Here is a 113982-nt window from a genome sequence, read left to right as displayed (position 1 = left end):
TTTCATAGAAGACAGAGAAGTTAAACAAAATGAGAAGGCAGAAGAATATGTTTTAAATGAAAGAATGAGAAACAATCCCTGAAAAACTCCAATGAAACAGGGTAAATAATTTACCAGATAAAAAGTTCAAGGCAATAGTAACAAAAATGTTAACTAAGCTAGGTAGGGGGTGCAATATAAGAACACAGACTTTCACCAAAGAACTAGAAAATATAATAAAGAAACAGTCCGAGCTGAAGAATACAGTAACTGAATGAAGAATCAGTTCACTAGGGGGAATAACAACAGATTAAATGATACAGAGAATATTAAGCATCCAAAAAATAGAATAATAGAAATCAGCCAATCAGACATCAAAAACATTTTTGTTGTTGTTGTTTTAAATAAGAATAGTTTAAGAGAATTCTGGGACAATGTCAAGCATACTACCATTCGCAATACAAGAATCCCAGAAAAAGAAGAGATAGAGAAAGGTGTCAAATGTATTTGATGAAATTAGGGCTGAAACCTCCGTGAACCTGAAGAAAGAAACAGATATTCAGGTACTGGAAGCACAGGGGTTTCCAAATACTGTAAGATATCACTTATATGTGGAATCTAAAAACAAACAAAAACAAAACAAAAATAAACTCACAGGTACAAACAAATTAGGGTTACCAGAGGGGAAGGGTTTGGGGGCATGGGTGAAACAGCTAAAAGGAGTCGTGATGGCAACTAGACTTGTGATGGTGATCACTTGCTAGTGTATACAGATGATGAATTACAATGTTGTACACCTGAAAGTTATGTAATTTTTTAAAAATAATAAATGAAAATCTGTTTTGCCACATATCAAATTACCCATTGTGCATTATTTCACTAACATTTCAATCATTCTGTAGCCAAGTTTACTGAGACACTGAGAATAAGCACCAATCTCTTATTTCTCTATTACAAATAAATGTCATTACAGCAAATTTTTGTAATTTTTCAATGTTAATATTTGAAGCAATGGAGAAAGTTACGTGTAGTGGGCATTTGAAAATATTTATTGATTGAATAAATTAATGAAACTCTGTAAACTGATTTCTTCTTGATACAATTTTTTATTATTTAAATCATTTGTGAGGAGTTCCCGTCGTGGCGCAGTGGTTAACGAATCAGACTAGGAATCATGAGGTTGCGGGTTCGATTCCTGCCCTTGCTCAGTGGGTTAAGGATCCAGCGTTGCTGTGAGCTGTGGTGTAGGTCGCAGACGCGACTCGAATCCCGCGTTGCTGTGGCTCTGGCGTAGGCCAGTGGCTACAGCTCCAATTAGACCCCTAGCCTGGGAACTCCCATATGCCTTGGGAGCGGCCCAAGAAATGGCAAAAAGACAAAAAAAAAAATCATTTGTGGAACTTTAACATAGTCAGTGTTAGGTCAATCTATACTATGCTAGGCTATTGGTGGAAAAATATTTGAAAACAAGAAACTTTTAGTTCCTTAAAAGTCATATTGGAAGGTGACTGCTCCTTCTTTCTCTATGTAAAATTAAAATTACTCAACATGTATTATATCAGGAAATAATATCCCAGAAAAAGTATAAATAAAAGAAAATTGTATCTTGACACCAAAAATAATTGTCTCGAATTTTCCCTGAAATCCAAGTAAATAGTCTATGAAATTATTGAAGTAGGTTAGCTTTTCTGGGATTCTTTTAGTCCTGAGCTAATTTTCCACAACAGGAAAAATGCCAAAATTTATCATTTCATTGTACTGGGCAAGAAGGAACCTAGCAGTATTATACCCTCTAGGGAATTTCTAGTGTTTCTTGACAAGAATTTCCACTGAGGTTTATTATCTCAATGGAAAAAATGTCCCACAGCTCTATAAAGAGTAAGAACACTTCCTTAACAATTATTTTAGAATAAAATAGGTTTCCACATCTGAACATATTTAGGATCCTTCAAATCAAATGAATAATATTAAGGACTTATGATAAGAAGACACTGAACACAGAGAGAATATTCAATATTTACCTCCAACTAACATTTCATTCTGATGGAAAAAAAAAAGATCAGTGTCAATTTTTGCAAGAAAGGGAAATACTACCATGGAATATCAACACTGATTTAAAGAAGGTATTGTATGTGAGTGGGAGCGATCTGTTCAGCTTAATCGACTTTACCATTTTGCACAGCCTCATGCACTTTGTGATAAGAGTGATAAGAATAATTTGGGGAAATGAAAGGGAAGAAAACGCAATCTTTACAAGACTTCTTTTGGCAGAGATAAGTACAATGTTAATATTTGGATACAACCTAAAGAAAAATTAATTAGAAGATACAGATGCATAAATCAACCTGGACACTGTACTCAATGAAAATAACTAACCCAACATAAAGTATTACACTTGCAAAAGGGTAGCCACACATATTGGACTAATTAATCCTCATGGCACAGAAAGATTGTTGTGATCATTTCTGCTGTACAACAAAGTGACTCGCACATCCATTCCTTTTCAGATTCTTTTCTCATAAAGCTTATCACAGAATATTGGGTAGGCTTCCCTGTGCTATACAGCAGGTCTTCATTGACTGGGAATCATTTTAACCATGTGTTTTCTTCTATGACAAGTTTTATCTTTGCAAAAGTCATTTTATGATTTGAGATACAGGACTAAGGGAAAGCGCTCTCTCTTGCTGTTTCTATATGAAGCAGACCAATCCAGCTAGAGTTCTGAACTTACCTAAATAAACTCAGAAATTCAACCAGAGAATAATAAGGTTTAGCAGACTAAGGATGAAAGAAATGAACACATGTGGTAAGTCAGCACGGGTGGGTTTGGGGAAACATTCTTCCATTTCATTATTTTCTCAAATATAAGAAAAACTGTGGGGAGTTCCCGTCGTGGCGCAGTGGTTAACGAATCCGACTAGGAACCATGAGGTTGCGGGTTCGATCCCTGCCCTTGCTCAGTGGGTTAACGATCCGGCGTTGCCGTGAGCTGTGGTGTAGGTTGCAGACACGGCTCGGATCCCGAGTTGCTGTGGCTCTGGCGTAGGCCGGTGGCTACAGCTCCGATTGGACCCCTAGCCTGGGAACCTCCATATGCCGCGGGAGCGGCCCAAGAAATAGCAACAATAACAACAACAACAACAACAACAACAAAAAGACAAAAGACAAAAAAATAAATAAATAAATAAATAAAATAAAAATAAAAAAAAAAAAGAAAAACTGTGGTATCCCTTTACTTAATCATTATTCTATAAAAATTTTCTATATTACATTCTCTAGGTAAAATATAGAGATTTGTTAATCTTCTTTTAGATGTACCACAAAATAATAATTTGGGGCATTTTGATTCATGTTTTCATCTTGCAAGTATCAATTCACATCACTGGAGTTACATCACAGAGAAAATCCCTTCATAACTCACTTTATTTAACTGAATAAGTTGACCATCGAGAATATTTAATACTGAAATATACATCTTCATTTTGAATTAAGTCCATGAACAAGAGCAACGACAGTCATGAATGCAAGAAATGTAAGTACTCCAAAGGTTTTCATTCTCTTGGGCTTCTCTGACCATCCCTGGTTGGAAATGCCACTCTTCATAATAGTGCTTGCAGCTTACATCTGCACACTAGTAGGAAACATCTCAATTATAGTGGTATCCAGAGTAGATCCGAATCTTGACAGCCCTATGTACTTCTTCCTTTCCAACCTCTCCTTCCTGGACCTTTGTTTTACCACAACCACCATCCCTCAACTGCTGCTAAACCTCTGGGGCCCAGATAAGTCTATCAGCTACGGAGGCTGTGTGACTCAGTTTTATATGTTTCACTTTTTGGGGGCCACCGAATGCATCCTCTTAGCTGTGATGTCCATGGATCGTTACATGGCCATCTGCAAGCCTTTGAGGTACCCAGTCATCATGCATCAGCAACTCTGTATCTTCCTAGTGGTCATGGCATGGCTAAGTGGTTTGGTCAACTCCTTGCTTCAGTCATCCCTCACCATCCAGCTGCCACTTTGTGGCAACAACAAGGTAGATGATTTCTTGTGTGAGGTCCCAGTGATGATCAAGATGTCATGTACTGATACCACATTCAATGTAGCTATGCTCTCCATTGTGGGAACATTCTATTCCCTCGTTCCCTTGTCACTTATTCTTGTCTCCTATGGGTTCATCGTAGCTACAGTGCTCAGAATTCAGTCCTCAGAGGGAAAGAAGAAGACCTTTAACACATGTAGTTCTCATGTTATTGTTGTATCTCTCTTCTATGGGCCAGTAATTAGCATGTATGTGCAACCTTCTGCTGCTAACTCCCAGGATAGGAACAAACTCATGTCCCTATTCTACAGCTTGGTGACTCCTATGCTTAATCCTTTTATTTATACTTTGAGGAACAAAGACATGAAAGGGGCAATGATGAGGCTTCTTGTCTCATTGTACCATCAAAGAAGAGGATAAACATAGCTATTTTTGTACTTCATACTTTCCATATAGGACTTAGAAGAGCCTCTGTTCTAAATTACCTCTTGGTTTTGCCTCGTCTCAAAATTATCCCCAAAGACGTAACTTTTTACTATGTAGCTATCATAAGAAATAAAATAAATATATGGTACTAAATTTAAATTAAATTTATAAAAATATTAAAAATTCATATCTGTATAAATTGTGTCTTAACAAACATATTGAAAATTTTTCTTAAATAGATGTTTTTTTAAACATCTCTATGTTACAAGTTTTCCCAAGTATAGGCACATTTGATGCACCTGGTCCTATTTGCTAGAAAGACTGTTTTTCAGCTTTGGTACACATCAGAACACTTATACTTTAAAAATCACAAACATGACTCCACTGCAGATATCTTGTATCAGAATTTTGAGAAATCATGTCCAGAAAACTATTTTTAAAAACTTCCTCAGTTAACATCAATTTAAACGTAGAATTTGTGAGGACCATCACAGGAAAATATTTTTTTTTTATTATTATTTTCCCACTGTACAGCAAGGGGGTCAGGTCATCCTTAGATGTATACATTGCAGTTACAGTTTTTTCCCCCAGGAAAATATTTTTGAGATAGTCTTTAGAGACAAAAGTCAGACAGGATCTGACATATGGGAAAAGGTATAGCCCATCTACCCACTCACCCCCTGCCCCCCCAAAAAAAGAAGATAGTTTGTTGAATATGTGAAGAATCTCAGATGCTCCAAGCTTTTAAGAAAAATTGTAAACCCACAGGCAGAGAATTTAAAATCACGACTCCTAGCAAATGCTAAGGCAAATGCAAAAAGACCAAGCTGAATATCTAGAAGATACGCTTCCTAATAATTAAATGTTCTATTAAATTCAGCTACGTACTTTGATCAGTAGTATCGTTTATGTGCAATAAAATTTCCAAAATTGGTTTCCTAAAACTAAATTATACAACAAAGAAATTGATAATTGAATTGTTACTATTGATAACTGAATTATCAGTCTGAGTAAGCAAATATCTTAGAATACCTTAAAGCGAACCAAAAGCAAAAAGAAGAAACTGCAAAAAAATATGTAAGAAAATATACGATTTAGAGAAAAAACACATAAAACTAAATACAAACAATAGGACTGGTAGTTGGATTAAAGCAGTAGATGGAGGAGAAATAATTAAGTAAATATTAGGAAAAATGCTTGGGAGTGAGATGTTCCAGCCATACATCAGGCACCCCAGTCCTGAAATCTGACAATGGGAAGATAAACCCCCTTAGCTGGTTTGGAAAACAGTGGGGCTTACAGGAGGGCTGTAAGAAACCAAGACTTCACTCTTAAAGAGAGAGCAGTCTTCCTGTCAAAATGCAGAGGCTGCAGACAGAAAACTGCCTGGGTGTTTTGTCTACAAAACACCTTGGGAGAAGCAAAACTAGCTCCAGGAGGAAACCACTTTCAGGATGGGAGTGAAAGCAGCTCAGTGGCATAGCACAACCACTCCAGCTCCAATCCAGCCTCCATGGATACTGGAAAAAGAGTGAAACCAGCACAGAAGAGCAGCCCCAAGCCCTCAGGCCCTGGCAAGGACCCATCGCAACAATCCAAGGTATCCAAGGTGGAGATAATCATCACACCCAGCAGAAACCCAACTCAGTTGGGGCTCCTCTTACAGCCCCCTGGGCCCCAAACCTACCCCCAGTAGAATGGTAACAGCCAGTGAGAATAGGAGAAACGCTCTCACTCTAGTCCTTCCAACTCCAGTCATACCTCACACCAAGGTGGCACCTGCCAGCACACACCAGGAGAAGATGCAGCCCATGCTCACCTCAGATCCAGCTCTCCCACCAAAGCCACTGGGCACATGCAGAATTCACAGGGATGCCTCAAGACTGGGATAGGAATCTGTTTCACCTAATTTTCATAAAGACAGAGAAAGTTAAACAAAATTAGAAGATAAAGGAATGTGTTCCAAAGAACAAGAAAAAATCTGAAAAAAAGTGAGTGAAACAGACAAATGTGAACAAATTAAAGTTCAACAAAGAAATCAAAACTATTTTTAAAAACCCTAATTTATGAGAACAATGACAGCTCTGAAGAATTCAATAAACAACTTCAAAAACAGACTCAACCAAACAAATGAGAGAATTGGTGAATTATAAGACTTATTTAAAATCATACTGTCAGGAGAGCAAAAAGAAAAAAATTAAAAAGAAAGAGAAAATCTATGTGAATTATGGAATACCATTAAAAGATACTATCTATGAATTACTGGAGTCCCAGAAGGAGTAGGAGGGAGAAAATAGCATAAAGTTTATTCAACAATTGTAAAGATATACTCAGTCAACATCAGAGCACTTAAATATATTAAGCAAACACAAACAGAACAAAAGAGTAAAATAGACAACAATGTAACAAGAGTAGGGGACTTTAATACCTCACTTAGAATCAAGAATGGAACTATCATCAAAACAAATCAATGAGGACACAGGATTGGAAATATACTTTAATCCAAATGAACCTAACAAACATATATAGAACATTCCATCCAACAACAGTAGCACAAACATTCTTATCACGTGTACACAGAACATTTTCCAAGATAGATTGGTCATATGTTAAGTTACAAAAGAAGACTTAGCAAATGTAAGAGGATTGAATTCATAGCAAGCATCTTTTCTGACCACAATGGTATATGAAACTAGATATCAATGACAGCATGAAAACTGGAAAATTTACAAGCATGTGGAAACTAAACAACACACACCCGAACATCCACAGGTCAAAAAAATCAAATGGAAAATCAAAAAAATATTTTAATACAAATGAAAACAGAAATACAAAATACCAGAGTTCCCATTGTGGCACAGAGGAAACAAATCCTACTAGTAATCATGAGCTTATGGGTTCAATCCCACTGATCTCGCTCAGTGGGTTAAGGATCCAGTGTTGCTGTGAGCTGTGGTGTAGGTCAAAGACACAGCCGGCATCCTGCATTGCTGTGGCTACAGTTCCGATTCGACCCCTGACCTGGGAACCTCCATATACTATAGGCTCGGCCCTAAAAAGCAAAAAGAAAAAGAAATACAAAATACCAAAACTTACAGGATGCAGCAAAAGCAGTTCTAATTTCCAGTCTATTTTATTGATAGTTATTCAACGTTTAGTTGTAATTTTGGTATTTTCATGAGAGGAGGTGAGCTTAAGTCTTTCTACTCTGCCATCTTGTCCCAATCTCCAGCAAAAGCAGTTCTAATAGGTAAGTTTATAAGGATAAAATGAAAGAGAAAGATCACAAACAACCAACATACCTTTACCACAAGTAACTAGGAAAAGAGAAACAAACTAAGCGCAAATTTAGAAAGAAGAAAATCATAATGATCAAAGTAGAAATAAATAGAGATACCATAAAAGCAAAAAAAAAAAAAAAAAAAAAAAAAGACCAACAAGACAAAGAGTTGGTTTTTTTTTTTTTTTACAAAAACACAACACACACCAGGTTTTAATGAGAAAATAATTGTATACTTGCATCGAATGCCTCACAATCACTATAAAACCGAAGCAGGATAATAACATTTAAGTGGTTAACGTACACAGGAGAGCCAGATACAGAGTAGAATTCTCAAACACAGTATTGCTGCTTTTTGCCCCCCTCCTCCAAAAAGAAAAAAAATTTAAAAAGTCCTTTGGGTAAAGAGCAACACAAAATCAAAATTGGCAGCTCACTCACTGAAGGCTTAAAATTCAGGAAATTGGTTCTGTCACTAAAATTGGATATAGTCACCATCTCTAAACACTTAGGCTATTTTTTTTTCAATACATAGTTTAATTACATCCATTCTTTAGTTGGAAAAAATGTTTGATTTGTCTTCAGAGACAAGAGTCAACACTGTTTTAGTGTTTGTTACGCCTTGTGTGTGCGTGTGTGTGTTGTGTACATGTGTGGACATTGATCTATATACTGTCTATATGTCATTTTTAGGGTGGGCAGCATGCATGGGTGTAAAGAGGCGAGGAAATAGCACTGTGTCATCCATGTAGGACACAGCCCAGCCTCCTGCCACTGACAGAACCTGTTTCCATAATTTTTGGATGAGAAAGCCAAGGAATGTCAGCAGTTAATTCCGGAGGAAAGTGTGCATCTATAAACACTGCAGAATCGAATACTTTCAGGAAAGCTTTTTAACATCTACAGAATCTAAACATTTGTTCTAGTTGAGATTAACAAGCTTACGTGCTATTTGGGGGCAGGGACGAGCATCGGAGGCCAAGTTGGGGACCAGCCTCTTCTTCTCAATGAAGTAGGTAGAGATGACTTTCCTCCAGGATCTGCTGCCTCTTCACAATGTTAAAGGGGTTCATTTGGGGTCCAAGAGCCTAGCACAGTGCTATGTACACAGCCGTGGCCCAATGTTCCTCCAATGACTAAAAAAAAAGAAAAGAAAAACACAAAATCTCAAGAGCACAGAGAAAACCTGGCCCTTCTTCCAAGGGGATTAATTTACATTTTAAGGGGATTATGAGTGAGTGGAGCGAGGACATTGATGACGGTCATCAGAAGGGAACAAGCAAATGATGGAGATGTAGGGGCCACAGTTAAACGGCTTTGGGACTGTGGGAGGGTCAGAGAAACGCTGCATTGGGCCCCTATTCGGAGTGTGGACCAAAGGAGCCCCGCTCTGCAACTCTGTGTCATATGCGTGGCTGGGTCAATCAACTGCAGTCAGACACCACTTGGTCCGCCTCTAAAGCGAGTCCAGGAATTGCATGGCCTCCTAAGCTTTCTTTTCAGCTGTCCGTTCTCATCTCAAACGTAGGTATAAGGTGCATACGCGGTTTCCTTCAAAACAGACCAAAAACTCCAGGGACGTCCTGAAGACGGTGTCCTCTTGCAAAAGATGGGGCATTCCTCTGTTACCAAGTCCATGGTCACTACCAGACCCAGGGGTAGTCCAGAAATCTTGAGCCGTGTCTCATTTTCTTGTGCAACCCCTAGAACCATTCTGCTCTCCAAGATATCCTAGCTGCCCCTGGGCCCCGTGGAGCTGCTGCCCCATCTGGTCCTGAAAGGATGAAAATACAACCTAAGCTAATGAGAAGCTTAAAATTGTTCTGAATTCCAGAGTTTGTTCCTTATAGGTAAAAGGTTAGGTTTTTTTTGCTGTTTTAAAATATGCGGAAGTAAAATAGGCCCTGAGTACGTGTCTCTAGGCATGAAACTTCTTGAAACTATTTGAGATAACAAGAAAAGGGAGTTTCTAACTGCTTGTTTAGCTTCTGTAAAACTGCTTGCAAAAGATAGAAGGAGAGGAGGTTAATCTCTAAAGCAACCTCAAATTGGTTGCGCCATAAAGATGTTGAAATGTTGATACACATATCTTGGTGACAACATGTCTCCCCCACCCCGAAACATGCGCAAATGTGTAACTCCAAAACAATTTAAATTAATTGGTCCACGAAGCGCGGGCTTTGTTGTGAACCCCATAAAAGCTGTCCCGACTCCACACTCGGGGCCGCAGTCCTCTACCCCTGCGTGGTGTATGACTGTGGGCCCCAGCGCGCTTGGAATAAAAATCCTCTTGCTGTTTGCATCAAGACCGCTTCTCGTGAGTGATTAAGGGGAGTCGCCTCTTCCGAGCCTGGAGGTTCTTTTTGCTGGTCTTACAGTCCCATTCCTATGCCTGCCTTGGGAACGCTGAAGAACCTTCAGGCAAAGCATACTTCCTGGGTGCCCCCTGTTTCACCTGTCAGGACTCCTCATCTAACACTGATCTCACTTTCCTGGGAAGGTGTGTTCCCACGCCAGCCTCCCCCACCTGCAAATGAATTCCCAACAGTGGGGATCTTATTGTTTCGTATCCCCAGTCTCAATAGCATGTTGTGTTGATTTATTCATTCAGAATGTTCGGGAGAATGAACCATTGAAAGACAGCACCAACTACCCATTTGTAGAATGTGACTTCAAACTGTAGGCTCCCTCGGCAGTTTTAAAGGATCCTTGGAAGCTTTCAGACAGTTCCATTTCTACTTTATGTCCACCACTTCTTGAGGAATAAACTTCCCTGTAAAGTCAACCCTCGTCTAATGAAATGTAATGCGCATGATATCTCTGTACAAGGTGGAACTGCTACTTGTCAGGATAACGTATTAGCAAAATAATATAAAACTACTTGTCAGGATAACGTATTACGAAATAATATAAAAACAAAAAAGGATTTTAGTAATGTCTGACTTATTGCTTTTTCAAAACCTATAGTTTTAAAACAAATGGGGAAAAAAGAAGAAGGCTGGTCAGTTTTGTTTTTTTTTTTTCCTCTTCTCCAGAACTGAAAATTTTCTCATCCAGAAATTGAGGGTATGCAAGGATTGAATACCCTTATCATATTGCTTTAAATGACAGAAAGAGTAAAACTGGCATCCTCTAGCGTATACTAAGCAGGAATACGAAGCATGAGAATAAATATGGTACTTTTCTAAATGCCAAACTACAAAACTGCCCAAAACTTTGCCATTGTGACTCATGCGAGTTCACATGAGTTAAGTCAACTTAATATTACAAATACTGCATCTGCTTGAAACCTCTATAGTCTTTTCATAAAAAAGAAATTCTCACTCATTCCTGATGCTGGCAAAGAGCTTCAGAGGAAATAAGTGAACATCCTTGTCCCATGATCATTCTGGAACGTTAATCCTCTCTCTCTCTCTCACACACACACACACATACACACACACACACACACACACACACACACATACATCCTTACTTGTGAGCACACACATGCTTTATGCAAACCCACAAAGGCATGTGTATACTCACAAATACACAGACGCGCACACAGACATACACCGTCTTTAGAATTTGTAGCTCATCCTAAGCCTGCACTTAAATTTCTATTCTATATTTTTCTCTGTGTCATCCTGAAAAACACTGGTTGCTCATCAAAAATAATATCTCTTCCTTCCTTTTATTCCCACTCTCCCTCCTTCCCTTCTTCTCTACCTTTCATGAGCTTTCTTTACTGTTTCCTTTCTGATTGATCCAAAATAGTCTATGATTCTTCCTACTCCCTTGAAGGTCCACTTTATATATAAAATATAGTTATAAACACCTTTTTATGTCTTGTCATCTACCTCTCAAAGGCAGAGTTCACCTTTTTTTTTTTTCCAATTACCGCCACTCTAAAAATACCCCTCCCCTCTTGAACCAAGCTGTCCAATGTTACAGGTTTTATACATGGATATATTCCCCCATCCCATCACAAAAATAGTTGTTGCCCGCTAAATATAGTTTTCATAGGAAGAAACAGAATTGTGAAAATGTATTCTCATAAATTGCAGCTCTGTCAATATCATAAGCAGACAAGATCCTAAAGCTAAAAGAATCCATTTGGTTTGGCTTTCTCCCCCTTTCTCAACCTCCTAATGTAGAACAGACTGTGTCTGCAACGTGAAGAAATATTGTCTTCAAAATATGGATTGTGATCCTTAATTGAGCCCAATTAAAAACACTTAAAGAAGAAACATGGAATCATTTTTGCCCTCTTCTGGGCAAAAATCAAGAGAGAAACATGATTCATTTTATGGCTGCTGGAGTAAATGGAATTAGCCCAACACCTCTGATGCTGTGATGGGTGGGAAACAGGCGTAGGCGTGGGGAAGTCTCTGCCGGGTGGATGGCGCCAGCTCGGTGGCTCTCCAAATGGCTCTGTTACCATTGTTGTCCTCATCACCCAGCGAGGCTGGTCTTGGTTCTGCCCATAGCAACCACGTCGATTTGCTTGTAGCTTCTTTGTCCTTTTGGATCAACTGTGGATCAGTTTAAACCCAGGCGATCCTTTGAGGCCCCCTCCCCCCCCAAAAAAAATCCTTTCTCTTTTGACTCCTGGGAGTTCGAATTAATGGGTGGACTTTTTTCTTTCACTTTATTGTTCATCATTGTACACTGCAGCGTCTGGTCTACACAAGGATTGCTGAGTTTGTTTGCACTTTAATAAATATTGTATTAAAATGCTTCGATGTGTTGATTTCTTGGTTTCTTGGGAACCCAAGCACCAAAGAAAATTCCTGGGGTGGAAAGAAGTTGATTATTCATTGTCCTCTTCTTCTTGGTTGGCATAGATCCCCACCTCCCAGCGCAAGGCCAAGGCGCTCTTTCTTCAATTAACACGTGTGGCCTCAAGGACACTACTATCATCCATTCTCTCGCGCCTTTTAGATTTGTGTGTCTCATAATCTTCCATGAGGGTCTGCATCAGATTCTTGGGCCGCTGCGTTCCGGCAGCCTCTTCGGGGGCTAAGTCAGGCTGCAAGCTGGGACCTTCAGGTGTGGGGGATGGAGGAGGTTTGACTTTCTCTATTTTCCCTGGAGCAGTTTTGTAGCACGGTGTTGGTGTTCGGGAGGGCAGTGATGGGGCATTCTTTGCCCTGGGGCTTGGGGTACTCTGCAAGACTTGCCTCTGCCTCTTCAGCTCCTCTTCCCTTTCCCAGGCAGCTCGGATCTCTTCTTCAATCATGGACAAAGTCCGTTGCTTCCTGGACCTCAGCTTGAAGGGCCCAACCATCACATCGGACTCTTGAGTGGCCAGGAGCGAGGCTGTGCTTCTTAACTCAGCCGCCTCCAAGTACTTGCTGAAGTAGCTCCCTTCCGGCCTGGTCTCTTCCATGTTTATGGGGCCACTGAGCTGCACTGCCGGCAGTGTCTGGGAGGGCCCCCTTTCCCTGAGCGCCCTGTCTTCAGTAGGCAGAATCTTTGGCAATACATCCCTTTTCTCTTGAACAGGAGAGGACACCTGAGGTGGTTCGAACATGCCCTGAGGCTTCTCTGAGCTGGGAGCCCTGGTTCCAGCTTCCTCTGCACTGGCCTGAGGTCCCTGCTGTTCTGCTCTCCTCTTGTTGGTTTCAGACGCAGCTCTGTCCACCTGCTTGGCGATGGCTTGTTGAATGGCATTCTGCACCAGGAGGCCCGCCTGATATTCCAAGGGGTCATCAACTGAAGGTGAGTCTCCCAGGGTGGACGAAGGGGAATAGAAACCATGATCACTGTATGACTTGGAGACGCCTTCCCCTCGGCCCTCGGATGGGTTGTCAGTTTGGGGAGTCTGGGGCAAAGAAAAATCGGCGAGCGAATTTTCCTGAAGGGCACTGGTTGTCTCATTGGAGGCCCCACTGTCACTGATGTTGTCCATGCTGAAGTCATTGGACAGGGTCTCCAGGACCGTGGTATCCTGGGACCTCACCGACAAGGAGTTGGTTTTTTGAAAAGAAAAACAAAACTGACAAGCTTTAGCAAGAGTAACTGAGAAAAAGAGAGAGTGCAGAATTATTCACAATAGTTAAGACATGGAAACAAACTAAGCATCCATCAAAAGATGAATGTATAAAGAACATTACTTACATAATATGCAATTATATATAGTTATATATAATTTATTATATATAACATTATATATATAATGAAATATAATTCAGCTATATAGTTATATATAATTTATTATATATAACATTATATATATATATAATGAAATATAATTCAGCCTTGAAAAAGAAGGAAATCTTGCCTTTTGCAAAAACATGGATAGACCTTGAGAGTATTATGCTAGGCGACATAAAGCAGAAAGAGAAAGACAAGTATTATATGTTCTCACTTTGATGTGAAATCAAAAAAAACCTCAGAGAAATAATAAGTAAAATGGTAGCTGCTAGGGACTGGGGTTGGGAGAAACAGAAAATGTCAGTCAAAGAGTATAACTCTCAACTTTAAAATGATAAATTAGTATCTGCGATCAAGACGACAGAGGAGTAGGACATGGAGCACACTTTCTCCCACAAACAACATTAAAAAAAATCTACATGCACAATGATTAGCACAGAACATCTACTGAACACTGGCAGAAGACTTCAGACTTCCAAAAAGGTCAATCTCCACATAACTAAGTAGAACAAAAGGGGAAAAGAGAGAGAGAAGGAGGAGGAGGAGAAGGAGAAGAAGAGGAAGAGGAAGAAGAGGAGGGGGGGGAATGGGAGGGCAGATGGGGAGGATAGGGGAGAGGGAGGAAGAGAAGGGGAAGAGGAAGAGAAGAGAAGAGAAAAAAAAGGAATCAGGAAGAACAAACAAAACCTAAAGTCAGCAGAAGGAAGGAAATCATAAAGATCATACACACAAACACACACACACACTATATATACAAGACTCCTATATCAAAACATTGTGGTAACCACAAACCAAAAATCTATAATACAAACACACATACACACACACACACATACACACACACACACACACACACACACACAAATAAGAAAAATCAATTAGGGAGTTCCCATCGTGGCTCAGCAGAAATGAATCTAACTAGTATCCATGAGCACAGCTGTTATCTCTGGCCTTGCTCAGGGGTCAAGGATCCAGTGTTGCCATGAGCTGTGGTGTAGGTAGAAGATGCAGCTTGGATCTGGTGTTGCTGTGACTGTGGTGTAGGCCAGCAGCTGCAGCTCCAATATGACCCATAGCCTGAGAACCTCCATATGCTGTGGTTACAGCCCTAAAAAGACAAAAACAAAATAAAAAACAATTAAAACACAACATTAAAGACAGTCATCAAACCATAAGATAAGAGAATAAAAGAAGGGAAGAGAAAAAACCAACAAAAACAAATCCAAAATAATTAACAAAATGGCAAAAAGAACACAGATGTCAATAATTACCTTAACTGTAAATGGAATAAATGCTCTAACCAAAAGATGTAGCCTGGCTAAATGGATACAAAAACAAGACCCAAATATATGCTGGCCTATAAAGAAGATATAGTATATGCATATACAATGGAATATTATTCATCCATGAAAAAGAATGAAATAATGCTGTTTACAGCAACATGGATGACCCTAGAGATTATCATACTAAGTGAAGTTAGACAGTGAAAAACAAACATCATATGATATCACTTATAAGTGGAATCTTAAAACAAAAAGATACTGCAGAAATACTCACAGACTTTGAAAACAAACTTATAGTTACCAAAGGGAACATGTAGGGGGAGGGATGGACTGGGGATTTGGGATTGGCATATGCACACTGGGATATATGCAATGATTGGCCAACAGGGACCTCCTGAATAGCAGAGGGAACTCACCCAATATTCTGTGATGATCTTTATGGGAAAAGAAACTGAAAAAGAATGAAAGTGTGTATATGTATAACTGAATCACTTTGTTGTACAGTGGGAATTATCACAACATTGTAATTCAACTATACTTCAATAAAATTTTTAAAAAAGAAAAAAAAAGTGCAGAAGACCTAAATAGATATTTCTCCAAAGAAGATATATGGATGGCCAGTAGGCACATAAGAAGATGCTCAACATCACTAATTATTAGCAAAATGCAAATCAAAACTATAATGAGGTACTACCTCACACTGGTCAGAATGGCCATCATTAATATGTCTACAAATAACAAATGCTGGAGAGGGTATGGAGAAAGGGGAACTCTCCTACACTGTTAGGGGGAATGTAAATTGGTACAACCACTATGGAAAACAGTATGTAGGTTTCTTGGAAAATTAAATCTAGAACTACCATATGATCCAGAAATTCCACTACTGGGCTTATATGCATACATAACTATAATTCAAAAAGATGCATCTACCCCCATGTTCATTGCAGCACTATTCATAATACCCAAGACATGGAAAAAACCTAAATGTCCATCAACAGATGAATGGATTGATATGGTACCTATATATAATGAAAATCTACTCAGCCATAAAAAAGAACAAAATAATGCCACTCACAGCCACATGGATGTAACTAGAGAACATCATACTAAGTGAAGTAAGTCAGAACAAGAACGACAAACACCAGATGATATCACTGACATATAGAACCTAAAATAGGGCACAAATGAACCTAACTACAAAACAGAAACAGACTCACAGACATGGAGAACACTCTTGCGGTTGCCAAGGGAGAGAAGGGAGAGCGTGGGATGGACTGGGAGTTTGGGGTTAGTAGATGCAAACTATTACATTTAGAATGTATAGACAATAAGGTTGTACTGCATAGTTTATCCAATCTCCTGAGATAGACCATAATGGAAAATAATATTAAAAAATGAATGTGTATGTATATATATATACACACACACATACGTATATGTATGACTGGGTCACTTTGCTATACAGCAGAAATGTGCATAACATTGTAAATCAACTATATTTCAATTAAAAACAATAATAATAAAATAAAATGAATAAATTTGGGGTATCTAATTTACGCCTGGTGACATAATTCACAATACTGTATTACATACTTGAAAGTTGATAGGAGAATAGATCTTAAATGCTCTTACTACAAAAAAAAATGTATAATAAGTAAGGGAATAGATGGGTTAATGACCATGGTTGTGGTAAACATTTGCAGTATATACATGTATAAATCACCACATTGTACACCTTGAAGTTACATATATTGTACATCAATATCTCGGAAAAACTTAAGGAAAAAATTAAAATATCAATAAGTAAAACTCAATATCAAATAAATAAAGGAAAACAGAATTTACCTAATTTCATCAGTCTCTCCACAAGGTTCTCATGAATACCAAATGAAACACAGTAACTTTATAGTTGAGAATCCTGGCCCACACCATGTTATCCAAGTGTTCAAAATTCATATCACCAATAATAGAAAAATAGGAGTTCCCGGAGTGGCGCAGTGGTTAACGAATCCGACTAGGAACCATGAGGTTGCGGGTTCGGTCCCTGCCCTTGCTCAGTGGGTTAACGATCCAGCGTTGCCGTGAGCTGTGGTGTAGGTTGCAGACGCGGCTCGGATCCCGCGTTGCTGTGGCTCTGGCGTAGGCCGGTGGCTGCAGCTCCGATTCGACCCCTAGCCTGGGAACCTCCATATGCCGCGGGAGCAGCCCAAAGAAATAGCAAAAAGATAAAAAAAAAAGAAAGAAAGAAAGAAAGAAAAATAAACGTCAGGTTTTTTTTAACAAGATGCACTCGAGGAGTTCCCATCGTGGCTCAGTGGATAACGAACCCAACTAGCATCCATGAGGACGCGAGTTCAATCCCTTGCCTCACTCAGAGGGTTAAGGATCCGGCCTTGCTGTGAGCTGTGGTGTAGATTACAGACACAGCTTGGATCCCACATTGCTGTGGCTCTGGAGTAGGCCAGCAGCTGCAGCTTGGATTCGACCCCTAGCCTGGGAACCTCCATATGCTGCAAGTGTCACCCTAAAAAGCAAAAAAAAAAAAAAAAGAAAAAATGCACTCAAGCGGACACAATATCACTGCTGTGGGGTATTACTGTCAAAAATGAATATTCTCATTCTGCATAAACACTAGTCAAATCTAAATTGAACAGTATTGTATGATGTAAATGACCTGTACTCTTCAAAAATACTAAGCTCATTAAAGGCAAAGAAAAACTGAAAAATGGTTCCAGATTAAAGGACAAGAAACATAACACTTAAATTCAATTTGAAATCCTGGATGTGATCTTTAATTTAGAAAATACTCTCAGGAACACTTAGGACTAGGTTGCATTATACTCCATAGTATTTCAGAAAAATATTGAAATGCACATTAATATTACATTATTATAGACAGAATATCAAAGTACTCATAGCAAAATATTAACATTGTGAAATCTGATGAAAATCTATAGTAAATCTATACTATTTTCTTTTCTTTAAGTTTTATTGGTACTGAATTGTAAATAGAATATGGCAGATTTGTATTTGAAAATTTATTATGCTTGATGCCACTTGTTGTTGTCATAGCATATGATAACCAGTGGCCTTTCAGCTTCACATTTGTAAAAAGAGATACAATATGTGACACTGAGGCCAATAAAAAAGCAGAGAATGAGTGTATCTGGGCTGGAAGCCAGAGCTAGTTTCTGTGATTATCCAATGACATATTTGTGCCAATCATTTTGCACTGCTGAGATAGACTCAGAAGATACAATTGAGCATGTGTTTAGGGAATGTGCTGCACAGGAACAGGTGCGAGATGAAGTGGACAGAGATTGGGAGACAGTGTCCAGATAGGGAGTAGAAATTTACTGGTATAAAGAAGCAGCTGGTCCTTCAATGCATTTAGCCTCCATTCTCAGCTGAGAAAAGGCTGAATTCATTGTTAGCTCTTCAGTAAAGTTGTCTGTGACCCAAATTAATGTGTGCTGTGTGACTGTCAATTTACCAAATATTGGCTTTAGGTTTAGGGTTGGCAATGGTAGGGTCTCAGACCTTCTAGTTTACCTTGAGTGTTGTTGGCCATAAGAAAGGAACTCAGGGAGTTCCCACTGTGGCACAGGGGAAACAAATCCGACTAGTATGCATGAGGATGGGGGTTCGATCCCTGGCCTCACTCAGTGGGTTGGGGATCCGGTGTTGCTGTGAGCTGTGGTATAAGTCACAGACACAGCTCAGATCCCATGTTGCTGTGGCTGTGGCATAGGCTGGCGGCTGCAGCTCCTATTCAATCCCTAGTCTGGGAACTTCCATATGTCACAAGTTTAGCCCTAAAAACACACACACAAAAAAAAACGGGGGGGAGGGAATTCAGGCCAAAATCTACTGACCTTACTTGATTTGTTATATACAAGTTATTTAAGCTTAGGTAAGTCACACATCTTCTTCCCTTCAGTTTTCTTATCTACAAAGTGAGAAAAAACATACTTTTACCATGCCTCTGATTAAACTGCAAAAGGTTCATATAGTTTGAAAATATCAACAATAAAAAACAATAGCATCTTGTTCATCTTTGGGAGAATTTTTGAAACTGATCTTTATTTTATATTATAAATTAAAGAGAATATATAATAATATGGCTAGGATTAAGAATCATATATGCTAAAATTTTGCGTTCTAAGAAAAATAGTCTACACATAGAAAAATACATTTATATGTTTTGCAAGCAGAAAGGGAAGAAAATAAATGGAAAATTTCAAAGTTTTTTTTGTTAAATAGTGAGAGATTAGGGTATTACATGAGGTGTCCCAACCAATTAAGATTTTGATAAGTATAAGATGGTTCAAAGAACTAAGCTATGTCTTTTAAGTTTCTAAAAGCTCTTTTGCTCCATGATGGTCTATTCTACATGGCCCCATTATTTATTCAAAGTTCTTTTATATACATGCTTCTTGGTTCTTCATTTTTTGAACAGTAGGTTAAGAACAAATGAATATATACCATATTATTTTTTATGCCTAGTTGGAGATAATCACAGACAACAAAGAAGACAAATATATCAGAATCAATGTAATTGCAAACCACACAAGAAATTGAGGGGGGAGTTCCCGTCGTGGCGCAGTGGTTAACAAATCCGACGAGGAACCATGAGGTTGCGGGTTCAGTCCCTGCCCTTGCTCAGTGGGTTAACCATCCGGCATTGCCGTGAGCTGTGGTGTAGGCTGCAGACGCGGCTTGGATCCCACGTTGCTGTGGCTCTGGCGTAGGCTAGTGGCTACAGCTCCGATTCGACCTCTAGCCTGGGAACCTCCAAATGCTGCAAGAGTGGCTCAAGAAATGGCAAAAAGGCAAAAAAAAAATTGAGGGGAAGTTTGGAGATATGTTGTGCATTTTGAAAATTTAGGGAATATGATTTGAATCAATCATATCCGAACTTTAGAGGCCCCCAAAACTATAATTGACATTTGGGTTACATAAAAAATTCAGGTGTTGCCAAGATTTTACTTTATATTGAATTGTCCTTTAGCCTTATTCCACTTTAGCTCAATATGAGTACCAATTTCAAATGTTATATACATAGTACACTTATTTGAGATGGAAATGGTGGCAATAATACAGGTAACAAAACTATTACTTTAATTTTTAAAAATGCATTTATGGAGTTCTTGCTGTGGCATGGTAGGTTAAGGATTCAGGGTCACCGCAGCTGTGGCATTGGTCAGATTCAATCTCTGGCCCAGGAACTTCCAAATGCCATGGATACATTCAAAGAAAAAAATTTTATTTATTTGAAAAAATATGCAAATTGATTTTCATAATGAACTTTCTAACCACAAATATTCAAATCAGATCAACTTAAAGAGGAAAAAAAGGTAACATTTTCATATAATTTTTATCACAAAATTTTTCCAATACATTTTCAAGTAATTCTTTCACGTACTTATCAGACGTATCAACTCATTCTTTCAGAGCCTAGTACTAATTCTGCCTCACATATTCCTTACTGCTTCTTAAGCTATGCAGGTGTTCTAAGGGCTTAATTCACCTAACAACACCTAGCCTATGATGACCATTATTTTACAATCCATATATCTGCAGCTTTACAGCTTATTTCCACCTCCTTTACACTTCTCACTACCTTGGGAAACGAAGAGAAATATGAGATGTTTACTTCTTCTGCATTATTTCAGAGGTCTTCTTGTTACAATTCATAAACCTTATTTTTTTTACTAATGATAATGGGATTTTTAAAGAATACAAACCAGAAGTTTCCATTGTGGCTCAGCAGAAAAGAATCTGACTAGCATCCATAAGAACATAGGTTTGATCCCTGGCCTCTTTCAGTGGGTTAAGGATCCAGCATTGCTGTGGCTGTGGTGTAGGCCGGCAGCTGCAGCTCCAATTCAGCACCTAGGCTGGGAACCTCCATATGCCATAAGAGCAGCCCTAAAAAAAAAAGACAAAAAAAAAATACAAACCAAACTTCCTCTCAATATTCACTAGTATTCAAAATAGCATAATAGTGTTGGAGAAAATATCTAAAGTGTTTCACTATGTCTTTTGTTAAACCAAGATAGAAGTCAAGTGTTATGACAAATTCTGCCTAAAAAGCAAGAAATTAAAAAACATACTCTAGGGTTTTTAAATTAAGAATATCATCTTTCCATAGTAAATTAACCTGAATTTTATCAATTTTTACAACAAATTTCATGTCTCATTTTTGATTAGATTTATGCACTGAAAATTAATACTGATGTTTTATCTTGATTTTACATGGCTATTTTCTCCAGTAGAGAGTGATTAGTATTTAGGAAGATTGCATTTAATTCATATCTGCCACCACAAACTCCATGACCTTGTGACAGTATATTCTCAATAAGTACTGAGAGAGTGAGGAAATGAGAGTGGTTGATGAATAGATGGATGGATGAACCAATGGTTGAAGAGATGCTCCATTATACCATTAATGTCACAGATACACAGGCTCACCTCACCCCATTAATCTTCTTACTGCCCCTCTTACATCTTTGTTTCTCAGGGTATAGATTAGAGGGTTGAGGCTAGGTGTGACAACAGTGTAAAAAAGGGCAATGAACTTTCCTTGATCTTGAGAATTTCCTGATGGGGGCTGGAGATATATGCACATGACTGGAATGAAAAACAGGGATACAACCATAAGATGGGCTCCGCATGTCCCAAAGACTTTCTGAAGTCCAGCTGTTGACTGCATCCTCAGCACAGCACGGGCAATAGCACCATAGGAGCTGAGAATGAGGATGAGAGGTATGAGAACAAAAATGGAGCTTGTGATCATGAGGGTCAGCTTATTAGCATGAGTATCAATGCATGACAGTCTAAGCAGTGCTGGAACTTCACACAAGAAATGGTCCACTTGGCGATGTCCACACAGGGGTACCCAAAAGGTAAGGAAGGAATGAAGTGCTGAGTTGGTAAAGCCACTTGCCCAAGAAGCCACAGCCAACAGATGGCAAAAACGAGGGTGCATGAGGACAGTGTAATGCAAGGGTCTACATACAGCTGCATAACGGTCATAGGACATCACCACCAGCAGCACACATTCTGTGGATCCCAGTGCAAGGACGAAATAAAGTTGAGTCATGCAACCATTGTAAGAAATTTTTTTTTCTGGGCCCCAGAGGTTGATCAGCAACTGAGGGATGGAGCTGGCGGTGTAGCAGAGATCCAGAAAAGAGAGGTTTGAGAGGAAGAAATACATGGGTGTGTGTAGATGGGCATCTACGTATGACAAGATGATGATGAACAGGTTGCCTATCAATGTCATCAAGTAGAACATCAAGATAACCACAAAGAGTATTACTTCCAGATGAGGCCAATTAGAAAAACCCAGTAGAACAAAGTAGCCTTCCAAAGTTGCATTGATTTTTTCCATCATCATTCATTTCTTATTACCTGAGAAGAGAATCACATACACACCCAAAAAAGTAAGGAAATAGTCTACAAACCACAGGAAAACATGAAAAAGAAACACAATCCAGTTTGAAAGGCCTACCACTGTTCAATTCTAAGACAATTTGGCCACTAAGAGAAACTATGATAGTAATGAATTGAAAAAAATAAGAATCTGCAAACTAATACCAATAAATTTAAAAAGAACATATGAGTGGTAGGGAAGAGAAAGCTATTTCTATCATCAGGATCCTAAATGGTAAACAGAGAAGCAAGGGCAGAGTTAGAAAAACATAAATGAATGCTAAAAATTACTGAAGGAAGACATGATAAGTAATTTACATTGTCTAAAATATCCTCTACCAAATTATTTGTTAATTACAAAATGAAAAGTGGTAGATTTTACAACAGAAAACCTGATGGACATCACCATAGCCAAGTAATCAATGTTAATGTCACCAATGTTGAAACAAACCAAAATCACAGGATTACTGATACAGTGTGTTGAACACGACATAAAATCACATCAGTCATATTACTGCCAAAAATGCACAGCCTGACTTTAATAATGAAGAAACATGCGACAAACTTACACTGAGATGAGATGGATAAAATAGCCGGCCTACACTCTTCAAAAACATCAAAATGAAGATAGATGATAGATAGATAATAGACACATAGATAGATAGATAGATAGATAGATAGATAGATAGATAGATAGATAGATAGATAGATAGATAGATAGATGGACAGACACGGATAGACAGATAAGCAAATTGATGAGAGAGAGAGGATGGGTAATAGAATAAATCTTTTTCAGGCAGAATATAAACTATTGCTTAATCTGATTAAAAGGTTAATAGTTCTTTGTTCAACTTTTTCAACTTTTCTGTAAATTTGATATTTAACCAGAATGAAAAGTTACAAAAAGTAAATATAAATGGTTTTTTACTTTTATATTTCCTCCAGATATTTGCCCTATACAGAAAAATAACTTAACTATTGAGTTCTTCTCAGTCATCCAAGGGTGACATCTGGCTAAATAGTAACTTAAAAATTTCCTAGCAGACCTAAAGAGGAAAATTTCCACAAAACAAATATCTTTTTTTTAACAAATAGCTTTAGTTTTCTTTTCACAATTTTTACACAATTTCCATTTATGTGACTATGGAAAGAGAATAACTATTAATCCCAATAATCTTACATATAAATTACAATGAACAATATCAAATCTACTTATTATTTCAAGGTGTTTATATAGGGTGAAAAATATTGAGCTTCAATTAAATTTTCTTGTAGATAAACTTCTTCTTTCTATTTGTTTGCTTGCATTCACAGTTTATTTCTAATCTGAAAACTAAATGGAGATACCAAAAAAAAAAAAAGAGAGACACAGGAACACATGCACATCAACTTATTATTCATATACGAAGAAAGCCGAAGGTCTTAGCTCACATGAATAGATCTGTGAAAATAGACAAGGAGATAGTGATTAAATGCCTAAAAAGACATGTGAATATAACTGATTTGAAAAGAGAAATTTTTAGCAAAAAGAAGATATAGCTTAATTGAGAGAGCAAAGAAGCAAGGCAGGATGAGAAGTTGGGGAGAAACTGATTAACCTGACTACTAGTGTTTATATATATATATATTTTAGTGTTTAAAGTTGAAAGTGTATATACGTATATCACAGGGCTGAGAAACTGGAACATAGGACCTCAAGAAGTTTTCTACATTATTTCTTTTTATTTAGGACAATAACTGAAACCATATTTAAATTCCAATCATAATTATTAATGTCTACATATAGTTTTATTCTCCAACTTAGAGAATGCTGAATTTTTATGGAAACCATTAAATGACTTTATTATCTAATATATTTTGCCCTTTTAGGCATTCAACAGACCTTTTATTAGTGAGATATTACTTCATTGCATTTTTATTTTTTAAAAAATTCTGCAGCCAACAGAAGACTCAGGGCCTAATTCTTCAGATTATGGTAAAGATCCTGAGGATCCTAATATATTATATCCACTTCCCATCAGTTAGAAAGTCATATAATGTACCTAGGAAGCTATTAAAAACTGTCTTTTTTTAAGGAAAGTCAGTAACGACCAAGTCTACGTTACGCAGCTGCCCTACATGCACAGTCTGAGCATGCATCTCTCTTCTGAAGACTCATTTGCAAGACCTTCTGCTCAGGGCTAAGCACAAAGTTTGGTGAGCCTCCTGGTAAAAAATGCAGAACCTGTAAACTGCAAACAGCTCAGTTTACTATGGCTTATAATTGGAGCAAATTCTATGTTTTGCATAGAGAATCTTACATTTCTCTTTTGTTAAAAAAAATAAAGTGCATTTCATAAATAGTTATAACTCGTAAGTGATTTTTTTTTCTCTTGTGGGTTTTCAGTCTTCCATAGGAAGGATTAATACTACCTTTTGTTATGTAGCTATTCTAATAAGGCATAACAACTACCATTTAAATATACCTCCTTGGAGTTTCCATCTTGGCTTAGCAGGTAACGAACCCAAGTAGTACCTGTGAGGACACAGGTTAAATCCCTGGCCTCGCTCAGTGGGTAAGGATCCAGCATTGCCCTGAGCTGTGATATAGGCTGTAGATGCGGCTGGGATCCTGCGTTGCTGTGGCTGTGGCGTAGGCCAGCAGCTGCAGCTCTGATTTGACTCTTAGCCTGGGAACTTCCATATGCCATGAGTGCAGCCCTAAAAAAACCAAAAAAGAAAAAAGAAAAGAAAAGAAAAAAGAAAGAAAGAAAAAGAAATGTTTAATAAATAAATGTTTCTCTCTGTAAATGCTTTGCCTCATTCAGTGTTGCCACATCGCTTCTGCTTCCCTCCTTTCATAGACAATTTTCTCCCTCACACTTTCTAACAAGCTATAACCAAAAAAAGAAAGAAATCATAGCAGAGCCATTGTGTTTACCTCTCTGAGGGTCTTTTAGTTGTTCACATTTATAAGTGCAACTCTTGAAAAAGTTAGCAGTTGGTAATTGGTTGAGTTTCAACAGGAAAGTTAGGAACAATTTAGCTACAAGACCGTAAGACTGATTTGGGCCTTAAAACTGTTAATCATTAACTAATTGTTACTAATCTAGACTACTTTCTACAGCTCAGAAACCATGCAAGATGATCAGACAGTAGATTTCTTATAAGAATTTTTTGTAATTAAACAGAAGATTAATATAAAATTATAAATCAATTATAATGGAAAAATAAATATCATATAAAAATAGAATTATTACACTATGGAAAGAGAATAACTATAAAAATGTAATTAGAATTCTAAATGATATCTTGGACCAAGAGACAGTATCCAAGAAAGGACAAACTTGGAAAGAGGCACTTCCTGCCGAAGGTTAAAGTTCAGACCTCCCCAAAGAAGGTGTGGTTGAGCATGATGGATGATGAAGAAGTTCACTATGATGGAATCAAAAAACAGGAATGGTCAATTAGTAAATTACAAAGATTATTTCACTTCAAGGTCACTGACATTTGAGGGATGACGGGAAAGTTCCAAGATTCTAAAAAATTTCCCTAGAATAGGAGCTAGTATATCACGAGAAATACAAAAAGAAATGCAGGTGTTGCTTCTTCTAATGCAGATATAATTTTCTTCTTCCTTATACAGCTGCATGAAACAGTAATTAAAACAAAGAAGCAGCTATATGATATATTTACTTGTTGCATGACCCATCCTTAAGCATTCTTACAGAAGTGAGAAAGGGATATGAGATAAGAGACAAAAAAATAAAACTGCCAAATGTAAGTAGAGAAAGGGTAGGAACTTCATGGTTAAATTTCTTCTTACCAGAGGAGTGGGAAATAAAGATCTCATCAATGGTTGCTTTCACGGGTTATGGAATGAAATATCTCTTCTCTTTTTTTAAAGTAAGACATCTTGGAAGAAATATCATGTGGTGGACATGAGTTTCTCTTCCCCATCCCCATATCACTGGTCAGCTTATTTTTTTTCCTACTTTAGTCCTTTAATACTCTTACCTAGCATTTAAGTAACATTCAAACAACTCCCTTCACTTCTGTCCTTCCTGTGTCTGTCCACATTACCTTATTTGTCCACCTGATCTATGCTTCTTTATGTGTGGAACCATCTGATTGCTGGTTTTCATCTCTTTCAAATCACCAAAATAAATGACTTCCCAGATCATACATTCTAATTTACTACATCAGAATAGGAAAGCAGAGGCTGAAAATTACTATGATTATCACTGCTACACAAGAGAGAGTTGTGAGTCTACCAAAAAGATCTCGTGTGTCAAGGGATGAACCTCTTTTCCTAGAGCAAATGGTGCCTTTATGGAATCAAAAGAATACTGCAATTTGCCTTCCTTGAATGGGGCCACTGGGAGAGTAAATCCCAAAGTAGCAATTAATGCCCTTCAAGGAGTTGTCCTAGTTAGAACTGTTTCTTTCTTCTTCCCAAAGGAGTGCGCAAACGGCCAACTGAAACCATGTGACTACCTGACTGGTTTCATGAGACTGCCCCACTCTGAGCTAGACAAACACTCATAGCTCCACACTGGAGGAAGCGCTGCCATGACCAAGGAAAAATCTCAGCAGGAGTTGCTATGACAGCTCAAAACCTAAGTGGCATCTGAGCAGGGAGGGGGCAGCCATTGCTGGCACTTACACAGACAGCACATCAGAAACAGATCTCTGGAGGCTAAAAGACCACACCAAATTCACAGACCATTGCCAGATAAACACATCAGCCTCTCCTGCTCAAGCACTGCTCCCCTTTGGGGCTGAGGGGGCCAGTGCTGGGAAGAAGAGCACACACAAAATGGGAATAGAGCCAGCTTGACCCAACCCTCAGGGTTTCTGCTCCAGCAACTTGGGTCCCACCCAGGCCCCCTATACGGTGGTGATGGCCACTGGGCACAGGGTAAGTCCTGGTTTACACCTAACTCTGGACCCAGTCCCTTCATCTCTAGCCCCACCTCCTACCAAGGTGATAGTTACCGGCACATACTGAAGATCTGACTTTGCTCACATCAAGTCCAGCTGTTCCATCAAAGCCGCTGGACACCCACAAACTGTATAGGGATGCTCCCAAATACATGCACCTGTTCAAGACTGCTGAGGGTAACCGTTCACCTAGTTTCATAAAGACAGAGGGAAGTAAGCAAAACGAGAATACAGAGAAACCTGTATCAACTGAAAGAACAAGAGAAAACCCCTGAAAAAACAACTAATGAGACTGAAATAAACAATCTATTAGATAAAGAATTGAAAGTACCAGTATTAAGAATGCTAACTGAATTAAGGAAAAGAATAGATGAAAACAGTGGGAAGTTTAACAAGGAACTAAAAATTTTTTAAAAGTACCAGTCAGGAGTTCTCTGGTGACCTAGTGGTTAAGGATTTGGGGTTGACCCTGGTGTGGCTCAGGCTAGATCCCTGGCTCAGGAACTTCTGAATGCCACGGGTCAGCCAGAAAAAAGAAAAAAAAAAGAACCAGTCAAAACTGAAGAATAACTAAAATGAAAAAAAAAATGAGAAGGAATGAACAGCAGACTAAGTGATAACAGAAGAATGTATAAGTGATCTGAAAGATAGATTAATGGAAATCATCAAATGAGAATAGCAAAAAGAAAAACAAATTTTAAAAAAATGAAAACAATTTAAGGAATCTTTGGGACAACATTAAGGGTACCAATGTTCATCTTACAAGGGTCCCAGAAAGAGGAGAGAGAGTATAGAAAATGTAAATGTACACTGAACTACCATATGACCCAGCAGTCCCACTCTTGGGCATATATCCGGACAAAACTTTCCTTAAAAAAGACACATGCACCCGTATGTTCATTGCAGCACTATTCACAATAGGCAAGACATGGAAACAACCTAAATGTCCATTGACAGATGATTGGAATAGGAAGATGTGGTATATATACACAATGGAATACTACTCAGCCATAAAAAGAACGAAATAATGCCATTTGCAGCAACATGGATGGAACTAGAGACTCTCATCCTGAGTGAAGTAAGTCAGAAAGAGAAAAGACAAATACCATATGATATCACTTATATCTGGAATCTGATATATGGCACAAACGAACCTTTCCACAGAAAATAATATCCTGGACTTGGAGAACAGACTTGTGGTTGCCAAGGTGGAGGGGGAAGGAGTGGGATGGACTAGGAATCTAGGGTTAATACATGCAATATTTGGGATGGATAAGCAATGAGATCCTGCTGTATAGCACTGGAACTATATCTAGTCACTTGCGATGGAGCATGATGGAGGATAATGTGAGAAAAAGAATGTGTGTGTGTGTATATATATATATATATATGTATTTGTGTGACTTGGTTACTTTGCTGTACAGTAGAAAATTGACAGAACACTGTAAACCAGCTATAATGGAAAAAATAAAAATCATTATTAAAAAAAAAGAAAACGTAAATGTGGAGCTGCATCTTATAACAAGCAGGGCTGGAGCATTCCCTAGGCTCAGATTGGGACATGAGCTTGGAGGACAAGCTTGTGGTACTGGCCAGTTACTCAAGCAGTTTTCAATCCTTCCTCTCCTCATGCTTCAGGAGCAAGTAAGTGTGCATGTGCTCCTCAGAAGTGAAGTCCGGGCCTCCCACAGCCCTTCTGGTAGTCCCACTGGCCCTCCAACCAGCCAAGGGGGGCTTGTCTTCCCTGTGTAGGACCCCAGGGCTGGGGTGCCTGATTTATGGCTGGAACCATTCACTCCCTGGAGAGGATCTCTGCCCATGAAATCTCTCTTTTCCTCAGAGTCCCCTCCCCAGAGGCACAGGTCCTGACCTGATGGTTCTCTTCCATATGGATATTTCTTATAGCCTTCATTGTGCAGAAGTCTTTCTCCCAGACTCCAGTTAGTTTTCAGTGAAAACTGTTTCACACGTAGATGTATTTTTGATGTGTTCATTGAGGAAAGGAGTCCCCTATCCTCCTACTCTGCCATCTTGTTCTCCTCCTGTGCATAATTCATTTAATGGGGCTGCAATAAGGAGGATTTTCGATCCGAATGACAACTTCCTCTTCCCTGGTCTTTCTCCTTTGCCATTATATCATGTCAGTAATAGGTATTCAATACTTTACCCACTTTTTATTTCATTTAAAAAAATAAATATTCAGGGAGTTCCCGTCGTGGTACAGCAGAAACGAATCCATCTAAGAACCATGAGGTTGCGGGTTCGATCCCTGCCCTTGCTCAGTGGGTTAACGATCCGGCGTTGCCATGAGCTGTGGTGTAGGTCGCAGACCAGCTTGGATCCTGCGTTGCTGTGGCTCTGGCATAGGCCGGTGGCTACAGCTCCGATTAGACCCTGAACCTGGGAACCTCCATATGCCACAAGAGTGGCCCAAGAAATGGCAAAAAGACCAAAAAAAAAAAAATTCAGTACCTTACAGTTTTTCATCATCCTAGCATATATCTTTGACTCTTAGGCTTTCTTTATTACTTTTAATAGAAACAAATGTGCTCTTTGTCACACTCATGTGTAACTAGAAAATTATTATGATTTGTTAATTTGAATCTTTTAAAATAACCAGAATAGGAGTTCCCGTCATGGTGCAGTGGAAAGGAATCCAACTAGGAACCATGAGGTTGAGGGTTCGATCCCTGGCCTTGCTCAGTGGGTTAAGGATCCGGCGTTGCTATGAGCTGTGGTGTAGGTCACAGACCCAGCTTAGATCATGTGTTTTTTTGTGGCTATGGTGTAGGCCAGCAGCTGTAGCTCCAATTAGATCCCTAGCCTGGAAACCTCCATATACTGTGGGTGCAGCCCTAAAAAGGTTAAAAAAAAATCAGAATAAGTACTAACTGCTTCTATATAATATATGAAAGTTATTTATTTTTGATGATGAATTTTTAATTCAAACAAAAATTTTAAATCTGAGCATTTCATATTAATAGCCAACAGTGTCAAATATTTGGCTCCACCAGTACATGTCACTTGAATTAATATCACATTGTGCACACAGTCTATGACAGCAGTTATCTATGATAGCAGTTATCTATGATAGCAGTTATCTATGATATAGGTTACTCATTATATTCTATATTTATTTTTACTTTTGTTTTTACATTACCTTTTATATATATTCATTTTGCTTCCTAAATGTTCATAATTAACAAAAAAATAGAGACAGACAAGTCCACTGCAATTCCTGAGAGACAGAATCAAACCACTTTCTGACATTCTAGTGAGAAGAAAATATGTCTCCTGGGAAAGAAAGGCATGATAAGGATTCAGAACGGGGGAAGGAATGAAGTAAAACATATTCATATTCCTTTTTTTTGGATGAGAAAGGTTAAAATATATGTCATATAATCAGCACAGACCTGCATGCTTGTGTGTGTGTGTATGAGTGTGTGTGTGTGTGTGTGTGAGTGTGTGAGTGTGTGTGTGTGTGTGTGTGTGTGGCTGAGGGCATTGCTAGGAAGGACATAATGCTCCCTCAGGAGACACAATCTTCCTGGAATCAGACAAGGTCCTGATGACAACAAAAGCTTCTCAGTGCATAGTCTTAGAAGTGAGGACTGGGGAAATTTACATCCTCTGAATGTGGGGAGGTTATAAGGAGAGCATGCAGACAAAATCAGGGAGTGGCTACTCAGAAGCTAATATCATCTACTTTTTTCCCTCAAAAATTATGATTAAAGGTATGTGATATAAATGATTTCTTAAGAGGGTTGTATAAGATGGATTAAAGTGTAAAAATGAATAGCTAACACTCAAAGCATTATTCAGTTCTGGACATTATTTTAATCAGTTATTTTCTCCTTCTTTGAAGACTATAAAAATTTACTCAGTTTACCAGTGACCCAGTCAGAAAACTGCTGTAAGTTATTCTAAATTAATTATTTCCCAGGAAATAGACATATCTCTTATCTTTGGGTAATTGGAAATGCCTCCATTATCCTGTACCTGTTATTCCCATCAAGTGATAAAACAGTTTCTGCTAGCTTATGTTAAGGCATCACTTCGTTAAAATACTAAGTGATGCTGAAATAACTATGGATAAATGGTGGGAGGCAATGGGATATCATCTATGCAATATTTAATGACCAATTTACATAAATTATATCTACTATTCAAGCATTTTGGAAATGATAATTTTAGCATAATGAAGATTAATATTTATTGAGTTTTTATTGTATTCTGGGCACTGTACTAAGTGTTTCAGGTAAAATATCTAATCATTATCTTATGTTTTCCTTTGGCTGATAGGAAATAAACATTTCATTATGAAAAAAGAGATTAAGAAGGGACTGAGTCAGTTAAGAACAGTCCTAATTATGTGGAGCTGACTCCAAATGAATCAGTTCTGCTGGATTATTTCCAAAGCAGAGCTGCAGAGAATGTGCATGTCTTGGATCTTGGGCTGGGTAAGGTGACACATGAAGCAAAGCCATGAGCTACTAACTTTATCCTTTCTCCTTCTCGATGTATTTCTTTCAGATATCCAGCTATCATTAAAACTCCATCTCAAGATTTAAACCTGCAGAATCTTGTCAATGTTCAATGACCACTTGACCTTTCATTACACTGAGCAGGAATCTATAAAACAGTTTATCATTGGGCATGAAACTCCTATATCTTTAGATTAACAAAACAGTGCATATTCAGGTGGTGACTGATTCTTAATACAGGTTATTTTTATATAATGGCAATAGCAGACAATATTGTATGCAGAGTCCTATGAGTTCGTTAACATGAGACTTCTAAAGGGCAAGGGTTTTTGAGGGTGATAAAGTACACTTTAATTTCTTATTTTGAATTCATCATTGCCTGTACAATGTTGGCACGTTTAACACAAAACGACTCAGCAAGAAAGATGGGAAGGGCTTCATCATCTTCCTTCATGTGGACATGATAAATCAGAAACTTTAGGTCAAGAAAATATTATCAGATGGGAGACAGAGAATGTTCATGCCAAATTGTACTGCCTGGGATGCTCCTTTCTGCAGACCCCTGACACCTGCCTTGAATATCTCAAGCTCTTTCTGTAGGCAATGATTAAAATTAAACATTCTTGGTATGTACACAAAGCTGGCCTCTAGTACATGGATCTCAGGTCAACCAACAAAAGGTCAACAGAGAGCAAATCCAGAAAACAATAGAAAGTGTAATGAAAAAAATCTGATTTTACCTGATGTGAAATTATTCTAAGTGAGAGCGAGGAAGAAGAGAATTTAACATTTGCTTGCTTTCTCACTTCTAATGAGACCTATACATTTACTTCTATATTATTTAATATTTACTTCTAGACAGAGTATCCTTCTTTGACTGTTTAAATATTTAGAAGCATTCACAGATCTTCACTATCTCAGATATCTCAGTTTTTCAACTGTCTCTGAAGTTTGTGAGGTTTTAAAAAGTACTTACCACAGGATGTCTTTTTAATTCACCCTGCGGGTCTAAGAATATCACATGACTAAGAGCAGGCATCAGCCTTTGTGCCGTCAGCCCACACTGTGGGCCATCCACCAGCAGGTTTCTCTCATTCCCACACCCTCTGACACCAACCCACAGCACAGGCATTTGCTGTCTACAGTCTAAATGGCGAGAGATATTTATGAAATGAAATTTTGTGATGTCCCTAGTTAAGAAAGAGTCAGGCATTCGCCTTTGCTGGTTGGAATTTCCGCCTTGTTCCTTCCATCAGAGTCACCGGGGAAACTTGCAATTTGTCCCAGATCCACAAAGACAGAATGAGTAAGATATACGTTTATGTTTTTAACTGACAAAAGGGATGACAATTTCTTCACATCCAGAGTTTTCTATGCAACTGCGTAGGCTATGATTGAGAAGTCAGGACATCTAAGAAAATATTTGGGGTTAAAAAAAAATAAGTAAACTATCGTCTGTTTTCTTTGCCACAGCCTTAACTGAATTGAGTTGCTATGTGGGAAACATAGATATTAAATTTTATAATTAAGTCAATCACAGTGCAAGGCAAATGCTTAATAATACTTTAACATAAGTGTAACTGCTTTATAATAAAATACTTGATGTGCAAGCAACTTTTTCAACAGTCATATACGCTGATGGTCCCTGTAATCGTGCAGAGTTGCTACTTCACATTTATGAATTTTGAATCAGTCTACTTCTTTCCATCTTTTTTTACATATTAAATCCAGGACCTACAATAGTAACTGAAAAATACTTTGAAAATACACGTTGCTCAATAAATAGTGCTTAATAAATGAGTAAAGAAAGCAAGTCAGTGGCTAAAGAATAGGAAAGAATTAGGTACGTATGGGAAGACCTTTATTTGGTAGTATTTGGCAAATGATAAAAAAAAGAGATGAGAAAGAATTTTACTTAATTTTTTCCATTATATGTCTACTGACCAGATATATTTCTGACAAATCAACCAGGATAATAAACATAGAATAGGATTTGGTTTCAAGATGAGGGTAACTTCCAAACTTTGAATTTTAGAATAGCAGAAAAGAAATCTATCTCTCTGACTCAAGAGAGCTTGTTAAGAGTAAGAGAAAGATTCAGATTTCTATGTGAAAGACTCTTGATGATGACCTTGCCTTCTTTTTTTCAGGCATGACCTTCAACTGTTCCTTGTGGCAGGACAACAGCATGTCTGTCAAACGCTTTGCCTTTGCCAGATTCTCCGAGGTCACTGAACAGTGTTTCCTTTTGTTTACCCTCATCCTGCTCATGTTCTTAGCATCACTGGCGGGCAATGCTCTCATAGCCACTGCCATCTGGACCAACCCGGTCCTCCACACCCCCATGTACTTCTTCCTGGCCAACCTGTCTCTCTTGGAGATTGGCTACACCTGCTCTGTCATACCCAAGATGCTGCAGAGCCTTGTGAGCGAGGCCCGAGGAATCTCTCGGGAGGGGTGTGCTACACAGATGTTTTTCTTCACATTATTTGCTATCAGTGAGTGCTGTCTTTTGGCCGCCATGGCTTTTGACCGCTATATGGCCATATGCTCCCCACTTCACTATGCAACACGAATGAGTCGTGGAGTGTGTGTCCATTTGGCAATGGTTTCTTGGGGAGTGGGATGCATGGTAGGCTTGGGCCAGACCAACTATATTTTCTCCCTGGACTTCTGTGGCCCCTGTGAAATAGACCACTTCTTCTGTGACCTCCCCCCTATCCTGGCACTTGCCTGTGGGGATACCTCCCATAATGAGGCTGCAGTCTTTGCTGTGGCCATCCTTTGCATTTCCAGCCCATTTTTACTCATCATTGCTTCTTATGGCAGAATTCTAGCTGCTGTGCTCAGCATGCCCTCACCTGAGGGTCGCCAAAAAGCTCTTTCCACCTGTTCTTCCCACTTACTTGTAGTAACACTCTTCTATGGCTCAGGATCTGTCACCTACTTGAGACCCAAGGCTAGCCATTCACCAGGAATAGATAAACTCCTAGCCCTCTTCTATACCGTGGTGACATCCATGCTCAACCCCATCATCTACAGTTTATGGAACAAGGAAGTCAAGGTAGCTCTTAGGAGAACTCTAGACAAGAAAAAAGTATTGACTCATAGGTAGATAGAAGAAGATGACACAAATTGCTCTTTGAAAAAGATGCACACTCAATCTAAGAGAAAACAAAAGAACAAGAGGGAAAGAAAGAAATGTACTTGCCAATCTTTTGTAAAAACCTCCTTTGGATTAATAACTCTGCATATAATAGTGGTAATATGATAAAGAATGGAGAACTGTGACTGCTACTGTGACAACTCATAGTATAGAATGAATAAGTTCTGCCATTCTAACATACAGCATGGTAACTGTAGTTAATAATACTGTATTATATACTTCAAATTTGCTAACAATGTAGATCTTAAGTGCTCTTACCACACACACACACACAAAAGACAACTATGTGAGGCAATGAATGTGTTACTTAATTGTGGTAATCATTTCACAATAGATACATATATCGAATCATTACATTATACATATTAAGTCTTAACTCTTGACAATTTTTTTTTTTGTCTTTTTGTCTTTTGTTGTTGTTGTTGTTGTTGCTATTTCTTGGGCCTCTCCCGCAGCATATGGAGATTCCCAGGCTAGGGGTTGAATCGGAGCTGCAGCCACCGGCCTACGCCAGAGCCACAGCAACGCGGGATCCGAGCCGCGTCTGCAACCTACACCACAGCTCACGGCAACGCCAGATCGTTAACCCACTGAGCAAGTGCAGGGACCGAACCCGCAACCTCATGGTTCCTAGTCGGATTCGTTAACCACTGCGCCACGACGGGAACTCCATCTCTTGATAATTTTATTTGTCATGTTTATCTCAATAAAGCTGGAAAAGAAAAGATGAGATAATTCTACTGATGTTCATTAATGATCAAAATGTGTATTTTACCATATATGCCCATTTTACCAAAAGATATCTTATTCCTTGAAGACCAAAACATTAATACATTGTGGTTTTTATTTATATCTGTGTGCAGTTCATTAAGAATGGAAATAATATGAACATACAAAAGTAATTACTTAACAGTTATGCAGAAGAAATAGGCAGGAATTATCTCTAGGTATTAGAGATGATTATTTGTAAACATGTTTACTAATCTAGAAAAAGTGAATGATTTACTAAAAATTAATGTAGGTTAAAAACAATTTGTATAACATGACCTTTTGTTTAGTTTACTAATTTTGAAGAGTTTTTTCATGTTTGAAAAGGTCAGAAACTAGACAGTTACATGTAAAATAATAAGATTAAAACATTTCCCCACCTCGCATATAAAAACAAACTCAAAATGAATGAAAGACCTAAATGTAAGACCTTAAACCATAAAACTCCTAGAAGAGAACATAGGCAGAACCCTCTAATGACATAAATCATAGCAATACTTTTTTGGATCTGTATGCTAAGGCAAAAGAAATAAAAGCAAAAACAAACAAATAAGACCTAATTAACCTTAAAAGCTTTTGCAAAGCAAAGAAAATTACCTACCAAACAAAAGGACAACCTACTAAACAGGAGAAATTATTTGCAAATGATATTTCTGATAAGGGGTTAATACATTAAAAAGCTCATACAACTCAATATCAAAAAACAAACAACTCAATCGAAAAATGGGCAAGGAGTTCCCGTTGTGGCTCAACATGTTACAAACCTGACTAGTAACTACAAGGATGCGGGTTCAATCCCTGGCCTCACTCAGTGGGTTAAAGATCCAGCACTACTGTCAGCTGTGGTGTACACTGAAGACATGGCTCAGATCCCATGTTTCTGTGGCTGTGGCGTAGGCCAGCAACTACAGCTCCAATTACATCCCTAGCCTGGGAACTTCCATATGCTTCAGGTGTGGCCTCCAAAATGGGCAGAAGACCTGAATAAACATTTTTTCAAAGAATATATATAGATGGCTAACAGGCACATGAATAGATGCTCAGCATCACTAATTATCAGGCAAATGCAAATCAAAACCACAATGAGATATCACCTCATAGCTATCAAAATGGCTATCATCAAAACAATACAAATAATGAATATTGGTGAGGATGTAGAGAAAAGGAAACCCTTGTATACTCTTAGTGGGAATATAAATCGGTGATTCCTTATGGAAAAAAAATATAGAGTTTTCTTGAAAAAATTGAAAAGCAAACTGCCATATGATCCAGCAATTCCATCTCTGGGATTGTATCTAAAGAACACAAAAACATTAATTTGAAAAGATACAGGCACCCCAATGTTCACAGCAGCATTATTTACAAAGGCAAGTCATGGGAACAAGCTTAGTATCTATTAGCATTTAAATAGATAAAGGAGATGAAGGAGATGTGAACATTATAACTGTGTGTGTATGTGTGTGATAAATATTTCATGTTATCACTTACATGTGGAATCTAAAAATCAAAAGAAATTAATGTATATAACAAAACAGAAACCGTTTCACAAATATAGAGAACAAACTGGTGTTTTCCAATGGAAAGAGGGAAGAGAGGAAAGGCAAAATAGAGGAATGGAATTAACAGATATAAACTACTATGTATAATATAGATAAGAAACAAGGTTTATTGTCTAACACAGGGAATTATAGCCATTATCTTATAAAAATTTTAACAGAGTATAATCTGTAAAAATATTGAATCACTATGCTGTTTAAATCTTCTATAATATTCTAAAACATCAATATTTCAATAAAATAATAATAAATATAGGGGGAAAGGGCACACTAATAGCTATATCTATATCAGAGCATATAGACACAAAGACAAGAATTGTTACTATAGCCAAAAAAAATTTATGATGATAAATTTAGTCTATCCATCAAAAAGTTATAGCAATCACAAACATGATGCATCTAGTAGCAGATTACCAAAATACATAAGGAAAAAACTAAGAGAACTGAATGGATAAATAGATAATTCCACAATAACAGTTGAACTTCAATACCCCACTTAAAATAATGGATAGAACAATTAAACAGAATATGAGCAAGTAGAGAGAGACTTGAACAACATAAACAAAATAAAACTAACAGACATCTACTGAACACTTCACCCAACAAAGCAGAATACATATACTTCTCATCACATACAGAACATTCTATAGAATCAATCATTTGTTAGGCCATGAAACAAATCACAATAAATTTAAAATGATTGAAAGTATGCCCTCTGAGCAAAATGAAATGAAACAGAATGGATAACAAAAATACTGTACACAGAAATCGATTACATTTCTATATACTAATAATAAAAGATCAGAAAGAGAAATCAGAGAAGCCATCCCATTTACAATCACATCAAAAACAATAAAATACCTAGGAATAAACCTGCCTAAAGAGACAAAAGACCTATATTCTGAAAACTGTAAAACACTGATGAAAGAAATCAAAGATGACACAAACAGATGGACAGATAAACCATGCTCTTGAGTTAAAAGAATCAATATTATCAAAATATTGCCATACCACCCACAGCAATCTACAGATTCAATGCAATCTCTCTCAAATTACCAAAGACATTCTTAACAGAACTAGAACAAAATATTTTAAAATTTGTATGGAAACACAAGAGACCCTGAATAGCCAAAGCAATATCAGAAAAAAAAACAAAAATGGAGGTATCAAGCTTCCTGACATAAGACAATATCACAAAGCTACAGTCATCAAAACAATATGGTACTGACACAAAACCAGAACTATAGACCAATGGAACAGGACAGAAAGCCCCCATATAAACCGAAGTAACTATGGTCAACTAATCTATGACAGGGAGGACAGACTATATAGTGGAAGAAAGATAGTCTCTTCGATAAATGGTGCTGGGGAAACTGGAAAGCCACATGTAAAAGAATGAAATCTAACACCACATACAAAAATAAATTCAAAAAGAATTAATACCTAAATATAAGGCCAGATACTATAAAACTCCTAGAGGAAAACATAGGCAGAATGCTCTTTGACATAAATAACAACAATATCTTGGAGTTCCCATCATGGCGCAGTGGTTAATGAATCTGACTAGGAACCATGAGGTTGCGGGTTCGGTCCCTGGCCTTGCTCAGTGGGTTAAGGATCCGGCGTTGCCGTGAGCTGTGGTGTAGGTTGCAGACGCGGCTCAGATCCCACGTTGCTGTGGCTCTGGCGAAGGCTGGAGACTACAGCTCCGATTCGACCCCTAGCCTGGGAACCTCCATATGCCACGGGAGCGGCCCAAGAAATAGCAAAAAGACAAAAATATCTTGTTTGATCCGCTCCTGGAATAATGACAATAAAGACACAAAGAAACCAATGGGCCCCAAACAAATTCAAAAGCTTTTGCACAGCAAAGGAAACCATAAAAAAATGAAAAGACAACCCACAGAATGGGAGAAAATCTTTGCCAACAATGCAACAGGCAAGGGCCTAATCTCCAAAATATAGAAACAATTCATACAACTCAACAACAACAAAACAACCCCATTGAAAAATGTGCAGAAGACCTAAATAGACATTTCTCCAAAAAAGACATACAGATGGCCAACAGGCACATGGAAAAAATGGTTAATATCACTAATTATTAGAGAAATGCAAATCAAAACTACTAGGAGGTACCAACTCACACCTGTCTGAATGGCCATAATTAAGAAGTGAACAAATAACTTCCCATCGTAGAGCAGCAAAAACAAATCCAACTAGGAACCATGAGGTTACAGGTTCGATCCCTGACCTCTCTCAGTGGGTTAAGGATCTGGCATTATCGTGAGCTGTGCTGTAGGTTGCAGACATGGCTCGGATCTGGCATTGCTGTGGCTCTGGTGTAGGCCGGCAGCAACAGCTCTGATTAGACCCCTAGCCTGGGAACCTCCATATGCCATGGGTGCGGCCCTAAAAAGACTAAAGACAAAAAGAAAAGGTCAACAAATAACAAATGCTGGAGAGGACGTGGAGAAAAAGGTACCCTCCTCCACTGTTGGTGGGCATGTAAACTGGTACAACCACTATGGAAAGCAGTATGGAGGTACCTCAGGAATCTAAATGTAGAGCTACCATATGATCCAGAAATTTTACTCCTGGGCATCTATCTGGACAAAACTTGCATTGAAAAAGATACACGTACCCCTATGTTCATAACAGCACTATTCACAATAGTCAAGACATGGAAGCAACCTAGATGTCCATCAACAGAAGAATGGATTAAGAAGATGTGGTGCATCTGTACAATGGAATATTACTAATGCCATTTGCAGCAACATGGGTGGAACTAGAGACTCTCATACTAAATGAAGTAAGTCAGAAAAAAAAAGACAAATACCATAGGATATAAATTATTTGTGGAATCTAAAATATGGAAAAGATGATCCTATCTAAAAAACAAACAAACAAAAAATGCAGAAACAGATCATGGCCAAGGAGAGCAGACTTGCGGCTCCCAAGGGAGAGAGGGAAAGGAGTGGGATGGATGGGCATTTTGGGGCTTTCTTGGATGCAAACTGTTAATTTGGAATGAATGGGAAATGGGACCCTACTGAACAGCACAGGAAATGTGAGTGATTAAGTCATCTTCCTGTACAACAGAACTTGCCAAAACATTGTAAATGAACTACACTTTAATAATAATAATAAAATAAAACTATATTGTGAAATATACAAGTATGTAGAAATTAGACAATGCACTTCTTCTTTTTTTTTTTTTTTTGGTATTTTTTCGTCTTTTTAGGGCCACACTCGTGGCATATGGAAGTTCACAGGCTAGGAGCCTAATAGGAGCTGTAGCTGCCAGCCTACACCACAGCCACAGCAATGCCAGATCCTTAACCCACTGAGCAAGGCCAGAGATCTAATTTATATCCTTGTGGATCCTAGTCAGGTTCATTAACCACTGAGCCATGATGAGAACTCCCAGAAAATAATCTTTTGATGAAACTTAGAAAATTATGCTATAGAGAGCCTGGGAAGTAAATTTATATTGAGTATTCCTTCTTAGAGGAATCTTTAAGCTCAAAAATGAAATACAGGAACCAACTAGCCATGATGAAATCTGGGAAAGAATATTTTAGGTGGGAGAAATGGTGATTCGAACGTTCGGAAGTATGGAACGATATTGGTCTGTCTGTAAATGGAGAGTTATATCAGCTATAATAGATGGCACGCTCCACCTGGGAAAATGAGGGAAGCTAAAAAAAGGAAATATTGATCAAAGGTGTGAGAAGGATTTAGAACACCAACAAGGGGCGTCTATATGTGTACTGTACATGCACTACCCTGGAACTAGCCACAGTGGATGTCTGTCACATACCCAAGGCCTGAAGCAACAAAGTGGGGAAGTGGTACTGGAAACCAGAAAAAAAGAAACCGTAATACACAGCCATCTCCAAGAGCTATGACTTTTGCTTGAGCAATACAGGCTGCCTCATGTGTCCCAGCTGAGAGGGAGCCAAGGGAAAATAAACCAAACTAGCTGTTCTCTCTTTCTCTAATCCTCAACTGGTGACCCCCATTGGCTGAAGCCAAACAGAAGCCATATATCAAGGACTCCTTTTGGTTCAGACTCTTGAGTAGAGCATAGAGTACAACATGCATAGTGGGACAAAGAGTGGATCTGGGGCGAGGGAGGAAAGAGAATGAAATATACCTGTCACACTTGTAAAGTGAAACAATACACACCCATGTGATACTAGTGGTTTCCTTTACAGAAAGGACAGTGAGATTATGGGCCATGGAAAGAGGCTGTTTAAAGGGAGATGTATCTATTTGTACATGTTATTCAGTACATTTGAACTTGCTTCTCAAAATAATGTACTCATGGATTGTGTGTGTAAATTTTAAATCTTAGTGTTTGTATTCAAATCAGACTACTATTATGTGGAATGTTGTGTGTGCGTGTGTGTTTGAGAGAGAGAGAGAAAAAGAGAGGGTGAGAGAGAGCAAGAGAGGCTGTTAGTCTTTATATTAGAAGATCATTAAATATTTTAAAGGATTTTTAATTTAATTTTATTCCACCTCACTAGAAAGACCACTTATGGTTTTTCTTCTCTCTTCAACTAATTTTGGTGTTCATTTATTTATTCTGTTTGACCAGAAATATTACATCTTATTTGATATATTCTACAAATGAACAAAGTAAGATTTCAAGGACTTCCCATTGCAGTGTGGCAGAAATAAATTTGACTGATATTCGTAAGGTTGTGGGTTCAATCCCTGGCCTCGCTCATTGGGTCAGGGGTCTGGTGTTGCTCTGAACTGTGCTGTAAGTCGCAGACGTAGATCAAATGCCATGTTGCTGTGGCTGTGGCTGCAATGTAGGCCAGCAGCAATAGCTCCAATTTGACCCCTAGCTTGGGAACTTCCATATGCTGTGGTGCAGTCCTAAAAAAAAAGATATTCAGGAAACTCACATGAAATTCTCCACAACCATTTACTCAAATTAGCTTTGGTCTAAATGAATCCTATTTAAAAGTTTTGTCCCACAACTACTAGAAAGAGAAATTAAGAAAACAACCCTATATACAATTGCATTAAAAAGAATAAAATACTGGGAGTTCCCGTCGTGTCTCAGTGGAGAACAAATCCGACTAGGAACCATGAGGTTGCGGGTTCAATCCCTGACCTTGCTTAGTGGGTTAAGGATCCGGCATTGCCATGAGCTGTGGTGTAGGTTGCAGACGCAGCTTGGATCTGGCATTGCTGTGGCTCTGGTGTAGGCCAGCGGCTACAGCTCTGATTCGACCCCTAGCCTAGGAACCTCCATGTGCCATGGGAGCAGCCCAAGAAATGGCAAAAATAAAGACAAAAAAAAAAAGAATAAAATACCTAGAAATGAATTTAACTGAGAAGGTGAAAGACTAATACACTGAAAACCACAGGTCACTGAAAAAAGTACTGAAGTTCAGAGTTCCCATCATGGCTCAGTGGTTAATGAATCTGACTAGGAACCATGAGGTTGTAGGTTGGATCCCCTGCCTTGCTCAGTGGGTTAAGGATCTGGCGTTGCCATGACCTGTGGTGTAGGTTGCAGACACGGCTTGGATCTGGCATTGCTGTGGCTGTAGCATAGGCCAGCGGCTACAGCTACAATTAGACCCCTAGCCTGGGAACCTCCATCTGCTGCAGGAGCAGCCCTAGAAAAGGCAAAAAGACAAAAAGTAAAAATAGAGTACTGAAGTTCAAACAAATAAATGGAAATATACCACACCCATGGACTGAAAGAATTTATTTAAATGTCCATATTACCCAAAGAAATGTACATATTCAATGAAATCCCTATCAAATTCCAATGACATTTTCCACAGAACTAGAATAAATAATTTTAAATCTTTGTATGGAACTACAAAAGATCCGGAGTAGCCAAAGAAATCTTAAGATGAACAAAGCCAGAGATATCATGCTATATGATTTCAAACTGTACTACAATGCAGTAGTAAGCAAAACAGTATGGTATTGGCATAAAAACAGACATATACATCAATATAACAAAACAGCCCAGAAACAAACCTGCTCACATAAGGCTGATTAATTTATGTTAAAGAAAACAAAAAGAATGGGAGAAAGACAGGCTCTTCAACAAATGGTGTGGTAAAAATTTGAAAGCTACATGCATAAGGATGAAACTGGACCACTATCTGATACCATACACCAAATTAATTCAAAATGAATTAAACATTCCAATGTAAGACCAAAACGCATAAAAGTCCTAGGAGAAAACACAGGCATTAAGCTCCTGGACATCACTCTTGGCAATAGTTCCTTGGATATGATTCCAAAGACAATGATAACAAAGGCAAAAATAAACCAATATGTGGAATCTTAAAAAAAAGCAAATGAACAAACAAAACAAAACTAACAGACAACAAAGAACAGAATAGAAAAGACTGGTTGTTGCTAGAGGGGAGGAGTGTTGAAGGGTGGAAAAGAGAGGTGAGAGGACAAAAAGTATAATATCCGGATATAAAATAAGTCATGAGGGTGTAATGTACATCATGGTGATAGTGTCAATATTACATTGCAAATTTCAAAACTGCTAAAAACGTAAATCTTAGGAGGTGAAAGACTTATATGCTGAGAACTAGAAAACATTAATCAAGGCAATTAAAGAGGAGTCAAAGAAATAGAAAGATAGTCCATGTTCCTGGGTTGGAAAAATTAATATTGTAAGAATGGCTATACTACCCAGAGCAATCTACAGGTTCAATGCAATCCTTATCAAATTACCCATGACATTTCCACAGAACTAGAACAAACAATCCAAACATTTATATGGAACCACAGAAGACCCAGAATTGCCCAAGCAATCCTGAGGAATGAAAACCAAGCAGGAGGCGTCGCTCTCCCAGACTTCAGGCAACATTACAAGCCACAGTCATCAAGATGGTGTCATACTGGTACCACAACAGACATACAGACCAATGGAACAAAATAGAGAACCCAGAAATAAACCCAGATACCTACAGTCAATTAATAAGTCCACAAATACCAAATGCTGGACGGGGTGTGGAGAAAAGGGAACCTTCCTGCACTATTGGTGGGAATGTAAGCTGGTAGAACCACTATGGAGAACATTATGGAGGTACCTTAGAAAACTCTACATAAAACTACCATATGACCCAGCAATCTCACTCTTGGGCATATATCCAGACAAAACTTTCCTTAAAAAAAGACACATGCACCCGCGTGTTCATTGGAGCACTATTCACAATAGCCAAGACATGGAAACAACCTAAATGTCCGTCAACAGATGAATGGATTAGGAAGATGTGGTATAGATACACAATGGACTACTACTCAGCCATAAAAAGAACAAAATGAGGCCATTTGCAGCAACATGGATAGAACTAGAGAGTCTCATCCTGAGTGAAGTAAGTCAGAAAGACAAAGACAAATACCATATGATATCATTTATGTCTGGAATCTAATATATGGCACAAATGGACCTTTCCACAAAAAGAAAATCATGGACATGGAGAACAGACTTGTGGTTGCCAAGATGAAAGGGGAGGGAGGGAGTGGGATGGATTAGGATTTGGGGTTAATAGATGCAAACTATTGCCTTTGGAATGGATAAGCAATGGGATCCTGCTGTATAGCGCTGGGAACTCTGTCTGGGCACTTATGATGGAGCATGATAATGTGAGAAAAAAGAATGGATACATGTATGTTTAACTGGGTCACCTTGCTGTACAGTAGAAAATTGATAGAAACTGTAAACCAGCCCTAATAGAAAAAATACAAATCATTATAAATGAAAAAAAGAAAGAAAATAAATCTTAAAGACCTTATCACAAAGAAAAAAAATTGTAACTTTGTACAGTGACCAATGGTAGCTATATTTACTGTGATCATTTTGCAATGTATGCAAATGTCAAATCATTATGTTATATACCTGAAATTAATGCGTCATTGTATGTCCATCATGCTTCAATTTAAAAAATCATGAGAATAAATGAAACACTTAAAAGGGAAAAAGTGAGGGAGTTCCCTTCATGGCTCAGCAGTTAACAAACCCGACTAGGATCCATGAAGGTGTGGATTCAATCCCTGGCCTCACTCAGTGGGTTAAGGATCCAGCATTACCATGAGTTGTGTTATAGGTCACAGACACAGCTAGGATCTGGCATTGCTGTGGCTGTGGCATAGGCCAGCAGCTATACAGCCTGGGAACTTCCATATGCTGCAGGTGGGGCCCTAAAAAGCAAAAAAGAAAAAGGATGGGGGAAATGAATAAAATAATAAAATAAAATTAAGTTTCAGTGTTTGGGGAAATCAACTTATTTTAAAACAAACCTAGCAATAGAGGAGACTTGCTACCAACCTATATTCAGTAGGTAATTGTACATAAGAAGCATTTCCATGGAGAACCCAGTCCCAAGGAATTTTGCTAACTCATCTGGGATAAGCGTAAATGGGCTGTTTGAAAATAATGCCCAAGAGTCTCAGGATTATAATAAATTGCACATTCGCAAAGCACTCTCAATATTATCTACTATTGTCTTCCTAATATGGGCTTTTTTCGTTCCAAAGATCATGCTTAAATAGTCATCTGTGTACTATAGGGTTCTCTGTCATTCTCTGAAAGTTTGAAAAATTCAAGTGTGTTCCTTCATAATTCCTTTTCTTAAATTATTTTTATCAACATAAGGTAAGTAAAATGACATTTGATTTAAAAACTACCCATTCTTAGGGAAGGTTGAAATGTATGTATATGATAGTACTAAATATACATAGGGAAATCAGAGCATTTCATTTCTGGAAGCCTCCTCTAAACTTTGGAAATAACTAGTTTGGTGCCCATAGAAAGCAACTATATTTTTTTTCTTTGTAATCAGATTCTCTCAGTCTATCATCTAAAACTGTCTTAAAAGCATGTAAATTTTAGTAAACACTATATCTGAAAGATATTAAATAACTGAATGAAATGTATACCCTTCATTCAATTATGTGAGCTATTTAAATACGCAATAAAAATTTGGTGGATTAATTTGTCCATGTTTTATCTAGATGTTTTAAAGTCAGATAAAAATCTCACTTATTCTATAACATTTTCCTAAACATACATTAAAAATAACTGTAAATATAAATAAAATACTGTGTGATGAAAATGATGTATAAAAAGATACAATAGTGGAGAGACAAAACTTTAAAAGATCACAGATAGGAATTCCCTGGTGGCCTATCAGTTAAGGATCTGGCGTCACCACTGCTGTGGCTTAAGTCAATAGATGGGTGAGGAGTTCCCGTCGTGGCACAGTGGTTAACGAATCCGACTAGGAATCATGAGGTTGCAGGTTCGGTCCCTGCCCTTGCTCAGTGGGTTAACGATCCGGCGTTGCTGTGAGCTGTGGTGTAGGTTGCAGATGCGGCTCGGATCCCGCGTTGCTGTGGCTCTGGTGTAGGCCGGTGGCTACAGCTCCGATTCAACCCCTAGCCTGGGAACCTCCATATGCCCATATGCCGTGGAAGCGGCCCAAGAAATAGCAACAACAACAATAACAAAAAAAAAAAAAAAAAAAAAAGAAAAAAAAAGACAAAAAAAAAAAAATAGATGGGTGAGAACTTCCATGTACCTTGGGCACAGCCAAAAGAAATAAAAAATTCCAGATAAACAAATCCCTATGCAGTTAAATAAGGATGTGAAGTCACTGGTACATCAAAAATTGGAAAAAAAGCAGATTAAAAATTGGATAAAGAAGTCATGGTATACAAGAATTAAAAGTAATGAAATATCATGAGAATGACATAGAAAAGATCAGAGATCTAGCACAGAATTAAAGAGCTTACATATAATCTATGGAACCTTGCAATCTGAATTTATAGTTTCACAATCTCAATAACTCATTTAAGGAATTGATAACTTTTTGATCTTTAGAAGCTCCCATAGTTATTAGCAGACAATAGTGATGAATGATTAACAATATCTTAAAATACGGATACTAAAATTTCCTTTGTCATAAGGTTTGGGGATAAGTACTAAATGATTTGTGGGTGTAAATGCTTACTTTAGTGTTTGGCATAAAGGCCCATTAAGGATTAGTTGGAATTATTGTCATCTTTATCACACAGAGTAGTAGATTCCATTTCAGAAAGGTTCGGTTACTTGCTTAAGGTAGCTGTCTTTATGCTGTAGGGTCATGAGGAGAAATTAAGTCCCCTGGTGTCACATCTCTTAATTATCCTCCCCCACCCACCCAAGTGACTGCACCCAATCTTCTATGCATGGATGCTTTGTACACAACAGACCTGGGGTTATTTTGGAATTAAGAGCCATAGTGATATCTTAGCCCTGAGGAGCTTTGTGTGACACCTCACACGATGGATTTGAGAACTTAGAGAAACAGAGTATGTGAAAATTGTGCCTTGTAAGCCCACATGTTGCCCCTAAACTTTTAAGTCTCTGGTCCTCAACAGAAATACTTTCCTCCTATACCAGTTCCCTGGACATAAATGTTGTATTTGTAGCTACATACAATTAAGTAAAGCATTGATAAAAAGACCAAGGTCTTACATAAAAATAACATAAGTCCCCCGATAAAGAAAAACTGCTACAAGATAGATAATAAAATTTGACATGAAAAATCAACTGCGTGGTTTGAACGAAGTAGTTATGCAAGAAAACGGATATCCAACAACAAATGTTTGAGTTGGGGGAAACATGTTTATAGCTAAATTCTCTCAGTTTATACTTCAGCCAGCTGTCATCAAAGTGTTTAAGTTTCTTGCTCAATTCTAAATGACCAAGACGGATTTAAATATTAAAAGCCTTCTTAGTCCCCATGGGATGATGTAATTATTCGACTACAATAATATACTTGCATCTGGACAAGCCTATCTTGATGATGCCTAAGGGCTAGGTTTTCTCCACCTCCTCCTTGTGCTAGAGCTAACTGCACGTTTTCATACTTCTTAATATTTCAGTAAGGCCTTGCAGCAGGGATTCAAAAAAAGACCTATCTGATTCCTAAGACCCAGCCACATCTACTTCATCGGGCACCTGAAGGTAGGAACCAATAAACTTCATTTTAACTGCCTCCTTAGCTGATATTTCTGCAAATCAAAGTATAAAAGCATTACTTTGGAGCATCTGAAACACAGTCACTTCTGCTTGGCATTCAATCCTTACCAGAGCCCAAGGACATGCTTATTGTCATCTTTATCACACAGAGTACTAGATTCCATTTCAGAAAGGTTCGGTTACTTGCTTAAGGTAGCTGTCTTTATGCTGTAGGGTCATGAGGAGAAATTAAGTCCCCTGGTGTCACATCTTTTAATTATCCTCCCCCACCCACCCAAGTGACTGCACCCAATCTTCTATGCATGGATGCTTAATTGTGTGCATATACTCCCAATATATACAATTGTGTTTGTCATTTCTCAAAATCTTTCTACACTTCCTGCCACTGCTCCGATACAGGGGAAGCAAACTGCAGATAATGGAACGAATTAACAAAAGCCATCCAGAAGAGTTTATTCTACTAGGCTTTGCGGATCGTCCCTGGCTAGAGCGTCCTCTGTTCATTATTCTGCTTCTAACATACCCCATGGCCATGATGGGAAACATAGCCATCATTCTGGTGTCCACCTTAGACTCCCGTCTGCACAGCCCCATGTATTTCTTCCTCACCAACCTCTCCTTTCTGGACATGTGCTACACCACAAGCATTGTCCCTCAGATGCTGTTTCACCTGGGACGATCGAAGAAGACAATCAGCTATCTGCGCTGTGCCGTTCAGCTTTATTTCTTCCACATAATGGGAGGCACAGAATGTCTGCTTTTGGCTCTTATGTCTTTCGATCGCTACGTGGCCATCTGCAAGCCGCTGCACTACACCCTCATCATGAATCGGTGCACCTGTATCCTACTGGTGGCCACTGTGTGGCTGGGTGGAATGACCTACGCTGTCTCAGAGGCCACTGTCACATTACACTTACCACTCTGTGGTCGCAACACACTGGATCACTTGGTATGTGAGATTCCTGTTCTGATAAAGGCCGCCTGTGGTGAGAAGGGCTCCAATGAGCTCACGCTCTCTGTGGTTTGCATTTTCATGTTAGCTGTGCCACTATGCTTCATTCTTGCTTCCTATGCTTCTATTGGACATGCTGTATTTAAGATTAAATCTTCGGAGGGAAGAAAAAAAGCCTTTGGCACATGTTCCTCCCATCTCATTGTAGTTTTCTTCTTTTATGGCCCAGCCATTAGCATGTACCTTCAGCCCCCCTCCTCCATCTCTACAGACCAGCCCAAGTTCATGGCTCTCTTCTATGGAGTGGTGACTCCTACACTCAACCCTTTCATCTACACTCTGAGGAATAAGGATGTAAAGGGTGCCTGGGGCAACCTGGTGAGGAGCGTTTTCACTTCCAAGTGATAGTTCGCAGACATCGAATGACATTATTTGACAAGTGAGTAGGTACATAGGAGTTTCTCTGACAAATCATTCTCATCTCATTTTTCCTCAGATCATGTTATTCTTCTTGCAAAATATGTCATATTTCTAATGCTCTTTCTAATGGTGTTAGACAAGGGTGATACTTGGCTAGTATACACCAGTTAGGCCAATCCGTGGAAATATACTACAAATAGTCTACACTGGTTAATACATACTGAAATAGTAACTATGTCAAACAGTATTTAAAAAGTACTATATATTACAATACAAACTAATTAGTTAAAGTTAATAATCATAAGACAGCATGGTAACCATTCACCAATGGATTTCCTATGACAGTGCCACCTAAGAACAATTTCATCACTCTCGGCAAGACTGGTCACATCCAAGTGGGCAGCACGGTGCCAGTGTGCATTCCGAGTGAGGCACTCTACACCTCAGACCAACCGTGAGTCTCAGAAGACAATCAACCTCAACTTACGTAGATCCTATTGCTTCTTTAGAAGCACACTGTGACTCTTGTTTAACTAACAAGTGTACAGGGTTTGTATTTTTACCTAAAGGATCTATTGTTGAATATTAAAATGGACAAAATGTGTGCCTAAGTTTCTTAACATCCCTTTTAAATATTATAAGCATGAACCTTCTGAGAGAATCATGAACCACAACCTGGAAACATTTTGTGCATAATGGAAATAGCCCGGAATGCCTTTTGAAATGCTTCAAGAATCTTTTACAAGAAGAAGCAATTTGTATTTCTAGAAGGGAAGGCAACTTGCTTACTTTAAGCAATTGAGTATCTCTTTGATGCTCACAATCTGTATCATGACAAATTCAAAGTACTGAACTGAGCTCTAGGGTTCATATCTAACAAACTTTTGTCACAAAATTAGTTACACTTTTAGAGCAAATTAAAGAGTTTATGGTTACTTGCTGTTAAATTAATAGGATGAGAAATCAACATAATGGTTGTATAGCGAAGAAACTAGCAGCTAAGAAAAACAAGAACCATTTAGACTTCTCTGGCATGGGTTCGGGTATGATCAAAATCTAAGCAAACCACTGGATGAAGAGTTGCATGTTATCCTGAACAAGAAACAATTTGAAATCATATCTAATGTTTGATTTAAAAAAAAAAAAGCAGATCATAGGATGCTTGATCCAGTTCTTGAGACAAACAGACTTTGGTTTATCTCATTTGGAAAATATTCTAAATAATTTTAAAATTTAGCTGTTTAAATAATTTAAAATTTTGGCCTGAATTTTGGCCTGATAGCCCCCCCAAAATTTTTTTTTAATTTCACACACACACAGGCCAATGAGAGTAAAAAATTCTGTGATGTTAGATAATGCCTCTGATCATTTTGAGTAACGATATCCTTGATCACTTTGCTCTAAGCAGAAATTGGCACAACAGTGTAAATCAACTGCACTTTAATAAAAAAGAAATAATAAAGACACCCTTTGTCTTACTTAGTCTTAAACACAGAGGAATGTGATAATTTTCAGTTTGGAGGGCAAAATCCAGGAAGATTTGTGTCAAAAGCTTAGCGATGAGACTGTTGAGAGCTCTTCAGATTACTTCTTTATCTTTTACGTCTGTAAAGACAACTCATTTCAGAACTGGGCTTTCCAGACTCTGAAATATCGGGGCTTCCTGAAGGAAATACACACAAACATTTAAGCATAAAGAATATTGAGTGTAGTGGTAGGGGGAAAGTCACAGAAACATGTCCTTTTTACTAAACTACCTCACGTTTCCGCAGCATGTATGTCCAGTATATTCCAGCATGAAGAATACTGTCAGGAACCATTAAGAAGCTCTGTTGAAGGAAGTACATATTACATGTGAAGTTTAGCATGTACTCTATCCTTGATGTAAAGCATGAGCAATCTCAAGAGTGCTTTCTCAAAGAAGTTGGTCAAAAGCTTTTCTTCTTTTCCCAACCAAGCAAATCTTTCCTGAAGAACAAAAGGAAGACAGCAAAATATTTTCACTTTTGTTCTAAAAGATCCTAAAAATGTAGACATGTATTTAGGAGTGTCTTTAAGGGAGAAATCAAAAAGGCTTCACTAGTTATTTTGTGACACAGCAGGTTAAGGATTCTGCATTATCACTGCAGCGGCTTGGGTTGCTGCTATGGCACAGGTTCGATTCCAGGCCCTGGAATTTCCACATGCCAGAAACAAACAAACAAAACCTTACCTATGATTTCCTTCACATTAGAGGTGTTCTCAGACCTGCAGAGTATAACTCCTATGCAACAAGTGCATCCTGCTCTAAGGGATAGGATTAAAACAAAATACATGCAAATCAGGAGTCCCCATGGTGGCACAGTGGTAATGAACCCAACTAGTATCCATGAGGACGCAGGTTCGATCCCTGGCCTTGCTCAGTGGGTTAAGGATCCGGCATTGCACCATGAGCTATGGTGTAGATCACACACGCAGCTCGGATCCCAGGTTGCTGTGGCTGTGGTATAGGCCGGCAGCTACAGCTCCAATTCGACCCCTAGCCTAGAAACTTCCATATGCCACAGGTGTGGCCCTAAAAAGCAAAAAATAAACTAAATAAAATAAAGTAAAACAAAATAAAGTAAATGCAAATGAGAATTCTGGTTCAACAAATGTCTTACAGCTACCATAAATCCAATGTCTACTCAAGAGGTGATATTCAGAATTCCAATGACTTGGAAGAGTCCCAGAGGCCACTAGGGCAGGAGTGGGGTAGGGGTGGAAGAGGGGGGAGATGAGAGGAGTGAGAAAGAGTTTCCACTAAAGCACACTAAGAGACAGCTATAAAGTTAATCAATGTGATCCTTGATTCGATCTTTTATTTATTTATTTTTTGCCACACCCATGGCATGTGGATATTCCTAGGCCAGGAAACAAACCTATGCCACAGCAGTGTCCCAGTCGATGCAGTGACACCACCGGATCCTTAATCCACTGCACCACAAGGGAACTTCCTCAATCTTGTCTTTGGGAAATACTCTCAGGAACATTGAGGAATAGGTCGCATTATACTCTGTAATATTTCAGGAAAAAATATTTAAATGTACATTCATATTATATTATTATAAACAGAAGATAATAAAATCCCTGGTAAAAATTAACAATGTGAAATCTGGTGGTGCAATATACTAAGTCTCTATACCATTATTTTTGCCATAATTTTTATTATCTTAGTGGTTGAATTGTTATTGGAATATGATGGACTTAAATTTGAAAGTTTATTATGCTTGAAATCACTTGAAGCTGTCATGACATATGATAACCAGTGCCCTTCTAGCCCCACATTTGTAAAATAGAGATATAATATGCGAAGCTGAGACCAACAAAAGAAAAGAAAACGAGTGTATCTGGGGTGGAAGCCGTGCTGGTTTCTGTAATTGTTGATGGCATGCTTGTGCCAATCATCCTGCACTGCTGAGACATACGCAGAAGAGATAACTGAGCATGTGTTCAGAGAATATGCTGCACAGGAATAGGCATGAGAGGAAGTGGACAAAAACTGGGAGACAAGAGCTGTCTGGAAGGGAAGGAAAATTTTACTGGGATAAAGAAGAAGCTGGTCCTTCACTGCATTTAGCCTCCATTCTTAGCTGAGAAAAGGCTGCTCAGTTCTTCAGTAAAGTTGTCTGTGACTCAGATTCATGTGCGCTGGGTGATTGTCAATTTGCCAATTCTTGGTTTTAGGTTTAGGTTTGGCAATGCTAGGATTTCGGACCTTCTAGTTTACCCTGGGCATTGTTGGCCATGACAAAGGGTCTCAGACTACAAAAAAATCTATTGTGGAGTTCTTGTCGTGGCCTAGTGGAAACGAATCCCTCTAGGAACCATGAGGTAGTGGGTTCGATCCCTGGCCTTGCTCAGCAGGTGAAGGATCCGGCATTGCTGTGACCTGTGGTGTAGGTCGCAGATGTGGTTCGGATCTGGCATTGCTGTGGCTGTGGTGTAGACCAACAGATGTAGCTCCGATTAGACCCCCTAACCTGGGAACCTCCATATGCTGCAGGTGGGGCTCTAAAAAGCATAAAATAAAAAAATAAATAATAAATAAAAAATAAAAAATCTATTGTCATTACCCCGATTTTGTCACATAAAAGTCAGTTAAACTTAAGCAAGTCGTGTGTCTTCTTTCCTTCAGTTTTTGTTGTTGTTCTTGTTGTTGTTGTTGTTGAAAACCCAAAGTTAGGCTATTTATTTTCTCTCTCTCATTTTTTTTGAAGTATAGTTAGGTTCAAATTACATAAATTGTAAGTATACAAAATGCAGTGATTCACAATTTTAATGGTTATACTCCATTTATGGTTATTATGAAATATTGGTTATATTCTATGTGTTGTACAGCATATACTTGTAGCTTATTTTATACACAATTGTTTCTACCTCTTAATCTCCTACCACCACGTTGCCACTCTCCTCTTTCCTCTCCCCACTAGTAACCACTAGCTTGTTCTATCTGTGAATCTGCTTATTTTTTTGTTACATTCATTAATTTGCTGTATTTTTTAGATTCCACAAATAAGCAATATCATATAGTATTTGTCTTTCTTTGCCTGACTTATTTCACTTAGTATAATACCCTCCAAGTCCATCCATGTTGCTACAAATGGCAAAATCTGATTACTTTTTATGGCCATGTAGTATTCCATTGTGTACATATGTGTCTGTGTGTATATATATATTCATTCCATGTGTTCCTGATCCGTTTTTCTGTTGATGAATGCTTAGATTGTTTCCATATTTTGGCAATTATAAATAATGCTACTATGAACGCTATGGTACATGTATCTTTTTAAATTAGTGGGGTTTGGGGGGATTATACTCAGGAATGGAATCACTGGGTCATAGGATAATACAGAATTCTAATTTACATTCCTACCAATAGTGTAGGAGGGTTCCCTTTTCTCTATATCCTTGCTAACATTTATTATTTGCGTTATTTTTGATGATAGCCATTCCAAGAGGTACGAGGTAATATTTCATTGTGGTTTGTGATACAACTGCATAAGATTCACATTAGTAGTTTGAAAAGTTCAAAATAATAAACGCAATAATGTATGTGTTACTCTTTGGGGGAATTTTGGTAGCTGACCTTTGTTTTGGATTACAAATTAATTCGAATATCATGGTAATATGGCTAGGATTCGATATCATATAGGCTATAATTATAGCATTCCAAGAAAGATAGTCTATACAAATTTTTTAAATTTATGTTTTCAAGCAGAAAAGAAAGAAAACAGATGCGAAATTTCAACTTTTTTTAAAGTTAGATAGTCAGAGACTCGTGTATTACAGGAAGTGTTGGAACGTCCATGAGCACAAGGTGGTTCAAAGAACTAAACTACATGGGGGGAGTTTTTTTTTAATTCCCCCCTTTTGTTTGGCTTTTAGGGCTGCATCCATGGCATATGGAGGTTCCCAGGCTAGGAGTCAAATCAGAGCTGTAGCCACCAGCCTACGAGACAGCCATAGCAACGTCAGTCCCGAGCCATGTCTGCAATCGACACCACAGCTCACAGCAATGCCGGATCCTTGACCCACTGACCAAGGCCAGGGATCAAACTGACAACCTCATGTCTCTGCTGCACCATGACAGGAACTCCTATCCCTTTTTTAATTAAAGTACAGTTTATTCACAATGTTGTGCCAATTTCTGCTGTACACCAATGTAACCTGGTTCATACACACACACACACACACACACACACACACACACACACACACACACACACATATATACACACACACATACACACACACTTTTTCTCATATTATCTTCCCTCATGTTCTACCCCAAGAGATTGGATATAGTCCCCTGTGCTACACAGTAGGATCGCATTGCTTATCCCTTCTAAATGCAGTAGTTTGCATCTTACTAGCCCCAAATTCCCTCTCCATCTCCCACTCCCCCTACCTTGGCAACCACAAGTCTGTTCTCTATGCTTGTGAGTCAGCTTTTCTTTTGTATTAAACTATGATTTTTGCTTTTAAAAGTTTTATTTCGCTCTGTGATGGTTCACTCTATGTGGCCCCAATTACTTACTAAAAATTCTTTTATATACACAGTCTCGGTTCTTCATTTCTTGGACAGTAGGTTAAGGACAAAGGCACATAGCCCATATTACCGTTTATGTCGAGCTGGATATAGAGAATCACAGATACACAAAGGCAGAGACATCAGAATCAGTGTGACTGCAAACCAAACAAGGAACTGAGGGGAAGTCTGAAAATGTGGTTTTCATTTTAAAAATTTAGGAAATAGGATTTGAATCAATCATATGAAAAGGTTAAAGGCCTCAAAACCACAACGGACAACACGATCACCACACAAAACTCAGGTGTTTATTTTATGTTGAATTGTCCTTTAACCTTATTCCACGTGAGCTCCATATGGTTTCCAGTTTTAAAATGTTACATACATAGGACACTTCTTTCAGATAGAGAAGGTATCAATAACAAGGGTCACAAAACTATTACTGTAATAAAAATACATTCATTTCTTTGGAAAACATATGCCTTGATCTTCATAATGAACTTACTAATCAGAACTGTTCAAATTAGACCAATTTCCTTAAGAAGGAAAAACACTACATTTTCATATAGCTTTTATCACAACATTTTCCAATATATTTTCACTAATTCTTTCAAATACCCATCAGATTTATCGTCACTTTCAGACCCTAGTACTCGGTTGCCTCCGTTTTTTTTTCTTTCTTTCTTTGTACTTGTTTGTTTTTTAGGTCCACACCCACAGCACATGGAGGTTCCCAGGCTAGGGGTTCAATCGGAGCTATAGCTGCCAGCCTACACCACAGCCACAGCAACACAGGATCCCAGCCATGTCTGCGACCTACACCACAGCCCACAGCAAAGCCAGATCCTTACCCCACTGAGCAAGGCCAGGGATTGAACCCACAACCTCATGGTTCCCAGTCAGATTCATTTTTGCTGCACCAAAACAGGAACTTCCAAAACTTGTTTTCTTACTATTGATGGCATAGTAAAGATACATGCCAAAATTCCTTTCAATCGTAACTATTATCCAACAAAAGACTAAGTGTTGGAGAAAGGATTGAAGACATTTCACCGTATTTTTAATCAAATCAATGAGGATAAATTTTATGATGAATTCTGCCTAAAAAGCAAGAAATTAAAAGGCATATTATAGGTTATTTAAAATTGATAAGATCGGGCGTTCCCGTCGTGGCGCAGTGGTTAACGAATCCGACTAGGAAACATGAGGTTGCGAGTTCGGTCCCTGCCCTTGCTCAGTGGGTTAACGATCCGGCGTTGCCATGAGGTGTGGTGTAGGTCGCAGACGTGGCTCAGATCCCTTGTTGCTGTGGCTCTGGCGAAGGCCAGTGGCTACAGCTCCGATTCGACCCCTAGCCTGGGAACCTCCATACGCCGCGGGAGCAGCCCAAGAAATGGCAAAAAGACCAAAAAAAAAAAATTAATAAGATCATCTCTCCATAAGAACTACACTTCCTGTTTTATCAATATTTAAAACAACTCCTCCCTTGGCGTTCCCGTCGTGGCACAGCAGAAACAAATACAACTGGGAACCATGAGGTCCGATCTCTGGCCTCACTCAGTGGGTTAAGGATCTGGCATTGCCGTGAGCTGTGGTGTAGGTCACAGACGCATTGCGGTGGCTCTGGCATAGCTAGCAGCAACAGCTACGATTAGACCCTTAGCCTGGGAAACTCCATATGCCACAGGTGCAGCCCTACAAAGACAAAAAGACAAAAAATAACATAACATAACATAACATAACATAACATAACATAACATAACATAACATAACGTAACACAGTTCCATGTCTCATTTTCAATTAAGAAAAAGATACTTCTGTTTTATTAGGTCTGTGCCACTGGAAAAAAAATTAACACTGAATTTGATCTTGATTGTACATGATTTTTTTCTCTGCTAGAGAGTGACTTGTATTTGGGGAGTCTGTGTTTAATTCATATTGGCTGCCACAAACTCTGTGACCTTGTGAGAGTCCATAAGTGCTGAGAAAGTGAGTGAATGAAAAAGTGGCTGACACATGGATGGGCAGATGAGGCACTGGTGAAGAGATGCTCCATTATGCTCTTAATGTCAAAGTATACAGGCTCACTCTCACCCCAATAATCTTTTTGCTGCCTTTCTTACATCTTTGTTTCTCAAGGTGTAGATTAGAGGGTTGAGGCTGGGTGTGACAACAGTATAAAGGAGGGCAGTGAACTTGCCTCCATCTTGAGAACTTCCTGATGGGGGCTGAAGGTATATGCACATGGCTGGAGTGAAAAACAGAGATACAACCACAAGATGGGCTCCACATGTCCCAAAGACTTTCTGAAGTCCAGCTGTTGACCGCATCCTCAGCACAGCACGGGCAATCGCACCATAGGAGCTGAGAATGAGGATGAGAGGTATGACAACAAAAACGGAGCTCCTGACCATGAGGGCCAGCTCATTAGCTGTCTTGTATCAACACAAGACAGTTGCAGCAGTGCTGGAACTTCACAGAAGAAATGGTCCACTTGGCCATGTCCACACAGGGGTACCCAGGAGGTAAATGAGGAATGAAGTGCCGAGTTGGTGACGCCACTTACCCAAGAAGCCACAGCCAACAGATGGCAGAAACGAGGGTGCATGAGGACAGTGTAACGCAAAGGTCTACATACAGCTGCATAACGGTCATAGGACATCACCACCAGCAGCTCACATCCTGTGGATCCCAGTGCAAGGGAAAAGTAAAGTTGAGTCATGCAACCTACATAAGACATGGCTTTTCCTGGGCCCCAGAGGTTGACCAGCAACTGGGGGATGAAGCTGGTAGAGTAGCAGAGATCCAGAAAAGACAGGTTTGAGAGGAAGAAGTACATGAGAGTGTGCAGATGGGAGTCCAGGTATGATACGGTAATGATGAACAGGTTGCCTGTCAATGTCATTAAGTAAAACATCAAGACAACCACAAAGAGTACTACTTCCACACGAGGCCAATTGGAAAAACCTAGTAGGACAAAGTAGCCTCCAGAAGTTGCATTGAGTTTTTCCATCATCATTCATTTCCTGTTACCTGGCAAAAGAATTACATACACTCAAGATAAATGGAAATACAACTGCCAAAGCAATTTCGAGAAAAAAGAACACAGCCATAAGTACAACCCTCCCAGACCTGAGATTTTACTACAAAGCTACAGTCATCAAAGCAGCATGGTACTGGTACAAAAGCAGACACATACATCCATGGAACAGAATGGCCCAGAAATAAACCCACTCACCTATGGTCAATTAATCTCCAACAAAGGGGACAGGACTATACAATGCACAAAAGACAGTCTCTGCAGCACGTCGTTCTGGGAAAACTGGACAGCCACATATAAAACAAGGAAACTAGAACATTTAATCACACCACATACAACAATAAACTCAAAATGGCTTAAAGATCTAAATGTAACAACAAAACCACAAAACTCCAAAAGAGAACATAGGAAAAACACTCTTTGAGATAAATCATAGCAATATTTTTTGGATCACTCCCTATGGGAAAAGAAATAAAAACAAAAATTAAAAGGGGGGACCTAATTTATCTTAAAAGCTTTTGCACAGAAAAGGAAACCACGGACAAAACAAAAAGATACCCTACAGAAAGGAAGAAAAGTTTTGCAAATAAGTGACCAACAAGGAGTTAACATACAAAATATCCACAGAGTTCAGGTACAATTCCCTAACAAAAACAAACAAAGAAACAAAAAAAAAAAAAAAACTCAATCTTAATATGAATAGAAGACCTGAAGAGAAATGTTTACAAAGACATACAATTGGCTAACAGGCACATAAAAAGATGCTCAATTATTAGATAAGTGCAAATCAAACCAACAATGAGATATCACATTACATCTGTCAGAATGTCTATCATCAAATAACAACATTTGTTGTTTACAAATAACAAATGTTGAGGAGGAGTTGGGGGGAAGGGAACACTTGCATGCTGTTGATGGGAATGTAAACTGGTGCAACCACTGTGGAAAGCAGTAAGGAGATGCATCCAAAAAATTAAAAATATAACTACCACACGATCCAGCAATTCCACTCCCAGATAGACACCCTGAAAAAAACAAAAACACTAGTTCCAAAAAATGCACCTCAGTGTTCATAGGAGCACTATGTACCATAGCCAAGACATGGTAGCAACCCAAGTGCCCATCAACAGATGGTTGGATTAAGAAGATGTCGTATATATACATATACACAATGGAATACTACTCAGCCATTAAAAGGAATGACATACTGCCCCTTGAAGCCATGGGGATGGCTCTAGATTACATTATGCCTAGTGAACTAAGTCAGACAGAAAAAGACACACACTCCACATAAGAGTCACTTATGTGGAATCTAAAAATTAGCATTATTAATTATTCCAAAAAGAAACAGACTCACAAATACAGAAAACAAACTGGTGGTTTCCAAAAGGGAAAGGGAAGGGAGAAGAGACAAATTAGGAGTGCAAGACTAACAGATATAAACTATTATGTACAAAATCGATAGGTAAAAAAGATATACTCTACAACACAGATATTATAGCCATTACCTTATAATGGCCTATAATGGGGTTTAATCTGCAATAATAATGAATCACTCTGCTGTACACCTGAAACTAATATATTATTATAAATCAGCAATACTTCAATAGAGAAAAAATTCTCCAAGAACCACAGGGACACACAAAAAAGAAACACAGAGTTCCCGTTGTGGCACAGTGGTTAACGAATCTGACTAGGAACCATGAGGTTGCGGGTTCGGTCCCTGCCCTTGCTCAGTGCGTTAACGATCCAGGGTTACTATGAGCTGTGGTGTAGGTTGCAGACACGGCTCAGATCCCGCGTTGCTGTGGCTCTGACATAGGTCGGTGGCTACAGCTCTGATTCGACCCCTAGCCTGGGAACCTCCATATGCCGCGGGAGCGGCCCAAGAAATAGCAAAAAGACAAAAAAAGAAAAAAAGAAACAGAAACCAGTTTGAAGAGCCTGCCACTTTTCAATTCTGAGACAATTAGGCTTTAAGAGAATCTATGATACTAATGAGATGAAAGAAATAAGAATCCACATTCGTATGAGGAATTTTAAAAGAAAAAATAGATAGTAGAAAAGACAAAGTTATCTCTGTAAGCAGTATCCTAATTAATAAATATAAGAACATATGTGATACATATACACAGTGGAATATTACTGAGGCATGAAAAAGAATGGAATAATGCCACTTAAGCAACATGGATGGACCCAGAGTTTACCATACTAAGTAAAGTAAGTCAGACAGAGAAAGAAAAACACTATGTGGTATCACTTATATGTGGACTCTAATGAAAATTATGCAAAATAACTTATTTAAAAAACAGAAACAAACCACAGATTTCAAAATCAATCTTATGGTTACCATGGGGGAAACTACTGGGGGGAGACAAAAATTGGGAGAGTGGGATTCACACATAAACACTACTGTGTAAAACAGATGATTAATGAGAACCTGCTGTGCACAGCACAGGAAAATTTACTCAATTGTCTGTAAAAACCTATACGGGAAAAAGAATGGATGTTTTTACATGTATGACCGAGTCACGTCGCTATATACTTTCAACTAATATAACATTGTAAATCGACTACACGCCAATAAAATTAAATTGAAAAAATAGAATGATGGGGTTCGAAAAGCATAAACGGATGCTAAAAAATGGGGAATGAAAGTAAGATGAGAAATAGGAACATAGGTTAAAATATCTCCCCACAGAGTTCCCTGGTGGCCTAGCCGTTAAGGATTTGGTGTTGTCAATGCTGTGCCTCAGGCTCTATCCCTAGCACAGGAACTTATGCATGCTATGGGTTCAGCCAAAAATTAAAACAAATTTAATTAAATATTTTCCCACTAATTACTTGCTAATTACAAAATGAAAAGCAGTAGCCTTTACATTAGAAAAACCTGGCGGACATCACCATAGCCAAGTAATCAATGTTAACATCTCCGATGTTAAGACAAACCAACAGCATGTGGCTACTGATATGATGCTATGAATAGGACATAATGTTTCAGTCATATTCCTGCCAAAAAATGCACAGCCTGACCTTAACAATGAAGAAACAATGAGACAAACTCACACGGAGACAACTTGGACAGAAGAGCTGGCCTGCACGCTTCAAAAAGATCATATTCAAAGAAGATAAATGAACTGGTCCACATTAAAGGACATCAAAGAGACATACTACCTAAATGTCTGCTTCTGAACTGGGAAAAAATAGCTGTTAACAACATTACTGAGACAACGGGAGAAGAATGAATATGAACTACGGGTCAGATGATAATATTGTATCCATATTAAATTTTCTACTTTGTTAACTATACACTGGTTATGTAAAATAATATCTCTGATCTTAGGGGAAAACACTTAAATTAAGTATTTACAATAAAAGGATGGGTTGTCTCCACATTAGTCACAAAAAGAGATGATATAGATAGATGAGAGGGAGATAAGGAGAGATGGGTGACAGATGGATACATAGACATTGATGATAGCTAGCTAGACGACTGATACATAAAAGAATAAATATTTCAGGCTGAATGTAAACTTCTGCTGACTCTGGTCAAAAGGCTAATGACAGTTCTTTGTACCACTTTTGCAACTTTTCTGCAAATGTAATATTTTACCAGATCAAAAAAAATTTTAAGTAAATACAAAGGTTTTTTTTCTTTTTACTTTTATATTTCATCCAGATATTTTCCCTGTTGCAGAGAAACAACTTCTTAACTGCTGAATTCTTCTCACTCACCCAAGGGTGATGTCTGGGTAAATAGTAACTTGAACATTTTCTAGCACAGCTACAAAGGAAAATTTCCATGGAACATAATCTTTTAAACAATTAGCTTTAGTGTTCTTTTCAGCATTTTCATGCCATTTCTGCTTATCTGATTATCAAAAACACAATAATTGCAATCCAGATAATCTTACACACAGATAAAAAGATATGATGAACAATATAAACTCATTTATGATTTCAAAATTTTGACATAGGGTAAAAAATATTGAGCTTCAAGTAAATATTCTTATAGAAAGAATTTCATCTTCCGATTTGTTTCCTCACACTCATAGCTTATTTCTAAACTGAAAATTAAATACACATAGAAATACCAAAAAAAAAAGAGAGAGACAGACACAGGCACATCCATTTATGGATACCTGTGATATGAACAAAGCTGAAAACCTTAGTTCACATGAATAGATCTGTGAGGCAGATAGGGAGAACAGTGGTAGAATGCCTCCTAAAGAACATGTAAATATAACTATTTTGAAAAGAGAAATTTTTAGGAAAAGGAAGGTATAAACTCATGGAGAGAGCAAAGAAGCAAGGAAGGGTGTGGGATGGAGAAAACAGAGAGTAAACTGAATACTAGTGCTTAAAGCTGGAAGTGCATATATGTCTATCACAGGGCTGAGGAACCTGAACAAAGGGCCTGAAGTAAGCTTCATGAAGAATTCTGAATGTTTAACGAAATCATTAAATGGCTGTTCATCACTTAATATATTGTTACTTATGTTTCCTTTTCTTTAAGAAAAGATACATTTCATAAATAGCTATAACTCAAGTGATTTCTTTGCCTCTTTCATAGGACAGTTTTCCACTGTATTGTGACAAGCCATTTCCTCCAACCTCACACTCTTTCTTTCTTCTTGGCTCTCTCGCTGAATCTATAGCTTCCTTTTCCTAAAAAATTTCTCTTTTCAAATCGGTTAAATTCAATTGTCCTCATGCACCCGCATGTTCATTGCAGCACTATTCACAATAGCCAGGACATGGAAACAACCCAAATGTCCATCGACAGAGGATTGGATTCGGAAGATGTGGTATATATACACAATGGAATACTACTCAGCCATAAAAAAGAATGACATAATGCCATTTGCAGCAACATGGATGGAACTAGAGAATCTCATCCTGAGTGAAATGAGCCAGAAAGACAAAGACAAATACCATATGATATCACTTATAACTGGAATCTAACATCCAGCACAAATGAACATCTCCTCAGAAAAGAAAATCATGGACTTGGAGAAGAGACTTGTGGCTGCCTGATGGGAGGGGGAGGGAGTGGGAGGGATCGGGAGCTTGGGCTTATCAGATGCAACTTAGAATAGATTTACAAGGAGATCCTGCTGAATAGCATTGAGAACTATGTCTAGATACTCATGTTGCAACAGAAGAAAGGGTGGGGGGAAAAATGTGATTGTAATGTATACATGTAAGGATAACCTGACCCCCTTGCTGTACAGTGGGAAAATAAAAAATATATATATTAAAAAAATTCAAGTGTCCTTTAAGAGGCATTTTATGGTGATACCACTGTGTTACAAATTTATGCTCCTTCTTGTGGACTATGAGTGCACTTCGGCGGTTTAAAGCCCAAAGAAGCAATAAATTGCTCTTCCTCTGCCCACCCCCCACCAAAAAAGAGGCATTTTATCAAGGTTCTCCCCCTGTACTTGACAGATCTATTCATGTGAACTAAGATTTTTAGCTTGCTTTTTATTATAAGTATCCCACCATTGAAATATCCCTCTGTCTCTCCGTGAGAGCTTTGCCTCATCCAATAATGTCTCATCACTTCTGTTTCCTCACACAGCCAATTCTTTCTCTCACACTTCCTAACAAGCTATGGCAAAAAGAAAGAAAGAAAGAAAGAGAGAGAGAGAGAGGAAGGAAGGAAAGAAGGAAGGAAGGAAGGAAGGAAGGAAGGAAGGAAGGAAGGAAGGAAGGAAGGAAGGAAGAAAGAAATGAAAAAACAAACAAACAAAAATAATAGAGCCACCTCTGGTTACCACTTTTGAGGTCTCTTACTTCCTCAAGTACCATTCTTAAAAAAGATGTTAGCACTAGATATTGAGTTTCAACAGGAAAGTTAGAAACAGTTTGTCCCCAAGCCTCTAAGACTTAAAACTCTAAATGAAATAATCAGAAGTAAGTAGACAAACAATAGGAACATTACAGGTAAGTTTATTTTTTACAAAGGAGTGGGAAAAAAGATTTCTACAAAGACTGTTTTCTTGTGCTGTGGAATGAAATATCGCCTTTTCTTAAAAATAAGACATTAATGGAGGTCCTGTCGTGGCTCAGTGGTTAACGAATCCGACTAGGAACCATGGGGATGCGGGTTCGATCACTGGCCCTGCTCAGTGAGTTAAGGATTCAGCGTCACTGTGAGCTGTGGTGTAGGTTGCAGACAAGGCTTGGATCCCACGTTGCTGTGGCTCTGGCGTTAGGCCGGCGGCTACAGCTCTCATTTGAGCCTGAGCCTGGGAAACTCCATATGCTGTGGGAGCGGCCATAGAAAAGATAAAAAGACAAAATAATAATAATAAGACATTATTTTTAGATGTCCTTATTTTTAAATTTCTATGGAGGAAATAGTGACGGACATGAGTTTCGCCTCCCCATCCCCATATCACTGGTCAGCTGTCTTTGTTCTCATATTAGTCTTTCAATACCCTTACCTAGGGCATGCCTAACACTCAAACAACTCCTTTCACTAAATGCCCTTTCTGCATCTGATCATATTCCCTCTCTTTGCCCAGATGATGCCTCTTTATGTAGGGACCAACCTGATCTCTGGTTTTCATCTCTTTCACATCACCAACATAAAGGGATGGCTGGACAGATGCACCATAGAGTCTAGTCTACTGCATCACACTAGGAAAGCAGAGTCTGAAAATTACTATGGTTATCATGCTACACAACAGAGAATTCTGAGTCTACTGAAAGATATGGTTTAGCAGGGAAGAGGAGCTCATTAGAGTATTTAGTGTCTCAGGGGATAGACCCCTTCTCCTAGAGCAAATGGAGTTTTATGGAAACAAAAGAATAATGGGACATGCTTTCCTTGACTGGGGCCATTGGGAGGGTAAATCCCAAAGTGGTAAGTAATGCCCTTCAAGGAGTTGTCCTGGTTACAACAGGGTCTCAGGAATACCTTCAACATGATACACTGTTGCCCAAAGAAAACAATGACTCTATAGACAAACCTTCAGTGATGAACATGCTCATGAAGCTGTCTTTATACGAAAGAGAACAGGTTGCCCTGAAATTTCTTCCCCAATTCCTCATCATGCTAAGGGCCACGTTTGAGGAATAACTTGTTAGAGGTGGTCTAAGTGGGGGAATAGGGAGCATGAGACATTTGAAAAATGGGATACATTAAAAACTAAATTGTACATTTTTACTATTAATTAGAGTTAATTGTCTCTGCCTAACGTCTCTAAACGTCAAGGCCAAGTTTAGCCCTGCAAAATATTGAAAATAATCTTTGAAGACCATTCAAACTATAACCCAGAAGGTAACCACCAAAACTCTGAAAACTTAACTATTTAAAATTTCCAAAACATCCTTATGAATAATTTCCCTTGAGGTCTTGCCAAGAGATTTGCCATAATATAGAAAAAATAAAATACGACTATATCCAATAACTGGCTTGTTAGTGTAACAAAAAAAAACAGTATATGATGAGTTTATGAATTAAGAAACATTTTAAAATTATGATATTGTTTCTAGCTAATATATGACATCGATAGAAAATCTGGGTTTGGAAATTGTATTACAATAAGATTACATTTTTTTAGTAAGTGGAGTTGACTTACAGTGTTGAACCAATTTCTGCTATATAGCAAAGTGAACCAGCCATACATACACATACATTCTTTTCCTCATATTATCTTCCATCATGTTCTGCCACAAGAGACTGGGTGTAGTTCCCTGTGCTACACAGTAGGACCTCATCACTTGCCCCTTAGAAATATAAGAGTTTGCTTCTACTAACCCCAAACTCCTAGTCCATCCCACTCCCCCTCCCCCTTGGCAACCACAAGTCTGTTCTCCAAGTCTCTGAGTCTGTTTCGGTTTTGTTGATACATCCATTTGTGCTATATTTTACATTGCATGTATAAGTGATATCATTTTAAAAATTGTGATTTTAAGAGAGCAATTGGGAGTTCCCATAGTGGCTCAGTGGTTAACGAATCCGACTAGGAACCATGAGGTTGTGGGTTCGATCCCTGGCCTCGCTCAGTGGGTTAAGGATCTGGCATTGCCGTGAGCTGCGGTGTGTCGCAGACGTGGCTCGGATCCCGCGTTGCTGTGGCTCTGGCGTAGGCCAGCAGCTACAGCTCTGATTAGACCCCTAGCCTGGGAACCTCCACATGCCACAGGATTGGCCCTAGAAAAGGCAAAAAGACCAAAAAAAAAAAAAAAAAGAGAGAGAAATTGGGTATTTTGCTTTCTGTTTAAGAGAAGTACCAGAAAACAGTCTTTATGTGTCCTTGGTCGTGATTGTTGTACAAATTCAACAAGGAAAAGACATAAACATTCTCCACAGTGCTTGGTACATAATTACTCCATACATGTGAGCTGCTATTACCATCACGGTGAATTTTAACTTGAACTGATATTTTAACAAACAATTCTGCTTTAATTCTCTGTTATTCTTTTTTTTTTTTTTTGTCTTTTTGTTGTTGTTGTTATTGTTGTTATTTCTTGGGCCGCTCCCGCGGCATATGGAGATTCCCAGGCTAGGGGTGGAATCGGAGCTGTAGCCACCAGCCTATGCCAGAGCCACAGCAACGCGGGATCCGAGCCACGTCTGCAACCTACACCACAGCTCACAGCAACGCCGGATCCTTAACCCACTGAGCAAGGGCAGGGACCGAACCCGCAACCTCATGGTTCCTAGTCGGATTTGTTAACCGCTGCGCCACGACGGGAACTCCCTCTGTTATTCTTTATTTCAGATACTTAAAAATATTACACACACATAGAAAACCTACATTCCCACAACTCAGAATCATCAACTATTACTTTTGTCATATTTATTTCCAGCATTTTCTAGCACATAAAATATCACAGAGAAAATTAGTGTCCTTTCTATCACTCCCTGACCCAAAACCCAACCCAGAGGCAACTACTATTATGAGCTTGGCATGTATCATTCCAGCTCTGTTCAATGCATATCGAATATTATGCATGTAATAAATATTTAAATATTAATATCATTACATGGTTAGATATTCAGAGTTTAAATTTTTCTATTGGGGGGAATTTAAACAGGGATCCGATACTAGCAGAAAAACCCAGCTATCAAAAGGTGGGAAATGTCTGACAACCCGGGCTAGAGCAGTTTGTATCAAGCACCAATATTCTTCATACTTTGGTCACTAGATTGTAGGAGAATATTTAGCTCCTGTTAATCCATTGGATGTTTTCTTCTGGACCCCAAAGGTTGACCAGCCACTGAGGGATGGGGCTGGTGGTGTGGCAGAGATCCAGAAAAGAGAGGTCTGAGAGGAAGAAACACATGACTGCATGCAGATGGGAGTCAGGGTACGACAAGATAATGATGAACAGGTTCCCTATAATGTCATCAAGTAGAACACCAAGATAACCAAAAAGAGCATTACTTCCAGGTGAGGCCAATTAGAAAAACCCAGGAGAACAAAGTAGCCTCGAGGAGTTGCACCGATTTTTTTCCATTGTCACTCATTTCTTATTATATGGGGAGAGAGTCCCAGAAAAACACTGATTGCTTCAATATAATACGATGTGAAAGTGACTACTAATTATTTTGATGACTACTTTTTTAATTCTAACAAAATTTTAAATATGAGTAGTTCATATTCATAGTATACAGGCATCACATATTTGGCCCCAGGAGTACATCTCACTTGAATTAATATCTCATTGTGCATACAGTCTAGGATAGCAGGGATCTATAATATAGGCTATTCATCATATTTCGCTGTTGATTTACTTTTACTTTTGTCTTATATTACCTTTTACATTTATTTATTTTGCTTCCTAAGTGTTCCATAATTAACAAAAATAGAGGCAGACAGGTCCATTGCAATTCCTCAGAGACAGAATCAAACTATGTCCTGACCCTCTTGTTAGAAGAAAATATGTCTCAGGAGAAGGGAGGCACGATAAAGATTCAGAACAAGGAGAAGAAAGGAAGTGAAACATGTTCACATTCCTTCTTTTCAGGATGAGAAACGTTCAAATATAGTATCATGTAATCAGCACAACCCTACACGCTTGTGTGTGTGGAGAGAGGGCATTGCTGGGAAGGACATAATGCTCTCTCCAGAGACACAATCTTCCTGGCATCAGACACGGTCCTGATGACAATAAAAGCTTCTCAGTGCATAGCCTTAGAAGTGAGGGCTGGGGAGCTTTACATCCTCTGAACGTGGGGAGGTTAGAAGGACAGCATGCAGACAAAATCAGGGAGTGGCTCCTCAAAAGCAAATACCATCTACTTTTTTTCCTCAAAAATGATGATTGAAGGTATGTGATATAACTGAGGTCTTAAGAGTGCTGTGGAAGATGCTGGATGAAGCTTGAAAATGAATAGCCAGCATTCGAAGCATCATTCAGTTCTGGACATTGTTTTAATCAGTTAGTTTCTCCCCTCTCTGAAGACCATAAAAATTTCCTCAGTTTGCCAGTATCCCTGTCATAAAGGATAAGTTGTGACTTATGCTGTAAGTTGTTCTAAATTAATTATTTCACAAGAATTAGATACAGCTCTTGTTGTTGGGTAATTGGAAATGCCTGTATCACCCTGTACATGTTACACACATCGAGTGCTAAAATAGTCTGCGAGCTTATATTAAGGCATCACTCAGCTAGATATTAGGTCCTCGATGAAATAACTACGGATAAATGGTGGAAAGCAATGGGAAATCATCTCTGCCATATTCAATGGCCAGTTTATTTAAATTGTACCTATGATTCAAGCATTTTAGAAATGACCATTTCAGAATAATGGAGACTAATATTTACTGAGTTTTTCTTATATTCCAGGCACTGCACTAAGCGTTTCAGGTAAAATATCTAGTAATGTATCACATGATTTCCTCTGGCTGATAGGAACTAAAGAAACGTTTCATCATGACAATAGAGACTAATAAGGGACTGAGTCAGTTAAGCAACAGTTCTAGTTACGTGGAGCTGGCTCCAAATCAATCACTTCTGCTGGGTTATTTCCAAAGCAGAGCTGTAGACAAGGTACATGTCTTGGATCTTGGGCTGGGTAAGCTGGCACATGAAGAAAGCCACGAGCTATTGAAATGATCTTGTCTCTCTCCTCTATTTACTTTTTCATACATCCACCTATCACTGAAACTCCATCTCAAGATTTGAACCTGCAGAATCTTGTCAATGTTCAACGGCCACTTGATCTGTCATCACATTGAGTAGGAATTTACAAACACAGTTCATCATTTGCATAAAACTCCTATATCTTTAGATTAGAATCATGGTGCATTATTTGGTTGATGGCTGATTCTTAATATAGGTTATTTTTATAGACTGGCACTATTAGGGAATATTGCACACAGTGTCCAATGAGTCCGTTAACATGACATTTCTACAGGGCAAGAATTTTCGAGGGTGATAAAGTGCATGTTAATTTCTTATTTTGTTTTTTGTTTCTTTCTTTTTAAGGCTGCACTGACAGCATATGGAAGTTCCCAGGCCAGGGGTCAAATCAGAGCTGTAGTTCCCAACCTCTGTGACAGCCACAGTAAGGCAGGATCCAAGCCACATCTGCAACCTACACCACAACTCACAGCAAGTGAGCCACTGAGTAAGGCCAGACATCAAATCCATGTCCTCATGGGCATTAACTGGGTTCGTTTTCCACTGCCGGCAGCCGTAGATCCAACTGGACCCCTAGCATGGGAACCTCCATATGCCATGGGTGTGGCCCTGAAAAGCAAAGAAAGAAAGAAAATATTTGGGGTTCAAAGAAATATATAAACTATTGTCTCTATTTTCTTTGCCACAACCTTAACTGAATTGTGGTGCCACATAGAAAAGAGAAATATTAAATTATATTAAGTTAATTAGTAACAACAAAAGGGAAATGTTTCTAAATGCTTTAGTATAAGTGTAAATGCATTATAATAGAATACTTGATGTGTGAGCACATTCTTCAGCAGTCATAGACGCTAAGGGTCCCTGTAATCATATGTTTGTTATTTCATATTTAATAGAATTCTGAATCGGTCCATTTATTTCTGTTCTTCTTTCCTTCTTTGTTGAATCCAGGACCTACAACAGAAACTGAAAAATACTTTGAAAATATGCTGAGCTCAATAAATACTTCTTGATAAATGAGTAAAGAAAGCAAGTCAGTGGCTAAAGAATAGGAAAGAAATAGGTAGATATGGGAGGACCTTATCTGCTAGTATTTGACAACTGGTAAAATGAAGGGATGAGAGAGAGAATTTTACTAAACTGTTTTCCATTTTATGCCTGCTGAATAGATTATTTACGACAAATCAACTAGGAGAGTGAACATAGAATAGGATTTGGTTTCAAGATGAGGGTAACTTCCAAACTTTGAATTTTAGAAATGCAGAAAAGAAATCTATCTCTCTGACTCAAGAGAGCTTGTTAAGAGTAAGAGAAAGATTCAGATTTCTATGTGAAAGACTCTTGATGATGACCTTGCCTTCTTTTTTTCAGGCATGACCTTCAACTGTTCCTTGTGGCAGGACAACAGCATGTCTGTCAAACGCTTTGCCTTTGCCAGATTCTCTGAGGTCACTGAACAGTGTTTCCTTTCGTTTACCCTCATCCTGCTCATGTTCTTAGCATCACTGGCGGGCAATGCTCTCATAGCCACTGCCATCTGGACCAACCCGGTCCTCCACACCCCCATGTACTTCTTCCTGGCCAACCTGTCTCTCTTGGAGATTGGCTACACGTGCTCTGTCACACCCAAGATGCTGCAGAACCTTGTGAGCGAGGCCCGAGGAATCTCTCGGGAGGGGTGTGCTACACAGATGTTTTTCTTCGCATCTTTTGGTATCAGTGAGTGCTGTCTTTTGGCCGCCATGGCTTTTGACCGCTATATGGCCATATGCTCCCCACTTCACTATGCAACACGAATGAGTCGTGGAGTGTGTGTCCATTTGGCAATGGTTTCTTGGGGAGTGGGATGCATGGCAGCCTTGGGCCAGACCAACTATATTTTCTCCCTGGACTTCTGTGGCCCCTGTGAAATAGACCACTTCTTCTGCGACCTCCCCCCTATCCTGGCACTTGCCTGTGGGGATACCTCCCATAATGAGGCTGCAGTCTTTGTTGCAGCCACCCTTTGCATTTCCAGCCCATTTTTACTCATCATTGCTTCTTATGGCAGAATTCTAGCTGCTGTGCTCAGCATGCCCTCCTGAGGGTCGCCAAAAAGCTCTTTCCACCTGTTCTTCCCACTTACTTGTAGTAACACTCTTCTATGGCTCAGGATCTGTCACCTACTTGAGACCCAAGGCTAGCCATTCACCAGGAATAGATAAACTCCTAGCCCTCTTCTATACCGTGGTAACATCCATGCTCAACCCCATCATCTACAGTTTACGGAACAAGGAAGTCAAGGCAGCTCTTAGGAGAACTCTAGGCAAGAAAAAAGTATTGGCTCATAGGTAGATACCAGAGGACCACAAAAATGGCTCTTTGAAAAAGATGCAAAACCAACATAAGAGGAAAGAAAGAAAGATGAAATAAAAGGAAAGCAGGAAGGAGGGAAGGAAGATCTAGTCACTTGTTATAGAACATGGTGGGGGATAATGTGAACAAAAGAATGTACATATACGTATGACTGGATCACCGTGCTGTACAGCAGAAATTGACAGAAAATGTAAATCAACTATCATTTAAAATTATCTAAAAAAGAAAGAGAGAAAGATAGAGAGGAAGGAAGGTAGGAAGGAAGGAAGGAAAGAGAGAGAGAGAGAAAGAAAGAAACAAACAAACAAAGAAACAAAGAAACAAAGAAAGAAAGAAAGAAACAAAGAAAGAAAGAAAGAAACAAAGAAACAAAGAAACAAAGAAAGAAACAAAGAAAGAAAGAAAGAAACAAAGAAAGAAAGAAAGAAAGAGAAAAGGATGGAGGGAGGGAGGACTGTACTTGTCAATCTGTTTTGTAAGAACCTTCTTGAATAACAGTGATTGTTATTTGAGAGATACCTTTGTACTCATAGTTAAAGTTCTCATTACCAAATTCCGGAAGGAAGTTGGATACCAAAGAATTTTAATAGATGAGTCCAACACTAGACAGGTTTCCCAAAATGTTCCCATTTAGGCTAAAGTATAGGTTAAAAGGACAAATTGCCAGATTACATCTCAGAAGCCTAGCAAGTTCTCACTCTAAATTCTTAGGCATTTTCTAGCCCCTGAGAGATCCGTATAACTTCTGTGGTGGTCACTGGGGTAGTGCTTCCACATATGTGTGTCCCACATGGCTCTTTATGCCCTAATAGCTCTGTGATGTGTGTTACTTCCTTCCATAAAAATGTTTCAAAATTCTTCAACCTTAATTATTGGTACATGACATAGAGTTAAATAGTTCCTTTTTGAGTTGTGCGTACTGTAAAAATATGTAACATCCAAAAAAAGAAAATTATTAAAATTTAAAAGTAATCCAAAAGCTCCCCCCCCAAAAAAAATCAGAAGTATCTGTTGCAGAATTTTAAAAGAAAATTACAGGAAATTTCCACCAGAGTCTTCATGGTGAAACTTTTTTTCAAAAGAAGGAGAACACCTATTTAACTTCTAGGATGGAAGAAGAAAACTGAACTAACACTAAATAATATAAATAATTTTAAATTTATTTTTATGTATAAGATTTACATATGTTCAGTTATGATCATTATACAACTACAGATGTGATAAATTCATTTGAGTAATAAAAAAAAGATTTACATATGTTCAGATGATTCCTGACCAAATATATTTGGAAATCATCCGAAAACTTGCTCTTAAGATAAATGGACATCGTCTAGTCGCTTGAGGCATCTATAGGAACATTACCTTGGCTTTGAACATTTCGTTCTCAGGGAGGTGCTGTGATCTATGAGAGATTCTCAGCTACCCACATAGCAGTGGGTATAGGACAAGGAATGGAGAACTGTGACAGCTCCCATGACAACCTACAGCATAGGATGAATGAGTTCTGGGGATCTAACACACAGCATGGTGACAGTAGTTAATAACACTGAATTATGTACTTGAAGTTTGCTAACAGAACGGATCTTAACTCTTCTTACCACACACATACACAGAAGCAATGAACACGTTGCTTAACTTGATCGTGGTGGTCATCTCACAGTGGATACATACATCGAGGGATATATATTTGATATATGTATCATCACATTATACACCTTAAGTCTTCACAGTTTTATTTGTCGATTTCATCTCAATAAAGCTGGAAAAGAAAAAGAAGATGTGGTAATTCTCCAGTCACGGAATGATAGTGATGGTTACTAATGACCGAGATGTCTGTTTTGCCAGATGTGCCCATTTTACCAAAAGCTATCTGATTCACTGAAGACCAAAACAAAACACACTGTTTTTTTTATTTATATCTGTGTTCAGTTAAGAATAGAAATATTCTGAAAATGCAAAAAATAGCCAATTAACAATTATGCTACAGAAATAGGCAGGAATTATCTGCAGGCATCAGAGATTATTATTTATAAATATGTTGATTAATCGAGAAAAAAAGAATTTTTTTTTTTTTGTATTTTTGCTATTTCTTGGGCCGCTCCCACGGCATATGGAGGTTCCCAGGCTAGGGGTCAAATCAGAGCTGTAGCCACTAGCCTACGCCAGAGCCACAACAACGTGGGATCCGAGCCGCATCTGCAACCTACACCACAGCTCACCGCAACGCCGGAACATTAACCCACTGAGCAAGGGCAGGGACCGAACCCGCAACCTCATGGTTCCTAGTTGGATTTGTTAACCACTGCGCCACAACGGGAACTCCAAGAAAAAAAGAATGATTTTTAAAAATTAAAACCAGTTAAAAATGATTTTGTAGCATGAACTTTTGTGTTTAGTTTACTAATTTTGATAATTTTATACACTTAAAAAGATCAAAAACTAGACAATTACATGTAAGAGAATAAGATTAAAATACTTCCCCACATCATATTCAAAAATAAATTCCAAATAGACTAAAGACCTTAACGTAAGGCCTGAAATCTCAAAAAACAAAACCTGGAACCATAAAACTCCTAGAAGAGAACACAGGCAGAATGCTCTAATGACATAAATCACAGCAATATTTTTTTGGATCCACATGCTCAGGCAAAAGAAATAAAAGCAAAAACAAGTAAACAGGACTAATTAACTTTAAAAGCTTTCACATGCAAAGAAAATGAGCTTCAAAAAAAGGACAACCTACTGAATAGGAGAAAATACTCAAGCCTATATGATAAGGGGCTAACATTCAAAATACCTAAAAAGCTCATACAACAAATATCAGAAAATGAACAACTCAGTCAAAAAATGGGTGGAAGATCTGAAGAGACGTTTTTCCAAAGAAGACATATAGATGGCTAATAGGCATATGAAAAGATGCTCAACATCACTCATTATTAGATTAATGTAAATCAAAACTACAATGAGATGTCACCTCACACCTATCAGAATGTCAGTCATCAAAAACCACACAAATAATAAATATTGGTGAGGAAACAGAGAAAAGGGATCCCTTTCCCATTCTGGGTAGGACTATAAATTGGTACAGCCACTACGGAAAACATTATGGAGATGTCTCAAAAAGTTAAAAATAGAACTACCACATGATCCAGCAATTCCATTTCGGGGTAGATACCAAAAGAAAACAAAGACACGAATTTGAAAAGATACAGGCACCCTAATGTTCAGAGCAGCATTATTTACAATAGCCCAGAAATGACAGCAAACGTAGTATCCATGAACACTTGAATGGATGAAGGGGATAAAGAAGACACATTGATGTGACACATTTACACACACTTCTTCTCATCACTTATATGTGGAATCTAAAAAATTAAACAAATCAATGCGTATAGCAAGACAGAAACAGATTCACAAACATAGACAACAAACTAGTGGCTCCCAATGAAAAGAGGGAAGAGGGGAGGGGCAAGAGAGGGGTATGAGATTAATGGATACAAACTACTATGTACAAAACAGATAAGAAACCAGGTTTTATTGTCTAACACATGGAATTACAGCCATTATCTTGCAACAATTTTAATAGAGTATAACCTGTAAAAGTAGTGAATCACTATACTGTACACTTGAAACTCCTTCTAATATTCTAAAACAACTATACTTCAAAAAATAATCTTAAAAAAGCAAAAAAAGATAGCACTAACAGCTATGTGGATATCAGAGCATATAGACATAAAGACAAGAATTGTTACTATGGTCAAAAAAATTATGATGATAAATTTAGTCTATCCATCAAGAAGATCTAACAAACACGGATGCATCTAACAAAAGATTGCCCAAGTACATAACATAAAAAGTAACAGAACTAATTGGAGAAATGGTTAATTCCACAATAACTGTTGCACTTCAGTACCCCACTTAAAATAATGGATGGAAGAATTAGACAGAATATCAGCAAGGAAAGAGAGAGCCAAACAAGGTAAACAAAACTAACATATACGGAGCACTTCATTCAAAAAAAGCAGAATAGATATATTTCTCATTGCATAAGGAACATTCTACAGAATAGATCATTAGGCCATGAAACAACTCACAATAAATTTAAAATGACTGAAAGGGGAGTTCCCGTAGTGGCTCAGTGGTACCAAACTCAACTAGAATCCATGAAGATGCGGATTCCATCCTTGGCCTCGCTCACCCGGTTAAGGATCTGGCATTGCTGTGAGCTGTGGTGTAGGTCACAGATGCAGCTTGGATTCCGGGTTGCTGTGGCTGTAGGTAGGCTGGCAGCTGCAGCTCTGATTCGATCCCTAGCCTGGAGATTTCCATATGCCATAGATGCAGCCCTTAAAAAAATTAAAATGACTGAAAGTATATCCTCTAAACATGACTGAATGAAATTAGAATAAGTAACAAAAATATTGACAAACATATGGGCATGTAGAAATTAAACAATGTACTTCTAAATAATAAATCAAAGGAAATTTCAAGGGAAATAACCAAATACTTTGAGAATAATCAAAACAGAAACAACATGCCAAAACATAGAAAATGCAGCAAAAGTATATCAGATAGCATTTTGTAGAAAAAAGAAAAATGGGAGTTCCCGTCATGGCTCAGTGGTTAACGAATCTGACTAGGAACCATGAGGTTGCAGGTTCGATTCCTGGCCTTGCTCAGTGGGTTAGGCATCCGGCGTTGCCACGGCTGTGGTGTAGGCCGGCAGCAATAGCTCCAATTAGACCCCTAGCCTGGGAACCTCCATGTGGGCGGGTGCGACCCTAGAAAAGACAAAAAAAAAAAAAAAAAAAAAAAAAGAAAGAAAGAAAGAAAGAAAGAAAAATGTTTTAAGTATCGGTTTGTCAATTTCTCCACCATGAGAAAGTCTGTGTGTGTAAAAATCAAGTGAAATAATAATATGCATAAGATGATTCCATTGTAATTTTTTAGTTACTATTGTCATAAAATTTACATCTTTCAGAGGGAATCAGAATGTAAAATAACTTGGAAAATAATCTTTTGATGAAACTTAAAAGATTATGCTATAGAGAGACTAAGAAGTAAATTCACATTGGGTATCCCTTCTTAGAAGGGGTGTTTAAGCTCAAAACTGAAAGACAGGAAGGAGCTAGCCATGATGAAGTCAAGAGAAGAGCATTTTAGGTAGAAGAAATGGCAATTCAAAAGTTCTGAAGCATGGAATGATGCTGGTCTGTTTGTAAATGGAGACTTATATCAGCTATAATAGATGGCACACCCACCTGGGAAAATGAGGGAAGCTGAAAAAAGGAAATATTGATCAAAGGTGTGAGAAGGATTTAGAACCCCTACAAGGGGTGTCTATATGGGTACTGTACATGCACTACCCTGGAACTAGCCACAATGGAAGTCTGTCACACACCCAAGGCCTGAAGCAACAAAGTGGGGAAGTGGTACTGGAAACCAGAAAAAAAGAAACTGTAATACACAGCTATCTCCAAGAGCTATGACTTTTGCCTGAGCAATACAGGCCACCTCATGTGTCCCAGCTGAGAGGGAGCCAAGGGAAAATAAACCAAACTAGCTGTTCTCTCTTTCTCTAATCCTCAACTCGTGACCCCCATTGGCTGAATCCAGACAGAAGCCACATATCAAGGACTCCTTTGATTCAGACTTTTGAGTAGAGCAGAGAGTTCAACATACATAGTGGGATAAAGAGTGGATCTGGGCGAGGGAGGAAAGACAGTGAAAAATATCCATCACACTTGTTTTTTTTGTTTTGTTTTGTTTTGTTTTTCCCACTGTACAGCAAGGCGGTCAGGTTATCCTTACATGTATACATTACAATTACATTTTTCCCCCACCCTTTCTTCTGTTGCAACATGACTATCTAGACAAAGTTCTCAATGCTATTCAGCAGGATCTCCTTGTAAATCTATTCTAAATTGTGTCTGATGAGCCCAAGCTCCCAATCCCTACCACTCCCTCCCCCCTCCCATCAGGCAGCCACAAGTCTCTTCTCCAAGTCCATGATTTTCTTTTCTGAGGAGATGTTCATTTGTGCTGGATGTTAGATTCCAGTTATAAGTGATATCATATGGTATTTGCCTTTGTCTTTCTGGCTCATGTCACTCAGGATGAGATTCGCTAGTTCCATCCATGTTGCTGCAAATGGCATTATGTCATTCTTTTTTATGGCTGAGTAGTATTCCATTGTGTATATATACCACATCTTCCGAATCCAATCCTCTGTCGATGGACATTTGGGTTGTTTCCATGTCTTGGATATTGTGACTAGTGCTGCAATGAACATGCGGGTGCACGTTCCTCTTTTAAGGAGAGTTTTGTCCAGATAGATGCCCAAGAGTGGGTCATATGGAAGTTCTATGTATAGATTTCTAAGGTATCTCCAAACTGTTCTCCTTGGTGGCTGTACCAGTTTACATTCCCACCAACAGTGCAGGAGGGTTCCCTTTTCTCCACAGCCCCTCCAGCACTTGTTATTTGTGGATTTATTAATGATGGCCATTCTGACTGGTGTGAGGTGATATCTCATGGTAGTTTTGATTTGCATTTCTCTTATGCAAGTGGATATTCTCAGCGAATGTCCATCACACTTGTAAAGTGGAACAATACACACTCATGTGATACTAGTAGTTTACTTTAGGGAAAAGATAGTGAAATTATGGGCCATGGAAAGAGGATGTTCAAAGGGAGACATATCTATTTGTACCTATTATTCAGTACATTTGAATTTGCTTTTCGGATAATGTACTCACGGATTGTATGTGTAACTTTTAAATCTTAATGTATGTATACAAATCGACTATTATTATGTGGGATGTTATGGGTTTGTGTGTGAGAAAGAGAGAGAAGCTATCAGTCTTCATATCAGAAAATCATTAAATTTTTTTTAATATTTATTTATTTTTGTCTTTTTATTTTAGGGCCGCACCCTAGGGGTCGAATCAGAGCTGTAGCTGATGGCCTATGCCACAACTCACAGCAACGCCAGATTCTTAACCCACTGAGTGAGGCCAGGCATTGAACCTGCATCCTCATGGATGCTAAGCAGATTCGTTTCTGCTGAGCCAAGACGGGAACTCTGAAAATCATTAAATATTTTAAAGGATTTTTAATGTCATTTTATTCTTCCTCCCAGAAAGACCACTTCCGGTTTTTTCTTCTCTCTTCAACTTATTTTTGTGTCCCTTTATTTATTAGGTACGGCCAGAAATATTATATCTTATTGGAAATATTCTACAAGTTGAACAAAATAAGATATGCAAGAAATTCACGTGAATGTCTCCACATCCTTTTACTCAAACTAGCTTTGGTCTAAATGAACCCTATTTAAAATTATTCTCCAAATATGATCAGAAACAGACATAAAGAATCCCATATACAATCGCCTCAAAAAGAATAAAATACCTAGAAATGAAGAAAGACCGGTCCACTGAAAACTATAAGACACTGACAAAAGAAACTAAAGAACACACAAATAAATGAAAATATATTCCACTCTCATGAGCTGCAAGAATTAAATATCAATATTACCCAAAGCAATTACAGATTCAATGAAATCCTTATCAAATTCCAATGGCATTTTTCACAGAACTAGAATGAGTAATTTTAAATCTTTGTATGAAACACAAAATATCCTGAATAGCCAAATGAATCTTAAGGGCAAAGCAAGAGGCATCATGCTCCCTGATTTTAATCAATACTACAAAGCAGTCGTAAACAAAACACTATGATACTGGCATAAAAACAGACACATAGGAGTTCCCATTGTGGATCAACAGTAACAAGTCTGACTTAGTATCCATGAGGATGTGGGTTCAATCCCTGGCCTCACTCAGGGGCACTGCCGTGAGCTGTGGTATAGGTCGCAGACACAGCTCAGATCCAGCAGTGCTACGGCTGTGGCATAAGCCAGCAGTTGCAGCTCCGATTCAACCCCTAGCCTGGGAACTTCCATATGCCATAGGTGTGGCCCTAAAAACAAACAAGCAAAAACAGACACATAGATCCATGTAACAAAACAGAGAACCCTGGAGTTCCCTTGTGAGGTGGCAGGTTAAGGATCTGGCATTGTCGCTGCAGTGGTTCAGGTCACTTCTGTGGTACAGGTTTGATGTGATACAGTCACTATTGCAGATCTGAAAAACCGCTAAGAAAATAAGTCTTAAAGATCTCTGCACAAAGAAAAAATTGTAACTTTGTATAGCGACTGATGGTTAATGTACTGTGATCATTTAGCAATGTATATGAAGGTCAAAGCATTACACTCTACACCTGAAAAATAATGTATTGTTGGATGTCAATGATGTTTCAATTTAAAAAATCATTGCCAATAAAAGAAACATTACAAAGATAATAAGTGAATAAAATAATCAAGTAAAATCAGTTTCCAGTGTTTTGAGAAATCAAATGAGTTTATTCTAAAACATATCTAACAACCTCAATTCAGTAGATAACTAATTGTACACCAGAAGCATTTACATGGAGAACTCTGTCCCAAAGGAATTTGTCTGCTAACTCATCTGGGATAAGCATTAACGGGCTGTCTGAAAATAATGCCCAAGAGTCTCCGGGATATAATAGACTGCACACATGCAAAGCACTCTTGATATTACCTACTGTCATCTTCCTAATATGGGCTTTCTTCTTTGGGGCAGCATTGTGTCGAATGGAATAACACTTCTGAATATCATTCTTAAATATTCGTCTGTGTACTACAGATTTCTCTGTCCTAGGCCAGTTGGAAAAATTCAAATGTGTTCCTTCATAATTCCATTTGCTTAAACTATAGTTATCAACATAAGGTAAGTAAAAAGATACTTGTTTTAAAAACTACCCTTTCTTAGCGAAGGTTGGAATGTGTGTACATCAGTTACCAAATATACATAGGGAAACCAGACAGCATTTCATTTCTGGAAGTCTTCTCTAAACTTTGGAAATAACTAGTTTGCTGCCTATAGAAAGCAATAGATTTTTCTTTGTAATCAGAGTCTCTCAGTCTATCACTTAAACCCATCTTAAAAGCATGTAAATTTGAATAAACACTATTCCTGAAAGGTATTAAATACCTGAATGAAATGTGTAGCCTTCATCCAATCATGTCAACTTTTAAAATATGCAGTAGAAATCTGATGGGTTGACCTGTCCACATGTTTTATCCAGACATTTTGAAGTCAGATAAAAATCTCTCCTTTCTTCTATAACATTTTCCTACACATAACTTAAAAGTCCCCGTCAATATAAATAAAATGCTGTGTGATGAAAAATGATGTACAAAAAGATACACTAGAGAAGTTCCCTTGTGGCACAGCAGCTTCAGGATCCCACATTGCTGCAGATGTGGCAAAGGCCAAAACTGCAGTATGGGTTGAATCCCTGGCCTGGGAAGTTCCACATGCCATGGGTGTGGCAAAAAAAAAAAAAAAAAAGGATACGCTAGAATGAAAAACCTTAGTGGAGATGGAGAGACAAAGGACTTGAAGCATTCCCAGACAGGAGCTCCCTGGAGGCCTATCTGCTAAGAATCCAGCATTGTCACTCCTGTGGCTTAGGGCACTGCTGTGGCTCAGCTTTGATCTCTGAATGTCTGCATGCCTAGGGGCAAGGACAAAAGGAAAAAAAATTCAGAGATAAAGAGGCCCTGATGTCCTGATGGAATATTATTGGAAGTAGATCAAAAATTGGACAAAATGTCATGATATCACAGAATTGAAAGTAATGAAATACCAGGAGAATGACATGGAAAAGATCAGAGTTCGAGCATAGAATTTTAGAGCTTAGCTATACATCTACGGAACCTTGAAAACTGGATTTATACTCTCATCATCTCAGTACCTCATTTAAGGAATTCATGGCTTTTTGATCTTTAAAACCTCCCTAGTCATTAGCAGACAACTGGGATGAATGATTAACAGTATCTTACAATTCAGATACTAACATTTCCTTTGTCATAAGGTTTGGGAATAGGTACTAGATGATTCATGGGTCTGAAACGTTTACTGTAGTGTTTGGCACACAGGGCTCATTAAGGATTATTTGGAATTGTTATGATATTATCTCACTGTGCACAACAGACCTAGGGTTATTTTGGAATCAAAATAATATCTTAGCCCAGGGGAGTTCGATGTGACACCTCACACGATGGCCTTGAGGACTCAGAGAAACAGAGTATGTGAAAACTGTGCTTTGCCAGCCTCCAAATGTAATCTGCTGCCTCTAAACCAATGACTCTCTGGTCCTCAGTGGAAATACTTTCCTCCTGTTCCAGTTCCCTGGACATAAATGTCGTATTTGTAGCTACATATAAGTAAGTAAGCTGTTGATAACAGGCCAAGGCCTTACCTAAAAACAAGATAAGCCCCCGGGATAAAGAAAAACTCCTACAAGATACATAATGAATTCTGACATGAACAATCAACGGCCTGGTTTCAACAAAGTAGTTATGCAAGGAAAGGGACATCCAACAACAAATGTTTGAGTTGGGGGAAACATAATTTATAGCTAAAGTCTCTCAGTTTATACTTCAGCAAGCTGTCATCTAAGGGTTTAAGTTTCTTGCTCAATTCTAAATGACCAAGATGGATTTAAATTGTAAAAGCCTTCTTAGTCCCCATGGGGATGATATAATAATTCAACCTGCATCTGGACAAGCCTATCTAGATGACAACTAAGGGATAGGGCTAGGTTCTCTCCACCTCCTCCTTGTGCTAGAGCTAACTCCACCCTTCCACTCTTCTTAACATTTCAGTAAGGCCTTGCAGCAGGGATTCTGAAAAAGACCTATCTGATTCCTAAGACCCAGCCACATCTACTTCATCAGGCACCTGAAGGTAGGAACCAATAAACTTAGCTGGTATTTCTGCAAACCAAGGGATGAAAGAACATTACTTTGGAGCATCTGAAACACAGTCACTTCTGCTTGGCATTCAATCCTTACCAGAGCCCAAGGACATGCTTATTGTCATCTTTATCACACAGAGTACTAGATTCCATTTCAGAAAGGTTCAGTTACTTGCTTAAGGTAGCTGTCTTTATGCTGTAGGGTCATGAGGAGAAATTAAGTCCCCTGGTGTCACATCTTTTAATTATCCTCCCCCACCCACCCAAGTGACTGGACCCAATCTTCTATGAATGGATGCTTAATTGTGTGCATATACTCCCAATATATACAATTGTGTTTGTCATTTCTCAAAATCTTTCTACCTTCCCTGCCACTGCTCTGATACAGGGGAAGCAAACTGCAGATAATGGAACGAATTAACAAAAGCCATCCAGAAGAGTTTATTCTACTAGGCTTTGCGGATCATCCCTGGCTGGAGCTTCCTCTGTTCATTATTCTGCTTCTAACATACCCCATGGCCATGATGGGAAACATAGCCATCATTCTGGTGTCCACCTTAGACTCCCGTCTGCACAGCCCCATGTATTTCTTCCTCACCAACCTCTCCTTTCTGGACATGTGCTACACCACAAGCATTGTCCCTCAGATGCTGTTTCACCTGGGACGATCGAAGAAGACAATCAGCTATCTGGGCTGTGCCATTCAGCTTTATTTCTTCCACATAATGGGAGGCACAGAATGTCTGCTTTTGGCTATCATGTCTTTCGATCGCTACGTGGCCATCTGCAAGCCGCTGCACTACACCCTCATCATGAATCGGTGCACCTGTATCCTATTGGTGGCCACTGTGTGGCTGAGTGGAATGACCTACGCTGTCTCAGAGGCCACTGTCACATTACACTTACCACTCTGTGGTCACAACACACTGGATCACTTGGTATGTGAGGTTCCCTTCTGATAAAGGCAGCCTGTGGTGAGAAGGGCACCAATGAGCTCACGCTCTCTGTGGTTTGCATTTTCATGTTAGCTGTGCCACTATGCTTCATTCTTGCTTCCTATGCTTCTTTTGGACATGCTGTATTTAAGATTAAATCTTCAGAGGGAAGAAAAAAAGCCTTTGGCACATGTTCCTCCCATCTCATTGTAGTTTTCTTCCTTTTTGGTCCAGGCATTAGCATGTACCTTCAGCCCCCTTCCTCCATCTCTAGGGACCAGCCCAAGTTCATGGCTCTCTTCTATGGAGTGGTGACTCCTACACTCAACCCTTTCATCTACACTCTGAGGAACAAGGATGTAAAGGGTGCCTGGGGCAACCTGGTGAGGAGCATTTTCACTTCCAAGTGATAGTTCACAGACATCAAATGACATAATTTAACAAGTGACTAGGTATATAGGAGTTTCTCTGACAAATCATTCTTGTCTCATACTTCCCCAGATCATGGCACAGGGTCTTCTTGCAAACTATGTCCTACTTCTCATGTTCTTTCTAATGCTCTTAGACCAAGGGGACACTTGGCTAATAATGCACCCATAAGGGCACTGTTTGTGGAAATGTATTAAAAAGAGTTCTATTCTGGTGGCACACACTAAAATTCTAATGGTGTTAAGAAGTGAATAAAGTAATAATACAAACCCATTCGTTCAAGCTAGTCATCACGGCAACTATTCATCAGTGGATTTCCTATGACAGTGTCCCTTAAGAAATATTCCACCACTTTCTGTTAGATTGGCCATGTCTAAGAGGGCAGCATACTGCCACTGGGCATTCAGAGTGAGACACTCTAAACCTTAGACCACTGGGCATCTATCCAGGGAAAACCATGACTCAAAAAGACACATGTCCTCCCAATGTCCATTGCAGCACTATTGTCAATAGCCAAGACATGGAAACAACCTAAATGCCCCTCAACAGAGGAGTAGATCAAGAAGATGTGGTAAATATACACAATGGAATATTACTCGGCCATTAAGGAATGAAATACTGGCATTTTTAGCAACATGGACGGACCTAGAAATTATCATGCTAAGTGAAGTCAGTCAGACAATCAGACACCAACATCAAATGCTTTCACTGACATGTGGAATCTGAAAAAAGGACACAGTGAACTTCTTTGCAGAGCAGATACTGACTCGCAGACTTTGAAAAACTTATGGTTTGCGTAAGGAGACAGTTTGGGGGATGGGAGGATGCACTGAGGTCACGGGATGGAAATCCTATAAAAATGGATTGGGATGATCATTGTACAACAATAAATGCAATCAATTCAAATAAATAAATAAATAAATAAATAAACCTTAGACCAACCAGGAGTCTCATGAGACAATCAGCCTCAACTTATGGAGATGCTACTGCTTCCTTAAAAACTCATTGGGGGTCTTGTTTAACAAAAAAAGTATACAGAGTTTGAATATTTACCTAAAAACCTTAAAATATATTCTTAAATATTAAAATAAATTAAATAGGTGGACAAAATATGTGCATAAGTTTCTTAACATTTCTTTTAAAGAGCATAAGCATGAACCTTCTGAATCAGTAAGAGAAAATTAGTGATATAATAACGAACCACAACATGTAAACATTTGGCACATGATGGAAACAGCCAGGAATGCCTTCTGAAACAGTGCAAGAATCATTATGAGAAAGAAACAATTGATATTTCTAGAATGGAAAGCTACTTGATTACTTCAAGCAACACAAGTAGCTCTCTGATGCTCAGAATCTGTATCATTAAAAGGGAAAGGTACCTTAGTTACAAAAATAAACTTAGTTCTAGGACTCATACTCAACCTAAAACTTCATCGAAAAATTAGTTATGTTTTTAAGCAAATAAAGGATTTTATTGTTACTTGATACTGAATCAATATGATGAGAAATCAACAGTGTTGTGTAGTGAAGAAATTAACAGGTAAGAAAAACGAGAATCATTGGAACTTTTCTGGCATGCATTCTGGTACAATCAAAATCTAAGCAAACTATTGGTTGGAGAATGGCATGTTCTTCCAAACAAGAACCAACTGTGACCCGTATCTAATTTTTGTGTGTGTGTGTCTTTTTGCCATTCTTGGGCCGCTCTGGCAGCATATGGAGGTTCCCAGGTTAGGGGTCGAATCGGAGCTGTAGCCACCGGCCTACACCAGAGCCACAGCAACGTGGGATCCGAGCCACATCTGCAACCTACACCAAAGCTCATGCAACCTATCATGGATTGAATAACACAGACAGATGGCTCCAGTCTTTGTTCATGTCCCCTCATACCCATTCCTGTGGCTGCAGGAATGGGTATTCCCTAAACACATGCTCAGTTATCTCTTCTGAGTGTATCTCAGCAGTGCAGGCACAGATGTGTCATCAGATAATCACAGACACTAGCTCTGGCTTCCAGGCCAGATACAGGTGTTTTATGCACTTTTATTGGCCTCAGCGTCACATACTGTATTCTTTGTTTTACAAACGTGGGACTGGAAGGTCACTGGTATCATATGATATTATTCTATTCATGTCACAAGTACACAGGCTTACTCTCATCCCATTAATCTCTTTACTGCCCCTCTTACCTCTTTGTTTCTCAAGTGTAGATTAGAGGGTTGAGGCTAGGTGGGACAACAGTATAAAAAAGGGCAATGAACTCTCCTTGATCTTGAGAACCTCCTGATGGGGGCTGGAGATATATAAACATTCCTGGAATGAGAAACAGGGACACAACCAGAAGATGGGCTCCACATGTCCCAAAGACTTTCTGAAGTCCAGCTGTTGACTGCATCCTCAGCACAGCACGGGCAATCGCACCAGAGGAGCTGAGAATGAGGATGAGAGGTATGACAACAAAAACGGAGCTCCTGACCATGAGGGCCAGCTCATTAGCTGTCTTGTATCAACACAAGACAGTCGCAGCAGTGCTGGAACTTCACAGAAGAAATGGTCCGCTTGGCCACGTCCACACAGGGGTACCCAGGAGGTAAATGAGGAATGAAGTGCCGAGTTGGTGACGCCACTTACCCAAGAAGCCACAGCCAACAGATGGCAGAAACGAGAGTACATGAGGACAGTATAACGCAAAGGTCTACATACAGCTGCATAACGGTCATAGGACATCACCACCAGTAGCACACATCCTGTGGATCCCAGTGCAAGGGAAAAGTAAAGTTGAGCCATGCAACCTACATAAGACATGGCTTTTCCTGGGCCCCAGAGGTTGACCAGCAACTGGGGGATGAAGCTGGTAGAGATCCAGAAAAGACAGGTTTGAGAGGAAGAAGTACATGAGAGTGTGCAGATGGGAGTCCAGGTATGATAAGATAATGACGAACAGGTTGCCTGTCAATGTCATTAAGTAAAACATCAAGACAACCACAAAGAGTACTACTTCCACACGAGGCCAATTGGAAAAACCTAGTAGGACAAAGTAGCCTTCAGTGGTTGCATTGAGTTTTTCCATCATCATTCACTCCTTTTACCTGACAAAAGAATTACACAGACTCAAAATAAATGGAAATACAACTGCCAAAGCAATTTCGAGAAAAAAGAACACAGCTATAAGTATAACCCTCTCAGATTTCAGATTATGCTACAAAGCAACGGTCATCAAAACAGCATGGTATTATCAAAAACAGACATATAGGTTCATGGAACAGAAAAGAGAGCCCAGAAATATGTAACTTCAGCATGCTACAGGCACAGCCAAAAATAAAAATCAAATAAAAATAAAATATCTCCCCACAAATTACTTGTTAATTACAAAATGAAAAGTAGTAGGCTTTACCAGAGGAAATCCTGGTGGACATCACCATAGCCAAGTCATCAATATTAACGTCGCCAATGTTGAGATAAACCAACAGTATGTGACTACTGACATGTTGCTCTAAACAGGACACAATGTCACTTCAGTCATATTCCTGCCAAAAATGCACAGCCTGACTTTTAAAATGAAGAAATATGAGACAAACCCACACTGAGACAAGTTGGGCAAAAGAGCTGGCCTGCCCTCACAAAAATATCAAATTCAGAGTTCTCATTGTAGTTCAGCAGGTAACAAACCCAACAAGTATCCATGAGGATGTAGATTCAATCCCTGGCCTCACTCAGTGGGTCAAGGATTCAGCCTTGCCATGAGCTGTGTGTAGGTCACAGATGCAGCTCGGATCCCACACTGCTGTGACTGTGGTGTAGCCCGGCAGCTACAGCTCCGATTCAACCTCTAACCCTGGGAACTTCCATGTGCCTCAGATGTGGTCCTAAAAAAAACAAAAAACAAAACAAAACAAAAAGTACAGTTTGGGATATACTGATCTGTTGCATGAACCATCCTTCAGCATTCTTAAAGAATTTAGAAGGGATATGAGATAAGAGACAAAAAAAATAAAACTACCAGATGTAAGTAAAGATAGGAACTTTATGGTTAAATTTATTTTTACCAGGGAGTGAGAAATAAAGACCTCATCAAAGACTGTTTTCACAGACTGTGGAATGAAATATCTCGGTTTTTAAAAATACGACATGATGGGAGTTCCCATCGTGGCGTAGTGGTTAATGAATCTGACTAGAAACCATGAGGTTGTGGGTTTGGTCCCTGCCCTTGCTCAGTGGGTTAACGATCCGGCGTTGCCATGAGCTGTGGTGTAGGTCGCAGACGTGGCTCGGATCCTGCATTGCTGTGGCTCTGGCGTAGGCCAGTGGCTACAGCACCGATTCAACCCCTAGCCTGGGAACCTCCATATGCCACGGGAGCGGCCCAAAGAAATAGCAAAAAGACCAAAAAAAAAAAAAAAAATACGACATGATGGAGGAAAGAGTGGTGATATGAGTTTCCCCTTCCCATCCCCATATCACTAATCAGCTTACTTTACTCTTATGTTACTCCTTTAATACTCTTAAATTACCACTTGAGTAACACTCAAACAACTACAACTCCTTTCACTTCTGTCCTTTCTGTGTCTGATCATACTCCCTCTATTTGCCCAATCGATGTCGCTTTATGTAGGGACCAACCTGATCTCTGGCTTTCATCTCTTTCACATCACCAACATAAAGGGATGGCTGGATGTACCATAGAGTCTAACCTACCACATCACACTAGGAAAGCAGAGTCCGAAAATTACTATGGTTATCATGCTACACAACAGAGAATTCTGAGTCTACTAAAAGACCTGGTTTTAGCTGGAAGAGCATTAGAGCATTTAGTGTCTCGGGGGACAGACCCCTTCTCCTAGAGCAAATGGAGTTTTATGGAAACAAAAGAATAATGGGACATGCTTTCCTTGACTGGGGCCATTGGGAGGGTAAATCCCAAAGTGGTAAGTAATGCCCTTCAAGGAGTTGTCCTGGTTACAACAGGGTCTCAGGAATACCTTCAACATGATACACTGTTGCCCAAAGAAAACAATGACTCCATAGACCAACCTTCACTGATGAACATGCTCCAAGCTGTCTTTGTAGGGAAGGGAACAGGTTGTCCTAAAATTTCTTCCCCAATTCCTCATCATGCTAAGGGCCACATTTGAGGAATAACTTGTTAGGGGTGGTGTTAAGTGGGAGAGTAGAGAAGCATGAGACATTTGAAAAATGGGATACATTAAAAACTAAATTGTACATTTTTACTATTAATTAGAGTTAATTGTCTCTGCCTAACATCTCTAAAATTCAAGGCCACATTTAGCCCTGCAAAATATTGAAAATAATCTTTGAAGACCATTCAAACTATAACCCAGAAGGTAACCACCAAAACTCTGAAAACTTAACGTAACTATTTAAAATTTCCAAAATATTTTATGAATAATTTCCCTTGCTGTCTTATCAAGAGTTTTGCTATAGTATATAAAAAATGAAATTAAGACTATATCCAATAATTGACTTGTTGCTGTAACAAAAAAAATTATATGATGAGTTTATAAATTAATGAATATTTTTAAATTTTTATATTGTTTCTGGTTAATATAGTCCATCTATAGAAAGAAAATCTGAGTTTGAAAATTATATTTTATAATGAGATTATATTATAGTTGATTTATAATTTAGTTCCCTGTGCTACACAGTAGGACCTCATCACTTATCCACTCTAAATGTAATAGTTTGCATCTACTAATCCCAAACTCCTAGCCCATCCCCTGGGCCACCACAAGTCTGTTCTCTAAGTCTCCGAGTCTGTTTCAGTTTTTTTAATAAGTTCATTTGTGCCATACTTTAGATTGCACATATAAGTGATATCATTTTTAAAAGTATGATTTTAAGAGAGCATTTGGGTATTTTGCTTTCTGTTTAAGAGAAGTACCAGAAAACAGTCTTTATGTTTCTGTGGTCTTGACTGTTGTAAGCATTCAATAAGAAAAAGATATAAACATTTTCCACAGTGCTTAAAAAAAAGAAAAAGAAATATATATGCTGATTTTAGGTAATTTTCAGAGTCCATACTCATTCTCAGTGATATGAAACCAATGCAAAACATTTTGTCAGATTATCATAGACCATAAGGCACAAATTATGCGTGGAGGATTAAAAGGGAGAAATGACATTAATTAATCTCTGTAGGATTCTGGTAAATTGAGTATTTTATTTGAGAAGAGTGTGAATTAGAATAGATTATAAACTATTAAATTATCATGGACAGAGCTTCAAGTGGAGTAGAGTTCTAGACACTGGTATTTGTTTATTATTAAATATGATTTATTTATTTTCCCATTCTTTTCATCTTCATAAGCTATTAGGAAAAAATAAACACTTCAAGAGTGAGAACACACCAGTGACTTATAATATGATGATACCACTGAGGTTGGGGTAGAACAGGGCCTAGGTTATCAAAATGCCAGAAGAAGCTGTTCATTCTCATCTAATCGAGATAAATGTTAATACATAAGATTTGAAAGAATAGATCAAATTATAAGGATATATCAAAAATAACCCTATCATTTGTATTCTAAGGTATTGCTTGGTCATTTAGAAGCTTATTGGGTTCACAGGTTGACTAGATCCCACAAGGGCAGTTTACAAGAATTAATCATTTGTTTAAAGTGATCTTGGTTTTCCCTGATCCAAAGATAAAAGTCAGAATGTCAGTGGCATGTAGGGAAACATCTCTTGGGTTAAATATGAGTGGAAAAATGAAAGATTTGAAACTCCCCCAATTACAGAAAGGAAAGAAGGAAAAATATTGAGCTTACTTCCCCTTGTACATACTCAGATTTTGGAAATCACTTTCGTATACCTGACAAAATAAAAAGACATACAACGTTAGTAAGTATTCACAGTCAAGACCCATAATAATCATCCCCAAAAATGTGTGCATCTCCAATATCATATCTGTTTAATGTCTCATTGCTAAGACTTCTACTCAAATGTGCACTTCTCCCCTAAGAGCATTTCATTTTGGAGTTGTCAATCATGTCCTTTTCACCAACACTCACTATCTTCCCAAGAGGTAAAACAAGGCTATGAGAAAAGAAAAGGAACAATATCAGATCTTTAGAAATCTGTATTTTGGTAGGTTTCTCTGACTATTCTGCTCTAGAGCTAATTCTTTTCATGATTTCCCTCACATTTTATCTGTTTCCTCTCCTGGGAAATATAAATATTTTCTTGCTTTCAACTCTAAATTTTCAGTTCCTCAAACCAATGTTGTGTCAGGGAGTCACCTTTTCATTACTAGAAGTGTGTCTTACCATAGGCTCCATTCACTCAATGTTATATAGTCGTATCTGGGGTGCAGATAAAGGTCATAACCTATCTAGGTTTGCCATCAAGCACTGGAAAAGGTGAAATGTATTCACCTGGCTGTCAAGACATATGACAAGTAAGCTGCAGTCTGGAAAACCTTGTACTAAATGGCATCATGTACTTACAAATTTGGTAATGGTCATATTGGACCCAAGGTCCAGATGCTGCACTACTGTGTAGACACTATGACCCTTAAGGCTTTTGTCTTCACAACCCTTATCATTGGGTCTCATTCTCTCATCTCTCATAGGTACATTGCATGTGATAACTTGACCTTAACCTTGTTTAGCATTGGTATTACTTCTTCTTAAATGTTCAATATAGTACTAGTGTAGATACATAAGCCTGTAGGTTTTTAACTAACTCAGGAGCTGGAGAAAAGAAAACCTTCAACATCTGTATTTCCTGATCATGTATTTCTCCTATGCTACCCCAAGTTAGGTGATGATGGGATGATGATGATGATTGATAGACAGATAGACAGACAGACAGACAGACAGACAGACAGCAATGTATCAGATTATAGGTATAAATATCTCTCCAGCAAACAAAATTTTATTGCTAAAACTAGGGCAAGTTCCTTACTCTCTTCTGTGTAATTGCCACCTTCACCAATACCTTGAGAAACAAGGATGTCTGTGAAAATAAAGCTTAAGAAGGTTGTGTCTATTTTGAGAATTATTTTTTAAGTCTATATAATATATATATACATATATATGTATTATATATATACATATATATATATACATATATATACATATATATATATTCCCAGATGTAATATAATAAAGATGGTTCTGGTACTGACAAATCAAAAAGGCCCTTATTGGGGCAAGTAATGAGTTGCTTATCACAAGGAATATACAATAGCATAGTATTCCTAAGCTGTTTGTCCCCCATGCCTTCTTCCAAGACTATAAATCACCCATTGATCAATAAGGCCTTCTAGTTCTGGAGATTACAATGACCTGCACGTGTTACAAACTTGCCTTTACTGTACACTAGAATTTTCCATTCTCAAGACAAATTCTTTAGTTTTCCCTGGCAGCCTGGCTCCCACCCCTGGGGTTGGGGATACAACTCCACACGTCATGTCATCTACCTGCAGCTACAGCAGCCAGCTGCAAGCAAGGAGACTAATCATTGCCCAGGATGATCCAACGACAACCCAAGGAATGGAATATTTGAATCAAACACTTCAAGAAAAGTTATTTTGCAGATGAGATTAAGATGGCCAAATAGAAGGACTGGAGTTCAACTTCTCTCCTAAAAACAACAAAATTAAAACCCAATGCTGAACAACCTTCAACCAAATGGACTGGAAACTTTCAAAAAGATATCCTACTCCAGAAGACAAATAGGAGGCCACATCAAGAAGTAGGAGGGGCGATTACATGATATAAACAACCCCACACCTCCCAGGTGGGAAGCCCACAGACTGGAAAGTAACTGTATCACAGAGACTCACCTACAGGAGTGAGAGTTCTGAGCCCCACATCAAATCCCCAGGCCTAGGGATCAGGCACTGGGAGAAAGAGCCCCTGGAGCATCTGGCATTGAAGGCCAGTGGGGCCTGTGTGCAGGAGCTCCATGGGACTGGGGGAAATGGAGACCCTGTTCTTGAAAAACTCACACAGACTTTCATGTGCACTGGGTCCCAGGGCAAAGCAAAGGCTCCATAGGAATATGGGTCAGACCTGACTGCAGTTCTTGGAGGATCTCCCGGGAAAACAGGGGTGACTGTGGCTCATTGTGGGGAAGGACATTGGAAGCAAAGCTCTTGGGAATATCCATCAGCATGTGTTTCTCTGGTGGTGGCCATTTTGGGAAAACCTGACCCCGCCCATCAGCGCCGAGAAGCCCCAGGCCAAACAACAATCCAAGTGGGATCACAGCCCACCCATCAGTAAACAGGCTGCCTAAAGAGCCCAGGCACACAGCCACGTCTAATCTCACCCAGGGACAAAGCCCTATCCAGCTGGTGCGCAGCCCTATCCACCAGTGGGCAGGCACCTATCCCTCCCATCAGGAAGCCGAGAGCAAGCCCCTGGACCAACTTCAGCCACAAGGGAGGCAGACACAGAAATAAGAGAAGTTAAAACTGTATTATCGGAGTTCCCATCGTGGCGCGGTGGTTAACGAATCCGACTAGGAACCATGAGGTTGCGGGTTCAGTCCCTGCCCTTGCTCAGTGGGTTAACGATCCGGCGTTGCCATGAGCTGTGGTGTAGGTTGTAGATGCGGCTTGGATCCCGCATTGCTGTGGCTCTGGCATAGGCTGGCAGTTGCGGCTCCGATTGGACCCCTGGCCTGGGAACCTCCATATGCCGCGGGAGTGGCCCAAGAAATGGCAAAAAGACAAAAAAACAAACAAACAAAAAAACTGTATTATCTGCAAAAAGGGCACCACACCAAAAACCTATAAAAATGAAAAGACAGAGAACTGTAACTCAGATAAGGGAGAAAGAAAAAAACCTCAGAAAAAACAAACTCTTTAAACTTGTGTGAACAACAGAAAAGCTACATAGAAAATAGAAATGATGTACAATAGTCAAATATTTATAGATTTATAAGAAATTATCACTTTTACTAGAATCTTTATTCTCTCATATCTGTTTTTTGTCATTCTTTTATGATAACACCAACTGTGCCACTCCCTTCAGTCAAAGAAATCACAAAGGAAATTAGAAAGTCTTTGAGGAGTTCCGTCGTGGCGCAGTGGTTAACGAATCCGACTAGGAACCATGAGGTTGCGGGTTCGGTCCCTGCTCTTGCTCAGTGGGTTAACGATCCAGCGTTGCCGTGAGCTGTGGTGTAGGTTGCAGACGCGGCTCGGATCCCACGTTGCTGTGACTCTGGCGTAGGCCGGTGGCTACAGTTCCGATTCGACCCCTAGCCTGGGACCCTCCATATGCCGTGGGAGCGGCCCCAAAGAAATAGCAAAAAGACAAAAAAAAAAAAGTCTTTGAAACAAAGTGAAAATTAAAATAGAAAATGTCAAAATATGTGAGATGCAGCTAAATCAGTGCTTAAAGAAAAATGTATAGATTTAAATGCTTATTTTAAACAAAGGGAAATGATCTAATATCAATGACAGAAGCTTTTACCTTAAAAGGCTAAAAAAGGAAGATGATGTTAAACTAAAATTTAGCAAAGGAAAGGGAATGGTAAATATAAAAGTAGATCTGTGAAATACAAAGTTATTGAAAATAAAATATGAAACTGACAAATCTCTATCTAGACTGATTCACACAAAAGTGTGGGAGATATAAACTACTAGATCAGAAATAAAATGGAGGTCAGTAGGAATCCTACAAACATTAAGAGGACAATAATGGAATATTATGAATAATAAAGTTGATGACAAAGGTGAAATCAGTAGATTCTTTGAAAGATACAAATAATCAAAACAGATTCTTAAAGAAACAGAAAAATCTTAATACTTTTATAACAATGAAAGTAATTGAAGTTTTAATCTAAAATGGTCCCACAAAAAGAACTATGGACTTATATATCCACAAGAGTATTATATTGAACATTTAAGAAGAAGTAATACCAATGCTAAACAAACTCTTTCAGAAAATAGAGAAGGGAATATTACCCAAGTCATGTAATAAATCCAGCATTAAGTTGGTACAGAAACTAGACACATACATCACAAGAAAAGAAAAATACTGTTTAATATTGCTCATGATTATAGACACTAAAACTCTTACCAAAAAAAGATTAGCAAATGAAGTCCAGAATGGCCTTAAAAGAACAATATATTATATCAAGAGGTTTTTTTCCCTCAGGAGACAAGGTTATTTTAACTTACGAAAATTAACCAATGAAATTTACTGTATTAATTGAATAAAGAAGAAAAGCTATCAGATCATCTCACAAAATGCAGAAAAAGTGTTGGACAGAATTTTCATACCCTTGCATGATAAACCTCAGAAAAGCAAGAAAAAAATGCAACTTCCTAAACCTGGTAGAGGACACAGATAAAGCATAGCTAATATACTTATTAGTAAAAGACAATACTTTCCCCTTAAGATTAGGGCAAGCATTTTGGCTCCCAGTTCTTCCATTCAACATTAAGCTGGAAATCACAGCCAGTGCAACAGAGTAACATAGCAATATAAAAGAAATAACAGTTGGAGAGAGAGAAATAAAAGTCCTTATTTATGAATGACATGATCATGTACTCAGAAAATCTTTAAAAATCTATTAAAAGTCTACCAGAAATAAAATGCATATTTAGCAGTCACAGGATACAAGGTCAATATACAAAGATCAATTGTACTTCTATGTCATTCACAATGGCATTCGAAAACATTAAATACTTAGGGATGAATTTTGCCAAATATGTACAAAATCTGTATAATAAAAACATCAATCCTTCTGAGAGAAACTAAAAAGATGTAAATAAATAGAGATATATACTGGGTTCCTAAATCAGAAGACTCAATATCACCAAGATGTCAGCTCTTTCCAAATTGGTATACAAATTCGATGCAACCACAATCAAAATGCCAGCATGCTTTTTTGTAGAAACAATGCATATTTCATTAAAGTTAAAACTTGCTCTTTGGAGTTCCCGTCGTGGCGCAGTGGTTAAAGAATCCGACTAGGAACCATGAGGTTGCAGGTTCGGTCCCTGCTCTTCCTCAGTGGGTTAACAATCCGGCGTTGCCGTGAGCTGTGGTGTAGGTTGCAGACGCGGCTCGGATCCTGCGTTGCTGTGGCTCTGGCGTAGGCCGGTGGCTACAGCTCCGATTCAACCCCTAGCCTGGGGACCTCCATATGCCGCGGGAGCGGCCCAAGAAATAGCAACAACAACAGCAACAAAAAAGACAAAAGACAAAAAAAAAAAAAAAAAAAAAAAAAAAAAAACTTGCTCTTTGAAAGACACTATTAGAAAATAAAAGCATACCACAGACTGGAAGAAGATATTTATAAAACATTTATCTGACATAGGACTTGAGTCAAGAATATGTAAATGCCACTTAGAATTCAATAAGAAGAAGACATCCATGTATAAAAATGGGTAAGTTTTTAAGACATCCATTAGATGAATCAAGTTGTTTTCAGAGCCTGGTATTAACTGCTTCAGATATTTGATCCTCTAACATTATTTAACATGATTGTTCCCAGTTTACAAGTTCTCATGAATTAGCAGTCTATAAATCACAATGTTAGAAATTGTTCCCACTATCCATATACTTCTAACTACCTTGAAAAAGTTGAGGGAGAAGAGAAGCCTATATCTGCTGTATTAATTGAGAATCTCTCATAGCTGTGATTTTTTTGGTCATTATCTACCATAAGGAATGGTAACTTTAAAAAATATGGTCCAATTTTCTGTTTTACATTAAAAAAAAAAAGCTCATGCTACACAGCAAAGACTAATGATATTTAAAAAGAAAAGCTTTAAGGTACCTTAAATTTAAACGATATCGTCATTAACTAACTCAACTAAAGGAAATTAAACTTGTTCTGTTTGTTTGGTTTTATTTCATGTAATGAGATTACCTTCCTGCAGAAATTACCATCTGGTATTTATTTTCAAGGTTTTGGCCAAACTTCTTTTGTTTTAGATTTTTTTAAAGATACATTAATTTATTAGCATTGTGCCCATTGGAAACTAAGTCCTATACAGATACTTCATTTTCTATCTTAACACTGTCATTTCCACCACTAGAAAGTGAGTTCTATTCAGGAAAAATTCATCTATGTTACCAAGCCAACAATCTTGAAGATATTTAGCCAATGAATTGAATGAATGAACGAATGAATAAGTAGATAAATAAAGGAATGGATGAATGAATGAACCATTTAGAACAGGCAATTCTTTATAATATATATATATAGACCCACAGAACAAAACACTCATGTAATATAGTATCTTGGAAAAAGTGTGTTTCAGCCAAATAATTTTTACCATTTAGGTAAATGTAATGGCTATTAATGACCAAAAACTCCATTAGCCGAAGTCTTTGCTGTATGCCCCTCTCTTTCTATAGATACTAATATTTGCTCTATAAATTAGCGTATTAATTTTAAAACCCACTGCCTAATCTCTATAGACACTAAATATTGAATAGATTAAAGTGGTACACATCAAAAAGTTTATCTCTAGATAATAGTCCAGAATTAACCAATTGGTTAATTGGTTAACCAATTGGTTAATTCTTTTATTTAAAAGAACAACAAATTTGGAGCAGAACTTTTCTTCTAAACTTGCTGGGTTATAGATCAAAAATAAGTCTCAGAGTTCCCAATGTGACTCAGTGGTTAACAAATCTGACTAGGAACCATGAGGTTGCGGATTTGATCCCTGGCCTTGCTCAGTGGGTTAAGGATCTGGCATCGCCGTGAGCTGTGGTGTGGGTCGCAGACACGGTTTGGATCCCACGTTGCTGTGGCTCTGGTGTAGGCTGGCAACTGCAGCTCCATTTGGACCCCTAGCCTGGGAATCTCCATGTGCTGCAGGTGCGGCCATAGGAAAGACCAAAAAAAAAAAAGTCTCAAAGGACCAGAAGAACCCTCCAAGACAGATAATACTCTTCAAACAAAAGCTGCTAAACAGGTGATCCATCACATCTCCCTCTCCCACCTCATTAATCTTTTAACTGCCCCCTTTACATCTTTGTTTCTCAAGGTATAGATTAGAGGGTTGAGGCTAGGTGTGACAACAGTATAAAAGAGGGCAATGAACTTTCCTTGATCTTGAGAACCTCTTGTTGGGGGCTGGAGATATATGCACATGACTGGAATGAAAAACAGGGATACAACCAGAAGATGGGCTCCACATGACCCAAAGACTTTCTGAAGTCCAGCTGTTGACTGCATCCTCAGCACAGCATGGGCAATCACACCATAGGAGCTGAGAATGAGAATAAGTGGTATGATCACAAAAATGGAGCTCATGACCATGAGGGTCAGCTCATTAGCACGGGTATCAACACAAGACAGTCGCAGCAGTGCTGCAACTTCACAGAAGAAATGATCCACCTGACGATGTCCACACAGGGGTACCCAGGAGGTAAATGAGGAGTGAAGTGCTGAGGTGGTAAAGCCACTTGCCCAAGAAGCCACAGCCAACAGATAGCAGAAACGAGGGTGCATGAGGACAGTGTAATGCAAGGGTCTACATACAGCTGCATAACGGTCATAGGACATCACCACCAGTGGCATACACTCAGCAGTTCCCAATGCAAGAACAAAATAGAGTTGAATCATGCACCCGACATAAGAAATGTTTTTCTCTGGGCCCCAGAGGTTGACCAGCAACTGGGGGATGGAGCTGGTGGTATAGCAGAGATCCAGAAAAGACAGGTTTGAGAGGAAGAAGTACATGGGAGTGTGGAGATGGGAGTCCAAGTATGACAAGATAATGATGAACAGGTTGCCTATCAATGTCATCAAGTAGAACATCAAAATAACTACAAAGAGAACTAACTCAAGGTGAGGCCAATTAGAAAAACCCAGTAGAACAAAGTAATCTTGAGAACTTGCATTTTTTTCCTTCATCATTCATTTTTTTCCAATACCTGAGGAAAGAAGCACATAAACTGAAGGATGCCCCACTCATTGTCAAACCCCTGAAAACTGATTGGGGAAAAAAATCTATGCCATTTCCAAATACTGCAATATGACGGTAGGATTTTTATGGTTTTGTTTTGAAGTTTCATTCAGACATTTGCCCTGTTGTAGATACAATCAATAACTTCTCAAGCTAATGAGTTCCTTTGTGCATCCATAAGTTAGCATTTGGATAAATGATTAAAGATATCCCATATTTTTTCATTTTAAAAAAAAACTTTTTTTACAAAAAGAAAATCTTTGTCCTCCTTTCCCTAATGTTCAGATTATTTCCAATTTTGTGATTACACAGAAAGAAATATCTCCAGTTTTAATCATCTTACACAAAGCTGAGAGAATTTACCATGAGATGAAAAACAATTCAGTAGTAACTTTAAAATGTCGATGTTGGAGTTCCCGTCGTGGCGCAGTGGTTAACGAATCCGACTAGGAACCATGAGGTTGCGGAATCGATCCCTGCCCTTGCTGAGTGGGTTAACGATCCGGCGTTGCCATGAGCTGTGGTGTAGGTTGCAGACGGGCTCGGATCCTGCATTGCTGTGGCTCTGGCATAGGCTGGCAGCTACAGCTCCAATTAGACCTAGCCTGGGAAACTCCATATGCCGCGGGAGCAGCCCAAAAAATGGTAAAAAGACAAAAAAAAAAAAAAATGTCGATGTTGAATGAAAAAGTCAATTTCAGTTGAATATGTTTATAGAAAGGATGAAATATTCTTATTTATTTATGTTGTCAGCTTATTCTCAGACAAAAATAACATGAAATACAAGTATAAAGGCACATGCATGCACACACCAACTTATTAATATTCACAATAATGAGCTAATATGAATCTCATTGCATGAGTATCAACGCATGATAATCACAGCAGTGCTGAAACTTCACAGAAGTGGTCCACTGGACAATGTCCACACAATGGCACCCAGAAGGTAAAGGAGGAATGAAGTGCTGAGGTGGTAAAGCCACATACTCAAGTGGCCTTTATGGAAACAAAGAAACAAAAACAACTGATAGTCTTGATTAATTAACTGAGAAGTGAAATAGATTGGAGAATTCAGTGATAAAATGCTTCCAAACATAAATGAGAAGACAACTTTTTTTGGAAGACAAAAAAAAAAAAAGGGACAGTCAAAGAAAAGGTTTAGGAAGGAGCAAGAAAGGGAAAGTGTTTGGATCAGGAAAGACAGGAGGAACTCTGATTGTGGTACTTGAAAGTACATATATCACAAGGTTATGAGATCTGGAAAATAAGGCTAAAAGGTAGTTTCCACAAAATTTCTTAGAATAAGAGCTAAGAAATTAAATTCTAAGCCATAATTTACAATTACATCATATGTCTTTAGGTCTACGATTTGAAATGAGAGAATCTGAATAGAAAATCCACTAATTTTTAACAGACAAAGACATGGGAGTTCCCTGTTGTGGCTCAGTGGAAAAGAACCCAGCTAGTATCCATAAGGAACAGGATTTTATCCCTGGCCCTGCTCAGTGGGTTAAGGATCTGGCATTGCTGTGAGCTGTGGTGTAGGTCACAGATGCGGCTCAGATCTGGGATTGTTGTGGCTATGACGTAGGTCAGCAGCTGTAGCTCTGATTTGACCCCTAGCCTGGGAACTTCCACACACCATGGTGCTGCCCTAAAAAGCAAAAAAATAAATAAATAAATAAATAAATAAGGGACAATGACATGAATATCACATAAAATCCAAATACAAGGTCATCTTGTGGTGGTTCTTTTGTAAAAATAATATTAATAATAATAAAGTTAAGAAATTCAAATGTTTACTAATAGTTTGATTTTCAGTTGCTTATTTTCTCTGTGCATTATCCATCTTTCATAGAAAAAATAAACACTTTTATTATATAGTTATTGCTGCAAGTCACAGTAATCCACCATTTAAATATTCCCAAACAGCTTTGCCCTGCCACTTCTGCTCCTCTCACATTCTCTAATTGAATAGGACAAAAGACAAATTCAACCCAAACAGATTCACCTCCAATCTTTTGAGGGACTTTTTTTACTGGCTTAAAAAAACCAGAGGTGTCTGATTGGTTGAGTTACAAGCTGGAGACCCAGGAACATTGAAGTTGGCTAAGACTGATTTAGGCAGGCATAGAGGTATCTATATACCATTTGATGTTATTGGTATTGTCAATGACTATCAGCTTTTCAAGGTATGACAGAAAAATTCTAATGGATTTTTAAATTCTCCTAGAATAAGGATTAATACATCATAAGATATTTGAATTCAAATGCTATGGGTACTTTTTCTGATGCAGACATAGTTTTCCTCCCTTATAAAGCTGCCTTAATTTCATATTATATTAATTAAAAGGAAGTAGCAGCTTTGTGGTACTTTTATTACCTGTCTTTCAGAATTTTTCTAAAAGTAAAAAGGGATAAGAGGTAAGGGACAGAAAAAATACAGAATTCAGGAAGATAAAACTTCAAAGGTTTGTGGTTTGATTTTCTTCTTAGTGGAAAAGAGGTAAATGAAGACCCTATCAAAGGTAGACTTTATAAACCATGGAATAAAATATTTTCTTTCTTCCATTAAGTCATTACTGGGAAAGCAGATGGCTTGGCACTTTCTTCTCACCCCCATTGTTACTAATAGACATTTTTCTAAGTCTTGTCCTATTCGTTCCTTTATAGTAAATCTGGTTTAGTGCTCCATCAACTTCTTTCAATACTGACCTCCCTGTGTTTGTCCACCTTCTCTATCATTCTCTTCCTGTCTATGCCCTCATCATGTACAAACTAATATGAAGCTCTCTGGTTGTCATGTGACCTAAGAACATTAACCTAATTGCCCTCATAGTCCATCTTTGCTAATGTACATAATCTATCAAAAGTAGTCTGAAAATAATTATGATTATCATTGCCACAGAAGAGAGAGCCTAGGTTTATCCAAAAGATTTCCTTTTAGCAGAACATGGGAACTCTTTAGGGCATTTAAGGTATCAGGGGATGCACCCCTTACTCCAGAGCAAATGGGGCTTTTACAGGAACAAAAAGAGTAATATGACTTTCTTTTCTTGACTGGGGCCATTGGGAGGATAAATCCCAGGGTTGCAGTTAATGCCCTTCAAGGAGCTTTCCTGGTTAAATTGGTGTAATAGTCACAAGGAAAAACTCTTCACAGAAATGCATTCAGCGTAATCATGAGCTCATACTAAAATGACAATAAATTTTTCACCAACAAACAAAACACTAGCAAGTTGAATCCAACAATACATTATGTTGGATTCACATACACTATGTTCAAGTAGAATTTATCTCAGGGATGCAAGGATTTTTCAATATCTATAAATCAATCAGTGTGATATATACCATATAAACAAATTGAAAACAAACATATGATCATCTCAATAGATGCAGAAAAACTTCTGATAAAATTCAACATCCATTTATGATTTAAAAAAAAAACTCTCTATAAAAGAGGACATAGAGGGAACATACCTCAACATAATAAAGCCCATATATAACAAACCCACAGCTAAAATCATACTTGATGATGAAAAACATGAAAGCATTTCCTCTAAGATCAGAAACCAAATAAGGATGTCCACTCTTGCCACTTTTATTCAATATAGTTTTGGAAGTTCTAGCCACAGCAATCAGAAAAGAAAAAGAAATAAGAGGAATCCAAACCATAAAGGAAGAAGTAAAGCAGTCACTATTTGCAGATGACATGATATCATGTATAGAAAATCCTAAAGATACCACAAGAAAACTACTTGAGCTCATTGATGAATTTAGTAAAGTTATAGGAAACAAAATTAATACACATAAATCCCTTACATTTCTATAAACTAACAATGAAAGAGCAGAAAGAGAAATTAAGGAAACAATCTCACTTACCATCACATTGAAAAGAATAAAATACCTAGGAACAAACCACCTGAAGAGGAAAAAGACCTGTACTTGGAAAACTACAAGACAATAATGAAAGAAAATGAAGACAAAAAAAATAGATGGAAAGATATAACAGGTTCTTGGATTAGAAGAAAAAATATTATTAAAATGACCATACTACCCAAAGCAATCAAAAGATTCAATGAAATCTCTATTCAAAATATCAATGACATTTTTCACAGAACCAGAACAAATAATTTTAAAATCTGTATGGGGAGTTCCCATTGAATCTGACTAGGAACCATGAGGTTGCGGGTTCGATCCCTGGCCTCATTTAGTAGGTTAAGGATCTGGTGTTGCCGTGAATTGTGGTGTAGGTCGCAGATGCGGCTCAGATCCCGTTTTGCTGTGGCTCTGGTGTAGGCCAGCAGCAACAGCTCCGATCAGACCCCTAGCCTGGGAACCTCCATATGCTATGAGTGTGGCCCTAAAAGGACAAAAGACTAAAAATAAATTAATTAATTTAAAAAATAACGATTAAAAAAAATGAAATCTGTATGGAAACACGAAAGACTCTGAATAGCCAAAACAATCTTGAGAAAAAAAGAAGACAGCTGGAGGAATCATCGTCGCTGATTTCAGACTACACTACAAAGCTACAGTAATCAAAACAGTATAGTACTGGCACAAAAACAGACACATGGATCCATGGAACAGGAGACCCCAGAAATAAACCCACACACTATGGTCAATTCATCCACAACAGAGGAGACAAGAACATACAATGGAGAAAAGACAGTTTCTTCAGAAAGTGGTGCTAAGAATACTGAAGAGCTATGTGTAAAAGAAGGAAATTAGGACATTCTGAGGAGTTCCTGCCCTGGCACAGTGGGTTAAGGATCCAGTGTTGCCACAGCTGTGATATAGATGGCAGCCGTGCCCTAGCCAAGAAATTTCCACAGGCTATGGGTGTGGCAAAAAAATTCTCTAACACCATATACAAAAATAAACTCATAATGGATAAAAGACCTAAATGTAAGACCAGATACTAAAAAATTCCTAAAGGAAAACTTAGGCAGAACACTCTTTGACAAAATCACAATAATATCTTTTTGGATTCATAAAAGCAGATGAATGTGATTCAGTGTGATAGTACTAGGAGGTAAGCCTTCAGGAGGTGACTAGGTCATAAGGACAGAGCCCTCAAGAATGGAAATAGTGCTCTTCTAAAAGACTCCACAGAGCTCGCTTGCCCCTTCTGCCCAGAGAGGACACAACAATAAGACTGCATCTATAAACTAGGAAAGTAGACCATCACCAGACACCAAATCTGCCAGCATCTTGATCTTGGCTTTCCCAGCTTCTAAAATTATAAGAAATAATTGTTGGGAGTTTCCCAAGTCGTGGCACAGCAGAAATGAATCCGATTAGGAACCATGAGGTTGTGGGTTCGATTCCTGGCCTCACTCAGTGGGTTAAGGATCCAGCATTGACGTGAGCTTTAGATTGCAGATGAGGCTCAGATCTGGCTTTGCTGTGGCTGTGACATAGGCCAGCAGCTGTAGCTCCAATTAGACCCCTAGCCTGGGAACCTCCATATGCCACAGGTGTGGCCCTTAAAAGACAAAAGACAAAATAATAATAATAATAATAATAATAATAATAATAATAATTGTTGGTTTAAGTCCCCAGTCACAATATTTTTGTTATAGCAGCCCAAAGAGACTAAGACAATACATTTTTAAAAAGCAAAATGTATAGTAAGGGCTATTAAAGAAAAAATATGAAAACATGATAGAGAAGACTGGGGTGGAGAGGATCTTAGTTTAGATTAGAAAATCAAGGAAGCTCTCATTGAATAGATGATAGCTGAGAAACAAAGTGAAAATAAAGAACACAACTTGGGACAATGTTACTGGTAAGTGGGACAGTGCAAAAACCTTTTAAATGCTTGCATTCCTAGAGAGACACAGGGGTGAAGAGAATGGAAGAAGTTTGGTCGGATAAAAGGGGCTAGGTCATGATAAGGAGTCTGAATCTTATTCTAAGTGTGTAAAGATTCTTAAAAGATTTCAAAAAAGTAAATGGAAAAAAATAAAAATTTTAAGAACACTTTTAGCTGTCAAATGGAAAATGGATTGAAAAGGAATAAAGTTAGAGGAGGGAAACAAGTTTGGAGGCCATTGGATGATGTCGGGGGTAGAGAATGGCTCATTGTTGGCAGTAGCCGTAAATAAGGAGAGAAGAGGTAAACCTTGAAATAGGTAAAATTTTCAAGGTGAGGGCAAGGGAGTAATTAAGGATGACCTTAGGTTTCTGGCCAGTAATAGGTAGATATTTGTCCCATTTACTATGCTTAGGAAGAATGAAGAGAGAGCAGATTTGGCACAATGGGAATCGAGAGTTTTATTTTTGCCATGTTTAGATCAATATTTTTGCTAAACATCCAAAAATGAATGAAGTTTGGCAGTTGGAACTACCAGTTTGATGCTCAATGGAGAAGACTGGGAATACAAATTTGAAAGCCATCAAAATGTAGGTAGCATTTAAAGCCTTGTAACTATATGATAGTGTCCAATGGGGCAGCATAAACAGAGAATACTAGAATCCCTGGTGAGGGCATAGGAGCCTCAGACTCTATCTTTCTAAAATTTCCAAATACTCCAGTTATTGTGAAATGCAGCCAAACAATGAGGTGCTGCTAATAATTCGCTGTAAATGTCTCCTAAAAGTTAAGGACTAAAGCAAGCAAGAAAAAAAAAAGGTAAATAAAAAGGAAATAGAAGAACACCTCTTGATTTAGTCAAAGGGTTCAAAAAGACATTATATTGTATGTCTAGGGCAAAATCACCTGCTTCACAATCTGAATTTACCCATCCCTGGAAAAACACTGGGAAATTTTCCAAAAATTAAAGAATCTAGATGATTGCTCTGTAATGTTTCCAGAGAGCCAACCCATGGAATATACTTATAGAATAAGGATCAAGGGACTAGGGAATCACAGTGCAGTAATGTAATTAAAGCAAATATACATACACGAAAATTTATATACATTTTTGTTTTTTAATTTCTTAAACAAAAAATAAATATTTTTCACAATTGGACTTAAATTATAAAATTCAATTCCAACTTTAAAGAAATTTTTAAAAAGAAAAAAGAAAGCTATAGAAAACTAAAGGCAAATAGAAAAAATACAAGAATGAAATTGAGATCTTTAAATCAAAGTGGATATTGTCAAGTTTCCATATGTTTAGAATTTTGCTAGACCAAAAAATGTCATTGATTTAAGTTTCTTACTATCTTTATAAATAAATAAATAATATTTACACTATACGTATACAGTTCTAAAAGTATGGTTGAAAAAGGGAAAATGTTGGAGTTCCTGGTGGCTCAACGGGTTAAGGATCAGGCATTGTCACTGCTGTGGCTCTAATTACTGCTATGGCGCAGGTTCAATCCCTGGCCTGGGAACTTCCACATGCCAAGTGTGCTGCCAAAAAAAAAAAAAAAAAAAAAAGAGGAGAGGTGTTTACCATATATCTTGTCAAATATCAGTATGAGCTCTACCAAAAGTGATAAAAATGATTATTTTTACAGCATACACACCTCTTGAATTGATTGAAATAGTAATAGCTAACACTTGTTTGAATGCTTACTATGTGTTAACCAGTATTATACTGTTTTATGTATATTAAATTTATTTAATCCTCATACTAACTGCTTAAAGTATGTATTATTATCCCTCTCTTATAGATAAGAAATCTGATGCTCCAAAAAGTTAAATAATTTTCCCAAGTTCACACGGCTGATAACTGAAACCACAGGATCTCAGTTCAGAAAGTCTGGCTCCATCTACTTTACACCACACTATGTTTCAAATATAGAATACAAAAATTATTACCATACTGAAGCAGATAGTTAAAATTGTTTTATGACTCAGAGATGAGACTTGCAACATTTAAACATGTACATATCATAAGGCAATCAATTTGTGCTTCTGTATTTTATTAATTATTGGTGGAATGTAATTTTAACTCAAGGGAGTCTTGGGACCATAAGCCAACTCATAAAACTCTTCTGAGTACTACTCACTCTAAAACTGGGGGGTTTAAACACTGACCTCTAAGACACAAACAGAATTAGTTGTTACAGATACTGAAGTGTTTGAATTACTAATCACAGTCATCAAGACAAAGCCACATTAGGACTGTATAAAAGTCTAAATCTTATGATCCTCAACTTATTATTTAGGGATTTGCAGATTGAATATCTTTCATAAAATTACTATTCAACCTCAGGCATCAGATATCTTTTTTATACGCTCCAGTAACTTTTTAAATGATACGCTCCAGCAACTTTTTTCCAAATCAATATGTACTATCAATGGTAGGATTATTTTATAGAAATAACACATACTATAATTTGAGTATTGGAAATGCACACTCTAACAGAAAAGTTTATTTGTAACATATTCACTACTAGAGAAAAATGTCTAAAAGACATTTTCCTCATTCCCTATCTTATGCTTTTCTGTCAGTGAATAACTTTTGCATCTATTAAATTTCTCTTAGTGAAATATCAGAATATCTTCTAATTCTCCAGCTGTTTCATTTACAGGCTTTTTTTCTGTGGCACTCTACTGAAATCAATGGGATGTAGTCTGGATGGCTTTGAAACCTTTCTTGAGGTCTGGGTTTTCAGGCAACATTGGGAAATTTGTTTTATTCTTATTTTGAATTAATGGTTGCTTTTCAATATTTCACTGGGACCAAGACTATTTGCAAGCTGATTTAAAGTCAGAACAAGTAGTAAGAATTTCTGACACGTTTCCTCCCCTTCCTCGAAGTCACATGTTCAAGAAGGAGGAGTCCAGTCGAGAATCTATATTTTAACACACATCAGGAAAAAAACAGAACTCGCAGTGGTGCTGCAGGAAAAAAAAAGGAGAAAGCTGCAGCCCCGGAGAGCAAATGCTTAACCAGGATCTGGTTTCCACAGAGTGGGCTCCACACGGGTCAAAAAGTACAACATCAGGGAAACGCTCTCTGGATCACAGTAATGTTACTCTTTAATATCTCTTGGAAAATAGTGTGTCTAAGTTGGTAAAACAATTTGTGGGACGTAAAAGAAAGAGAATTTGGAACTACAAAGACTAAGGATCCTGCTGACTTTCAGGACGTTTAGAACAAATAAATATTGTAAACCTCTGAAGAGAAATTCTCTTTATCTCCATTATGGAGGAAAGATTAAATTTATTCTCTTGGAGTTCCCGTCGTGGCTCAGTGGTTAACGAATCCGACTAGGAACCATGAGGTTGCGGGTTCGGTCCCTGCCCTTGCTCAGTGGGTTAACGATCCGGCGTTGCCGTGAACTGTGGTGTAGGTCGCAGATGCGGCTCAGATCCCGCGTTGCTGTGGCTCTGGCGTAGGCCAGTGGCTACAGCTCCGATTCGACCCCTAGCCTGGGAACCTCCATAAGCCATGGGAGCGGCCCAAGAAAATGGCAAAAAGACAAAAAAAAATTTATTCTCTATTGTAAGTAGAGGGCATGATGCTATTACTTTTTTGAGGTATCGCTGGTGTACAATATTACATGTTTCACGTATATGGCATAGTGATTTACATTTTTAAAAGTTATAATCCTAATGTTATTTATTGATTTGTGATTTCAGACATTTTGATTCAGCATTTTTTTCCTTTTTTTTCTTTTTATTTCTCCTTTTTTTTTTTTTCTTTTCTTTCTCTAGTGAAATTTCAGAGAAATCATCTGGATTTGTTTTTTTTTTGGCTGCACCTGAGGTATATGGAAGTTCCCAGGCTAGGGGTCAAATCAGAGTTGCAGTCTACATCACAACCACAGCAATGCGAGATCCAAGCCACATCTGTGACCCATGCCACAGCCTGCAGCAATGCCAGATTCTTCCTTAACCCACTGAGCAAGACCAGGGATCAAACCCACATCCTCATGGATATCAGTCAGATTTTTAACAAGCTGAGCCACAACGGGAACTCCTTGATTCAGCATTTTTAAAAAGAGAGAAATGTAGATTAAATTGAAAATGAAGGCTTGAAATGTAATATTTTATTCATGAAGACTGAAGAGCTAGAAAGAATTCACATTTTTGATCCATTTCTAAATCTCACAATGAGCATGAAAATTACGGGGAGATTTCCTATGGGAGATTTTTAATAGATGGGTATTTTCCCTTCCCAAATTAATCTTTCGAGGCTACAATAATAATTGAAATAGTTAAGAAATTAATTGTATGGTATTGTCTTTAATTTTAAAAGAATTTTCATTTTTGCATTCATATAATTTTAACTGAAGTTCTGTCTTATTCAGAGGTTACATAAAACATATGCCTATCAAAATAAGTAATCATTAATTATTAATTCACCCCCTGCTCAGACAATATATAATTCTAATGGTGTATAAAAGCTTGTAATACATTTCAGAAAGTTAATTTTTTCTAACTATCCAACTTGGTCAATGGCAGAACCTAGACTCAAATAATTCTTGGGAAGCTAGTTCTGAGGAAATCACCAAACGGCTCTCTCAAAACAACTGTCTCAGCCATACCACTTAGTCTTATAAATGTATCCACTTATGAATCATGGCCATAGTTTGAAGCAATTTCTTCATAATATTCAGGAAATAGATTGAAATGGTATAACAAACAGTAAGCACAACTTTGGTACTATACAGAGAGAAAGTGTCACCAGTTTGATATTTAAATTTAATTTTCATTCATATATTTTTCTCTAAGTTTTCTATCTTTTTATTCAACTTTATTTGTAGAGCTGTTTCAGGTTTACAACAAAATTGAGAGAAAGGTACAGATATTTCCCATTTATGCCCTCCCTATACACATGTAGAGTCTTCCTCATTATCAACAACACTCACCAGAATGGTACTTTTTTGGATTAGCATAGTGATGGAGGACATATTTTTAAGTGAGAGGATGGTTAACAAATATGTTTGAATTCAAATGTACCAGTTTGGGTGATAAACTAGGTACTGAGTTGAGAAAGATAAAGGTACCAAGGAATCATGCCAGATCTACTACATAATATATCAGAAAGTCAAAGGTGTAAATCAAATTGGTAAATAACTAATGGAAAAGAGGACTAATCCTTCATTCCAACAAAAGCCAAATAATTAGATGTAATAAGTGAATTCACTAACTCAGTTAAAGAATAATATTCCCACATCAAGTAGCTGAGTTTTATGGATAATCACACAATCACACTATTTTAGAAAAAGTTCTAGTCCAAACTTCCAGACTGACATATGAGAAAATTCAGACCCTAAGTTTAAGAGCTAGGTCTGAATTTAAGAGGTAAGGTCATCTAGATAAAAATATAATATTAAATTTATTACTTTAAAAGAACCTACAAATACCAGACTTACTTGGCCATAATTTTTACTTGTACCATTAATTTTTTCAATTATTTGTATAAATTCTCTACCTTGTTTACTTCTGTATCTCATCAAATTTTTACTCTATGTTGACACATTCCTTCTCCTTCTTCTCCTCCTCCTCCTCTTCCTCCACCTACTCTTCCTCCTACCCTCTCCTCCCTCTCCTTCTCCAACCCCAAAATCAGTTTAGGATTTGGGCACTGAAGGACTATGGCCAAAGAAACTCTACTTCTCTGCATGATTTCATTCTGCTGGGCTTCTCTGACCATCCCAAACTGGAGATGGCCTGTCAGGAGTTGTCGCCACCTTCTACTTGATCACACTGGTCGGTAACACAGCCATCATTCTTGCGTCTCTCCTGGACTCCCACCTCCACACACCAATGTACTTCTTCCTCCGGAATTTATCTTTCCTAGACCTATGTTTCACAACCAGCATCGTCCCTCAGATGCTGGTTAACTTGTGGGGGCCTCATAAGACCATCAGCTATGGGGCTGTGTCATTCAGCTCTATGTTTATATGTGGTTGGGCTCCATCGAGTGCCTTCTCCTAGCTGTTATGTCCTACGATCGTTTCACAGCTATTTGTAAGCCCCTCCATTATTTGGTAATCATGAACCCACATTTATGTCTCAAGATGATTATCATGGTCTGGAGCATTAGTTTGGCCAATTCTGTTGTACTGTGTACACTCACTCTGAATCTGCCTAGATGTGGAAACAACCTTCTGGATCATTTCTTGTGTGAGTTGCCAGCTATGCTCAAGATAGCTTGTATAGACACCACAGCAGTTGAATTGTCTGTTTTTGCTTTAGGCATTGCCATTGTCCTTACACCACTCATCCTTATTCTTATATCCTATGGCTACATTGCCAAAGCTGTGCTGAGAATGAAGTCAACGGCAGGCCAGCGGAAAGCAATCAATACCTGTGGATCTCATCTCACCGTGGTGTCTATCTTCTACGGAGCTATTATCTACCTATACCTACAACCAGGTAACAGTGCCTCCAAAGATCAGGGTAAGTTTCTCACCCTCTTTTACACCATCATCACACCAAGTCTCAACCCTCTCATTTACACTTTAAGGAATAAAGACATGAAGGAGGCACTGAAGAAGCTGATGAGAGTTGATCACAAATCTACTAAATCAAAAAGGACCTGGAAGTCATAGAAAAAATTAATGTGATGGAGGCAATAATAAGGTTATCTAACTTTCGTTTTTACTGAGGCAAGTAATCCCTAGATCACAGAGATCGATTTATGTAATAATTCTTATATGCAAACACTTTGTGGATGCAAACAATATAACCACCCTACCTTTTCTGGCGTCTAATCATGACATCAATATCATTATCTTGAGTAATGGCTCTAAGTTACTTAAGCCTATCTACCTCTTTATCATGATACACAGGAGTGAGAAGGCACAAATTAAAGGATTTTAAAGGTGACAAAAAAAGGCTTACTCATTTCTCATTCATTCATGAAAGATTTATTTCATCATTGTCTCAATCCCAATGGAAAGAAATATGACATTGGAGGTGAGTTAGGCTTTTGACATAAATCTACATGGAATTTACAGAAATTTTGAGGGATTGTACTAATATGTGTATGTAGTGGAATTTCATAAAATAAATGTTTTCATTGTCCTATATCATGGTATAATGTTTATATTTTTATGGGAAAATGTGATGATGAATAAAACTTTGGTATTTTTCCATGATCTAAAACCTATCTCTAAAAGACGGCTTTGTTTAATAATTGTAATCCTTATTAATAATTATAATCTGGATGGATTTGGAACTTTGGATACATTGTTGGACTTTAAAAGTAAAAGAAAAGGTAATATTTTCTCCTCTATCACATTACAATTCTTGAAATGTAAAGAAAGGAGGAGTCTTTGGATAATTTTCACTTCCCAGTCTGAACGACAATAATGACTCACATAAAAACATGTTTAATTTGATAAAGAATAGTGTCGACGTTCTTATGGTCCACATAATACCTTTTTAGAGTTGCCTTCAGAAACAGCTCACATCCCACAAAAAAAGGTTCACAGAGAGTATAAGTTCTGTGCTAAGTCTGCTCTTAACTTAGTACCATCTATAATTAATAGGGCTAGAAAATACATTAAGACTTTGCTATCTTCAATTATCCAAGAACAAAATACACAATAGTAATGGACTCAGGAGAAAATTACAGGTTATGCTCATCATTGTTTGTTTTCTTGCTTACACTTACTTTTATTCTCTTTCCAGTCTTTGCATTTGGGTTGCAAATTGAACCAAAATTTCAATACTTAACCTCCCTTTTATTTCTCACAATTAATGGTATATACTTGGAATTTACATTAAATTACAATAAATCCTTTCAGACACTGAACTTCTATAAGCTAATCAGGACTTCCATAATTTAGTTAGCCTGATATCCACTGTGGAATAATATGTCGCTTGAAAAATGTAAGTGTAATAGTAAGAGTAATAGTAATTAAATCTAATTTTCTCCTTGAGGAAAGGTTACTTTCCTAACTGAGTCTCACATCAACATCCATGAGAGTTTACCACAGATGCTCTAGCTCATCTAACTTAAATGCTCTACTAGCACAGTGTCATATTCTTGCAGAATAGAAAGATTAATGAGGGGGAAAAACTGTATGATACAAACACATTAGACTAGGATCAAAACCAGTCATTGAACCTCAATTTCTCTCCACTTGAGAAAAATTACTTAATTTGTTCCAAGCCTTGTGTGTTTAATTTAAATGGATATTAAAGTGATCTCCCTATTTCCTGCATTCTTTCAATGTTGCCTAAACTTAGCTTCACAATCTTTGTCTCTACACAGAACCTAATACCGTAAGTGGATATCTCCGTGTCGCTCAAGGCAAGCAAATGATGAATCTGATTGACAGAATTAATTGCGTGCTTCCTGATCTCTGTATCATAAGTTTAAATGTGAAACTATATATGCAAGCAAAAGTAACACCATTTTATCTATTTGAAAAAACAACATTGCATAATATAATTAGAATCTACCCCGCAACGACTTAACCATACGTGCTAAATTATTTGCACAGGCAAAAAGTACAAAGGCTCTCAGAAAAGTAATGGATAAGTCTGATTAGGAGGAAACGGAAA

At 38.3% G+C, this 113982-nt stretch overlaps 5 protein-coding genes and 5 pseudogenes across 5 annotated transcripts; 6 read left to right on the top strand and 4 right to left on the bottom strand.

Moving 5' to 3' along the window:
* The first annotated feature begins 3206 nt into the window (after positions 1-3206).
* On the top strand, positions 3207-4915 carry LOC110259192 (olfactory receptor 2B11-like). Its single transcript, XM_021082518.1, has one exon. The coding sequence runs from the start codon at positions 3497-3499 to the stop codon at positions 4439-4441; it is 945 nt and encodes a 314-aa protein (XP_020938177.1). The 5' UTR covers positions 3207-3496; the 3' UTR covers positions 4442-4915.
* Positions 4916-21291: 16376 nt separating this feature from the next.
* LOC110259193 (olfactory receptor 2J3-like) lies at positions 21292-22557 on the bottom strand. The gene is given in 2 exon segments (XM_021082519.1): positions 21292-22541; positions 22543-22557. Coding segments are annotated over 2 exon segments (930 nt in total). The 3' UTR covers positions 21292-21626.
* Positions 22558-33635: 11078 nt separating this feature from the next.
* LOC110259195 (olfactory receptor 10C1-like) lies at positions 33636-35196 on the top strand. The gene has a single exon (XM_021082520.1). The coding sequence runs from the start codon at positions 34148-34150 to the stop codon at positions 35108-35110; it is 963 nt and encodes a 320-aa protein (XP_020938179.1). The 5' UTR covers positions 33636-34147; the 3' UTR covers positions 35111-35196.
* Positions 35197-48790: 13594 nt separating this feature from the next.
* LOC110259191 (olfactory receptor 2B11-like) lies at positions 48791-51851 on the top strand. Its single transcript, XM_021082517.1, has one exon. The coding sequence runs from the start codon at positions 48810-48812 to the stop codon at positions 49866-49868; it is 1059 nt and encodes a 352-aa protein (XP_020938176.1). The 5' UTR covers positions 48791-48809; the 3' UTR covers positions 49869-51851.
* Positions 51852-57689: 5838 nt separating this feature from the next.
* LOC110259194 lies at positions 57690-59414 on the bottom strand (annotated as a pseudogene).
* Positions 59415-71039: 11625 nt separating this feature from the next.
* LOC110259197 (olfactory receptor 10C1-like) lies at positions 71040-72667 on the top strand. The gene is given in 2 exon segments (XM_021082521.1): positions 71040-72156; positions 72158-72667. Coding segments are annotated over 2 exon segments (960 nt in total). The 5' UTR covers positions 71040-71452; the 3' UTR covers positions 72414-72667.
* An 11016-nt stretch (positions 72668-83683) lies between these two features.
* LOC110259198 lies at positions 83684-85121 on the top strand (annotated as a pseudogene).
* A 1462-nt stretch (positions 85122-86583) lies between these two features.
* LOC110259196 lies at positions 86584-88043 on the bottom strand (annotated as a pseudogene).
* A 10495-nt stretch (positions 88044-98538) lies between these two features.
* Positions 98539-99506, bottom strand: LOC100156214 (annotated as a pseudogene).
* Positions 99507-100423: 917 nt separating this feature from the next.
* On the top strand, positions 100424-112046 carry LOC100522084 (annotated as a pseudogene).
* The last annotated feature ends 1936 nt before the right edge of the window (positions 112047-113982 follow it).

This window comes from Sus scrofa, unplaced genomic scaffold (assembly GCF_000003025.6).
Source record: "Sus scrofa isolate TJ Tabasco breed Duroc unplaced genomic scaffold, Sscrofa11.1 Contig988, whole genome shotgun sequence".
NCBI lineage: Eukaryota > Metazoa > Chordata > Mammalia > Artiodactyla > Suidae > Sus > Sus scrofa.
This window is presented reverse-complemented; position numbering and strand designations above follow the sequence as displayed.

Bases quoted from the DNA above. Each gene is read 5' to 3' on its own strand.
- LOC110259191 (XM_021082517.1), top strand. From the start codon at position 48,810: ATGCATGGATGCTTAATTGTGTGCATATACTCCCAATATATACAATTG.
- LOC110259192 (XM_021082518.1), top strand. From the start codon at position 3,497: ATGAATGCAAGAAATGTAAGTACTCCAAAGGTTTTCATTCTCTTGGGC.
- LOC110259195 (XM_021082520.1), top strand. From the start codon at position 34,148: ATGACCTTCAACTGTTCCTTGTGGCAGGACAACAGCATGTCTGTCAAA.